General features: G+C 46.1%; 6 protein-coding genes across 8 annotated transcripts in view; 3 read left to right on the top strand and 3 right to left on the bottom strand.

Moving 5' to 3' along the window:
- tab2 (TGF-beta activated kinase 1 (MAP3K7) binding protein 2) overlaps nt 1-2,496 on the bottom strand; it is a 7,126-nt gene extending 4,630 nt beyond the window's left edge. The window contains exons 1-3 of one of the 2 annotated variants that reach the window (XM_070925922.1): nt 2,395-2,496; nt 571-1,409; nt 1-513 (exon numbers count right to left, since the gene is read on the bottom strand). The exon at nt 1-513 is cut by the window's left edge and continues 278 nt beyond it. In XM_070925922.1, coding sequence (XP_070782023.1) covers nt 1-513; nt 571-1,409; nt 2,395-2,496 — 1,454 coding nt within the window. Of the gene's footprint in view, nt 1,410-2,394 lie in introns of both variants that reach the window. The other variant, XM_070925921.1, reaches the window with a different exon arrangement.
- Nucleotides 2,497-38,615: 36,119 nt separating this feature from the next.
- Nucleotides 38,616-73,497, bottom strand: cdk19 (cyclin dependent kinase 19). 2 transcript variants are annotated; one of them, XM_070925793.1, is made up of 13 exons: nt 73,370-73,497; nt 69,849-69,924; nt 56,640-56,750; nt 56,126-56,266; nt 48,159-48,216; nt 45,896-46,027; nt 44,767-44,910; nt 43,917-43,986; nt 43,720-43,792; nt 43,186-43,283; nt 42,874-42,952; nt 41,109-41,345; nt 38,616-38,741 (listed from the first exon to the last, which is right to left on the bottom strand). In XM_070925793.1, the coding sequence occupies exons 1-13, from the start codon at nt 73,495-73,497 to the stop codon at nt 38,616-38,618; spliced, it is 1,473 nt and encodes a 490-aa protein (XP_070781894.1). The 2 variants fall into 2 exon arrangements, with proteins under 2 accessions (XP_070781894.1, XP_070781895.1); XM_070925794.1 differs by lacking the exon at nt 45,896-46,027.
- Nucleotides 73,498-74,897: 1,400 nt separating this feature from the next.
- On the top strand, nt 74,898-82,607 carry amd1 (adenosylmethionine decarboxylase 1). Its single transcript, XM_070926174.1, has 9 exons — nt 74,898-75,101; nt 79,736-79,822; nt 80,568-80,694; nt 80,861-80,963; nt 81,200-81,242; nt 81,718-81,862; nt 81,986-82,078; nt 82,171-82,326; nt 82,464-82,607. Exons 1-9 carry the CDS (start codon nt 74,992-74,994, stop codon nt 82,605-82,607), a joined length of 1,008 nt encoding a protein of 335 aa, XP_070782275.1. The 5' UTR covers nt 74,898-74,991.
- A 4,961-nt stretch (nt 82,608-87,568) lies between these two features.
- On the top strand, nt 87,569-93,550 carry rpf2 (ribosome production factor 2 homolog). Its single transcript, XM_070925809.1, has 10 exons — nt 87,569-87,664; nt 88,370-88,502; nt 89,092-89,129; nt 89,508-89,547; nt 89,652-89,733; nt 90,172-90,248; nt 91,548-91,647; nt 91,778-91,880; nt 91,977-92,121; nt 92,850-93,550. The coding sequence occupies exons 1-10, from the start codon at nt 87,642-87,644 to the stop codon at nt 93,048-93,050; spliced, it is 942 nt and encodes a 313-aa protein (XP_070781910.1). The 5' UTR covers nt 87,569-87,641; the 3' UTR covers nt 93,051-93,550.
- Nucleotides 93,551-94,808: 1,258 nt separating this feature from the next.
- Nucleotides 94,809-121,338, top strand: slc16a10 (solute carrier family 16 member 10). The gene is made up of 6 exons (XM_070926183.1): nt 94,809-95,142; nt 111,162-111,306; nt 113,630-114,059; nt 119,602-119,745; nt 120,207-120,435; nt 121,109-121,338. The coding sequence occupies exons 1-6, from the start codon at nt 94,809-94,811 to the stop codon at nt 121,336-121,338; spliced, it is 1,512 nt and encodes a 503-aa protein (XP_070782284.1).
- A 13,855-nt stretch (nt 121,339-135,193) lies between these two features.
- dnajc5ga (DnaJ (Hsp40) homolog, subfamily C, member 5 gamma a) overlaps nt 135,194-143,634 on the bottom strand; it is a 10,470-nt gene continuing 2,029 nt past the window's right edge. The window contains exons 2-7 of the mRNA XM_070925782.1: nt 139,096-139,223; nt 137,728-137,941; nt 137,244-137,400; nt 136,185-136,363; nt 135,459-135,498; nt 135,194-135,338 (exon numbers count right to left, since the gene is read on the bottom strand). Of these exons, the coding sequence (XP_070781883.1) occupies nt 136,188-136,363; nt 137,244-137,400; nt 137,728-137,941; nt 139,096-139,214 (666 nt within the window). The 5' untranslated portion in view covers nt 139,215-139,223 and the 3' untranslated portion in view covers nt 135,194-135,338; nt 135,459-135,498; nt 136,185-136,187. The remainder of the gene's footprint in view (nt 135,339-135,458; nt 135,499-136,184; nt 136,364-137,243; nt 137,401-137,727; nt 137,942-139,095; nt 139,224-143,634) is intronic.

Raw genomic sequence — 143,634 nt, 5'->3', positions numbered from 1 at the left:
CCCACAGAGGCACGGGACTTGGGAGGATGGTGGTGGATATAGGCGGGGCCCATGCTCACTTGGCCCCCCATGTTCCTGGCCCCTGAGGGCCCCTGCAAGGGAGGGTTGGCTGAGATGTAGACTGTGGGAGGGTTCCGTCCCCCACTGTCGTCGCTGGAGGCATTGGCAGAAATGTAAAACTTAGGTTGGGATCGGGAGCCGGCTGAGGCCACGACGGCCTCCTCAGAGGGAGTGGTAGCAGCAGTAGGCGGGCTGGCAGAGATGTAAACAGTGGGCTGGCTGCGGCTCAGGCCTGGGCCTCCGATGGAGAGAGGGGTGGTGGGGACAGCGGCCACCCCGGTTGAAGAGGAGGAAGAGGAAGGGCAGGAGGAGGAGGTGGAGGAGGGCCGGGGCCCGCTGCTCGTCCGCAGCACGGCTGTTGTGGTTGTGGAGTTGCTCCTCTGAGGAGATTCAAGTTTGATCTCTATCTGATTCTTCCGTGGGCCAGTGGAGATGTTCTGGATGTTGTACTGGCTGATGGTGGACAGGGAGGTGGGCATGACAGAGGAGGAGGAAGAGGAAGAGGAGCACGAGGAGACGCCAGAGGAAGAGGCCTGGCTTCCAGTAGGAACGATGGAGGGCGCCTGGGGATTTGTGGGGGAGCTGATTGGCATGTAGACGTGAGAGGTCTGGTGGCCCTGGGTCTGGTGCTGTGAGGTATGTGAGGAGGAGGAGTGCTGAGGGCCGGACCAGGAGCCGGACAGGGCGGACGGGTGCGAGATCTGGTAGATCTGCTGCTGGGGCTGGGAAGTGGGGCTGTACTGGGCCCTGCCTCCCTGCTGCTGGTTCTGCCGAGTCGTACCGGACTGGCTAACATAGGGCCTGATGTAGATAGAGTTACCCTGTGGACTGCTGAGGCCCGACTGTGGCCCGCCGTGTATGTGCAAAGAAGTGGGGGTGTTGCGGCCGGTCTGGATATTGGGGGCTAGCGTCACGGTAATGGGGTTGAAGCGTGGTGTCTGCTGGACACCCATAGTCGTTCCTTTGACACCCAGAGGGTAGAGTCCAAGGTGCTGGGGAGGCTGCGGTTTGCGTGTGGGCTCCATCACACCAAATACATTGAGGCTGGAGGGCACCTGCACTGGGGCTGACTGGGGCTCCTGCTGAAAGAAGTCACTGTTGGGGGCCTGGCCTGTCTGCAGGGGCCCGTCACTCAGGCTGTGGGCCAGCGTCCGGCTGCCGTTCATTCTCAGGCCGTCCCGAACCGGGGCCACGTGCACATTCTGAGACTGCAGGCCCAGGTTCAGCTGGGTCATGTGATTACGGAGCCTGGGGTCGTCAGAGAAGCTGAGGTTTCCTTCTTCGCTGTACAGGTAGACCGGACTGACCTGGGACAAGTATTCACAGCAGGCGTCTAAATTGTTGTTGTTCTGGAGGAAAGGGAGAGGAGATAAACTTCAGTCAGTCAAACGTCAGTGTTTCAGATGAGAGTCCGTTCATAACTGACATATAATTATGGTCTAGGACAGGAATAACCCTAATGCCATACATTTCATTTGTTGCACTAGCCAGCGAGACAGTAAGACACAAACAGGCTGACATGAAACAAAACATAGCTTAATTAATGTTCAGCTACCTCTCATTTATCATTTTCTCTCAGATCTGTCCCGGCACTTCTCTCTTATAATTGTATATTTGTTGCAAGTGTGTGTATTAAAAGTCCCATATTGCAGAAAGTGAGGTCTTGGGCGATTATAAAGCAGCACTCGGTGCTGTATAAATACTGGGAAAGGATCAAAACGCTGAGTCCACGGAGAAATGAAACACCGTGTCTTTAAAACGAGCCGCCGGGACTTCCGTAAGGTTGTGATGTCACAACTATGCAGTCACCGCACTCAGCCACGCCCCCCCGTACAGGGACGGTCATCCACCCATTCAGTCTGTCTGAGTTATTGGAGCGCTCTGCGGAGGACTACTCTTCAGGTTTTTGGAGGTTCTTCGGTTTTTCTAAATCGGCTTGTTTCAGACAGAGGGGGAACTGGGAGGGGGGGCAGAATAAAGGGCCAGTAGAAAATAAATAAGGACTCTTTTGAACTGGGAATCATGCAAAGCTGCTCTAGTGGAGCCCCCGAATAAAAATACAGAGCTGGAAATGAGCATCACATGGGACCTTTAATTTGAGTCCTTCTGGTAGTAATATTTTTTGGACTCAATTATTGCGCTGTTAAAACAACAGCGCTTAGCAGTAGAGCCTAGCCAGCACTGGATTTCTGAGGCTGTTATCGATGTCCATATCTGACAATTAAAACAAATTTGATAAGAATATATCTGCCGGTATTTGTTTTTGTGTGTGCTGGTGCAAACATGTCCGCAACAAGCGGGCTTCACTTTGCAGAAAGGTTCGAAGGTGCTCACCTGCAGAACACACTGGGAGACAACACCCTCTGGGACTTCAGGGAACTTCTGGCGCAGGTCATGCAAAACCTGAATGTCAATCTGGTGGCTTCCCTGGGCCATTCGTATGTTGCCAGGTCAGGACTGCTTGTTCTGTTCGGCGCACTGGGGCGTCAGTCGTGGCAGCGAGCCGCCTTCATCTTGAACATCTTCTGCATTGAAAGGAGAGACAGAAAAAGGAAAACATCTGATGAGAAAACAACGTCCCCTCCATGTGATTTGTGTAAAAACATGAATATGCACACGGGATCCAGTCTTCCTCTAGTCCAAACTCTTCACAGTCATATGAGCTCGAGGGGTCTGTGTTTTGTTAACATTCAATGAGAAAGTAAGCACGTCCAAGTGGCGGGGAAGGAGCCAATGTGGTCTATTGCAAACTCCACTCTACAAGACATCCGTCAGACATTTGAGGTCGTCTTTTTCATCATGCCTGGGAGCTTTCAAAACAAAATTTCCAGAGATCCTCAATGAGAATAGACGGCATTCATTTCAGAAGCCCTCCTCCCCACAAAGCCGCTTAATAAAGGAGTAGCAGAAGGAGGAAACCGCCTCTGACTGACTACTGAGAAAAGCAGCCTCTCCAACTGAGCTTCAGCATTCACTTATTGAGGACAGAAGGTGGGCCAACAGCAGTCTGGCCTGGAGGCAAATCTCCACAGAAAGATCTGTTAATCTCCAGCGTAAGGTAGCACCGCAGAACAGTTGATTCCCCCAGAACCGCTGCTTCGTTTCTGACGCTGCAGCACAAAGACGGAGCTATAGACAGCGTTTGCCTCAGACACATAAATCTGAGCGGCTGCACGCTAGCAACTCTGATCAGAATAGGACAAAAGTGGACACATTCAAACAACTGGAAGGAAAGATACAAAACTGCACGCTCACGTGAACTCCCCAAACTGCACGGTGCTGCTGCAGAATTGGGACGCATTTACAGCTTTGCCTCAAAGTCCAACTAAGAGGGAGGATTTGTCTTTTCAAGCTCTTGTTATGCGATTTTAATTCCTATTATTTAATGGTCTTGCAATAATAGATGAAAAACTAGGGGTGTAGCGATTCACCGGCTTTAATGTTAAAGGCGCGGCTACATCGATGCGCGGACCCCGGGACCCCGAATCTTCAGCTACGAATCGGCTGACTGAAGTTTTGATGCCAATTCTGCACAGCGTCTCCACTCCACTCGCAAAAAGGTCAGAGGTCAACGCGAGACTCACGAGAGTAACGTTAGCGTAGTGCTGCTTGCGAGGTCAAAACAAAACCGATGTCCGACGCGGTTTACAGCCCCACCATCGCATCCAAAGTTTGTATTTTATAGTAAGGAGTAAGTAATAGTTAGTTATGGATATGTTTGTGCCCTAATAGGAGGGTTACAAGCATAATTTTCTTTCCTCAGTCCTTTTGCTATGTCCAGCTGCCCATCTGGTCAGCCCACATTCCCTCCGAGCACCCTTTTTTTTTTTTTTTTTTTTAAATCAACCCAAGTTATTTCAACCCCTTTATAGACTGGAACGGACAATCGATAGATATCCTGCTAAATGTCGCACTGCTTAAACTGCTGCTGACACCATGGCTATGTGTAAGCTAGCTGAGAAGCCATTATTTATCCCAGTGTTGAAACAATTAACACTTAAAACAATTAAGGCAGAATGAAGTGTGTCGATTGATAATCCAAATGCATTGTGCTGAGAGGTGTTTCTAATATTTTAGTCTACCCTCCCTGATTGATCAATAGCAGCACTATGTACAGCCTCCAAAAATGACAATAAAGTCGAAAAAACGCAAACACTGAACACGATGCCCCCCCCCCCCCCCCCCCCCCCCATGATGGTAGAGTTTATTGCGGGGCTGTTGTGTTAGACTGCATTCGTTTCACCGAGCTGCACCTAATAAACTCGCAACTGAGTGTAGGTTGGCTGGTAGGCTGTTTCCTATACTCATACATGGGGGCTGGCCAAGGCAACCACAGTATTTTACCACTAGCCACCGTGCAGTTTCACTTGAGCAGCCAAGGCTTTGCTCAACAAACGTGCCATGCAGTCGTGTCTCATTCACTCCTTGGGCCTGGGTTTCAAAAAAAAAAAAAAAAAGACAGTCCGGGGATTTTGATCTGGCACGCCCCCAGGGTACAAGCTCACTTCTCCCAACCATTACCCCTGCTACGTTAAGGGGCCCGAGAACACGCAGACAAAAAAAAAAAACGGGAACAGCCATGAGAACTCGAAGGTGTAAGTGCATGACAGCCATGTCTTGTGTTCTCCCACACTTTTCTGCTAACCGCACTCTTTCGAAACATCTTCCTGCGGGGAGGTTCGGATGTGCCAGTCAAAACATTGTGACACCATAAAGCACGCCCCGCTCTGCTCTACGCCGATCAATGCAGTAAAAAAGGAACAAGAGACAAGTCTCTTGACGGCAATCTCAACACATCAGAGAAAGTAGGGGGGGGGGGGGGGAAACAACAATTCTAAAATGTACAGACACTTGAACACATTTATTCAATGATGAGGAGAAAGTCAAGAGTGTGCTTCAAATCGCACTTATTTCTGCCAAGAAGACAAAGTATTTGTCTGAGCGGCTGTGCTCGCCTTAGTATCATAACTGAAAAGCCGTAAATCGGCTTTGCAAAACATCCGCATGTGGCTGATAACAGACCAGCCTATTTGGCTACTGTCAATATTAGAGAGAGAGAGAGAGAGAGACCTGAGCTCGCTCAACCCAGCGACCCTCAGTGGGTAGCAGGAAGGCAAGGCCATGCTTTCCTCAGAGAGTGACCGGGGGGGGGGGGGGGGGGGGGGGGGGATGCATTTTACATTCTGTGCTACCAAGGTAGATATAATGACAATTTAATGTAAAAGAGAAAACTTTACACTTAACTTTGGGAAATTTTTGCAATTATGCCATCAGACAGTGGAATTTGGAATAAAAAAAAAAAAAAAAGAAACACCTCTAAATGCAAACCAGAGGAGAACAGTTTGCCATATCTCAGATGACATGTTCAGAGCAAAATCTTACTGCCTCCAGTTAAGCATTTTCAATCTCCTCCAGATAGAGTTGACAGAAAATAAATAATACATTAGCGGTTTACATCTCTCTGCACAGAGCCGGAGAACAACAGTCCACCATTCAGGGCTCCGCTCAGAAGTCCGGGCAGCTCAACCATTGTGGGAAAGGAAATTCACTACTTGGCGGCTAACCCAGGTCAAACAGCGTGGTTAGATAGTTTCCTGGCTTCAAAAAAAAAAAAAAAAAGAAAGAAAAAAAGGTCCACACCTCTTCACTATATGTAATTATAGGCCTGCAGCCGGCTGCAGCTGATGTGCAGGGGTGGCAGATTAGTCCTTGCTGTCCCTGGAGGCGCTGGTGGAACAGGGGCCTGGGGCAGTGCTGCAACTGCCAGCAGAGATAGAGACAAAGCTTCTATTGCTGAGGCTGTTATTCGCTGTGCCAGGGCATTGACCCACGGCCCCCCCCCCCAAAAAACACTCATTTCTGGAGGTAGCAGGCCTGCCATGCTCCATCAATGGGCTTATTCACTCTGCCAGAGTGAATGCACCTTAAAAAAACAACAACGTCCAAATCAATTAGAAGGCTAAATAAAATGTGGATAAATAATCAACAGGAGCCTTTGGCAGAAACGTCAGCCCAGCACCTGACGCCCTGACAGCCTACACGAAGCAAGCTGATGCAAACAAAGAGGCTACACATTAATGGGGGGGGGGGGCACACACACAACAGAATGTCATGCCGTTCTCTCTTCAGCATGCAAAGACTAGATCATGACTGTTTGGGACGGCGCCGATCTCGTCGAAAAACAACAAATCAAAACGACTTTTCCAGCGATTCTGCAGAAATGGCAGTTCGAAATACGAATGCAGTCCAGTCCTTCCAAAGAAGCAACAGGCATGCACAAAACCCACAAACACCCACCAATGTCCAACCAACATCTCCACCTAAGAGAGAGCTAACGTTGCACCTGAGTGACACATTTGCTAACAGCGCCGTGAGTCTGAAATATCAAAATGGTTATAAAGAATGCAAAGAATGCACGTAGATTTGTTGGGACTACGGCTGTAACGTGGGCTGGTTTCAGCTGTGCAGCCCCGACGGAAACAAGCACACAGCAGGATGGAGGATCGGCTACACTCTCTCTCTCTCTCTCGTGCCATTCCTTCTTCATTTTTCGGCGAGCGACTCATATACGCCAGTCGTTCTTTAAGAATGCATTTTTTTTTTTTTTTTTTACATTTCATTCTGATTCAACGACTCCGAGGAACCACAGGCCATACCTTCCACCTTCCACCTCCCACAGAGGCGCGCAGGCTCGCACGGAAACGTCACCCAAGAAGAGTAGTCTCAACAAAAAGAGCTTTCCTCAAGTCATCACAAAAGCTGTGACCCGCTGAATCAAAGTGATTCGCCACCATATTAATGTCTCCAGCCCGACTAAACTAAGCCCTTAAGATAAACTGCAATTGTGTCGACAATGGAAACTTTGTGCATCTTCGACCAGAGATCGTCTTAAAACATCCTGAACCTTCATCTTTAAAAAAAAGGTCAAGCCGAGAGCGTAAATGTTGAATCTTATTACCAGCTTAAGTGCAAAACTTTACCACACTCCTGAGATGAGGACGTTTTAGACAATAATATTTTCCTTGTTCAGTTTTAACACATTTACTGTGAATATGTTAGCCCCACCACCACCATCCGCCCGCCCGCCACCACACGAGCCAGTTCTTTTGTTCCGGGCAAACGTCTCCAGAACAGCAACAAACCCACACTGTATGTGCGAGAACCCAGATTGCGCTCAACTGTGCCACGAAGGCCGGGCCTCGCAGCGCTCGCAGAGCTGGGCGCAACCCCTGCGAGGCGGCCTGCTCGGCTTTCAGTTGCCCACTGTTTTTGGAGAACAGGGGTATGAGAGTGTTTGTGTGCAAGCGTGTGTGTGTGTGTGTGTGTGCAGGAAATCAAAAATTCTTCAGCACCGCAGCCTGCAGCTGGTGGTTTATTGGAAGCAGGCAAGGGCACCAGCTCCCCAGGTCGACCAACCCCTCCCAAGGCACTGTGGGAAACTGGGAGGTCTTAGAAACATGGAGGAGCGAGTCTCTCCTGGGCTCTCAATGGACTGCCAGTCCACCTTTTGCCAACTTGTTGTTCACACCCCCCTGTAAACACTGTAAGTAACAGTAGAAAGAAAAAAAAAAAGGTGCCTGGCTGGTTGTGTCTGTCTTGGCCGTATAAGGAAGGAAGAGGAGGAAAGAGGGGGGGGGGGGCATTTAGAAGCAGTAAGTAGGTGAAGCTGTCGGGGCGCTTGCTGCAGCTTGCTTGGGCTCAGACACTAGTCGACTCCGACCTCCCTCCTATTTCTCCTCCCACCTCTCCCAACGCAACGCTTGCGTTCCGCTCTCGGAGCCTGGCTGCTGACCTTCACCGGCGGCCGCCTCGCCCACGTCAGATCCTCTTCATCAGTCAACAGGCCCGATCAAAAAAGGTTCAACGGAGGCGACGCTATTGGCCCGGGGGAACAGCGGTTCAGGACGGGACAATAAAGACGCGAGGTAATTAACAATGTAGGAATGTTTTTTTTTTTTTAATTGTGACAGGGTTGTACCTTGTCAGGCCTCTACTGATAAAATGAAACAGACTGATAAGGGCAGTGCCAACCCTGTAATGCACAATTCCACCTTTTGTCATCAGTATTAGAAAGACTTATGGAACACTTGTTCCCTTGTCCGTACGAAGGCCAATTCTTTTCATTGTGGTCTGTTTTTTCTTCTTTCTGTGCATCATACAGTCTTATGGAGATGTTGAATACACTTCCTACTTCATGCCGTGCAAAAACAGTGCAAGATTTTTGTCAGCATTCACAGCGGCGTCTTATGTTTTGTAGGAAAAATATACATATTTCAAACGTTTGACAGCTTTGTATGTATACTTGCTGACTTGCCAACGCTGGGGAGCATCATAAGAAAATGCTTCCACCCCGCCCCCCCAGAGAGGACTTTTCCTCTCCCTTGTTATTATGGATTCTCGACACACTACTATGAACCATCTTCCAAGTCCATGTCCAACATGTGGAAACAGGCGACCAGAAGGTCAACTATCCATAACCACATAAACGAGCTTATCTTCACAGGGCTGTGTCTTCTTTGTGGTAAAGAGATGTAGAGCTATACACACACACACACACACACACACACACAGTTTAAGTAAACACACTGCCATAAAAACGCACACAAGACACATCCGGCCTACATTATCGGAGTTACTGACTGACAATTAATATTGTGCACCATGAAAGGGATTCCCAGGCCTCTCTGCCAGGCTGGTCGTAAATAAAAATTTTTAAAAAACCATCGCTCGGCGTCAGCGGGTGGTTTGTGCTGGTTTGAAAAGGCGAGTAGGCGGGGCTGAGATGATAATGACAAGGTCTACTACTTGGCAAGATATTTGGAGTCATAAATATCGCATCATGTTAATAATAAAACTGTATACCGCAATTTTCTGAAGTATTCATCCATCGTGTTTTACAACATTAAATCACAAGTGGACGTAATTGGGAGCATTCACTCTCTTGACTGCGACACTCCTAAATGTTCACGAGTGCAACTATGGTGCTATGGGTGTGTAATCAGTGTGTAATCAGTGTGTAAAAGGGTAGAGAGTCATTTTAGGTATAGATTTGGAGAAACGTTTACGACTATTTCATTTATGACTAATTAGACTTATAGACTGCTGAAGGAATGAGTCCTAAAACCCAGACGTTACTTAGCATTTTTGCACTTCCGGTTGAATGGGTTCTTTTGAACGGGTTTTTGGTTGGATGCCTGAAATAAGAGATTTCAACGTTTTGTTCTACGACATAAAATACAGTCAGTAGATACCCCCCCCACTTGTGAATTTTGAAGCTTTTACGTGTCTTAAAAAACGGCGGTTGCTAACAAGCGGCTAAATGAGGCTACAGAGGTTGTCGCGGACATTAAACGTCTTCACGCCGAACACGGAAAGTCATCTACTCACTAGCCCGCCTTTACAGCCTCGTTGTGTTTATACTCTACACCTATATGTCTATATATCTATATCTATCTATAGTCTCTTCAAAGTGAAGCTCAGTGGTGGTGATGTTGAAGTAATGCGACCGTGGTGTAGCTCCTTTATAGCCTTACGTTAGCTTTTCACTTCTGGTGATTCCATTTACGCTTCAAAAATTCATAAAAGTGCTGTTCATTAGTGAAGATTATCTCACTGAACAAAACGTAAAAGTATCAAACTGTTTGTTTTGCCACAGAGCTTATTTTCTGCAATAATCCAAAATCCAGTGGAAAAAAATCCCATTGGCTTTTTTTTTTTGGCTGGAGGGAACCAGGGCGATGCCAACTTCCGGGTTGGCCTACAAAAAAAAATTACATCGACTCATTACCCAATTATAGTTTAGCCCAACCAACAAGTGACATCTTCATTTCAGTGTTTCTTACTGTTGAAAACACTGACTATAATGCGCGGCGTTATTCGGTTGCAGAGCACTCTGCATTCCTTCAGAACTGAAGAGGTTAAGGTCACAAGACGAACTACATCGACATGTGGTAATGACAACAGGAAGATCACAGGAGGCTCATTTTCTACCAAAGTGGTGCCAGTGAAGCCACAAAGCTGGGCGACACAGCCAACAGTCAACAGATGCCCTATTGAGAAAGAGCCAAATAACAAAAAAGAAAAACTGTCCATGCCAGTTTCATGCCAATTGTTCATTCGTATGTCTATGTATTCATTTCTTTGATTTCTTTTGAGGGCTTCCTGAAATCTGCAGCAGACCGGGCCCAAAAGGAGGACGCATTCTCTCCAAACAAGTGCGATTGCAAATATAATAAACTTCTGTAAATGCGGATTGGCTCGTTCTTTGGAAAAGAAAATGGTTTCCGAAGATGAGAAAGAGGGTTGATACAAGAGAATAAAGAGGGGGTGGGGGGGGGGGGGGGGGCACCCTTACAGATGTCTGTCAAACAAAACCAGCGCCCAAACATCCACGGCCACAAAAGTCCTTTAAAGCCTGACCCAGCTCCAAACATGCCCAAAGCACCTTGATTGCGTGTCAAAAAGAAAGCCAGCTCTGTACGCGCGGCCGCGAGTTCGCAAGTACTTTTTGGCTCCAGTGTAAAGCCACCTCAAGACAAATCACGTCCCAGCGGTGACGGCGACTGAAGGTAAGCACACAAATTATCATTTGGCTTAATACTGTTGGGGCAAGTAGGTAAAACCTCACAAAAGACGTAATACGGATTTACATTCTTGGTGACAATATTTCAACAACAAAAAGGCTCGAATATATCCCAAAAAAAAAAATTATTGTTGAGAGAGGCTGCGCAACAAGTTGTTTTCTGAGGACCCTTCCTCCCACCACCCTGCTTTACTTTTCCTTAGGCGTTATGTGTCAGGACCACAGGCTGAGCTTAAAATAGAAACCTCTGCAACATGAAAAGCCTCATCCTAAACCACTAATCTTTTTGTTTGGTTTCTTCCAAGATCATTTGAATGAGAAAAAAAGAAAGAAAGAGAGGGTGTGAGCAATCTACAAAGCAAAAATTAATAAGTGAAAAGAAATAACAAGCGGGTAGCAGCAGGGCACTGTGCAGTGGGGGTTTTTTTCCCCCCTTACATTGTGGAAACATTAATTGCCAGCTGACAAGCCCCAACGCAGACTCCCATTGAGCAGGTATAAGTATAATCTATAAGCTGAACTTTCCAAACAAACTCTCAGCAAAGATGGGCTACACGGTGGAGGTTATTTTTTTCCAGCCATAAAACAAAAACCGGCACGCGTCCCAAACCACGTGGCCGCGTACGTTACTTTCACGCCCACTCGGAAGGAGGCAAACGCTTTACAAAACCGCGGGCACTCGTCACAGGTAGTGCGGTATTCTTCTCAATGCTACCGCCGGACCAAGAGGAGGGTGGAGGTGGACCCAACCATTCTGACCACACGCGCACACACACACACACACACACACACACACACACACACACACACACACACACACACACACACACACACACACACACAAAACAGCACATCTCCTCCAATCAGTATACGAACACACAGGTGTCAACTGAAAAGCAAATGACCCAAATTAAAAAATGTTTTTTAACATTTCTTGTGAAAAAATGTGACAAGTCATGTTTTGTATTTACAAAAAAAGGCTATTGGTTCGTGAACAACAGACACAACAACGGTAAAAAAAATAAATAAATAAAAAGTAGTTCCCTCGTGCCCAAGGTGACGTCTTCAAAATGTCCTGTTCTGTCCCACCACCAGTCCAAAACCCGGGAAATATTGCATTTCAATTATAGAAAAATAGAGAAAAGATGCACTTGGAATGTTTGGGGGTTTTGCTTGATTAAAAGGACTTAAATTGTTTGTTAGAATCAACTAATTGTTTCAACTCTAATTCATTATACACACTAATCAGATGTCTGAGATTACTGCTAGATATTATTTTTTATTTTTTATTGTGCAATCCTAGGTATATTCTCACACTTTCAATACATGAGCTGAAAAGTTAAGGATTCCAGAGGTGTAAACTTTCATTTCACATCAATCAGTCAAGTGTATTATATTATCTACTTAGGATGTGTTCAGTTTTAGGAATACATTTCTTCCCCCCTGTCCTGTCTCAAAGCCTTTAAACCGGACCAGGCGTAACCCGACTGTTAGGAAATGTAGGTTGCGGCAGGTGCGTTTGTTGACTTTGCCGGAGGTTTTTGGCAGGTAGCCGTCCCATCACTGGAAGGACTAAACCCCTGCCTTCATGCGTTTGCCCAGACCTCCCATTTACCAGCTGTCAAGCGGCAATTATAAAGCCACTCTGCTTCTGCCTCTGAGTCACAAACACAAGAGGAGAATGCAGGAGCTCTCGAATGGAGGCACACTTGCTGCAAACTTTTCAAATCAGGTGCAAAGGGTCCTCCTGTTTTTCCAAAAACAGTCAGCAGTAAAAACATAATTCGGAAACTTCTGTACCGTAATGACTTGGAGGAACGTTCATGTTCAACTTCTACTATGTATTTCTCGTATTTCCGATGGGGTGTGGAAGCAGGGTCGTTCTGTTAGAACTGGTGGTTTAACAGCTGAATATGGAGACACTCCAGGCCCGCGAGGCACTTCCCTCTGCTTTCACTGAAGACGGCGACAAAAGCACTGCGCCGAGGAGCTCCTGAGTCGACCCGCGACTCATACGGTGACTCATGGACATGTGGCAGAGTGAACCTGCTGGCTGCTACTAAAAACAACTAAATACCAGCTGAGTTGTGTTAAGTGTGAGCCCGTGAACTACTTCTACCAGGTTACAGTTTACTGAACTGAGAGACTAACCCCCCCCCCCCCCGTCATATCACAGACAGACAGCGATAAAATTTAAGGAAACCCCAAGTTATGTGAAAACTGATCTGATACCAGTGAGGGTTGGGGAGGACGTGGACTGTAGCGGGGGTGGTGGGGCTAAAAAAAGGGTTCCGAAACAGTTGGTTCTGATAGATTTTTTTTTTTTTTTCCGCCAGCAGTTTTAAAAACCCTGCTCGGCTTTACTGGCCAGCTGCGTGGCAGCAGATTCCTCCGCTACATGATTCACAATTACAGATTGTTTGTCAGCGTAAGAGCCACGGTTACAACCTCTCGCACTCTTTCCGCTGCTGATTGAACTGCTCGTGCTCGGGAAGTCATCGGGCTGCCTTTAGCTTAGCGTCAAACCCAAACGAACCAGGAGCCGACCGAAGTAATCACCTCACCACGGGGCACGATGTACATCAGCAATCACGCACCAATAAAGCTGGTCGAAAGTCGACTTTCTTGCCGCTCATTCCTCATATCGATTAATGAGGTGCAAGGCTGCAGCGTACTGCGAGAGACCATGAAAACCATGAGCTACGTCTTCATAGCAGTCTGGAGGTTGACCTGTACCTGCTTTGTAGTCTGGTACCTTAAAGGCCCTCTGTGCCCTCTGTCCTTGTGATAACAACGCTGCATACAAAAAGCCATAAATACCAGACATAACTTCCATGTCAATCCCATTCCACAGCCCCACCTTCGAGAGGAAGTCACACACACACACACACACACACACACACACACACACACACACACACACACACACACACACACACACACACACACACACACACACACACACACTCTCTCTTACACAAACAGAGCATGCCATCTCCCTCAAAGATCACACCCAATATTTCCTACCAAAAAAAACCCAACTTACTTATAAAAGACAGTAACAGTTGTTCTGGAACTGATTCATTTGTCAATTATTTCTTCCATTAATTGGAAAACCATTTAGGTTATAAAGTGTCAGAAGTAATGGCAGATACCCATCATAACCAGAGCGAATGTCTTTAATGTGCACTTTAAGCAACTGTCGAAAAAAAAAAACCCACAAGTATCCAAATTCAGAATGATATAGGAGACAAAGAAATCAATAAAAGTGTGCATTTTCCCATGAAAAATATGAAGCAGTAATCCAAATTAGAGCTGCAAAGGGAACTATTTTGATCATCGACAGATCGTTGAAGTAAATTTGACAGTTACGGCTTCTCAAATGTGAGAATTCGATGCCTTTCTTGGTCTTGCATAACAGTAAATTGAATATTATTCTAAGATACTGTAATGTTATAGAGAACCAAGCGGTTAATCGGTTAATCGAAATAAATAATGAGCTAATTCATCAAAAACAAAAACAATCGAATACGTACCCTTTTATAGAATGGTCATGCACCCGCCAATGTATTAACCAACCAATTATAAATACTTAAAATCACTTCACATGCCCTGAATTTGTAATTGCGCACTTGCGTTACTTCACAGTACATTCACAGCACACCCCCACCCACCCCCACCCCCCCCTTCAGCTACTGAGACTGAGGCTGCTTTGCACTCAGGCGCTTGGCGATGACATGCCGAGTATGCGCCCGCCAAATCTTCACCCTTTATTGCCTTTTTACGAAATGCACTTACTGTATGTCATCGCGCTCTTTGAAGCGCACAGACAGCGGGATATTAGCGGCACTTCTGTCTTTGGTCGGCTCATTCCATCACTTCACTCCACCGCTCGTGGTGTTATTGAGTCCTTATATACAGGCGGGAGGGACGCTCTATCAAGCCTTTTAACCTCACCTCCAACAGGTCCTTATTACAGATGCTATAGTAGATTCCGGGTATTGCTAAAACTGGGCAAGAGCAAATCTTGAACTTCAGATATAAAAAAGGTAAACAGACTTTTCTAATCCATCTGAAGGAAAATAAATTGTGTTCAACCCCCCCCCCAACACAATACTGTTCAATCAAAGTGTGGCCTTGTCAACGGCACAACTGCACACAATGTTGTGCAAAGAATACATGTTGGTGGTGCAAGCAGTTATCGATGCATGCTTGGCTGAGGAGAAAAACCCTCCGCCGGAAATGCTTCCCGCAGCTGTTAGGAGTATCATTCCCCACCTTGAGGCCAACCACAAGACAAATAGCAGCCGGGTCACGTGACTCCTCCCTCTTGCTGCTGAGATGCCATTCGGTCTTATTCCAGCCCTCTCAAAACATTCGAGTCATACTTGTCTCCGTCACTGAGCGGGCCCTTTTCACCTACATCAGGGTGAAGTGACCCTGTTTAATATCATCACGGCTATCACAAAACTACGCCTCCCAGGGCCTTCTGCTACTGGTGACCAGTTTATATGGCCTACATTAAATGGATCAGACATGATTTCTCTCTACACCCCCCCCTCCCCCCCCCGTGCAATGTTTTACTCACATAATAGAACAAACAATGAGAAACAGTATAGCTTTTATTTCATAATAATTTGTCCTTACAGTCCCACATTTTGGGGAATACGCTGGTTCTCCGGTCTCACATCTCTGACAGAAATCCCAGTACAGTAATATGGATCTGGGGCTATATCACTGCCTTGTACTGTACCAATAAATGGAAGCAAAGGGAAAGCTGCTAGCCACAGCTCTATAAAAAAGTGCTTTATCCAAAGCTGTCTTATTTATATGCTGTATCTTGTTTAATGCGTAGACATAGAAAATAAAAATAAAAAATTGTGGTTTTATGAGCAGTTGGGGGAGTAATAATACTGCTTTTCTTCTGTCTTGAACAAGGATTTCATTTATACCTAAAAATGTGTTGTTGCCCATTGTTAAGTTAAAAATGTAAATGACAGGACGAGATTACGAGGGTTTTTGGTTCCAAAACAAAACTATGGCTTCCAAAGTGAGATCTGGAGGCCAGATATCTCAGCACCTGCCCAAGAACGTGTTGAGTCGCTGGCACTGATCAACAACCCTATAAAGTTTCCACAGATTCGGTTTGGTGAGGTGATTTTGCACCACATGGCAGTGCAAGTTACACTTCTTGCCAATTTTAGGACACTTTGAGATGCTCAGTCAAATCATCCACGCTCTACACAGCAGGATGGGGAGAGTTGAATGTGCGCATGGCCCTCTTTTGCCCCCACGCACCCACAGTTGAGCCCATGTGTGGAGGTGCAGTGTGTGTGTGTGCAGGCAGCGATCGGCTGCAGAGGACGGGGGGGGGGGACAACGCAGCGCTGGTTCTGCTTAGACTGGCACCAGCAGGTGTGCCTTGGTGGGTGCCAGCGCCGGCCTGGCCTGGTCTGATACGCTGCGCAGACAACAGCCGAACCCCCCCCCACCCCCCAAACACACGCACACACACACACACACACACACACACTACAGAACCCAAGGCAGCACATTCCTCTAAGGAATACCACAGCAGAGGGGCTCTGTTATGACATCTCTAACCAGGAGCGGAGTCAGGCCAGTGGGTTTGGGAGGCCAAAGGGCACCATGGAAGAGAGGGAGGAAGAGGGTGAGGGGGGGGGTGGACTTGGCTAACCCAGGGATGTCCCTGTACTGAGCGCTCCACTTCCCCTCTTCAAATTGAAGAGGAGTTTACATGGCTCAGTAACTGAGAACAGGGAAGCTATCAGAAACATATCAAACAAAAGGGAGACTTTGGGGCAGCTGGGAGAAAGTGCAAAGCTCCCGTCCTCTTTAGTTGATTCCACTTTGACAAGCTTTTACCCGACATGCTCCTCTCGTTAGTTACAGAAATCTTTTTTTGCCTTTCGCGGATGCAAGGATGAAGGCTCCCCGAGCTTTACTTGTGTGTGTGTGTGTATGTTTGCAGTGGCTGTTGTGCAATCTCCAGTGCAGTGAGGGGGGAAGAAAAAAAAAAAAAAAAAAAGATTTCCTTCAAAGTGTTATGGGAAGTAAGGTTTCTTTTCTTCTCCCGGAGCTCAGGTGGCTATGTATCGGAGATGCGAAAGGTTGCAAAACATCGGCAAGCGTAGGGTCTAATTTAATAGACCACTACTGCTGCAAGAATTTCATAGAGACCCACACAGGCAGTTGCCCTTGGCAAAGCTACACTGAACCACAACAAACAAAGGCTTTTCAGCTGGGTGGACTCAGTTGTCCACCACGCCCTGACAATATGTTTTCAGAGTGAGACAGCGAAGGAGCAGGAGGGAGTAGGAGAGCCCGAGGCCCACGCTGTTACTGATAGGACACTGGATCAAAGCCCTTTCCCATCATTAGTACAAAAAAAAAAAGGAAAAAACCTGAGAGAGATGAAAGACCATCAGCAGACTGTGTGGAGAAATGATGAAGGACAGAGCAGGCATTCACAGACAGCACAGAGTAAGACAAGCTGTCTGTAGTGCGTCTGCGAGGACAAGTCGGAGGGGACGTGGGGCCAGAACCTGCCCACAGGATGAGTACGGGAGTGATAAGATAGCAGCCTGCAACATCCACAACATCCATCCTGCAGAAAGCAAGCGGCTGGGAGGTCAGCTCACTTACATCAATTCCGTGGATGCATCGCAAAAATTGATTCTTGCAAATACTCGTCCGTAGTGGTTTCGGAGTGTGACGAGCTGCACAAAAACCAGGACGCTAACCTCCCCTCAACCTCCACCAAACCATCTGCCACGCTGGCGGTAAACGTTTGTACCAAAATAGTCATGTAATAATTCACGGAGTTTGACACACATGCACAACCATGTGTTTTTATGACTGTCCGAACTGTGAAAAACTGACCATCTCGAGAGCTCCTAGTTAAGGCACTCACACTTAACCATCACTCAACCACCAGGCTGCATTCAGACCAATTACGATGCTGTCAACTTCAACACATAATCCAAGAGGGTGGCGGTAATGCACTTACAAGCAGTTTGCCAAACAACAAAAGAAGAAGAAGAAGTTGTTTAACCCCTGACCCGGGCAACACTCCACACTGACCGGCTACAGAACCTCGAAAAAGGGTCAAAAAGCCCGACAGGTATAAAAACACAGCCACCACGATGGAGACATTGCGTGCCAGGAGAGGGCAGCACGAGGGTGATTGCGGTAGAGCGTGAGGAGTCTGATGAGTTGATTAAAATGATTGAGCAACCGGTTACTTCCATCTACCAGTCCCCCAGGCCCGTGAGTCAAAAAGTTAATTTCGGACACTGGTTGTAACTATCTTGACCCATCTTATCAGGTTGTCAATTCTTGAAAATACACAGCTTAATTATAACACTATGCAATTGGCCTCTGCACCCCCCCCCCCTCCCTCCCTCCCCCCTGCAAAAATGTAAAACTAAGTAGCGAAAATGCAAAGTGAGGTGTTTCTCAGAGCAACGCACCGCGAGAGGAAGTGTTTTGTGTCACACACACATATCCTGCTGCAGACTCCGAGGAGCACAGAGGCCAAAAGATAACCGCCGCACCATCTTCCTGTGCGCCGCCACTCAGGGACACGTTCAAAAAGGCGGCCAACGTTGGGACAGCAGCACTTATGTGGAAGTGCAGCGACGCGTAAACACGGGAAAGGCCAGTGGAGCTGTGGATGTAAGAGAAAGCCAGCGGGTAATTGGAGAGGACACTTTGGACCGCTTGCTTGTGAACGTCGAAACAGCGCTGGTTTACACCGAAAAAGAGGGTCAGTTTGAAATCTGAGGGAGGTTTTCTGCTCGAAAAAAATTCAAAACGGCCATTAACTGATGTGGGAAAAATGTGACACTGCTGACCTTTTAGTGATCAACCATGATTGGGTTCTGTGTTTCCCACAGGCTGAAAATGCATTTGAGGCGGCTTCAGGATGATAAACTAGTCAAACAAAGTCTTGGCTAGCTAGCTAACTTACCGATACATCGCTTTGCATCAGTGTTCAGGCGAACATTACTAGCTAGCCAGTCCATACTGACCCTCGTGAGTTAAAGCAAGATGTGTAAGGTTTACACAATAAATACGGCGAGGTATTCTTTTTTCTTTTCTTTTTTTTAGGCATCCAAGACTAGAGGTGGAATGGTACACAAAACTCACGGTTTGGTATGTACCTCGGTTCTTGGGGGTCACAGTTTGGTGTGTTTTCAGTACAGCAGGAAAAACAAAACAAAAAGAAAAATGCAGAAAATTAAATGCTTGTCATTTCTTTTGAAAAATGTAAACCGTTCAACATTGGCTCATTGGCCATAATTCTTACATGAGCTTGACTAACCCAGCTAACCGGGCTAAGCCGATTAGCATGCTACAGCTGACGGACGGCAACTGGTGCGCTGCAAAGCGTTCTGGGTAAAACTTGCGCTACAATACAATCTAGAAATAGTCTAGATAAACTATTTGGAGGCGTCGAAGTAGATAAAATCCGAATTCCAAACGCTGGAGTTAACATTACATGATAACATATATAACATAATAATCCTCTGTTAATGGCATGATTAGGAAAAGATGGAAAAGACACAGGGTTTTTTTGGCGCCTGGTGTGAAAGTAAATCAAGTCCGACAACGGGAAGTAGTTTTCCTGCAGGCTCAACTGATTGCATGTTAATATGTTGCTGTTGTGTCACTCCGATTACAAGGGCAACATAATCCTACTGGTCTGCTGTTTCTATTGACCAATAAATCTTGAAAAAAAAAAAACCCAAAAGGGTGCAAATGAACGCTTCAAGTGCAACACTGATCCCACTAACCATGCCAAAGTGTCTCAAGAGTTGCACTGCTGTCTTTCCAAACATGCCTGTTTAACACACCAGCGGCTCTGGTTCCAATTAGTTTAAATGCTGCATCCAAAGGGAGCCGGCGGAGGAGCTCCGCTATATTCCTTTAATTGATGGCTGCGCTACTATCCTATTTCATAGCCGAGCTTCAGCAAAGGAAACTTGAAAAAAACAACAACACTTCATTAGCATGAAAAGCTGCTCTTTAATTATTCCACCGTGTTGGAGTCTGATTTACGAGTGCCATTACACGGCATGTCTATTTTTTGAGTTCATTTGTTTAGCTGAACAACTCGCCAGCCTGTAAACCTCCGGCGATGTTGGGGTTAATGTGCCCTTGTCCCCAAATGGAAGCTGATGAATAATGACGTTCGCAACTTCAGCCAGTAATTCTGCATTTCTACACTCCACTGCGCATGGGAAAGTTTCTGCGTTTGTTGCTCTGTTTTTCTTCACATTAAGAATAAATAAAAATTTAAAAAATCACTGAAATTGAAGAGTTATTGCAAACAACAAGCTTCCATCAAGCTTTAACAATTAACAGTTAACTTCACAAACATCCAACTATAAAAAAAAAAAACTAAAAAATGTAGTAGTATTTTGGCACTTGGTCGGCCATTAAAATAGCACACCATCACACTTAATGAGTGAATCACTGCTGTATTATTCTATTGCGGATTACATTGTAATGCACCTGTTGCATGCGACTGAAGCTTGGATACACTATAAACAGGTGGACATGTGAATTTAAATCTTTTGCAACTAGAACAATGTTGTAGTCACCATAATAAATAAGGAGCGTCAGTAGCCTTGACGTTCAAGAGACAGGAGCAGAGCGGCTGGCAGGTTAATTCTCCAACCCCCAGTTAAGCAGGGCATTTGACCCTCTACTGCTTCACTCGTCTGCCTTTTACTGATGCATGTGACGAAAGAGCTGATGCGGGCTGTGACTGGCAAAGTGGAAGTGGATCTCGTGCGCGTGGCGATAACCTGGCGACAGAAAGCGCCGGGGCAAAGCCTCCTGAGGCAACTTTCACCTGGATTGCGAAGTGTAAACGAAAAAACGTGCGTTCTGTTACACACCAAGAGCCAGAGTTACTACAAGGGATGTACAAATTGGCACCAAAGCCCTTTTAAAATTCCTGGGATGTTTTGGGGTTTTTTTGGTCACGCAAACTATGATAAGCCTCCATGTCATTAAATTAGACCGTCCGATTGTTCCTCCAAGTGTCTGAACACCTCAAAACAGTCAGACAATGAAGGGAAAGAGCCACCACGTTTAAATATATGCGGGGAACATCTAAGAAATGCCGTGAATTTAAACTAACAGAGGCCTTAAGGGCTCAGGAGAAGCATCAGCGTGCCAGTCGCACCTCTTTATTTTTCCAGGCCAGGCAAGTGGAAGGCTGTACACGTTGAGCTGAATAGAAATGGCTTAGTGCAAAGGGAGCATTACTGCTGTGTTCTATAATGACCCACATGATCTCACACTTTACATGTTTATCAGACATTACCTAATCTTCATATATCTTCATCGCCTTATCTGTATTACCTAATCTGCGCGTTGCTGCAACACCTAGGCGGTCAGTCAGTTTGGCATATAAAACTAAACAAATCTCTTTAACTTATGGACGGCTGTAGGACCCCAATAGTTTTGAGCACAAACCAAATTGTGTCCGTAGCAGAAATGTTCAGGAATTGAAATTCAATATTGAAAAATGCATCACTTTGGTGGCAGTATTCAAGCGCACATCATCCAAAAAGGTCATCAGACTGTGGTAACACACTAACGGCCATATTTAAAGCTCCGCTAATCAAAAAAAAAATCACCCAACTCTGCAGCTTTCTGGAGCTTTTTTTTAAGCCTCATTTAGACCAGTGTTTTTGGGTTTCACAGCCCCGCTAATGAACTGCATGGTTGGAGCTCCGCCGCTCCCCTCAACCTCGTCTCCAGCAGCAGGCAGATGCAGACTACGTTAGTGACCGGCTAAAGTCAAGACCCAATGTTGTTCAGAGGAGTCGATCAGGACCAAGCCAGAGCTTAAAAAAGGAGAGTCGCATATATCAGGTGGCCCGGGCACGCAACTCGAAGCGAACGCTCACGCGGCGTCTGCTGGATGTGTAAATAAAAAAATTTTTAAAAATCAATGAACGCGGCAAAATGAGGCCTAATTGTGCACAACTGCAAAGTGCAGACCTCAAGTGATCTTGTGCAAGTGCCACCGCAACTGTGGATAATTTGGAAAACCCGCTGCGAAAGTGGCGAGACCCTACAACAACTGCGCGCCGCGATGGGCGAGCGCTGAGCGGCCCGGCGGCCAGAGGCACAGTGGCCCGCGCCGAGTCAGCCTCCATGCGTGCAGTTTAAACCCCTGAACCGGGGAGGACCACGGGGCAGCGCGTGTAATGGAGGACCTCCATTTAAAAGCGGCAGAAGTCAGGAGAGCTCGACAAGGGGGAGGGGGGCTCCAATAAGAGCCTCTCTTCCTGACAGCCACACACTGGAGTGGGGGAGGGGTTGAAGCGCACCAAGCCCTCTTCCTGAGTCGGCAGCAATGGGCATAACATGATGGACCCTTCCCTTCCACCTACTCGATTCCCATTTTGATGGTCTGTCACTTTCAGACTGAAGAAAACACACACACACACGCTATATAATAACTCACGTGGACTGGTCAGTGAGCAGAGAGCTGCCTGAAAGGACGAGTATCAAGTTATGTCTACACTAACTCAAGAGTCTGCAGCCTCTTACAGAGAATCTGTTCTGACACACAGAGAAAGGGAGAGGTAAGCGAATACCGTTTCCTGGGTCGAACTGACTCTGCACTGTTGATCAAAACAACAAACATTTGTACTCCGTCCAAAACACACTCATATGCAGTAATTATCTCCTTGTGAAAGGGGGAAAGAGAAAAAAAAAGCTACACACCCCCACCCTTTGCTCTGACTGGTGATAAGTTGTTGTGCAAACTGCAAATGATAAATCTGGAAACAGGTTTTTCCAGGAGAGAAGATTGAAGTGTTGGCACAGACACTCTCGACAACATGCCACAACCTCAGCTTGTTGTAAAAAAAAAAAAAAGAAAAAAGAACACGTTCTTAAATACACAAGCGTTAGTCCCCGCTTGTTTGTTGTATGACAGCAAACACGTCAAGCGAGCCTAATTCTTCACCTCTACCGACAAGCACCGAGGCAACTTGGGTAACGCGCCCTTGGGTCCAGATCTGCAATCTGTGCGGCCACTTAAGCCGTGTTGATTTAGCCCGTTAGCATGTGCCACATGACATCCAAACAAAGCAATTTGCAGCCCGCTGCCTCTTGTGATCCCTCACCAAAATCCTGATCGTACGGGCTCTGAGCGGCGTTCGCTGCCGAGTCTCCGACGAGTGGCAAATCAGCAAGGCCTCCTACCAACATATTTGCCCAGCTACAGGCACACATGGTTTCAGTTAGGGGTCTGCACCTATAAACAGTTGGCCACGGCAGCTTATTGGTCAGGAGGCGCAATGTTGACTGCGAGTCAAGGCAGGCACAGGCCGCTAATGAATGATACGCACTCGTACAGTGTGGCTCACTCTAAACACAGTTTAGATTAGTGACGATAGTGAGGAAAAGAAGAGAGGCCTGGTTTATTTTATTTTTTAAAACACACAGTCAGGTAGGTTGTACTTTAAAATGTGAGCAATTCCATTTCGTAGCTACCAGTTGTTGTTTTTTTGTTTTTTTTAGAATAAACACACTAATTGGATGCAGGTTGATTACCTGCCAAACTGGCCCGCAGAGCGACAAGACTTTCCAGCCACAACCATCGTTTTGCATCATTTGACTGGATGGCTGGTGTTAAATGTGAAGAACCCGGCCTAAGCGATACAACATGGAGAAACACACTCTCAACACACCCGGGGGGGGGGGGGGGGGGGGGTCACTGTGCCAAGTAGACCGCCACAAAAACGGGCAAACGCTGCCATGATCTGTAAGGAGGCTTTACAACCACACACACACACACACATCAAAAAAAAAGAAGGAAATACCTGCTGACAGTCATACATTTTGGTTGCAGCCATCACGGTCGGATCTTCTGTGACGATGCAGATTTTTAAACTCACCGGACCACGCTCCGTCGAAACTTTGAAACAACTTCCATTACCTGACTCTTGCCTTGCAAACAAACATGCAGCTTTTAAAAATAGGTCAAACTGAGGCCCGTCCTGGCACCTTAGAGTGGAACCTCTCAACAATAAAACACAACAGGAGAGAAAGTCAAAATCACGGCAGGTCAGGTTATCTGAGGATTAGACATCTCTCGTCGTCTTCACTGTACCGAGGATACAAACAACAACAAGTGAGCTGTCATTTTGGCTGGCAAAGGCTCAGAACCCCCCCACCACCACCACCACCCTTATAAGTTTCCATCACAACTGCCACAAACCAGGAGCATCTGATCCGTGAGGGACAATGTCAGAAAGTTACCAAACAGCAGCTGAAGTGACTCAATCATCACCTCATTTTTTTTGTTTTTGTTTTTAAAAAAAACCCAAAACAAACACACACACACACACACACAGTCTTGTATTTTGTGTGTCTACTTTTTTTTTTTTTTTTTTTTAGTTGTGCAACACTGAAAATGGTCCCAGTCAAACGTCGGAGCTCAGAAGCTCCATTTACACCTTCCTATGCAAAAATGACAGGATTCACTCAGTGAGGACATTAACTTGACGATACGTTCACTGGTGTGGACGCACGACTGTGAACCAAACCGTGGCTAGCAGAGCTGAGCTAGGCTACTTATAAGAAAGTTTCCATGTTACACACACACACACAAAAAAAAAGAAATAGTTCCAGGGTTGTAGCAAGGGGGGGGGGGGCAAACTAACTCCTTAGAGGGAGGTGTGACGGCTTCAATTTGAGGCTTGTTGGAGATAAAATACCCTACCCTGAGTGGAGGTCTAAGTGAAGCTACAATTTCATGATTTAACGTTTCCATCCACGACTGAAGTCTTGCGACGTTTCAGAAGGAGAGCTCAATGGAAAAAAGTAGCCCAACATGGGCTACAAAACATGTAGCGTCAGCCAGCGTTATGCTAAAATAAAAAGGCCACATAGTACATATTTATGAATATTAACATTAAAGCGGACTTAGTGGGATGGGGGGTGGGGGGGGGGTTAAAGAATCGGTTTTAAAGTTTAGACAGTGGTTTGATAACTCGGCCGAGACGGGAACAGCCTCCAAACACTTCCAGCTAGCTAACGCAGCTAGCCACTTGCTGTAGACAAAAAAAAACTTTTTCCACATCTGAAAAGTTTCTTCTCTCCATTTCCTTTCAAACAGAATGGGACGGTGTGTAAAAGCGCCTTTCGCACAAGATGCTGGGGCGCTTTTCCATTTCACAGCGACGCTATTAAAACTGCAATCTTCCGGCTGTTGCTAACTCGGCAAAAGCCGAGGTAACTTAACGCAACTCACCTTTCGGTCTCCGCCGCCGCCGCCGCCGCCGCTCCCCGGGCCGCCTTCAACACCCGAGACCGCCGCCGGACCTCCGGAGGGCCGCGGAGCTCGGAGAGGAGAAGCCGAGAGAGGTCCAGCTACTACCAGGGAGACGAAGAGCCAACTTCACCGAGGCCCCGGGCCTTGAGTGTCCTCGAAATAGCGTTAGGGGAGGGATACCGAGCCTCAGCCCTCCGCCGTTTGACAGAGACTCGGGAATACCTTTTTGACAGCTCCTCTTCTTCAGCCCCCCCCTCCCCTCGACAGCCCTTCACTTTTCTCTTTTTCCTCACTTCCAGCAGATACGAATCAAAATACTGTCACAGAATATGGCGTCTGCATAAGCAAGCTACTATCGCGAGACGAGGAGTTGTTTTTCTTTTTTTTCAGTTTCCCCCAAAGATGTGCTGAGGGAGGGAGGGAGGGAGGGAAAGAGGGAGGAGGAGGGGGGGGGGTGAGAGTTGTGATTGCAAAATGAGCTGAGAATCCTGCTGCTGCAGATAGATGCAACAAAGGGAGAAAAACAAAACTGGACACTCCAGTTGGTTTTTAAAGTCACCGGAATGAAAACTATGCAAGAGAAGTAGGACACCTAAAGCATAACTGGTTGCTCTGACTCATATGCATCAAATGGGACAGTGACAACAATGTCAGCGATATATATTGTATTGATCTCATTTTGTTTTGTTTTGGGTTTTTTTTTTTTTTTACATTTAACCTTGCTTCATAGAGAGGTTGGAGGTCAGAGGTCAGCTACAGTTTCCTATACCACTTTTAGTCACAAGGCCATGGGCGCTGTTGAGTGTAGACAATTCTCTCTCTCTCTCTCTCTCTCTCTCTCTGATCTCATGATTTTAGATGTCTTTCCGCTTTGTTGTCATCTCATAGCATCACAGAGCACATCTTATCTGCGGGGGGAAAAAAACAAAAAATATCACAAAGTAGGGCTGGGCAGAGAGCGTCTTCCTCTTGTCACTTATTGGCGCCTTGTAGAACCGCTGCATTTGGCCAAATAAAAAATGTCGGTGTCGGGTACAAGATCCTCTCCACCCAAAGAAAACAACACGTTTCGCAGTGGAGTGCGAAATGCAAAGCTGCCTGACGCACAGCAGTGTCAGTGTAGAGTAGAGCCGCCTGCCTTTGTTGTCACTCTTGGCGTGAAATGCTCGGAGCATATTTTGTGCAGTCGTTGTCGTGTTCTCTGACTCGACATGTATGTTTCCACGTCTCCACGGCTCGGTACAAACCAGGGACGTTATTGGAAAGCCTTCAGAAACACTGAAAACAGAGTTGCGGAGAAAGAACGAGAAGACTGGACATTAACGCAAGTGTGCGTGACTGCATTGTCATCGCCTGCGTTTGAACCTTTTAAACAAAGATTTCTAAAAAAAAAAAAAGAAGATTTGGACTAGATTTGGACCTGCAGTACTCGCCCCCAGTGCACGAGGCCTCTGCAGGTTCCAAGTGTTGGAAGGCAAGCCTGAAAGCCTGAGAGGCGAAGTCTGGCAGGTGAAGACCAAACACGACGTGTTCCCTCATTGGAGGATTGTAAACACACTTTGCTCGCCACTTAGGCCGGAGGGAGGCTTGCCAGGTATCAATTGAAAGAGCACCAGTGTGTTTTAACAACTCTTACTGCACAATAATGAATTGAGACTCATACAGAGACTGAGTTTAGTACGAGAAACTGTTTGAGTCCCTGAAACGGAGCCGTCTACTGCTAGCAACATTAGCGTTGTAGCTAAGGTGGCGCCGTTTCATACAGGGGGGGATTCCCGTTTTTTTTGTGAAATGTCTAGGCAAATCAGGGAGTTATGGGATTTCATCATTGGTATTTGTTCCAAGTGGGGGGGGGGGGGTTTGGACGCCGCATGACCAAAATGCTGCTTCAAAAGCCTTCTCTGCCCACTAGTCTCCACTGGAGTGGACGCGACAAACAGGTGTCCCGCTTCACTTTTCTTGTCTTTCGACGTGGACCACGTCTCACCGCTCACTGCACCTTTGCCGCGTTCAAACCCCACGCACGGGGTGGGGCGCGAGAAACAAGGCGCTTCGCGGGAACTCTCTCGTGAAAAAAAGGACCCCCCCGGTGAACTGGGTGGAAACACATGGCGTCTGGCGTTGTCGGCGTAATGCAGTGACTCACACACACACACACACACACACATTGTGGCCCCTGCTATCTCGCGCAGACCGTGACCCCTTGACTCTTGGGTTTGAAGGCCGGGGAGGCTGAAATCCCCTTCGGCGCGAGCAGCGAGCTGGCAGCACAGTGCAGCCTCTCATCCTCCGTGACCAGCCCTCTCATAGAGTATTCATTGCTGCACACAATGCCTTACACACTCTGTGATGTGCTGGTGGTGCGGGGGCGGCTAGCTATGTGTCAGCAGAATCAAAATTCTCAAGAATTTCCAGTGACTTTACCTCCCGAATTTGGCTGCAATTTTTTATTCCCCTCAACCAGTTTTGGATCACAAGCTGCCTAACAAGTGGAAGGGGACTGTGTGTGCTTTGGATTTACAGCCCTCCCCCACACACACACACACACACACACACACACACACACACACACACACACACTCTACAAGCTCCATTTCCCTGTCCATAGACACAGATTACAAGAATGAGAAGAAGAAAAAAGGGGCAACATGTGCACGCAACAGCAGCAGTGAAATCATAAAAAAAACCCACAAACCCCCCCCCCCCCCCCCCGCCATTGTGCTGCAACGGGCCACACTCCTCAGAGAGGCTTCTGGGAGCAACAAGGCCGGCCACCCACATTCTTGGCATGGAAAGAGGCCCGCTTCTCACGGTCTGAGGACAGCTTGTCATGGGTCAGCGGTTCAGATTGAGCTCTGCAGTGGGTCTCCGGTCGTTATTCCCCTCTTAAGCAAACGCCTCGCGCTCGTCCCACTGGCCATCCGGAGCGGCAGCCCCTGCCCCTGAGCGTCCCTGCACTTGGTGGGCGGTGCTGTGCCTGAACCAGATGACCTGCTGGGGGGGGGGGGGCGTGGCTGACTGCATAGTTGTGACATCACAACCTTACGGAAGCCACCGGCGGCTCGTTTAAAGGCGCAGTTTCTGAATACGGGGCTGTGTTTCATTTCTCCCTGGACTGAGCGTTTTGATACTTTCCCAGTATTTATACAGCACCCAGACCTGCTTTATAATCGAACAAGGACATGGACTCTCTACTATATGGGCCCTTTAAAGCTGGTCTAAACAACTTTAGATTTAACCCTTAGAAACCAGAAGCCAATTTATCAAACATTTCTTTTAAAGATTGTTTTTTTGGGGGGCTTTTTGTCTGGAGGCGGGTGCAGCGTTTCTAATCAGTTTTGAAGCCAATCACATGACAGTTCACAGATCTGACAGGTGTAATTGGAATTGTCCCACAGTGTGTTCTGCAAGAGTCCTTTTTTTTGATCTGACGTACCCCCACTGCCCTATTAGATGAGCTCGTGTGCCCCGTTATAAACACCGTCCATCATATTCCGAATGTGTTTTAATTCATTTAAAAGTTGATGCTTTTCAACCCTGTTAATTAATAAAAGTGCATTTTGTTAGGATATTTCTTTCATAGGAGAATTATCACCGTTTCGGTTTGCATTTTGCATTGTCACCACTTGGAGAGACCAGTTTATCCATTACATTTAGATATGTTTTAGATGAAGATCTATTTCAACTTCCCTGCACGCTCGCTCGCTAGTTTTCGTTCCCTTTCAATCACAGCGGGTGGTGCTCAGGTGTTACAGCTGACTCAGGTAGATTTTTGATCTGCGCCGAAGATATTACGTACAGCATTGACGTTATCACTTATGATTGATGTTATCACCAATTGAAACCATTGTTATTGCTAAGAACTGTGGGTTGTTGGTCAAGGTCTGACAGTAATTGTGAGAAAGCTCCAGGGAGGACAAGTTGCGCAGTTTCACCAGAACCTGAAGATGAGTAACATAAAATATGAAAAGATCTTAAATCAACCTTTTTCCGATGACTCTTTAAACAAAACAAACTGCAGGACTAGAACTGTTCTGGACTCAGGAGGAGGTAACAGATAACGATACAAACATAGTCTGGACCTGTTTTTGAGCAGAGCGGAGAGTTTATTACTAAGAGGCAATTGAAATGTCAAGGTCTGCGGAGTGTAAGCATCAAGCTGTGGTTGAAGGCTGGGAGTGAGTGGTGCGATGGCGGAGCTCCAGGCACCGATCTCCTACCCTTAAGGTCAAACTGACACTCTGTGGATATGCCCTGCACTCCCCCACTAGAACTGCAGCGGCTAGACGGTAGACAAGAAGCAAAAAATGGCTGCTGGAGAGTGTGGATCTGGCCTTGAGACTTTACTCAACAGTGCTTTTTAGCCACCCTGGTCGCGTGGCTCCATGGATCCGTTCAGTCCACCACTTTGGTCCCGACTGAAATATGTCAACAGCCATTGCCACGAAATTTGCTGCAGACATTGCTGATCTCCAGAGGATGAATCCTACTGACTTTGGAGATCCTCTGAGGTTGACATTTGTTTTTTTTTGTGTGTGAAATATCTCAACAACTATCAGTTGTCTTAACTTTGGTACAGACATTCACGTCCCCCTCAGGATGAATTATAATCACTTTGGTGGTGAGCTTTTGATCTGGCGCCATCATCAGGTCAAAATCTTGATTGAGCTCAGCTGGGCGGCATGGTGGTGCGGTGGTTAGCGGGTTCGGGGGGGGGGGGGGGGGGTGCCGTCGATGTGTCCTTGAGCAAGTCCAAAGATGGAGGCCCGGCACCTTGCATAGCAGCTCGGTCTCCATCAGCGTGTGAATGAGACCTGAACTGTAACCATTAAGGTTGAAAAGCGCTATGTAAGTGAAGTCCATTTGACCAATTAGCTAATGTCAGTACGCTAACGCGCTAAACGTCTTGCATCTGCATGTCAGCGTTGTCGCCGAGTGCACGTTAGCATAGCTCTACCATAGCTGTAGACTCATTTATAATCAAGAACCGCTTCATCTTTTTTTTTCTTTTACAGCTTCAAAGAAAAGAAGCATAAAATATCCAGGTTGGATTTTCATTGGGGGGGTAGAAGTGCGGCGTTCTAACTCACTCTTGACTCTGTAGTTTCCCACCCTGACCGGGCTGCTGAAAGCACAGACACTGTTGTCTGAGGAGGAGGAGGAGGAGGAGGAGGAGGAGGAGCAGACCAAGACATCAGTCTAACATCCCACGCCAGGCAGGAAGCTGGCCAACAGAGAGGCGACTGGTGCTGTATTACTGTAAACCCAAAGTGACCCCTAGAGCAGAGACATATTTAAGTCTTTACAAAAATCATTAGAAAAGTGTAAAATGCCACCCATGTGCTACAAAAAGATAAAGAACATTTGTCCACGTGTGTCGTGTTTGTACGTGAAAGGCTTGTGTGTGAAAAGAGGGACGCAAATAGACGTGAAATTGTCTCAATAATGAATATTAAACTGGCTTTAAATAAAATAATGCGCACCAAAACGTCTCAGAGACGGACATCTCCAAACCTGGACAAAAGAACCAAAAGATACCACCAGAGGTAAGTTACAGTAACATTTTATAAAACACACACACACACACACACTGTAGTTTATTTGGACTCAGTCCCACAAACACTGTCCTGTTGCCCCAAAATACACAACAAATGTGGATCACTCCACCGCTGAAAATAGTCCCCCAACAAATATACTATCTCCTCCTGTTTTTTGCTAAAAAAAAAAACAAAAAAACAACATTGCTGGTTTCGGTCTTTTCATGACAAAACAACAACACACACATCCTTTTAACCTGGTGGTCTGGGGCTCTGTTGTGGCGCAGGTGGCCGTGGTCTGTTTTGTGTCATAGTACATTAGGTGGTATCATGTCATGTTTGCGTCACGTCTTTGTCATGCTTTTCACTGTTAGTCATGTTGTGTCATGTCACGCCATGTTCTGTCAGTTGCATGTGCCTGCATGTAACTGCGGCGCTGAATAGTTTTGCGGATAAAAGCAACCAAACTAAGTGATGCCATTAATTCCAATTAGAGCAAGGCATTTCTAATGTAAAACCTCAGGACTTGTTTAGAGCAATGTAGCTTCAGTGGCGGTGAGGACGGCAGAGAAACTACCTGTCATAGGGTTAGGGTTAAGGTCTGGATGCGTGGGGGGGGTGCTTTGTTCCTCAGTAGCAGCCCGAGTAGGAAATGGGATCATCTGCGTTAATACATTCTACTGCGCTCTCCCCAAGTCATAAATTTTCCTTCAAGTGGCAGCAGCAGCGCCGCAGGCTGAGCCGTCGATCCGGCCCTTCTGCCAGAACTACCCGAGGTCGATGCCAAGTCCCAGCTTGCCTGCGCTGGTTTCACTTGTCAAACCACCAGCTCGTGAAGAGAACTGAACGTAGCGCTCACTTGACGCATCTTGTGGAATGTCTCCATGGTGGATATAAGTGCTCAAATCATCCAAAAGACGTCCCCCCCCCCCTGTGTAATGAGTGCGGCCATATGTGTGTGTAACCTTATAACATAAATAGGGTCGATAGCAGGGGCAAGTTCACTTTATGCAGTCTTTAAAGGTCCCATGTTATGCTCATTATCAGCTCTATATTTTTATTCTGGGACTCTGTTTGAGTAGCTTTGCATGATTCACAGTTGCAAAAAGTCCTAATTTCTCTTCTCCTGGCCCTTTCTGCAGCCCCCCAGCCCCCCCCCCCCCTCTGTCTGAAACAAGCCGTTTTAGACAAACTGAACAAGCTCCAACAACTTGAAGAGTAGTCCTGAGAGACTGTCCAAGTACTGACCCTGTACTTGGTGGGCGGTGCTGTGCCTGGAGCAGATGACCTGGTGGGGGGGCGTGGCTGAGTGCGGTGACTGTATAGTTCTTACATCACAACCTTACGGAAGTCCCGACGGCTCGTTTTAAAGGCGCAGTGTCTGAATACGGGGCTGTGTTTCATTTCTCCGTGGACTGAGCGTTTCGATCCTTTCCCAGTATTTATACAGCACCGAGAGCTGCTTTATAATCAACGAACACATGGAGATCTCACTTTCTACAATATGGGACCTTTAAGTCTCTACAAATCTAACTGGAAATGCGCAGGCATGTGTAGGGTTCTGTCCCTCTTTTGTCTCTTGCATCTGCGTTTTAGCACTTTAACCATTCATCTCACATACTAGCTATTGTTGCTGACTAAAAACAAAAACCTTTCACGCCGTCACAAAAGAACAAAAGCTCGTCACCAGGATGTACCCTGTATAAGTTCAATAAAGGGTTGGTATACCCAAATTACAGTACATTTTGTGGCTAGGGGTTATTTGCCCAGGTTTTGACGTTTCTATCTGAGATTTGCTCATAGCGTTGAAAAAAAAAATTCAACAGCAACGTGTATTTACAATGTCGGATAATTCACAGCTATTGCGGAGACAAGACGGTCCAATGAAAATGTAACCATGTTGTTGTTTGGAAGGGACGCACTTTGTGACGACGTCCGACTCTTGTTCCCACAGAGGCTGACTGCACTTACTGAAAGCTGCCTTGGACAAAAGAGCCAAAATGAACGTAATGCAACGAATCAACCAAGAGGGGTGTTGGAAAGAGATGGAGATGGAACACAAACAAAATGTACCATTTACCTCCATTGTATCGGGGTGGTTGGAGGCAGAAATCCCCAACGACAGATATCTCAAAACCTTGGCAAATAAACCTGAAGCTATCTGCATGGCTAGATGCCACTAGAGGCATGTGCGACGGAATCGTCTAAATTCAAAAGCCACTTTCACCCAACCGCAGCGGCCATGTTTGAAGAGATGACTCGAGATGTGGTCGAAAGCTCCAGGTTTCAAACAAACGGTGTGTAACATGCGAATCAGGTTCAGCTTCAGAGGAGTTGTGGGTTAATCTTTTTTATCTCCCTGTTTCCAGTCTTTATGCTAAGCTAGGCTAACCGTCTGCTGGCTCCAGCTACATATCGTTATACTGTTCTGACACAAAAGCTCTCGGCCAATTCTCAGCAAGAAAGCCCGAAATGTCCAAACGATTTCTTTAAAGTATCAGAAGCTATCGTACTTTGTACTTTATACACTTGTTACGGCACACTACAAAAATGTAGTTCTATGTTGTTTCGTATTTTTTTTTGTAAAAGCTTACACAAGATTAGTTGTACAGTGTTGTTTGGACAACAGATATGTTTTATATATAAGCTACAGTGTACAGCAGTTTGTAGGTTAAACACTGAAATAGTCCTTTACAAGTGTGAGAGGACATTTTTTGAAAATAGCTTGTCTTTTGAAGAGGACTGTGCCGTGCGACTCGACGGCACGGTTCCCCTCTGCAGGACTCAGTTATGCACCGGCACACTGACATCAAGTGGTGAACGGGAACAGCAGCACTCCCCCCCCTCCCCCCAAACAGCCACACATGAGAAGTGACCGAGACAAAAGAGATTTTTTATTTTTATTTTTATTATAATAGAGGATATAAAATAAATATACATGACTTTTTTTTTTTTTTCTTTTCTTTCTCCGTCTTTCTCATTTAACAGTCATTTGTACAGTGAAATCTGGACGAGTTCGCTAAAAGCGGCTAAATAAACGTTTTCCTGCGCTGAGCTACCGCTGCCTTATCTATAAACGCCATGAAAAAGACAATACATTGAGGCCACGCGTATATTTCGAACCTGTGTGCGCGCGCACACACACGCATACACACACACACACACACACACACACACACACACACATAATACAGAGAGAATGTGTACAGAGAGTGGACAGACGCCCCGACCTGCAAAGCGTTCTGCTGATGCAGCTCACGGAGAGCTTCGGGTTAAGTTAAGTGCATGTAGATCTGTTAAATAATGTTGGGGGGGGGGTGTTTTCCCCCATTCACAATAGTGAGACGCTTATTAAAAAGATGCTCTGACGGGGCATTGAAGGCATCGCAGGAACTCTTGACTTGCAGATGGAGTGTCTGTCGGTACAAACTGCTGTACAATAAGTGCTTCATGTATCTCCGTTGGGGGGGGGGGGGGGGGATAAAAGACAGGCACATGCAACACTATCAAAAAAGGGAGGAAAGTGTGAGAGCGGCCTAGAGGTGCACTGGACTCCATGTAGGCGTGGTACTAATGTGCGTCTGTCCATATCTACACACACACACACACACACACACACACACACACACACTGCCAGAGCTTTAGTGTCTAAAGCCAGACATTAATAAAAATTAAAAAAACATTAAATACCTTTTCTTTTTTTTTTTAATTTATCACTAAATATCTGTGCAACAACAGTGCATTAAAAGACAATTATTGTATCAATATCTCAATGAGAAATTCTTAAAACGTGTGTGTGTGTGTGTGTGTGTGTGTGTTTTTTGTTTTTTTTTATGTACAGCATTTCAAAAACATACTTTCTATTCAAAGAGAAAACAGGAGCCGATCCTCCCTCAGGATTGTTTGCAGTGACACGATGAACATTTGAAGTCAAATATAGATATTTTTAGCTGCGAGCGTCCACATTGTGTGAATGACAATATGCTACATCGTAATGAGGGGGAAAAAAAAAATATATATATATATATATATGAGAAATAAGACCCAAAGAGACGACAGTTGTGACATCTTTAGAAGGTGAACGCCTTAAAAAAACAAACAAACAAAAAACAAAAGGCACCATCCACACAAATAATAAAAAAAAACATTCTCATTTCCTGTAAAAAACAAAAAAAAGAAAGAAAAGAAAGACAAAAAAAAAAAAAAAAAAAAAGAGTGACAGTGTGGAATATCTGCGTGACGGCGTCGCCTCCATTCGACTGTACATTGAGGTGGCAGTCAACACATTCAGTGACCGGACCGGAGACATGAGCTCACGTGACGCCCGCGCTGTCTGACGGAGGTCCTCTCTGGAGCTACTATAGTTAAGGCAGAGGGAAAGTTCCAAAAAATAAAAAAATAAAAAGGGTGTTTATTCGTAGATGTATGGAAATAATAAATATTGACTGTATACTATCCATATATATATATATGCCTTTCTTTACAATAGTACATTTCAAAATGCTGTGGGGACAAAAAGGACATGGGTGAGCGCTGCGTGCTGTACTCAATATTACAGCTCGGAATATTTTCAAAACATAAGAGAGCCTGTCAACTGCAAAAACCTACCAAGTAAAAGCTTTAAGTGTGGGATTTAAAAAAATTTACTATATCTTTTTGTTTTGCATAGGAGTAGTTCGCCTCGCTGCTCTCGATAATACTCGTGACACCTCGCTCGGGGCGGGCGAGCCGAACTTTACAACAACGGTTCCACTCCACAAAACCTTTTGAATAGCTGCTGGTTTCTTTGACACCCCCTCCCCACACACACACACACACACACACACACACACCGTCCAGGACAAGAGTTAGCAGAGGTGGCCCAAGCGAACTAAAACAGCGCACGCTATGAAGACGCCATTTCCAGGACGCTTCAACGGGGGACATTTTGGGTGGAAACTCATTAACCCTGAAGCCTTTGTCTTTAAAGCTGCACCAATCAGCACTTTCACAGTTGATCCACATGATGATGGAACCCACAGAGAATAACCACGCGCCATATTTCTAACAAACACCATTCCCCTTAGCTTTTGCACACAAAAGGTTTAAAGTTCCAACGGCCTCCGGCGGTGGCCTAAAATTTTTTTTTTTTTAAAAATCAATGAATGCAGCTTTAAATATGTGTAAAATACACTCAAGATCCAATCTGTAAAGTCATTTTGTGAATGAAACTCTTTCCAGATCAAAGTCAGGACTTTGGCACGAATCCTGACTTGGATCCAGCTCACCTGCACTTGCTGCTCCAAGTGCCTCCAGTAGCATGTTTGTTTTTTTTTCGATTAGAAAATGAACCACTTGAGTCCTTGCGGGGGGACAACCGGTGTTGTGTTATTGAGAGCAAAGCGGGCGGCAACTTTCAGCATCAGTGTCAGAGACACGACTGGAACTCCGGACACAGCAATGATCTCAAGTTTTATACTAAAACACCCATGTATAAAAGACAGAGGTCCAGTTCTCTTTTCGGGCCACAAGGTGTCAGTGTTTCCTAGTCCCACTGCAGGCCACACATTTGCCAAATACAACCCCCCCCCCCCTCGCCACCCCGCTGCGTCCACATCTGTTTTGGAGCAACATGCAGTTACAGTTGAGTCACTGGGTGCGTTCCTTAATGCAACCTGCGCGATGGCCGGCCATGTGACCGAGCAGGACCAGTGAGGATGGAGCAAGCTGAGGGGAAATAAGAAAGGAGAAAAGTGTGTGTGTGTGGGGGGGGGGGGGGGGGCAAGCCTAACTTTGCCCTTGTTTTAAGTGGGACGCTGTCTGCATTATTTTCAGTGGTGGACGAAGTATATACAAATCCCTGCACTGAAGTAAACATAGTGATTCAATAATGTGAAAATACTCAAGTAAAAGTCTCGCATTAAAAATCCTGCTCAGTGAAATGTACAAAGTTTATCTGTAAAAGTACTGCAGAATGGCCCATTTCATCATAGTGTTATATATATATATATATATAGATTATATAATTATCATTATGACTGATGATAATTTGAACTACTTTATATACTGTCTGTAGTTCAATCTCTTAACAGTAGAAAACTTCAGGCTATAACTCGGTCCTAAAATCCTAAAATTCTACGGAAGCTGCATCTTGAAAAACTAAAGTAGAAGGTAGGTCGCTGCTAGACATATATTTAGAAAATAATGGGGGGGGGGGGGGGGGGGTGTTTAGGACTCAATCATAGCTTAAATAGAGTAGAGAGAGTAAAGTAACTAGTAGCTTCATCTCTTAAATAAATGTAGTGGAGCAAAAAGTCCATTATTTCCCTCTGAAAATGGTGGAGCTCAGGTATCGAGTAGCATGGAAAGTAAAGTACCTCAAAATGATACTTTACAAAAAAAAAAAAAGCTTGACATTTTGGGAAATGTGCTTTTTGTCACTTTTTTTCCCCCCTCCATTTTTGCCAAGAGTTCGATGAGGATGTGCCGTTAGCTTAGCTTAGCACAAAGACAGGAAACGAGTGTGGGGGGGGAAACAGCTTGCCGGGCTCCGTCTGATTCCGGGCTAGGTGCTCATGCTAAGCTAAGCTAAGCTGACCGGCTGCTGGTGGTGGCCTCGTAGGACGCGTGCACAAGAGAGGTGTCAATCTACTCGTATGACTCTCGGGCGAAGACGTGACGGGGCACATTTCCCAAAAAAAGTCAAACCTGGCGTGCGGCGCTTGAGTAAACGTACTTAGTTACATTCCACCACTGATTCCGTAGGTGATGATACTGTGTACAAAAAAGATGACAGACATCAGTGCTTGATTAATTCCTGTTGCTCCCGCCTCCTTGGCGTGTATTAAATAACGCACCTATTGTCTTTGAATGTGCCCCAGTCTCTATCAAATGGCTGGGGGCAGGTGGGGGGGGGGGGGGGTGGGGTCCGCAGTGGAAGAGGATGAGCCACAAAAACTCACCCCCATGTTTTGTTCCAGCTCTTTGTTTGCAGATCGGTTCAGCGGTCAGTGCAGTTTCTAGTTAGTAAAAGGATAAACGTCATGCATAAAAAAAATAATAAAAAAAACTGTACTGTACACACACTCTCTCTCTCTCTCTCTCACACACACACACACACACACACACACACACACATTCACTCACAGAGCAACAATGATAGCATTAAAACCTGACAACAATCTGACATCAGGCAGTAACAGTATCAAGAAGCATATAAGGGGAGCCGCACTGTTAGCTGCCCTGTGCGTCTTTAACGCACACGTTCGCGCCCGGAAACATTGAAAGTCTTGGGGTGGTGGGGGTGGGGGGGTGGTGGTGTCGGTCCACGATACGACAGGTGTCAGAGCAAAGCGTCAGAATACAGCGAGTCAGAATATACAGAACTTACTGTCCCAAATCCAAGTGCGGACGAAGAGAGATAACAAAGACGATCGCGTTGAATTGCGCGTTTAATATTTCCCTGCGTGTTGCATCAGCGCAGCAGCTGATTCTCTCTGTGTAGGAACATGTGAACAGGGCCAGCTTCTCTTTTGATTATCCAAGGTAACAGGACACTGGAGGTGTCAGTAAAGGGCTTTCTCCTCCTCTGTGTGTTTTTCTTCCGATCGCTTCGTTATGTAACAATATTTACAATGACATCAGCTATCAAGGCAAACTTGAAAACTCTGGCGAGGGAGGGGGACAAATCAAAGGACCGAAAACAAAAACAAAAGAAAGGTGCTGTATAATGTACAGGTATGAACACAGCTGCGGTTCTTCCTCGCGAGGAGCGTTTGCATTTGTAGGTGCTCGGAGTCACTCTGACATTATTTTCAGTCGCTTAAAAAACAACAACAACAACAACAACAACAACAAAAAACGTCGTTGTTTTGGTTCCTATGTTTGTTTGCCTTCATGTTCCAGCGCCTGGGGGTCGGAGGTGTAGGGAGGGCCGAAGAGGAGAAGGGTTGAGCCGGAATGATGCAATGCGCCCAGGCAGTCGGAGGTCCGACCAGGGCACGCTGGGGTGGGGGTGGGGGTGGGGTGTGTGTGCGGTGACGTCCGGATGGATGGAGGAGGAAGTGGGCTGGCTGCCGCTCCCCCCCCGCCCCCCTGCGCCGGTTCGCCGGTGTGACTGGGAGCCTCAGTAACGGTGGGTCTGGTGGGAGTACTGGGAGCTCTGCTGTGACGATGACGAGTATCCCATGGTGCTCTGGGGCTGGGTGGAACCCTGGACGTTGCTTTGGTAACCAAGGCGGGGGCCGGAGTGCTGGCGGAGAGACAAGGGGGGGGGGGAGAAAACAGCTCAATGATGCAAACTGAGGCCTTCGTACTGTCAGACTCCCTGGGTGCAGGTGGATCACGTGGCCCCTAGAACCTATTGATTATTCTTTTTTTTTTTTTACCTTGATTTGGCATCACATGACAGCAGCGGTTAGACACCTTTACAGAGAGATCCATCTGCTTTTACAGTATAATCATGGAGCACATGTTAACTCGATGGAAAGAGTGTCGCCTTCAGATTCTCAGCAGCCAAAACACAGCAAGTATAATCGCACGAGGATATGAAACGAGGAGAAGCATGTCGATCTTATTTTTGGAAGACAACCTCTCAAGGCTGATAGCAACATACAAACGTTATCGGCATTCCAGCTGCCGCTGAAACATTTGTTCCACGGCCGTGAGGACTCAGCCTCACAGTAAATGTGAACTAATAATAATAATAATAATAACGCTCCTTAAAACATTATCCCAACCATCACAGGAAGTACACACTTCCATGACGCATGAGCATGGGTTGTCATGGTGAGACCGGGCTTCTAACTGTTTTAATAGGCGGGGAGGGTCTGACTGGAAGATACTTTTAGAGAGAGTTGCATTATGGGGGAATGTAAGATCCGGTGTTTCTGACGCTTGACCCACAGAGGGGGCTAAAAGCCGGGATTTCTCTGCCGCTGCTCACACAAAAGACTCTTGTCTCGACCTCATGGGAGCAAAACTCTTGTTAATGGACGGAATACTCATCAGCACGTGTTCACCGGCGAAGAGGCGGAAGGCGGAAGGCGGTAAAAGCTGGATATCATCCACAATCAGCGGAGGGAGCCGGCGGTGAGGCGCGGGGACCTCAGCTGAACTGAGTGCAGTCCCGGTCACATGCGCAGCATCGCATCTGTTTTGGAGAATGATTGGTGGAGAGTGGTGCGTGGCGGGATAGCCTGCGGTGCGGGGATCAATGAGGGGAAAGTAGGACGCTGACAGTGATGGCGCTGTCTGACAGCAGGCAACCCCCCCCCCCACCACCTTCCTGTGTGTCAGTTTATTTATACATCTGCTGAAGCCCGACAGCTACCAGCTGTCTCACATGCAGCCTCAGCCACTGCTATATATATATATCTATATGTGATGTGTGTACGCCCGATAGTGTCGCCCCCGTGTGGCTCACACAGGGACGGGACGGGGGATGGGGGGACGGGGGGGGGGGGGGGGCGGGGTCACAACAGTCACCTCTAGCACACTGTGACTCTGTGCAGCACAAACACTCATTGACACATGCTCCCCCCACGCTGCCCCGCTGCTCTTACTTCATCGCTCTCTCTCTCTCTGCCCCCCCCCCTTCGGGCCATGTGATAACACTCGAGCCAGAGACACAAACCGGAGTGCCGGAGTGGGAAGGGAAGGCTAGCAGGCGGCCCCAGCAGCGATTAGCTATCAGCTCCTGCAGCCCCCCGTCCCCATCGCTGTCGCTGTACATGTGTGTGTGTGTGTGTGTGTGTAAAACCACAGGAGCGTAAAAACATTATCAGCTCACAAGTTTCACGATCGATCGCGCACACGTCTATTTCATCTCAGAAAACGCCGCGCACACAATATAATTTGTCACAGGCCAAAGAAATGAACTCGACAGACGCACAAAACGGAGAATGTTGTTGTGCTTCTGCCGATACATGACTTAAAGCACTAAGAGGTAGAGTAGTGAGGCTCTAAATGGCTGGGGGGGGGGGGGCAAAAGCAATGAAATCTATGACAGTGTATACGTAACATATGATACATTACACATCACCTGCAATTCTCACACTGATACATGCAATACGGTATGTGTGTATGTGTCCCTCTAGCTAACATAATGACCCCCCCCCCCCCCCCAGTGACAACATTTAATTGTTACTGTCATTTTTTTGAAGAGGGAGCAGGAGGAAGTCGTTGACGCAAAGGACGAGATCGGGCTATCCTGCATTTTTCTTATTGTCAACAAATCCCATGAAAACTTTGAGGCTTCTCTGCTCCGCCTGCAGCTCTCAGTCCCAAGACCTGTTTTGGTTCCCTCTGAAGATGTAAACTTTAAAGAAAGAAAGAAAAAAAAAAAAAGAAAAAGCGGCCCAGGAATTTCCTAAAACAGCTGCTCGCTGTAGTTACTCAAACAGGAGCAAACGAGTGAATCTGGGGACTACTTTCAGCTGTGGATTAACACACATTCGCCGCACTGCTGAGGGATTCCAGCAGCAGGACGGTGTGGGAATAATAAACGACGGTGTGTGTGTTTGTGTGTGTGTGTGTTCATGGTGATGAAGGAACATGTCACCCGGGGGAACAGTGTGGCAACACATGGGATTGGTCGACACTGAGAAATCCCACCAACCTGGTACTCTGACTGCAGCACCCCAGTGCCCGACGAGGCCCCAGAGGGCCCGATCCGAGGTTTCTTGTTGAGGGGCCCCTGGTCCTGGCCGTGTTGCAAGCCGCCGCCCGCGGCGCCCCCCGCGGCGCCGTTGGTTTGGGCCGAGCTCTGCTGGGAGGGGGCCTGCTGGGCTGCCGCCTGCTGCTGGTTCTGGGCCTGGGTCTGGCCTGTCGTCTGCTGGTGCTGCTGGGTCTGGTTCTGCAGGCGGACGCACAGGGCAAGCGGTAAAAGCTTAGCGAAAGTGATTAAGAGTCTGGCTGTAGGGGGGTGGGAGGGGGGGGGGGGGTTTCATTAGAAAGCCAAAAATAAAGAGCGTGTGAAATCATTTTGGTACTACTGTCTGTCTGCTCTTTTATCTGCGGGCTTCTCTTTTCTGCTTCCGTGACCCACGCTCACACTGAGGCGACACGGAACGCAGCCTAACGCGGCAAAACAGCCTCCTGGACGCTGAGCACGAGGAATAACTGTGTCGACTGACAAGACAAAGAAGCACACATTCAGTGACGCCGCCTGTCTGTGCATTTAGACAATAACGGTGGCTCGCGCGCTCCATTACATAAATGCTCTCACATTTTCAAAAAAAATACATAAATAAATAAGAGGCCAGCCGAAGCGGTCACACCGCGGAATTCATCGCCCCGAGATGTTTTTTAGGAATTTGTAGTGCTAGCTTTGCATGTGACCGAGCCGTGAGGGGACAACAGACTCGGCTGCGAATGGAGTCACGAGAAAGTTAGTGTTTTCATCCCGTGGCGTGCTTCACTTTTCATGTCATGTTTTTTTTTTTTTTTTTGTCAAAACACACGGGCGTAGCTAACATTACCTCTGTATTTCAAAGTGCCAAGCAGTTACGCTGGTGCCAAGGAAATCAGTTTTTCGTGAGAATGCATGTTTAGGGGCGCCCTGTCACTCTGTCACTGCGGCGCTCTCGTGTTTCTGGGACTTTATCACATTCTCAACTTTACATACGACGTGGAAACATCAGCACTGAAACAAAACGTAGCTGACCGGCCAGTAGATCAAACTGACCAGTGATCAGTGTCAGCCCTGCTCCACCGCTGCTCACAATCAAGCGTTTTAAAACTTGTGCGTAGGCAGCACAATACATTCTTTTTTGAAGTATCACTACCTTTAAGTTACTTTTCATTCAATTAAAAAGCTTGCATACGGATGGTGGTGACAAATAAGGTGATATGGGGAAAAAAAAAAAAAATGCAACTGAACTGCTACCGCGGTGGAAAGAGAAGTGGCTGATGTCTCAGGTGATACCGGCAAGTCATGTGATCTATCAGTACGAAGAAGGTTCCATCCTAATGTACAGACTGACAATACTAGAGATAATCCGCTATGTGCTGTGCAGGTATCTAAAATAACGAGTAGTGTTATTTTTTCATAACCACACAGGTTGGAATGGATTATTGCGCTTAGACACTTACCAGCGGTGTTGAGCCCTTTGCGGTGTGGCCGATACCGTAACATAACATTCGCGTGACAGAGTAAAGTTGGAGTAAAACATCCGTATCCAAACACGGGGGGCTCATTGGAAATGGCGATGACGTCAGAGCCGTGCGGTTATTTGGAAATAATGCACGGCCCCTGTTGTGCATTGTTTTTTTATATATTTTTTTGCAGTGTCTCTATTCGAAAGCTATTACGGAAGTAGTGAAATGGAAATGGTGGCGGTTTTCAAGCCGTGGCTTGCGGTCCGACAGAGCGGGGTGATTACCTTTTCTGTTTTCTCCTCGGGCTCGTCTTCATTGAGAAACTCGCGCTTTGGGTAGGGGATCTGACAGCCGGCAAACACACTAGAGGCAATCACAGAGGATCAGCGATTTAAATGTCGCTGCATTAACATACATAACATAACCCCCCCACCCACCCACCCAAACAAACACAGGACAAAAGACAAGGAAGGCAGGTTAAAGCGTAAAAGAGCAAATCCCTCATACTTAAAAGGAGTAAAGCACTGTGGGGCCTGTTTTTCTTTTGCTGAATCAAGACAAAGGAAAGCCTCTTGCAAAAGTGTACTAAGGCTCACTCAGTGGTTGGTAACGGGTCCTCCAGGAAGTACGGGTCCTGCAGCGCCTGCTCTGATGTGATTCTCTTGGTGGGGTCCATGGTGAGGAGTTTCTGGAGCTGAGGGCAGAGAACAATAAACACAGCGTTACATGGTTTGAATAGTTCAGCATTGAGAAACGCCACCACTCTCCAATAGACAGTATAGCTGGAGATTATTGGGGCGGCCTTTCACGCTGTCTTGGCTCGACCCCGGTTCCTTCTGGAACTCGAGCGGACCGAGAGAACGGCGTAAAGTAAAGGGGGCTGCGGCCCTTGTTATCGCCAGCTCCTCGAATTTAGAACGACATTGACGGGACAATGGGCCTCATGCAAGAAGAACCAGTCGTACAAAACAGACACGTGGGGTGAGGGTGTGGGGGTGTGGGGGTGGGGGGCGTGGTCCAGATGCTTCACATAGTCAGGATTGTTCACATTTCTTTGCACAATGAAAACCCAACTGTATTATCACCACCATACATTTAGTATCTATCAGACAAGGCTCGTGTGCACCTACCAACAGGAAAACCTTGCTGTCTGGTTTGACTTTGTGCTTCTCCATGTATTTGATTAAGCTGCTGTTTGCGTACCTGTCAGATGTGAGGAAAAACACAACAACACACTTTTATCAAAACATTAAAAAAAAAAAAAAAGACTGTACTTTGTTGATTGTTTTTTTTTTTTTTAACAAGTTTTTTCGGGTGGTCCACTCACGTCGTCCTCCTGAAGTCTTTCTGCAGCGTCGGGTACTCGGGCATCTTCCTGATGTCTTCCCAGTCCTTGTCTGCGCATGTGAATGCAAAGCAAACACACACACACACACAACCAAGTGCAAGAGTAATGAGTTAATAATCAGTTGTTATTAGGACGCCCAGATTAGTTTAAAAGAAACCCTTTCTTTGGTTTTGGCTGTCGAGAGTTTGGGGAAAATCAGCGACAGTGGAAGTGAGACCTCTTCAGTGTGGGAAACTGCCCACTACTCTTCATCATATTAATAACGGTATTACCACTACGATGACGTCAGAACACTGACGAAGGCAGTAAGCAGAACACTTGCCGGACTCGCTGATTTAGCTTTTTACACGATTATCGCTTCAGACTTCAAAGGCACCCCGTGGAGGTCTGTCTTCACCACCGGTGGCGCTATGGAGCGGGGTTTGTTCGGGCGGCAGCAAGGCGGGGGGGGGGGGGGGGGGAGAGCGAGGCGAGCCAGCAAGTAAACAGACGCAAGTGTGTGTAAATAACAAAGGTGTCAAAAAAAAACAAAACCTCCCCTGCAAGTGTTTGATGAGCGAGGAAATGCGCTCGACGTGTTTGTCAGAGCTCTAGGATACACACCCAGTGTGGACATAACTTTGTTTGTTTCCTACAAACCCCACAGGGCACCTTAGAGAAACCTTTGGCATTATTCAGCACTTGTGAGGCACAAAATGAAATCCCGCTCGCTCGTCTTTGTAAAGATAATTCAGAATCAAAACAGCAGCGGCCCGCGGCCCCGTCTGTGTGTACTGGTGTAGTCCCCCCCTCGTGTGTGTGTGTGTGTGTGTGTGTGCTGCGCGCAGACCTGCGGGGAAGCCCATGACGCTGAATATCCTGTCCAGCTGGTCATGGTGGAAGGGGTTACTGGTCTTGATGTCTTCCTGGCGACAGTGAAAGATGGGCTCGGACGTTAGCAGCTCGGCAAAGATGCAGCCAATAGCCCAAATATCTGGTACACACACACACACACACACACACACACACACACACACACACAGACAAGACACACACAAGAGACAGACGCCACTTTAGTGTGAGTGCTCTCGAGGTACATTAGTTGCAGTGCAGAGGCTTTACGTTTAAATCGAGTTAGGACCAGGTTTGATCCAAATGACTGCTGATCTTAAACGTGAAGCCATTTCTCCTCCTGCTTCACTGCAACAAGTATATGTATATTAAATATGAAGCTGCAGCCAGCAGCCGGCTAGCTTAGCTTAGCACGAGGGGCGGAAAACAGCTAGCCCACAACATGTTCATCAGTGAGCTTTAGAGGTGCCGGTGAGCAGATTTTGATACCTTTTGGACACGTCGGTTGTTTTCTCACCGTTTCCCATCTTTATGCTAAGCTAAGCTAACTGGCTAGCTGGCTGTGGCGTCATATTCAACCGCACAGACATGAGAGTGGTATTGATCTTCTCATCTAACTCCAGGGGGTTTCCCACAACGTCGACCAGTTCCTTTAAAACACCAGGACCAGAGTCTACCTTCGCACCTCGCGCACATTTAGAGGTAATCCCACGACACAGGGACCTACGGTTGCTGCGCTCTGACGACAGACTGGCAGTGTTGTCTCGTGTTCCAGGAATGATAAATATAGACGTGTGGACACGCCCGCTTCATACAAACGGAGGCATCACACGGGCGATCAGGCCTTGTCAGCCTGCAATTAACATTCCTCTTCACACTGAGAGACCTTGGGGGGACACACTAGCATTATGCCGCTAAAATGGCAACTATGCATGTACTACCGGGGCTGGACAACAAACCTGTTTCAGTCGAGCAGTTGGGGGTCAAAGTCCCGACTGAGTTAGCGCAGAGAGTCTGTATGTTCAAGGCTGTTTTCACACACACACACACACACACACACACACACACACACACACACACACAAACACACGAGGGTTTTACTTTTGTACATGTGACCCCAGACTCACCAATAGCTTTGGTGTAGTGCCGGGCCCCCAGCAGCAGCTCGGGGGCCCTGTACCAGAACGTGACCACCACGGGGTCGAGGTCTGCCAGCGGCTTGAGGGGCGAGTTGAAGAGTCTGGCGAAACCCATGTCGGCTGTACAGGAGAAGCGTGCAGAGAAGACCACATTAGCAAACATTAGGCATTAACAGAGGAGCGACGTGAGTGTGAGTGCAGACCTGGCCCCACCCACCGCCCAGGTCCAAGGCTGCCGTCAGGGCGTCTCAGATAGCACCTCAGGCACGCTAATCTGCCAAAAGACCCGGAATGTGGATCCTGAAGGAGTCAGTTTGGTTTCGGGGCTAAACAATTGAACAAAGTACAAACACTGTGGCTAATCCTGAAACACCTGCAGCTGTTTGATGTCAAAACAGATATTGACACTTCCGAACGCTCTAAAAGGACCAACGTAGGGATGAAAAGTTATTTGCTGAAAGTGAAGAGTGAGACATATTAATTATCATTATTATTATTATTATTATTTACAGCGAGAGTCATCTTTGAGAGCCGCTAGTTTACCCCTCCCACCTACCACACCGTTTCCTCTTTTAAATGAATCCTTGCGTTGGTTCTAGGTTCATTTGTGTGAAATCCATTTTGCGATAAATTGCTATTTGAACACTTTGGTTTTTGTGCGGGTTAAACAAACAAGATACAACATGTTCATAAGTGGGTTTTAGGGTTGCTGGGAGGCAGATTTTGATACCTTTTGGACAGGGCCAGGCTGGTTGTTTTCCCACCATTTCCAGTCTTTATGCTAAGCTAAGCTAACCGCTCAGCTTAACTGCTGGCTATAGCCTCATGTTTAACGCAGAGGCATGAGAGAACACATTCATGGTAAATACACATGCAAATATAGGGATGAAATCATAGAAAATTGTTTGAAATGGAGACAACCCCCCCCCCCCCCTCACTAAAATCCCCTGTCCAGCTGCCAAAGCCCTGCTGAGGCAAGAGGGGACTTGATAAAAATGTTGATACAATCATCTGAGTGGCCTTCAGTTGACCATCTACTCACAGCAATTAGCTTAGCGAGCAGCAGTGAGTGGTACGCGCGGGGTGGGGTGGGGGGAGTGGGTGGTGCTTTGCCCTGGGTTTCACCTCTCAGGCTACACGCAGGCTGCCCTACCTTGTCGTGGAGGTTTTTGGGGCCGTGTGCAGCCCGAAAGGAATACCTAGCAGACACCGTTCAGGGCTGCTCGGTGACGAAGTCTGTGTTTGCAGTATCTGTAGCGCAGTGAAAGGCACGAGATAAGATGAAACAGTAAAAGGCAGAGTTCCTTTTACAGTCAAGATGTAAACATAACATTATCTGTCCTCTCTATCAAGAGGAGGGTTACGGTTTGAACAATAGGTTCACATAGAATTTCTATTTTTTACTTTTAGGCTCGCGTTGATAAGGAAAATGAAATTTTTTTAAGTGTTAGATTGATTTAAGTGTAAGTCAAACAAACAAACAATCAAATACAGGTTTCATGATATGTTTTTGTTCTTGGATTTTAAGTGCTGGCTGTTTTTAAACATATATATATATAAAGACACGCATCTGGAGCTCTCTGGGGGGGGGGCACTTCTCTGCCGGGAAGTTGACAGCTCAAAACTTAAGCATGAAAATAAAAAAAGCATTAGTCATCAGAGGTAAGAGTGAGTCATCCGGGGGGGGGGGAAGTTTCCCTCCATGAAGGGTGGTCAGACCGGTTTGTTTGGCTAGTGAACCTGAGCCTGCGCACCTGAATGTGTGGTATCATGAAGCCAGCATTCTGCCATATGTTTACACAAAATGCAACAATAAAAGAACTGGCTTTGTGAAGAGCTCTCTCCGGCCGTGCAGCGACAGAGCGGGGGGGGGGGGATACTCCCCAGCACCAGTTGTGCAAGATCTAGTTGCACCGAAACAATGACTTTAGCACTATTACTGAGCGCACTGGGTTTAAAAATAGACTCCGGCGTTACAGCATTACCCTTCAACAGCTCCCTGGCCAGCTGGCTTATGTAACGGCGCTGCTCTGAGCTCCCTGTCAACCTCTCGGGAGGAGGGGGGGGTTAAACACCAGCAGCTACTGGACTATGCTCCGGTGGGTCAACGGCCTCATTGATCCCTCGTCATGAGAAGCGTCTGCCATTCGCAGGTCTGAATCGGTCGAGGCAGAGTGTGTATGTGTGTGTGTGTGTGTGTGTGTGTGTGTGTGTGTGTGTGTGCAGAAATCGTCTTTGGATGCAGCCTTACCGATTTTAACTCTTCCTCGCTCGGGGCCCTCCCCCATCACCAGGATGTTCGCTGGTTTCTGGAGGGGACAGAGAAATATTAGACGTTGAATACAAACCAGTTGGTGCTCACTTGAATTTAGAACACACACACACACACACACACACACACACATATATATACAGTGCTTAATAAATGTATTAGACCACCTGTCATAAAAATGAGAAAACACAAATATTTTAGAAATCTGTCAGAAACTTGTTTCAAACTAAGAATTGTATTGTTATTTATTAGGCAAATAACAAACTGGAACAACTAAATAGTCCTTATTCACATATATTAACCACAAATCTTAATATTCTGTACGACCTCCTTTGGCCCTGATAACAGCTTGCATTCTTTGCAACCACAAAACAAATGTTTCTGTTCAGGAATGCAAGTAAATAACAACAATAATAATAATGTGCTTTACTATTTTTTTCTGCTTTTTTGTAAAACAGTACATTTGAGAATTCATGGATAACAACAATAATTCTATTTTAGCATTAAAGATATCATTTGGATTAAAGAGCTTGGCTTGCACATACTGGTGGATTAACCATCACAGAGACATCAAATATTTTGGTCATCAGCAATACTGTTCATTTAGGGCAGCGGGGGCAAACGCCTTACACTGGGTGGGGGGTCTAATACATTTGTTAAGCACTGTATGTATATATATATATATATATATATCTATCATATGGGACAGTACTTTTAGACATACACCCAAATTCAGTAGTGACTCTCTGCGGTTCACCGGGCCTTTGTCGGCTGCCCTGTCGGTTATTGAACCGCGCCCCCCCCCAGTGAGCATGTGAGTCTGCCATTTTGTGAGAGTGCACCATAAAACTCTCCCTCGAGCACCTGGCGCCGCCTCCGTCTGTTGTTTTTTTTATTTTTATCTTTTTTTTATTTTGGGGCGAGGACCTCAAGCTGGTGAGTTAGCCTACTGGCCTACATGAAAGGGAGGGCTGGTTTTCTGCTGGGTCTGTCGCCGTCAGCGGCCCCCCTTTGGCGTACGTTGACGTATCAGCACCTCATAAAGTGTGAACATTTTTTGTGAACGTGTCTGCAACATGTTTGCAACATTAGCACTCACTTGGATTGATGCCTCTGGCCACTTGACTAACGCAAATCCAATATTTACCCCTCGTTTTAGCTCTGGTTTGCTCTCCACCAGCTCCTGAGGGACACATGTGGCTCTTTCGCTGCTGCAAGGCTCCACTGTGTTCACGGACTGCCCTCAGGTGGCTTCTCATCAGTACCTTTATTTTTGTTTTTTGTGTGTGTGTGTGTGTGTTTTACTGAAAACAGCTGCCTCCTGTGGCTAGAATCCAGGTTGATGTGAGCGCTGAACTTAAAAAGAAATAAAGAGTTGCGGGCTGTAAAAACCAAAAGCACGAGCTGACAGACGCTCGAACTCTACGTAGAGCCGAGGGGAACTGAGGGGTTCTCCCCCGGGGGTTCGTACTCACGTGCGAGCCCTTTCACATTTACATGCAGCCCTTTGATCCGTGTTAATATAAAGGTCACGTAGTCTGCAGCTTTAAAGCTAGACGAGTTCAATTTCTCTTTGTCCACTTTAATGCAGTTCAACGTGTTTAAAACCCAGTTAGAGCGGCGACGATCGATCGATTATTCGACCGAAAAAGAAAATGAGGTGCCAACTGTTTTTGATTTTTTTTTTTTCACACGTTTTCCGGCTTCTTGAATGTGAGGATGTTGCTGTTTTTTTTTTCTTTGTCGTTTATGACGGTAAAAGAAGAGTCTCTGGGGTTTTTGGACTGTTGGGTCGGACGAAAGACGCAACTTTGGGCTATGGGAAACTTTGGGCTATGGGAAACTTTGGGCTATGGGAAATTGTGACGAGCGCCTCTCACAATCCCCCCCCCCCACACACATTTCATAGACTAAAATATCAGTCGATTAATTGTATTGTATTATTGCCTCATAAAGGAGTTACATTTGCGTGTTTACACATCCAGCACACACACACACACACACTAGCATTCATTTGTTGTCACATTTCCGGCCATTTGACTAATGTACGTCCAATATTTGCTTTTGTTAGGTTTCCCCTCTGGGGATCAATAAAAGCTCCCCTTATCTTGTTTGAGATGTTTGTAGATATTTGCCCCCCCCCCCCCCCCCCCCCCCTTTCCGCCCTGAGGGAGATATCTGAGTCTTTGGCTCACCAGGTCTGCAGTAAAACAGCCAGCTAAAAGAGGCTAAAGCGCTCCAAATAGGCCCACAGAGTCAGATGATCTTTTTCTGTGGGGGGTGGGGGGGTGTCGCCACTTTTCATGTTGCACATTTTATCCGTAGTATGATAAAAAGAATAACGATTAGTGTAGCTTTAAACACCACAGAATGCTGTTATTTGTGTGTTTTTTTTTATTGGGATAGAAGTGAGCAGCACAAAGGAAGTCGAGTTGACAGTCACCACGGGGGGGGGGGTCACAGAGAGGCCAACATGGACACAGACACATTAAGGACTCATTTCTTACTAACTGCTATTCACACCAGCAATTATACTTCCTGCATGTAATTATGGGTAAGTACTGTTATTCACTGAATTACCCAGTGACATCACACTGCTGCACATTTAATGAGAGGGTCTCTTTACATTACATTTACATGAGGATGACATTTCGGCTCGACGGACTCAGATCCGCTTGGCAAACTCGTCCTGTTGCTATAGGAACTAATAACGAGGCCCTATTATTCACGCCCACAACGCGCGGCGGCGGCGACCGGGCCGGCGAACACAAAGACAATGGAGTCTCTCAAAAAAAGGCCGGAGGAGTTCAGGCCCGCCGGCCCCTCTGAAAGAGCCTAAAACAGGCCCGGGACCGAATTAATGAGCCAGCCTGAACACATTCATTTGGGTTATTACCTCTCGAAGGTCCAGTGCCTCTTCACAATGCAAAGTAAGCATGCAACGTAGCCGCTGAGGGACGGGAGTTCAAGTGGACCTACAGCTGGAGGGCAGTGACATTCAATGCGGCCAAGTATTGCCGTCGTTGCGCCGGGAATGCAGCGCGGCGTTATTCTGAAACACGCGCCAAATTGCGTTTCACACCCCAAACATTGAGATTTCCTCTCGAACCCGTCGCGTGAAATCAATCCGCCTGCTGTCGGTTCGTTTCGGCCTCCATCCCAAATGTAGAACCAGTAAACTCCATCCTCCGGGACATGCCCCCCTTTTACAAAACCATCTCCATCTTTGTCTCAAAAAAACAACAACAACAACAACAAAAAAACAACAACAACTAGGCCAGTTCAGGAGCCAGAGGCGCACTTACACAACAGAATGGGCGAGTTGATAAACAGGCTGTCCTTAAAAACCGAAAGGTCACAGCCACAACAGGGCCATTAACAACCAGAGTCCAGTCCAAGTGTCGGCATAATGAAGGCCTGCCTCGGCACTATTAAGGCAGCGGTGCACTTTGTCCGAAAAGCTACTTTCTTGGAATGTGTACTGTAAAAAAAAATAAAAAAAATAACACACAGCATCTTACGTGGAGGTCTGCGGCTGAAACAGTTGACTTGACTCTTGCACACACAAACACACACTGAACCTGGTCTAAAAGATCACGTTGACTTGCGGCGCTGTGGTTTAAAAGCATCCGCAGCTCTTTTCTAGGGCACTGAAAAAAAACTATACTGAAACATTGAAACATTGAAGGCTCAGTTTATTTTAGCTGCGTTTTTTTTTTTTTAACCACAGGCTGTACGTAAAGATGGCCGACGCGTCTCCACTTCCTCCCACGGTAAAAATGAGCTACCTAAAATGACAGAAACCATCTTTGGGGAAATTTTTTTTATTTGAAGTCCCATCCGCTAACATGGAGGGGGCGGGGCTTATGACCTTTACTGCGGGCCAGCCACCAGGGGGCGAACTATGTTTTTTTTTTACGAACTGTTTTTAAACCCTCGCTGGTTCAGTCGCTCTTGTTGTCGCCGGCCTTCGTTTCGTCAGCTCTCGTTTTCGTCGTGACGACCTTTCTGACGGCCACAGTTCGTGCGCACGCAACGAACTTGCATGCAGCACTTTTTGAAAATGTATTAACTAAGGATACACACACACAGCCTCAGTTGTTTCTCTTACATGCAGTTATTACTGTCGAGACTTAAGGCAGTCACTGTACTTGGCAATAAATTGCATATGCGTACATATGAAATGAATAAATAACAATGCAGCAAGGCCTAAAGAGCATAATAGTAGTAATAATGAAAATGCGCCGCTCTAAACATCCCAAACTGCACCGATGCATCGAGCAGCAATGCCGCAGCTACATTCCGTGCATGTGCATATATGAAGGTTAAAAACTCAAGCGAGTAGTCATTTACAGTATCTGACCCCCCCCCCCACAACTGTTGACTGTGCAGTCTGGCTGTGTGTGGGACAGCCAGGCATACAGTACTGTACGTATACAGTATGGTACATTGTACATTGCTGCAACAACTGATCACCTTCAGTAATGCCCCCCCCCCCCCCCTCCTGGAAGAGATTGTTGGTACAGTCCGCTGAGATGCCTTTTGCTTTGGCCTGCGGAGCTGCTAAGTCAGCATCTTGACTCAGCTAAGCCATGCAGGGCGGTGGGCTTGGCACTAGCTCGAGGCTGTTACATAACCCTCGTGGGGGCGTAGAAGTGGTGGTGGTGGGGTGGGGGGGGTTGTAGACCAGGGGAAGAGGAGTGGCAGGACAAGTGGGGGATGGGAGCTATGCAGTGGTGCAATGCAAAGCACATGCCTGATACCTACGGCGCAGGGACGGCGCAAGCATGCTGCACAACCAGCACAGAGGACGCAGTTATGTAACAGCCAGAAGTGCTGGAGCCGAGAAACGACGTGCTGGTGGGAGCACCGAACAGACAGCAGCAGATGACACACACACACACACACACACACACACACACACACACAACTGGGCGACTCGTAGCGTTTGAAAGCAACAACAAGCCTTGGTCCGCATTTTCCCCGTTGAGCAGCAACGCGCTCACCACGAGTGGGCATTTTTGATTTGCGGTTGTTTTGGTTGTTTTTTTCCCACTCACACCCACGGAGAGAACCGACATAAGAGCCAGGCACCTGCACGAAGATGATAACAAGAACCCAAAACAAAAAAAAAAATAAAAAATAAAAAAACGAGCAGTTGTAGAGTGGGAAGGATTTCTGGAGCTCTTTCGGCCCACAATGGCAGGAAGCCCTGGCAATGAGACAGCAAAATAATGGCACCGCACTGCAATACATCAGCGCCGGGCCGCACAGAGGCCCGACAATGGAGAATTATTCCGCAATGAAAATAGTTAGAAAAGGGCCGGAAGAGTTGGCGCGCAGATAAGAGTGGTGTGACCTTCAGGGAGCAAAACAACCCCGCACAGCTCCTGTGGGAGAATGCATGTTGTTGTAGAGGAGACTGCCCCCCCCCCCCCCCCCAACCTTCACCCCCACCCCGTCTGCAGCTCTTCAGCCGACAGTTCACTATTCCTCCTTGCAATATCTAAGACCGATCCGCTGACCAAATAATACCTAATATGTCCATATCTTGTTGCTTAGACCTGTTGCCTTCTAGGACCTTCTAAGGCTTTTCAAGCAAATACCCTGTTTTAACTCCAAAGTACAGCGATTCAGTTAGAAGCTACAGTAGCACTTGTGAGACGAACACACTGTAAGACACTGACGCTTGCAATGGTCCTAGGCCAAGCCGGCCACCTGGACGTCTCCCAAATTACATGTAGATATTAGATGCAAGACAGCAAAAACTCGAATTCATCGATTATTCGATCAAAAAGAAAATGAGTCGTCGGACTATTTCCATGCTGTTGTTATGGAAGCACAATCGTTCAGGCAGTTTAAATAGACCTGAAGGAGTCTGAGGTCAAGTCCAATCTTTTGATCCCTTTTAAGCTCCGAGGCTACACCAGATGTAGTTCTGAAACGCCGGTGCGAAGGATCATGAGATGGAGCCGCGCACGGAACATGGACCGCTCATGCTGAACCCGGTATAGGACAGATAAAAGCTGGTTGAGCCTAAAAGGTCTGCCAGCTAACATCAGCAGAGTGAAAGAATTACTTGGACCAGTGCAACCAATGTAAAACATTAGTCCGGAGTCCCGAATAAGCCCGTGAAAGTAGTTTGAGATTAACTCGCGCAACAGGACTTACAGGAGTGTCCGACCCTAAGCATTCCGCTGGCGACTCGACTGCGAGCCATCTGAAACGGACTGCATCCCTGAAAAGCCCGTTTTCAGCCAGCGCGTTCACTGATTGATAAAAGCGACGCTTGGCAAAGAGACAGACCTTTTAATGGCGGATCAGTGGATTGTTCCAAATCACCAGAGAGAGAGAGAGAGAGAGAGAGGAAAGACCGAGCCCTGATCCCCTGCAGGTTTACATAATGTGATGTCCAGCCGCCACGTGGCCATCGAGGACCCGCCCGGGATTACGCAAGAAGAGCGGAGCGACCGGATTCAAAGGAGACGGAGCTCTGTCCATAGATAGACGCCTGGACTGACTCCTGGCCTCTGACTTCTGAACCATCCACTTAAGAGGTGCGTTCAGAGAAATCCACCACCACTCAGACTGCGTAATCTCAGTCATTCATTTCCTCCGATGAGCGTTATCCGGGAATCACCCTGACGCCAAAGCAGCGGCGGCGATAATCAAATTAAACTTTTTTGCCGCGTAATCCGGTGTGTCCGGTTAATTGCATTCCCCCCCCCCACCCTAAACCAGAAAACAATGAAACTGCTTTTTATTATCTTACTTAAAGCTACAGTAGACAATATTATTAAGTTATAATTTTGGTTGAAATATTTAGTCTTTTAAAAAAAAAAAAAAAACTGGACCAGGTCTGAATCCAACAACCGATCGGGGGTTAGCTAGCGCGTAACTGGGCCAATCACATCCACTTCTGCAGAAGGTTCCACCCTCTGGATTTGTGGACTGTGAATCAGAACGGTCGGAAGAGAGGGATCAAAAGAACCCCCTGATTGGTCGTTGGATTCAGACCCGGTCCAGTTTATTTTAAAAGACTAAATACAAAAGGGGGCGGGTAGCAAGCCGGTAGCTTCACCTGGTTACACTTCCAAACATGGCCTTTATGATGCCACCTGACGCCATTAGCAGAGGATATTACATTGATAACATTGACCAAATTCCAACTAGCTTAGCCACCCCCAAGACTGCGGTGATCAAAGGTAACGCAACACTTCGTTTGGTCGCGAAATGGACGCACTTTCCTGGGGAGCGCGCGACGATCTTGCCCGGACCCCTAGCCGCTCGGCCGTCCCAGCAGAGACGCACAATGAAGGAGCCCTGTGTTTGTGGCCCCCCGGCCTGACTCTGAAAAGCCTCCCTCGAACCGAAGCAGTGTGGGAAAGCGGCGGCGGAGAGAATCTCACAGGAGCCGCCAGAGCGTCAGTCGCCAGGTTAAAGGGCAGACAGGGGAGTCAGGCGGCATTCGTGAGTGCAGGGCGTTCTGCTCCTCCGGCGTTACAATCAAAACCCCCCCCCCCCGGCAGTCATAATAACACACCACACGGAGACATAACAGCACCTGCGCTGAAATAACACACTTCTCCAATGTTATCCCTTTTTAATCCCGATAAATTCTGTGTTTATTCTACCTCATAAAACTTGGAATGTATCCGCACCCACAAAGCTTAGCATTATGTTTTTTTTTGTCAGGTTTGCTATTGGTGGCCTGGTTGTATTTTGGTTTTGACGCCTGGACATGTGTGATGATGCCACACATGGCTTGCCTCTACCTCTCCTGGGGTAAACACCGGTTGCTGTGACATCAATGCTGTCGCCTTTTGGAAAACAGCATCCGAGATCTGAGCGTGTGCCGGAGCTGGTGTGTGTGTGTGTGTGTGTGTGTGTGTGTGTGTGTGTCTCAGAAGGGAAACTGGAGCAGTGAAGCTAATATAGCTGCTCACCAGATCCCTGTGGAGCACCCAGTTGGCATGGAGGTAATGGATCCCATCCAGAATCTGATACAGGAGAGACTTCACCATCCCTCGGGGCAGCTGCATGGGCTTCTTGTTGGCCTTGGAGGCGCGGTGGAACTTGATGATGTGCTACGAGGCGGAGAGAGGCGGAGTGAAGCATATCTTGTCAGTTCTGACGGCGTGGCTGCAACATTTCACGGGGGGGGGACTGCTTCTCCGCATCACCCGGCACACTCGGCCATTTTATTGCGTAACCTTGTCTGACATATACGTTTACCTCATTATTTGAAACAACGTTTAATATGAACATCCGACATCGTAACCCTTTAACCCTTTAGATCGTACATATTGCAAAAAAAAAAAAATCAGGACACCTTTTCTGTACAAGGGCCATCAAGTTTTCTACCAGTTGTAGTGAAGGAAAAACACTATATTTAGCATATAGGTTACACCGTGTACACACATGTACTGTCGCATGCAGCAATGGCGCAGAGAGACTCACCCAAAGGTCATGTTCGGCGTAGTCGAAGAGGAGCCAAACCTTTCTGTCACTGTGGGACAGGAACACTTTCTGCAGGGCGATCACATTCGGGTGTTTCAGCTCTCGTAACAGCTGAAAGACACAACAGAAATGTGCGGATAATTCGGGAAGGGGGTCATTTTCAAACACGTCGGGGCATGTGACGGCACTTTAATTTAATGCCAGTTGTGCGTGTGAGCGCGGCAAACATGTTTTCTTGAAAGCTGCGCTCATGTGATGTTGACATAATGAACAAACCCCAGACCGGTGGGAGCACCGACGGAGCCGACGGAGAGCGCTCTCATGAAAGAAAGCCTACTGTTGCAACATTTTGGAAAATAGTAAGACGGAACAAAGTGCAAATTCCTTCGGTGTGGTGACCCAGAAATGGCGGCCGAAGTCACGGTTAATGTTGAATTTGCGGGATTATATAATGACAAAATCCACCCCGCGGCTCTCCCAACACGAAAATATTTCTTTATCTGTTGTGCAAAGACATGAGGGGGAAAATAAAATTGTACACATGCACAAGGCGCAGAGACACGCACCCAGGGGAATCAAGTGCATTCCCTTGGAATGATGAGGCGGGTAATGAAGTACATGCCGTTTGGAGGCTCTTATGGGAAACCCCTCAGGGTGTTGTGAATGAACTCATTTGCAGCATGGATACACATTACATGAGTAATTCATATCTAAAATGAGACATCCAAAAAAAAACGACTTCATGTCTCATTTGGTGTCAGTAAAACACTGTATTGTTGGTTACTGCATAATACATTCATTGTCCCCAGAGGACGAATACTATCACTGTGGTTGTCCCATAAATTTTTCATCTAGTTTTTGGAACTACAGTTCCCATGATGCTCTGGGCACTAATTTGGCACTTGATGGCCTCCGTCGGCTGGGTCCGCCGCAGTCGGTGGGTCAAACTGCGGTAGCCGACCTCCCAGCATGCACCTGTCCCCTTTCACCTCGCGCAGTAGGACTCTTCCCCAGTGTGTTTGAAAAACCTGTGATGTATCAAATTTGATAATTAGCATCTTACCCCAAAAGCTAATGACAGAAATTTTGTCAGCTGTACTTAATGCTAACAAATCATGCTAAGGCGCTACACTAACGAGCTATACTATGAAATGCTATGCCGACATACTAAGGAATTAGTGAAATGAAATATAAGACTGATTATTATATATTTGTATAGAAGGATATATATTTATTGATCATTATATAACATCAGTGAACACACATGCGAGAGCTCTCTCACAGAACAATGTGACCAGCAATGGGAACAGCAAGTTATTGCAGTCACAATAACGCGGCAAACAGGTGTCCCAATTTAAAAATGATTTAAAACTTCCAGCGTTGTCCTTTCATTTCTCAGCGAGCTGAAAGGCCTACTGGAAGTCAGCAAGTGAGACGGCTGCATGATGGAGGACTTCCATCCTGGATAACACCTGCCCACCCATGCCCTTTAGACAGGCCTCCCATGTCGGGAGGGAGGGAGGGAGGGAGACAAAACTGAAACAATCTACAGTGAAACCCCCCCCCCCCACCCACTGACTGAATTATTCATTTGTACAAGCTGTCGTGACTCTTACTGTACTTCACCTACAGTGAGACGCAGAGAACAGTGCCATATTCGCAAATGTCTGCGCTGCCTGTCGCGACTTCCACGCGCTTGGCTCCACGTTTGCTCGAGTCCAAAAGTGTTACATCGCAGAACAACATCCTAATTGCTTAGTAAAAAGTAAGGCAGACGGAGACTGAACGACAACGCCGCAAAAATGCACTCGAAGAGTGGGAACGCAAGCCTGCCAGGAGTGGTTTTGGCCTATCGAAGACCCATGTGCAACCTGCAGCTTGGTGATCCTCGTACGCTCAGGGGGGGTAACGAAAGCCGTGCAAATGCCTCGTGGTCTCGGAACCAGGTCAGCTGCTCACAGGGAAAGGCTCTAATTTCAGAATCCATTGACACAAATCCTGCGTTACGTGGTAGAGCTGCTCTCTTTACACACTCACAAACAGGACTGTACCGGTATTCCTTCCCTAATTTATCATGCAAAGCATCTTGAGCATCGAGAAATGTGCTCTATAAACAATCCCTTTCTGTTCCAGTCTTATTTCCACGCCATCTGGGTGAGGTCTTGTAATTGACTCGGACTTTGCTAAAGTTATCTCGACAACAGTCCGGTCTGCGCACAAACATACAGCATGTTGATGTTCCGCAGTTTGTTTGTTTACCACGTTCACCATCTTAGTTTAACATGTTAGTGTGTTAACGTTCGCTAATGAGCGCTAAACACAAAGGAATGCCATTCGTTTTGCAGGTATTTGGTCATAAGCCGAAGTGTTGATCGGGTGAAGGCACGAGAAAGGAAAGGTCCGGGGATCAACCTAAAGGTCTCAGCTTGCTTCAAGCGGCCCAAGCGTCTGAAAGTAGAGCATACTGATGCCTTTAGAGTTGTTCCCGAAATGCTTTTTGTGTCATCATGAAAATCGAATGGTGGCGAGGTATCGTTTCCTAAACAAAAAGGGCAAACACGTCAGACAGGAACGAATCCCCAAAGTGAACTCGTCACTGTGGATAGCAACGTGGCCGACGACAGCTAGGTCAGTCAGTGCAATGATTTTGAGTTGATGTTCGCGTTCCGCAAACACCGTCGCTCTCGACTCTTAGGAACGGGAAAAAAAAGGACAACAGAAGGACTGGCATTATGCTCAAAATAAAGCAAAAGGCCTTTATTCATATTAGAACTGCCCATTTCTATATATTGTTACGATTGGCGTTAACTTCTTGTCCTGTCCCGTCCCGGTCACGTGATGAATAGCGAAGTTGACTCCCATCCTGTGGAAATCCCACAGGATTCCCGAGAAAAAAAAAGAAAAAGAAAAAAGACAGAGGCAGGGACAAACCGAGGGGAATAATGCAGGGATTGTGTGCTGGCTGTTTGATTTGGCCTCTGGGTGGGGAAACGAGGTTTGGGTTTAATCACAACCTTAATCCATGGGCTATAATGGGGCATTGTGGTAATGAGCCCCGGGCTTAGGGCCTGCACACACCCCCCCCCCTGGCTCTGTGGCACCACTTCCAACCCTACGGGCTGCGCGCCGGCCGAGACTGACCCACCGAGACCTCATGTGATCACTGACTCGACGCGGCCCGAGCATCACTTCCACTCAACGGACCCGGCGCTCGATGTGGGATCACGGACACCCATGTTTAACCCACTCACTGCACGCTCGACTGCTGTCGCCGGTTCACTCCAAACACGCACCTGACCGGTCGGTTAACGAACGGATCCATCCGTCTCACTCCGGTTACAAAGTCCTGTGTAGCAGAGAGCGAGATCTTCGTGTCTTGTTTGATTATAAAGCAGGCCTGGGTGCTGTATAAATACCGGGAAATGTGTTTGTCCTTTAGCACACGCACGAGGACACACATACATGTCCACTACCCATTAGAGGTGCAACGATTACTCGATTCATCGACTTTTCAACAGAGAGAGAAAACGACTTGCAGACCATTTTGATAATCGTTTCAGTCATTCGCCGGCTCCGGCTTCTTAAATGTGAGGACTTGCTGCGTTTCTTTGTTAATGACAGTAATGACAGAGTCTTTGGGGTTTTGGACTGTTGGGTTGGACAAAAGAAGCGATCTGAAGGCGTCACTTCTGACGAGCATTTTTCACTTTTTTTTGGACATTTTACAGACTAAATGATTCATTCGTTTAATCGTGACAATAATTGGCAGATTAATCCATAATGCCCTACTGCCCATTCAACACCACGGCCACCTCCTGCCCCAGTGCGAGCAATGAGTGAAACCTTGAAATAGACAAGGACCCTCAGCCCCCCGGCGGTATGAAGTTGTGAAGCAAGGCACGTTTTCCATGACCAAGTCAAGCAAAGCAGAAGGGAAAAGAGTAAGACTGCTGGTAAGTAAATGAGCATGTAAAACATGGTAAACAGGTAAACAACATGGGCTATGCAAATGTTTGACGAGGAGGAGAGTGCCCTCAGCGTGTTTGTTACCGCCTCGAGGACGCAAACCACGTAACGCTGGATGTACATGAAAACCGCGATTGCGACGGAGTTCAGCGCGTGACGTCTGTGACAGTGATACTTGATTGGAAGCTGGCAGCTGTCTAACATCGCACAGACAGGCCTGCCAGCCGGCCCAGCGTGTTTGTTGTTGCCACGGCTACATGTGGGTAACAAAACCACAATCGTTCTTTCTCATCTAGGGTATGTTGGCGCATGTGGGCACGGTAGGGGTAAAGAAGTGGCCGGCGTTACAAACAACAAGCACGGGCGCAGATGATACACTTATCTCGGCTGGGAATGGATGCATTCACAGGACTTGCAGTGTTAATGTTTGCAAGCTGTTGGTGTAATAACATAAAACAAGAAGACCTGGGAAAGGGCCACTGCAGGCCATAATCACACATCTGTAATCCAGCCTCAGCCGCAGAAAGCCGGGTGAAACTTTTCCATGTGCAGAAAATCTAGTGAGTCACTTCACTCACACTGTTAATGCGCAAAGGCAAAGGCCATTCAGGCCATTGTTCAACATGTGTGTGTGTGGGGGGGGGGGGGGGGGGGGGGATGCTGTGACCAGACTGCCGAATGTCGTTTCTGCTGCAAAAAGATGCCGATCATCAATAAGGCAAGGAGCCTGACCAAAACTGCATACCGCTTACGACAAGAACACCCACAGAGCATGAAAAAATACTGATCGATGTGTTTAAAATTGCCGCTTGGGTGTGAGAAAGAAGAGGCATGGACAGCAGAACAGGCTGATTGTCCCCCTTTCTGAGTAAAATAGGTCATGTTTTTGTAAAGGCCTCGGAGAGCAAGCGCTCGCTGGACGGGCTCCAAACATTCGCATACAAGCGAAGCCAGACTCTCGGGGGCTGCCAGTCCGTCCTCGAAGAGGCTACTCGAGACCCGAGATGTGTTTTTCAGGTCACCGACCATCACGTAACACTTGTGGGCGGTTCCTGGAATTCAGGCTTAGCCTGCACCTGGGATCAGAAAGAAGACGTCCAGCAGAGACGGCTCTCAGTCAAGGGTCGGAGCCGACTGAAACCTGCAGGAAGCCAGCGTTAACGCGACATTATTAAGAGTTGCCAGGCACGTGTAGGCTCTCAATCAACTGAATTTGCCTCTACATGTTCACTGGAGGAATATTATTGCATTAATGATCACTAATACTTGAGCCAATTAAAATCAGGTGCCAAAATGAACAGTGGTTCCAAGTGGATTCCAGCTCGGAGAAACAACCCCTGCGTAGGTTACAGCTCTGCCCAGGATGATCCTGTTCCTGAGGACTGATTGATGGCTCTCTCTCTCTCTCTCTCTTTCTCATGCAGCAGCCATTCGGTGTTATTTACAGACAAACACTGCTGACTAGGCGGCGTCTCTGATGGGCCGTGAGCTGCAGCTTCTGGGACGGTTTTGGTTTCGCGCAGGATCCGGCGGAGCCTAGCGCAACGATGCATCAGAAAAACACACACACACTGTCTGTAGTTTACACTTATTTCACTGCAACGACAGCTGTAGCACATTTACTCGTGCATATAAACTGTATGGTTTACCAGATTTCGTTTGGGATTTTGCGAGACGAGCCTTTAGCGAATGAAATGAGATGAAAAACTCCATTTAACTGACAAGCAAGACATCAGCGCTCGTTTGAGCCCTAGCAACCACATGTCGGAGCTTTTCAACCTCCACTGTCTACAAATACAACCGAAACATGTCCCTGTTTGCACACTTGACCGAGACTCAAGGCAGGACTGTAATTTTATGGAGGTGAAAGCACCTTTTAGTACAGTGTCACGCAAGCACCGACGGCGCACTCATCACCTTCGCGTCGGCAAACAAAAATCCCCGGGGCTCATACTGTATCCGCCCACACGCGCTGCCGCGGCGGAAGGGGGAAGGAAAGGGAACATTTGCGAGGTCGGGACGTTTAGCCCGAACAAAGGCCATTGTGGGGCCAGGACGGGGGGGGGAGGGGGGGAAGCAAGACTCACTTCATGGGAATAATGAAATTCATGAACAATGTTCCAACTCACGAAGGTCAAACTGAATGTGAGCAGATGTGAAACATAAACCACTGAAGGTTCTCCGGTGGAGGACCCCTGAATTCAGAAAGCGACTTTGCAGAATTAGCATGAAAGCTTCGGTCGACCGATCTGCAGCTTTAGAATGGGATCGTCGACCGGTTTGTGGCACAATTTGCTCGATCCGAGCGGCCCACGTATCGACGCAGTCGCATCTTCAACGCTAAAGCCGGACTCCGACCCGTTTGGACGGATATTCTCTCTCTGTGAGCCAAGGCCACATAATTATAGTAATACCGTTTAAAATGATTCAAAACCGAATTCCCGACTGCACAAACCAGACTATTACTCACAAAGCATTACGCAAACTAAACACTATGGCCGACAACCGGACTTCCCACCCTGACGAGCTCAGCCCACGCAGCTCAGCTCACCCGCTGCGACCAGCGCAGCAGAGGACTGACCCGAGTTTCCCGCGAGCATGAGCTGAACACAGGCCGCGTTACGCCACCTGCCGGCCCACGTTGAGCTGCGGGTGCCTGGACGGTCCAGAGGTAAAAAGCAGGGCGGGTGCGAGTAAAGAAAAGCCTCCTGGCGAGATGCCCTCGTGAAGCTGAATGGTGACCTCCGTGTGAAGGGGAGTCATTGCATTTGTCTTGGTGCTCAACCCGCCTCGTTTACTCCTACTTCGGATATTGATTTCCGATATTTCGGAAGACTTGAAGTTATGTCTGTTTCTGATCCTCATCGGAGGTGATTTTTATTTTTACTTTCAGCTCGACACAAGCAAATAGAAATAGAGCGTACGCTATCTGCTCTGCTCGGAACAGAGCGACACATCTGGGATCTTTATTCAAACGACTGCCTTTACACGCCCCCCCTCCCCCGGGGTCTTGTTTAAAATAGCTGTCACCACTTCACATCAGTCATGCTTTCACACTGCGTTCCATGTCATTTGGAAAGCACGTTTTGACTGGCTGATAACCTTAAATCACCTCGTCTATAAAAGGTGACCTGACTCGATTTACTGTTCGTATCTCCAATTCTAAAGGGGGGGGGGGTGTCAATATGGACATGGGAAAAAAGACCCTGGCCATTTTATGCTGCGAAAAACCAAAAAGACATTGCAGCCAAACCAAGCTCTCCCCACCCTTCCCGCCTCAGCTCCACTGCATGTGGCATGCCAGTTGCTGAACTGCACAGTTTGCTAAACGAGGCGAGGTGGTGCTTCGGGGAGGCACAAAGGCTTCTTTGTTCAGCTGGGCAAGTCGAAAGATTTTCTTTTCTTTCTTTTAAAGCAAAACCCCCATTTCTGGTCGGTTGTAATGTCGAGGGGACGAGTGAACGACGAGGCTCTGCTCTGCTGGGAAACAACGGTGGGAAGGACGCACACTCGCACCGGTTTCGGAGGCCCTAATTGACAAGAGAGCGAAGACGAGCCGCAAACCATCCTGCCGTGACGAGGTCAACATCCTGTCAACTTAGAAAATGAGACAAGAAAAAGACAAGACCGCCGCACTCGTCTTCTTCTCGGTTCACCCAATAAAACTAAGGCAGCGGTCAGACTGAGATTAGCACCGCCGCGGTGACTGCCTCCCTCCTCGCACTGTAAACCGTGTGTGTAGCATCTAATAAGCCTCACGGATCAATACACAGGGAGGCACTGGCGCAGCCCTTCGGATCAGTACTGGAGCTGACCTCATTAAGCTGATCGGGGATCGGCTAAACGCCAACGAGCCCCGTTAAATACAGACAGGAAATACGGGACATCAGACGTTTAAAGGTCCCATGTGATGCTCATTTCCAGCTCTATGTTTTTATTCGGGGGCTCCGCTAGAGCAGCTTTGCATGATTCCCAGTTCAAAAAAAGTCCTCATTTCTCTTCTCCTGGCCCTTTCTGCAGCCCCCCCCCAGGTCCCCCCCTCTGTCTGAAACAAGCCGTTTTAGACAAACTGAACAACCTCCAAACACTTGAAGAGTAGTTTCTGAGCAGAGTGCTGCAATAACTCAGACAGACTGAGCGGGTGGATGAGCGACCCTGTACTTGGTGGGTGGTGCTGTGCCTGGAGCAGATGACCTGCTGGGGGGGGGGCGTGGCTGAGTGTATAGTTGTGACATCACAACCTTACGACCTGCGTTATAATCAAACAAGGAGATCTCACTTTCTACAATATGGGACTTTTTACAAAACTTGATGAAGAGGACGGGCTCAAGAAACAAGGACTGATGTTACATCTTTTTATTACGTTTTAGCGACTAGAGTTAAAAGCACTTCTTGGGGGGGTGCCTGGTAGAGCGTGCACCATGCATCAAGGCTTACCACAGCAGCCGGTTTCGTTTCCAGCCCGGGACCCCCCCCCCCCCCCCCCCCCCGCTGCCTTTCCTGTCTCTCTCCACCAGCTATCACTAAGAAAATGAAGAAAAAAAAGGAAATGCCAAAAATGTAAAAAAAAAACTAAATAAAAAAACACTTCTTGGGGAGTTAGGGACTTTTCATTAGGGAGCGGTTGTTGTGTGTGTGTGTGTGTGTGTGTGTGTGTGTGTGAAGGCATGTAGTTACGCTGACAAAAGCCCTTTTTCCCATTTGGACACACTTGCATTTTTTTGTTATTGCAGTGCTGTTGTTGTTGTTGTTGTTTTTTTTGTTTTTTGGGGTCTGAACACCCAATGAAAAGATTAGCAGGCGACCAATGCTGACTCACCACAACACTTTGCATTGGCTCATGTCTGGTTCGCCCTTGAACCGGATCACACACAGCAAAGACACTGCAGCGTGACAAACACACACACACACACACACACACACACACACGGAACAGAACCTTTGCACTAGCCTCGGCCAGACAATTCATATTCCCAGAATTGTTTTGTCGGATCCATCGTAACATGACACCGATTATTTGTGATTATTTGTGAGCATTCACTGTTTTAAAAAAAAAAAGAAAATGAAGCACATGCTTCTGTCTGCTCGCCACCGGGAGGACACCGGTCACGGCCCTGATTTGATTATTGTGGAAAAGAATGTTGCTAACGGCGTGGCAAAACACGTCCCGTCCCCGCGGACAAAAACAGGCCTGCTTTGCCGGAGAAAGGGACGGCTGCTGCTCTCAAAGCTGGAAAAGACGAACCAAATCGCCCGGGTTTCACTTTGACCACCGGGCTTCTGCAACGCCGCCACCCCCCCCCCCCCCCCCGCTCTCTTAGCTGAGCTCTGAGCCCACAATTGCTCAATGTACACCTGCGTGTCGAACAGGGCGATGCCACGCGGCAAACATCAGCGGCTCGAGTCTCCAAGGCCGTGACTCACCCCCGGGCTCCGCCCTGTTTGGACGAGAGAGGTGGCTGCCAGGACCAGTGGGGAGAGACTGATGAGCAGGCGAGGCAACCCGACACCCGCCGGTGAGGACAGAGAGAGAGAGAGAGAGAGAGAGAGAGGCCACGAACAATAAACGACTGCACCTCAGTTCTCTCTCTCTCTTAACTGCACAAGCCTGTTGGAACTCGCCCGTTCCACCGTGACGAACGAGGAGGTGCGCTGTTCATTCAGCGAGAGCGGCGTCCCCATCGGTAGTGATGTCAGGCGGCCCAACGTGTCTCAGCGGCGTGACATCACAGCGCTGCATGACGCGAGGCGGCTAAGGCGAGAAAGGGGACAGTGACAGTCGCGGAGATGCGCTCCATCCCAGGTGGATGTTGGGACAGTCGGTGTGCAGCAGGAGGCCTGCAAGACCCCCTGGAGCAGCACGTGGGGTGTGACAGGGTTCCGCCCTCAGCCACAGAGCTGAGTTGCATCTTCCCTCTAAACCCCCCGCACAGCGAGGGTGCGGCAAAAAAATTCACCGGCGCGTCTCTCCCTGCAAAATATGCAAAGGTCAAAGGTCAGCACTGTCAAACTCAAACCGGACTCCCTGGATCCTATTTCATTGTCTACCTGATACGACACTCCCCCCCCCCCCCCCCCCCCTCCCCCGAAGCTACCTGTCGTATTATTTTAATGCAGGGCTGTTTCTTGGTCCCAACGTCCCGTAATGCTGTAATGCATATGAAGCATTTTATGTTTATAACAGCTGTTGCCAAGATATGTGTCCAGGAGATCTTCTAGAACCTGTTTAAAAAAAATAAAGATTATAGAGACCGGTGCCTTCTGTCTGGCAGGTTGCGCATGGCCGGTCATACTACATTCAGACCAGGTGTGAACGCACCCCGGACGCATTGAGACCTGACTGACAGAGAGCTTCACTTGCTTTTAAAGTAGCCGCCAACTGCTGCTGCTGTTAGATAACCAGCTCAGTTAGCCGTTTAGCTTTAGCGGCGGGCAAAGCGATCTGTCCACCAGGAAAGAGAATCGAGGCATCAGAGCGACTTTAATCCGTGAATAAAGGTATAAAAGTTGTGTTTTTGTACAGTAATCAGGCCCGGCCCCCAGAAACAAGTCTTTGGTCCTTGCAAAACGGAAATGATGTGCGCGTTTATTCGCATAGAGAGCGTGGGGGGGGGGGAGATCACAAGTGGTCCCTCGAGTTGCATGTCGGGCTGCAGCTAACGATTATTATCAATAAATCAAAATGCGAAAAAAACGCTCGTCGCAGTTTCCAAGAGTGACGCCTTCAAATTGCCGTCTTTTGTCCGACCCAACAGCCCAAAAAAACCCCCAAAGACTCTTCTCTTCTAGGAAAAAGCAGCATTTAAGAAGCCGGAAGCCGGCACGTGACATTTTTTCGCTAGAAAAATGGCTGAAACGAAACGATTTATCGATAGTTGGCGACTCATTTTCTTTCGATGGGACGATCGATTCGTCGGGTGATCGCCGTGGCTCTAGTCGCATGGCGCTGTACCTGACTGGGCCGACAGGTGAGCAAGGACACGCCTGCCCTCAGCGAGCAGGCGTGTCTCTCTCTCGGGCACTACCACCCTGCACACTTTAAATTCCCGTACAAAGGCCATGGGACCCGCGAACTAAAGTGAACACAGCCAGAAATGTCTAATGATCTAACGGATGTTTCCATGCCAGTGGCTGCGTAAAGCTGTCGACTTCTGTGGGGGTTTTTGGTTTTTTTTCATGGCGGGTCACGTTGTTAAGCCAATAACGTGGCAGTGAAAACACTTAACTTGGTCAACAAAAAAAAACCCAAAAAAAAAAAAACCCACACACACAAGAACTACTCGGAAACCACATGAAGGCCTCGCCGTTTCCTGTATTGCATTATTCAGCTGGGCCCTTTTTTTTTTTTTTTTTTTCCCAGCCAACAGCATGTGATAACTCTGTGCAAAGCGGCACACAAAGAGATGCAGCGTAGAGAGACTCCCCAACCCTAGCTGCAATGCGTTTTATAAGTTATAAGTATGCTGTTTCTGTAAATAGCTTCATAAACGAATGGAAATACTTTACAAGCAGGTCAGTTCACCCTCATCCGCTTTCTGGCAACGCTTGCAGCCGGTTTTCTCCTTCGACTCGGCTTAGGCGGTCAAAAAGACGACTTATGACGCCTGCCTTAGATTATCGGGACACCGACCTCGGGCCTGGGAATACCTCTGCTGTATCTGTTGGGACTACTTTTCTTCTTTCTTTTTTTTTTACATTAAAACCCATTAATAAAATTTAAATAACATAAATATATATTAGGTTAGGTTAGGTTATGTAGGCAGTACTACACTGTACTTCATCTGTTCTGCCACTGTATCTTAAGAGAGGATGTTAGCTCCCCCCCCCCCCAATGTCCTAAATGGCAAGCTAGCTAACTGTGCAAATATACAGATACTGTGTGTGTCCCAGATATCTGTATTATACATCTTATTTGATGTCATATTCTGAAAACACCGAGAGGCGACAGCTGCACACGTGGGCTGATGTGTGGTCAGCCGGTTTGCCTGTGGTCTTCAGTGTCCCTGACCTCTGCCCCCCTTTTCCTACTGGTTGGCCGTGAAGCCGGTGAACTCGGGAAGCTGGAGGCTTTCATGCGAGTGTCTTGGTGAACCTCTGCCCACGCACTACCAACTGTGTGTACTTTACATTACTACCGATCATTTCCGAGGCACGCCATTGAGTTTCTTTCGGGGGGGGGGGTTATTTGGGTTATTTTCTGCTCTTTTCTGTGCAGCGAGAAAGTCAGCTTGAACTGTGACACTGTTGAATGTACAACTACGGACCAAATGTTAATGTAGCAGCTCGAGGTCACTGCGGCAGTGTTTGCACGGTGTCACTGCGGCAGTGTTTGCACCATATGGCCTATAGCCTATATACCCCCCCCCCCCCCAGGCAGACAAGTTATACTAGAAACCGGAGACTCTTACATAACAGGCCCCCTCAGCCTGTCAAAGGGGCCACATTCTTTCTCTATTTGCAGTCGAGGACTGGCTGGCTGAGTGGCATGCTGACTTTTACCCTCACGTTGCACCCCCCCCCCCCCATTTTCCCAACGTGGATGACATGACGACATGGCATCGAGTTCGACATGACCAAACGTTTTCACATCTTAAAACATCAACGTCAGGTTTTAGCGACAAATCGACCCAACAGCTCCCACCATGAGCGAGCACTGTGGCGACAGTGGCGAGGAAAACCTCGAGCAGAACCAGGACTCTAGGTGTGTGTATGGTGGGGGGGGGGGGTCATCTGCCTGCCTTGACCGGATGGACGGACAGACTTTCTCATCTATCTCACAGTTTACTCGAGAGGAGAATTTTCCGACAGGACGCTAAAGGTGTCCCGCGAACTAGTTAATCCACGACTCCGCTACGCTACAGCAGAGGAAGCGCGTGATGAGTCGTTAAAGCCCCCCCCCCCCCTCCTCCTTTTTTATTTTGTAGACTAACAAAGTTCTGTTTACCATCAGTGCCACTCCAAACACGTTGTTGCTTGTATCCTTGAGGCCTGACAAACACGCTCTGCTCATGCTAACATTTGTTCATTCCAATGTGAACTTGCGTCCTCGGGGGCTTTCAATCTATTTGATCGAGTTCGCTCCGCACAGACCCTCATGTCTGATATGCTCATCCGCTCAATCTCGATCTCAGAAGGAAAAGCGGCGTAGGATATTCTGCAAAACAAAACGTGCAACAGCGATCCAAGGCCTCGGGAACAAACACGCTAATGCAAAAAAAAAAAAAAAAAAAGGTTAGGACTTACAGCGATTTCCCTGCAGGCGGACATCGATATTCCAGTGCCTTCTATTTGTTTCAGTGCATACTCCTTCTCATCTTTCCTGTGGAGATACAACAACAACAAAAACAAAAGAGGGACATGGGACTAACATTAGTAGATGGCGCGGGTTTTTCTTCGCCAACATCAACCTCAAGAACTCGCGTCTCGTAGCTCGGGCCCTTTGGGTCTCGATCGTCAAGGCGGGAGGGAGGTTAGCACGTGCATGTAGTGGAGGGCAGGAAACAGCTATGAAGCCGATCAGAGTAGCCGCAGTAGGCGGCGTTTTCAATTGCGTCCCTGCCTGAAGTGTCATAAACATGCTCTGCCTAAACGCATCCACGACGGGTGCTGATGTGAGCCCGGGCGGGAAAGGGGTCACATTTTTGAGGTTTTTGCTCTCTGTGCATTTGCAGGATGGTCATTCACACGTGTGCACGAGAACCGGCTAATAAGTGAAATGTGAGACTGCGTGTGGAAGGGGGGCGGCTTCGGTCGGGGAGCAGCCTGCACAAGATCAAACAGGTCGTCGTGGCGCGAGGATCAAAACCCACTTCAGCCATCATTTGCATGGGAGACGGCGGCGGGCGAACCGGGGGCTCCCGGGACACGCGTCTCTTAACTCTAATTGAGCTGCACAGACGCTCCAACAAAAAACAAACAAACCCCACAACGTTTTTCCTCGTGTGAATTTAGCCAAACGCACAATGAAAGAGCGTTAAAGGCGTAAAAACAGACCTCTGTTTGCCTTCAGCGCGTCACTCCAAACACACTGTTTGCGTCCTTGAGGGCTCTGTTGATTTTAACATTTGCTCATTCAAATGTGATCTTCTAGAACTTACAATTGCAATACATACATGCATATATATATATATATATATATATATATATATATATATATATATATATATATAGACATACATATACATCGCTGTTGTATATATTTTTTACTTTTATCTTTCACTTAAATATTGTAAATGTGTTTATTTTTATATTTTGTACATACTATTATTTCTAAATGTATGCTGCTTTCTACTCTCGAATGGGAGCACCGGTACTGTACAACCCCCCCCCCCCCCCCTCCTCCCCGGGGATCAATAAATCCTTTCTGATTCTGATTCTGATTGTTTTCTTCCAACTCAGCACACCGTTGAGGGCTTTCAATCTACTACTATTACAGCTATTATAGCTTTATAGCATCTATTTCATGACAATTCTTCTCGCGCGCATCTGTCTCAAATTGTTGAATTGCCTTTTTTTTTTTTCTTTTGTACCTGTATGGAAGGCGCCATGCAAATACAAGTTTTCCAATGTGGCGTTGTTGTGGTTTTTTTTTTTTTAAAGAAAATCATGCCTAAACAGGATGAAAATGCCCTGACATAAAAATCAGACCAGGTATAAAATAGATCCACAGGTGGGGGACACAGCCGACGGTCGGCCACGCGCTGTCCCATCATCGCGCCTATGTGGGACACTAAAATATTGAATTGAACTAAAGTGAATATTCGCCACTCAAGTCACTCGTTCTGGCAGTGTGAACGCAGCATTCGGATGTAAATGATTCATATTTCATGGTTGTCAATAAATCCTATTCATGAGGACCCACTGAGAGACAGCTTGGGGGTGTTTTGGGCCATATTTACTGTATTTCCAACACGGGGGGGGGTTCACGTCTAGAATAGTATGCACCGGAGACAGAGAGCGGCTTGCTGCCTTCCGGTTCTTCACTTAAATAAGCTTCACAGGTTAAGTGCGCCAGGAATATGCAATGCCCTCCACCCCCCCAGGGCCTCGCCTCCAGCCTCCTCTGAGAATTACGATCCCGGCTGCAGCGCAGGATTCCGTTTATAGCTGTGGCACTTTCTTTCTCCGAGGACAAGGAACTACCACAACATTACACGCTGCGGGCCGTGGTGTTGTATCACAGCGTTTAGGTGGGGCCATTCCGCTGTCGGTCACAAAAGGCGGGGGTCGGAGCAAAGCCTGCTCTCCCTTCTCGAACCTTTCGGGGTGTTTTATTGGCAGGAAGAGCACAGGTGTAATTAATAACCTTGCCCATGCCACACATCAGTCCCATCCCACACGGACGCCGCTATTTTACGACTCCTACATCTTCTGGTCATATATATATATACAAAAACAAATTTACAAAATCTATAACACCTTTGAGGATGCTATCACCTCACAGCATTAAACAACCCGTGTTTAACCTTTTGACCTCGCCTCGCTTCGCCGTCATCTAGTCGCGTAGAGGAACACAATAAAGACACGGCAGGCAGCCCGGACTCAGCTTTTACAAGTCGGGTGAGTCAATGACGAATGATGGAGGAGAGGCTCAACTGAGACAGAGTCCCGTTGTTACAGTAAAAAAAAAAAAAAAACCCCGCCAGAAATACGACCAATCCCGCGCTATTTTTCCCCCCCTCTCCCGATACGAAACGTTGAACTCAAGAGCCACGTTTACCTTCCACAGCATCCTACGTGTCAGTCACGCAACAAGTCCTTTATAGGCTTGTGCGAAATGTAATGGTATTGTTCTCGAGGGGTTTTGTAAAATGGTATTACTGTAATTCCAGTTCAACAGCGACTGACGGTTTCATTACAACTTTATGACGCTGGCAAAAGGAACAGAGTTCCGCGCGGATCGGTCACATCTGGCCTCACCATACCTAATCCCTGTAACGAGGCCATTATAGGCACCGACGTGGATCTGAAAGGGGAATAGAAGAAAGCAACTCTTCATGTACTGGTTCAATTTACTTTCCCAATCAGCTCAGAGCGATCAACCTCACTACTGGCAATCTTACAAATCTCAGCATTAAAACAGTATTAACATAGAATTGCACGGTCAAGCATTACTGTCAACTGGGATTTTGCCAGTTTTTTTTTTTTGCAAAAACAAATAGGGTCACTGGTGGCACAGTGGAGCAGAAACATCTTCCTGTTGCTGTTGCACATTGTATTTTTTTCTTTTTAAAAAACAAGTGTGAATAGCAATAGCAAGCAGATCGCATTCAACTGGGAGTCTAAAAAACAAATAAAAAGTTTGGCTAATGTTAATAATGTTGGGGGGGCTGGGGAGGGGGGGGGGCTGATCCACGAAAAGACGCTGAAATGTCACTACCGCGTAGAGTGACGACACCAGTGCCCTCCGGTGCGTTCAAATACACTGAGAGCCTTCCGTGCCACCGTAAAGACGAGACTTGTCAACAAATAAATAGCACCGCCGCTTTTACTGTGTTGTTTTGTGGGGTGGGGGGGAGGACGAGGAGGAGGAGGGGGGAGGAGGAAAGGAGGGATGAGGAGGAGGGGGGGGGGGGGGGGGGGGGGGACCGTTGGTGAGTGAGTGAGTGCGTTACATGAAAACAAAAACAGAGACACGGGTTATCGCTACGGGGAGGTTCGAATCTAAAGCCCCGTTCAACACGCCGCCGAGGCGTGTGTTCGCAAAATGCGTCCTGCGGTCAGTTTCATGTCAGCACAAACAATAACGTTCACGGTTATCTTACCCGTCTTTGCGCTTAGCTTTATAAACGTGCCCGTAGGTGCCTCGACCCACTTTGCAACCTTCATATTCGAACAGATCTTCTACCCTCTCTCTCTCGGCCGCCAGCTTTGTTTTGAAGTCGTAATCCATTTTAACCCATAAATGCGTCTTAATTTACAAGAAAATAAAATATTAATTATTACATGCATTAATTAAATAATCTGGTCGTTTTATTCCCCCACCATTTCCTTGTTTGGGATTTTGGTCTGCTCCGCTTAATGTTCACTGGCTCGTTGACGTTTCTAATTGGCGCGCGGGGCTCGCTGGGTAAGGTAGTTCCTCTGAGCGGGGCGCCGCCGCTCGCCAGCCGGGAGACGGAGGCGCGGGGAACTACAACCCGCGTTTCTCGCCGCGGCTTGTTGCACTTTGCGTACTCTCATGAACGCTCTGCAAAAATGCAGCCATCGGTGGTTTGGATTTCGTGGCGCACAAGCGGGGGCTGTGCGTTCAAAGTTTATTCATGTACAGTCTTCACACACATTTAGAAATTTAAGTTTATGATCCCCGAAGCCGTCAGTGACGTCAATCCCATAGCACATATGCCAATTATTATCAAGTTAATACAACAAATAGATCAGGTCTTTACAGGAAATATATAAATTAAAGTTTGTCTGAAAATACTGTTGTCCTCTATTGTCAGATAAGGTGTAAAATAAACACACCCATTATTATTATTATTATTATTGTTGATGTTATTGTTGTTGTTAATGACAATTTCCATCATCTAGCACATATGCTTGCCATGTCTTTTTTTTTTTTTTACATTTTTTTAATTGTACAGTTACAATAGTGCTATATAAGCCTAATGACGATCAAATAAACTGGCTTATTTTGTAACAGAAATGTCTATTCTATGTGCAATAACATTATCTCCACGAAGAAATGATATTTGTTTGTGTCGCATGCGAGTACAGACGGTACATTACGGTCGTGCACTAATACGTTAAATATACAGATATTTAATCCATATGACCAGAGGCAGAACATATGTCAAAGAAGCACTTACTTTACATAGAAATTTGCCTTAAGCATATTGGAGTTCTTAAATACAATATCCATGGGATCCATGGGTAAAATAGTCCCACAATTTTTAAATAAATAAACATGATTTACCGTCACATCATTATAATGTCCTTTTAAAATGTAATTTGGGATACTGTATTTTAATATTTTTGTACAGAGCCTTGGCACGCTACGTGTAGGCTGTAAAAAAAAAAAATAATGTCACGTGAGGAAACCCCTGTTTCTACAATGATTGATAGTTCCCCGAACCAACTGCGGAGCACAAGCCACAGCCCTACGACCCGATTGGCTGAACGCGAGACTGACGTGGACTGCGGCTAGTGTATAAAAGCACCGCGCCATCTCTATTCAGTGCTCTACACAGTATGGCCGGCGATATTAGCTAGCACTCGCTAACGGTATTCTCTGCAAAAGGGAAGACGGTAACTCAAGAAAATTAACACCTGGATTGCTTAAAGGACTGTACCTCAATAAATTATAACTGATCGAGGAAGTATTAATTAAGCTGTAAACGTTACAACCGACGTTTATTATTTTTTGTTGGGTGTCTGTTGTCTCACGATGGAAGATAACGGTGCACATTTCTTCGAGGGGACTGAGAAGCTGTTGGAGGTGTGGTTCTCTCGGCAGGATGAGACCAAAGGGACCGGGGACCTCCGTACCATCCCAAGGTTTGTGTCATTTTAATGTCTCAGGTGTCATGTCTGTCCCCAGCAGGCTGGAGACGTTGGTTGAAACGCCGGCCACATGCTTGGCCCCGTTCCCTCACTTCATTCTGAACACGTAAACCAGTCAAATGTTGCAAATTCGCGTTTCCCAGGGGCAACTTCTTGACTGTAGCCGTCAGTCCATTCGTAGTTGGCTAGCTAGGAAGGGAACCAAATTCTGACATCCAAGCCCCACTACCAGTAAGCTAGCTAACACCGTCACTCGAAAATGGCCACCTCCCCCTTTAACACTTCGAAGCTGAGTCATTCATTCTTCTCGGGGGAAATGTATGACATATTAACATGTAAGTATATGGATCCCTCGCTTGTTACGGCGAGCGATACATAAACGGTATGATGTTCGAACGCTGGCTTGACAGCAGGTTGGCATCCCGTTAGCTAGCTAACTCTAGCTAGTTCCTGGTAGAAAATATATAAATGTTACGTCTCCCCCGCTGTCGTCTTACTCGTCGTACGAGCCCTCTGTATTATTTAAACGAGCGTTTCCTTTCATTAGTAAAGTGTGTCGGCTCATTTCGGTGCCAACATTAGGCGGGCTTGATGCTTTCTTCTTCCTTTTTTCCGCTATCGGTGCGCACGCGTTTTATTGCCCCCGCATTGGTGTTGGGACGTTATAACATCAAAGTGCTACAAATGTACTAAGCTACTTGTTTTCCGTAGTTGAAAATTTTGGGTTCGCCAAGATGGCGGATGTTTTTGTTTTCCTAATAAATGGGGAGGTTATATTTTATATATATTTATATATTTTTTTCTGCGTCATTCAACAACGAGGGGGCCTCGCCGAAGGTGTCAGGCATGTGGTCGCCCTTCGTCACCGCGTGTTGCCTCGGCTGCAGCGTCACCGGCCGACGACACGGACGCACTGGCAGGTCAACGGACCACCCAAACCCCAGTTTCTGGTCAGCCAGAGCGAGGAGTGATGTGCGGCTTTGGTGGCCGGGATCTCAATCGATCTCGGAATTCACATGACTATGACAGAGACACGGGGCCATCGGTGTGTTTTTTTTTTTTGGGGAGTGGGGGTGAGATCTCATGACTGATGGGGAGGTGCTCCTTTTTCTTTAGTTATTTATTTTACTTAAGTTTAGGTGACCACTACACGGCAGCCCCAAGATCTGCCGTGGGTTCCACTAACATCGCCCCGTAGCCCTGGTTCCGGTCACGTTTCCAGCCATGCAGGCACTCTCCTCCCACTTCCCCTCATTGGTTAGCGGGTCTCCTGCCGCGATTTGCTTAGAGGCACTGCATTCAAAGGAAGGGGTATGTCTGGGCCATGGGGCAGTCAGAGAAGTGGATGTGAATGGGCTTTAAAAAAAAAAAATAGAAAGGCTGACCTTTTGCCCCCCCCCCCCCCCCAACAGCTCGAAAATCTAATTTGCTTTACTGCCTCAAGTGCTGAGGAGCCTGTGCAGAGAGAAGTCGGTCATAAACTATTATTTGGTGCTGAGTACGTAGTAATAACTGAGGTAGTTTGCCAAGGACTGGTGTTTTCAGTGTGAGAGTTGAGCAACTGGAGGTGTTTATAGTGTCCACTGAATCATGATTTACGATGACCACAGCTGATTGGAAAACATGACCCCCCCCACCACCACCACCACAGCACATCCTCCCTTTCCTGTTTTAAAAACCGGTCACCTACATTATCTGTTGAGCCTAAATTGTCTAGGCTTTGTCCTTTTTTTTTTTTTTTTTTTGAAAGTGCTTGTCACTTTGTCCTTTTTGCCTGTTGTTGCAGTGCCGCATTACGAAGCGAACGGCCTGTGGCTAAATCTGCCTGCACTGTGAGCGACTTTCCTGGTCATTAACCAGATCACAGAGGTCTGTTTAAGAAAAGAGAGTGTGTGTGTGTGTGTGCGCGTGTGGTCAGTCAGTCGGGTGAATGAGGACTGGCGTTTAATTCACAGCCAGAGAACAGATTACCGGCTCAGAGGGGACACTGTCAGTGGATCAGGCTCGCTGGACATCAGCCAATGTCCAAATAAGTCCACAAGGGCATCTGAATCACAAATGGGGAGCTCCCTCGCATTACCTCCGCGGAGCTTCCTCCGGGCTCGGCGGCAGATCGTAGTCTGCCCCGAGTGGTTGTCGAGCAGCCGGTCCTGAAGGCCAGTTTAACGTTACCGCGTCCACACGCTTCAACATGTGGCCCTCCATGGTTCCGCAGCTGAATGTTCGTTGTGACATATTGTTAGTTTTGCTGTCTAAAGATTCCCTTTTGCATCGCTGTCCTCTCCAATCTTTTTCTCATCCAAAGAAGCCAAAATCCCTGGAATCTTGGGTATGGCTGAAAACGCCCCGGTAGTGTTTTGGCTAGTCTACTCTGGTCCTTTTTTTCCTGGAGTCCACTTTCTCTCTCTGAGGAAAATCTGATGCTGCTGAGCGACCAGAAATAGCCCCTGGTGTAAATTTCACACAGAAACGGGAGCTGACCCAGGTCTCCGGTAACGTTGTCCCTCCGGTATGAAACTGGGAAGCTGACGTGTTGCAACAGCTCTGATGTCAGTTTGTGTAAAATTAAAAAAAAAGAGGAGGGAATCATTAGTTTAACTGGGCAAGTCATACTTCTTTTTTTTCCACACTTGTCATACTTGTTTTCCCCCTTGTTTGTAAAAAGGGGGCAGTCCGTTTCTGTTCACATCACTGTACTAAGTTTAAACTTGGTCAGTTTTTCACTGGCAAAGGGGGTACCAGAAGAGGGAACATCACTGCGGACCCATCACACCCGGGACACAACCCTGTTGTAACTACAGAACGCTGTACGCCAAAACAACCTGACCCAAGAGCAGCTTTTCCACAGGCCATCACTCTGTATACAGTGTCAATAACCCTGTATCACCAAAACATCCACTCACCTGCAAATCACATTTATAGTTCAGAACACACACGCGCAACATGTACGCTTCATCCACGTATAAGCCTTACTCGCTGTATATACATGCATCTGCTGTACACAAAGTAATCAGTCGCACTACCCGTTCAATACACATTCCTTTGCACCATTTGTATTTGTTTACATTCTACACAACCGTGTGGGTATAGACGTTGTATGTTGTCGGACATTGTTGCTTTTGATATACACACCTATTTTTCTATTATTATTACCTATTTATTTGTGTGAGCATAATGGCTCTATGTTTAGTTTCACCTAACTTTGTTTTTTTTAGCTAGGTAAACCTCTTTACTATTATTAAATGTAGCACTATATTTACTATTTCTTCCCGCCTGTAATTTGGTGTCAAGTTGCTCTCAATGTCATTTACACACAGACCAGAGTCAAATTCCTTTATGTCTACACACACACACACACACACACTCAGCCAATGAAAAAGAAGAGAGCCTGCACCGTGTACCGGCCGGTGACAAGTCCCTATTCACCGTCAACTAACCCACCCCCTGTGCTATTAGCATGTAATGTCGTCTTTTTTTTTTTAATGGCGGCAGGGTGTTAAAACATGTGCACAATAAAAATAGATACACAACCTAACGGCAGCACAACATGCAGGCCGTAATGAAAGTGATGAGGTTCTAATCTCCACCACGTGGTGGCCATGGTCAAGAAGTAAGATGGTGCACGACTGTTCTCTGATCTGCGTGTAACCCTGCAGGATTTTCAGTTGGGTTGCCATGTGGGTGAAAACAAGGGTGGCAACGGTCCCTGGCTAGACCTGAACTGGGGAGCCACGTGTGTAAACTCTTTTGTAATATTTAGCCCCCCCCCCCTCCCCTAAACTCCTGTCATGGCCTCTGTTTTTAATAAGCACGTTTATAATGCATAAAAGGGGTGGATGAAAAGCTACATAACTGAACACACTGCCGGTTAGAGAAGCGGCGCTGACCGCCTAGTTACGAGTCAGTGAAGCGCGTTTCTCACTGAGGTTCCCCGGGAAAATGCTGTTGGTTCACGCAGCCGCGTCTTTGCAGCATTGGCTGCTGGCAAATTCCCCATTGAGTCGCCTTTCCTCGCGGCCTTTCTCTACGGGCCCAGGCCGTGGCGCGTTTTCCTACTGGACGCTCCCGAGAGGGTCCAGGCTGCCCTCCAAGGTTGTAATGAGAACGTGACGCAGCTGCTATTGCACTGCAGCTGCTGAGTGGTGGGAGGGAGGAGGAGGAGGAGGAGGAGGAGGAGGAGGGGGGTGGGGGTGGCGGCAGCAGCAGCGGCGGCGGCGGTGGCAGAAGAAGCAGCATTCCTGTCGTTGGCTGTGTTTGTCTGCCCCAGCCTGTGATTTTCAGTTTGCCAAGGAACGATGGAACCGGGGGCCAGTGTTCTATCAAAGAAACCCAAATCCACGTTACCCTGCGGCTTTCCTGCGCCGCCATTTCTTCTTTGGCGTACACACATTTGCTGCATTTCAGTTGACTAAATACAGAAACGTCTATTCCATATCCATTTAAGATAATTGCTTGTTTGTTTCGTGACACCCCCCCCCCTCTCAATCATTTCCAGAAACAGAGTATGTGTGTAACCTTTCCTTGTTTTTAAATACAAAAACAAAACAAAACTCCACTTAAAAACGAGTAAATAAAGTAATTGAATGCTAACTGTTGCTTTTCATTTCTCCTTTCTTTTTCTTTTTTAGGTTTGAGTGGGACAAACTTTTGGAGAATGTGCATTGTTTGATCATAAGTGTGACAAAGTCTGACAAGCAGGAAGCTTATATACTCAGGTGAGTGCTGTGTGTGTGTGTGTGTGTGTGTGTGTGTGTGTTTACTTGCACTACGTCTCCTCTGCTGTCCTAGTGATTAAGAAGGCAGGCAGGATTAAGACAGCGGTCACCTGTAAGCAGCTTGCCGTTGACAGCGCAGTCTCTCGTCTCAGGTGATGAGACAGAGACATGGGACAGATGCATTACATTCTGCCTAGCCTTAATTGTTTATATATTGTATATCCATTGTTGTTGGGCTCAGTGTGTGAACTGGAGTTGGCTATAAGACCACTGTTATTACTAATCAAACAACATTTTGGCTGGTTAAAACATATATAATTACCTTTTTTTTTTTTTTGCTGTCACAGAGAATCTAATGGCAAAATACTACAAATGACGCGTAACCACGCCAAACTACTATGAACAAACAAACCCTTTATTACAACTTTTACTTATTTTATCTTTTTCTTCAAAGCAACTTTGGTATCAGATGGGTGCAAGCATGTTAGAGCAGTTCTTTCAAAGTGCGCAATTACTGCTGGCATGTGGTTGAAACCTATGTGACAAGTTCAAACAAATATTTTATACAAGAGTCTTTGGTCCCGCTCCTCTTGAACCCCACGAGTGCGTAAATGTTTTTAGTTGAGTGTGTTTTGTGTAAGTGGGGGGGTGGGGGGTTTAACTCTTTAATCTTGGAACCGTTGGCACCAATTTTTTATTTTTATTTTTTTCACACCCCCTCCTTGTGCTCCTTTCCCCTCCGCAGTGAGAGTAGCATGTTTGTCTCCAAGAGACGTTTCATTTTGAAGACATGCGGAACCACCCTCTTACTGCAAGCACTGGTGCCTCTGCTGGAACTCGCCAGGGAGTACTGCGGTTTTGATGCCATCGAGGTAGGGCCTTCTGACTGGATGTAAAATACACACCGTGCTACATGCGCATGCGAGAGGCTGGAACACAACGTTCTGATTTGCTTTCTGTTGCTGTTACCTGTTCATCTCTCACCTGCTTCTTTTTATTTTATTTATGTATTTATTTATTTATTTATTTATTTTTCAGAATTTCTTCTACTCCCGCAAGAACTTTATGAAGCCAACCCATCAAGAGTTCCCTCATCGAAACTTCCAGGAGGAAGTGGACTTTCTCAGCCAGATATTCCCAAGTACGCAGCATTATATAACCTTAGCACCGCCCTCCCTTTTTTCTTTAGTTGTTCCCATATTTCCCTCCTGGAAAAAATGCATTTTTACAGAAAACCCCAAATAGCACAGTGCCTCCTTTTTTTTTTTTTTTAACTCTCCAGCTCTATAAATCAACGCGACTCCATATTTGAGATGGTTTCATGCAAACGAGGGCGACTAAAACAAACCCCTGTTTTTCTGTTTTTGCTTCTTCCAGATGGCGCAGCCTACTGCATGGGACGTTTGAACTCTGACTGCTGGTGAGCGTCACACCTGTTTCCTTCATGTGTTGCCCACGCGGCGTTGCTAGATGTTTTTCGGGTTTTTCCCTGAATTGTAAATAACACAAAAACAAATGCTGGATAAATGAAACGGCAGCCACAGATTGTGGAGTCTTCCGTGGCGTTGCCATTTCTAATCAACATGAATTGGATTCCAGCGGAGATAATAATAATAATGATAATGATAAGTACAATCATGAGGTTGAGGTAGTAAAAGGTCAATTTCTGCGAGCATGAAGGCTCTTTCAGAACCTCCCTTTTTTCTTTTTTTTTAAAGTCTAAAGACGCCGGGCAGAATTAGCATCAAAGCTTCAGTCGACCCATTTTTGTGGCTTTAGAATCGGGCCGTCGACCGCTTCACGGTACGCTTTTAGATCGATCCGGGGCTCCGGAGCCGAAACGTTAAAGCCGGATTCCCTCGTAAATAACCCCTCTCACTGTCCGTCACCCGCAGGTACCTGTTTACCCTGGACTTACCAGAGTACTGGGAGAACAAGCATGCGGATCAGACGCTGGAAGTTCTGATGAGTGACCTCGATCCAGCCATTATGGACCAGTTCTATATGAAAGATGGTGTTTCTGCAAGTGATGTCACTCGTGTAAGTTGTGTGTGTGTATGAAGTCTAACTTTGTGCAGAGACTCCGTTGGGGCACGAGCAGACATGGGGGGGGGGGGTTTAAAAACTTGAATTGACATAGTTTGCTTCGTCCTCTTGTTGCAGATGAGTGGAATTTGTGACCTGATACCAGGTTCTGTGATCGACGCCACAATGTTCAACCCTTGTGGATACTCAATGAATGGAATGAAGACTGACGTGAGTGTCTCATCATCATCATCATAGCGGAAGTTACGGTACTCAACCCAACAGTCTGTAATGCGGCTCTGCTCGTTGTCTTCTCCTCCCAGGGAACTTACTGGACCATCCACATCACCCCGGAGCCGGAGTTCTCCTACGTCAGCTTCGAAACCAACCTCTCCCAGACGTCGTACGACGATCTGGTCAGGAAGGTGGTGGAGGTGTTCAAGCCAGGAAAATTTGTGACCACGCTTTTTGTCAATCAGGTACGGTTTTTAAAATGCGAGCCCTGCTTTCACTCCGTGTGATTTTTTTTTTTTTTTTTTTTTTTTTTTTAAACTGAATTTGTCTGAGTAAATGTCTCTCTCCTTGTTTTTTTTCCCCCTCCTGCTTGCCCCCGCAGAGCTCCAAATGTCGCAGTGTCTTTTCTTCTGCCCAGAAACTCGAGGGCTACAAGCGTCTCGACCGCCAGTTGGCTCAGTTCAACGATTACAACTTCGTCTTCACAAGCTACGCCCAAAACCGCCAGCAGAACCAGCAGAGCTGAGGGTTGAGAATGAAGAAGAGGCGTAAAAAGAAAGGCGGCCGCCGGGGGCTCCCCGCGTCTTGCGGCCGGCCTCAACCCCCAGTAGAGAGCTTGTCGTCCTCCTCCCCCGCCCTCCCCTCCTCCTCCTCCTCCTCCTGCTGCTGCCGCCGCCGTCGCTCGGAATCCCCCGGTGCCGACGCGGCCGCGAGCCCTAGCTTAACCTCCAGTTTGAGTTGTTTGCATTGTCGTACCCGTGACTTAGATCTCTTGCATGACGGCTCTTTTCTCTGTTTCGATATCCTAGCTCACTCTTGCTGTGACCTTGAAGTGCATGTAGAGGAATTAAACACGCTCTGTTTGAGGCTGTCCACCTGTGCCCAGTACAGCGGTCCCTTCCTGCAGGTGTCCCCCCTCATCCCCCACAGACAGGGCTTCCGCCCGCACTAGGCCAGGGCCCTGACATGCTCAGATCAGCCCGCCTCTTTTATGGGCTCAACTCGGCTTTTTTTTCTTTTCTTTTTTTCTTTTTGTCTTAATCTAAAAATTCAGAACCAGTCTCCACCCAATTTGCCCTCCAACGTGACGGTTGCTATTCACAAATCACTACCGATATATATTTCTGAGTGCACTTTAAAAACCCTGTTTACTCATGGTACGAAAAGAAGGCCAACTTTTCTTTTTTGTCTCAATTGAATGTATAAGTCGTGGTGAGCGTCTTTTTTTTTTTTTTTTTTTTTTTTTTTTTTTCTCTCGGCCGTTCCGATCGTTGTCGCAGCCGTGGGGACATATTTGACACACCTGCTGTAATGTCGCACTATTGGATTTAAAAAGTTTTGCAGCTTTATTGGTCAATGTGCTCTTCGGTTGCTGTGAACTGCACCAAAGCAACAAAAAAAACAACTAAAAAAAACTTCCTGCTTTGCTGGGCTCCTGAAGCTGGCCTGCATGCATGCATTCATTCGTTCTCGACAATCATTTATAGTCCCTGTGTTTCCCCGGAATAGACAGGCTTTTAAAGTTGGATGCCTTCAAATGTATGTGTTTTTCAATCATTTAAGACATTGAACGTGCGCACTTTGTTGCACCCAGGCAATGCTGTATCTAAAGGGTAGAAGGTTCTACCCCACCCCCCAGTCATATTCAGCACTCTAATTTTTCTCATGAATTGGTGAAATGGAACATTTTCCAACTGAATGTAGCACAGGCCGTCCCACCCCCCCACACCCTGGCCTTTCGAATGTACACATCTCTAGAGAAAAGCCTGGACCGGGTTTGAGCTGAATGTACGACTCCAGGAGAGCACCCCCACCCTCTCCTCTTCACACACACACACACACACACACACACACACACACACACACACACACACACACACACACAGAGCTCCACAATGACCTCCACCAGCCATTGTCCAGCTCGCCACAAGCCCCCCTCCCCAACCCACCCACCCCTCTCGCCAGAGTCAGACCGTCAGCTGGCCCCAGAGCCGCTGACATGACGCGAGCCCCGGCCCTCCTGGCTCCTGCGCGCCCGCATCCTCCCACCCTACCCCCCACCCCCCCACCCCCCTCCCGCTCTGAATGGGAAATAATGAATCGGACACTTTTTGCTTAGTTGCCCAGCAAAGCATTTTTCTTCTTTCCGCATAATATCCATCCCCTCTCTGTCTCTTTCCGCCCCATACAGAAATCTGTAAGCGCACAATAGAGGCCCCTCCAGTCTGAGCATGCCAGGGTGATCCCGGATCATTCCACATGTAACCGCTGCATAAACTGCCACTTTATTACATTGATTGTGCCCAGACGTTTTGCAGTGAATTGCTCGGAAATGTGACTCCCCTAGCAGTTTTTTTTTAATTCTTTTTTTTTTTTTTTTTTTTTTGGATCAATGCCCTTTGTCTGTTTTGAGGGGTGGAGGGGGGGGGCACTATGGTTCATGTGACTACTGGTGCCGTATTGCTTGACAGTGTAGTGTAGCGCCGTCTCCTCTTCCTCCTTCTCTTTTTTTTTGTTTTGTTTTGTTTTGTTTTGTCAGCGGGTCTGTGCTTCACCTGCCTCTTGTCTCACCAGCTGAAAGCGTAGTTGCAGCTACCGCGTCCTGATGTGTCTTTTTTGGATAGGTGGGGACTTTTTTTCAGGGGTCGGGGGTCAACTTGTAATTTCAAGTTGTGGGCAAGTCCTGGATGCAAGTCAGGTTTCTTATTTATTACGCTGTGAAACACTTGTCAAACGGTTCAATGTTTGTCGTCCCCCCCCCCCCGCCCCCGCCACGCCACGCCACGCCCCACCCCACCAGCCAGCCGTAGAGTTCATAGGTCTGTTCACGATGCTTCTCCTGCCAGAGAATGCAGCAGTTTTGAATATTTGAACCGGTTGAAGAAGACGCGGCAGGAGTCTTGACCTGCTTTCAGCCCTGCGGCGCAGCACAGTCTGTTCCTTCTCTTTTTCTTTTTTTTGAAAACCTGCGACGACTGCATCAGCGCCTGTACCCCCAGGGCGTTTTTTTTTCTTCCTTTCTTTCACCTGAAGGCACTCTGAGCCGGTTGGAACAGTTCATGTAAGAACGAGCAGAGTGGCGTCATTCTTTTTCTTTTCCTGAGGACCAATCGTCTGCTCTCTCTTGCGTGAACTGCTCTCAACTGCCAAATGACTCGGGGGTGATCTGCCATGACTGTTATGGGTCCTTCTTTTTTAACGTCACACATTTAGGAGATTTAAACTGTTCACAGTTTCTGAGGCAGTTTTAATGCTAACTGTCCTGAGGTACCTTTTTTTAGCCTTGTTGGTGTGGATCATTGCTGTTTTTGTTTCTCTTTTTTTTTTTTTTTTATATATACAGTGAACTCAAAATGCATTTTTGCAGTTGAATGGTAATAGAATTTTATACAAAAAAAGAATTTTTTTGTATTTTTGCTGCGGACCAATATTCTCTTTTTTTTTTTTTTTTTTTCTTCTTCCCCTTTTTGTCCAAATGTTTTATTCTGTTGAAACCAGTGTGTTCTGAAGTTAAGGGATGACCTTTTCAAAGCTGACTAAATCATGTTTATGTTTTGTTGGGTTTTTTTTGTTTTTTTTCACTCTCCCTTCCTCTGTGAATCTTCTGAAATACTCCCAGAGGAAGGCAAAGTAAAAGCCCCCCCTCCCTCCCCCCTCCCCGGGTGACAGAGGGTGCAGTTGCAGGATGTATCGGGATGTACTGAAGGAGAAACTTTGCTGTTCCAATTCTTTCTTTTTGCTGTTCTTTGGATGGTCAAGATGTGCTAAATATATCTGTGCTACGAGCTTGATGCTTCAATAAAAAAAGATACTTATCTGTGCAACTGCTGTCGTCTTTCTTTGAAGTCTTTTTAGTCATCCGTTATCATACGGGACTTAAAGGGGCGCTCCGGTGATTTATTTATTTATTTTTTAAGTGCTGGGCTAGCACAACGTTGGAGTTGTGAGAGAAGGATTAATGAAGGACGGACGAAATCAAAGCAGCTGAAGCTGAGAAATCCCAACTGTCTAGCCGGTCGCGTGCGCCAAGCTTCAAAACAAAACCACTGGGTCCTACGTTTCCCATAATGCCACTGGATGGCGTCTTCCATTAGACCCTGCCTACCGGATAACGTCAGGCATGTAATTGTAGTCTAAACTGCAGGTTTTACTAAAGATTTTTGAGGCCCATAATCGAAGTACGGCGCCGTCTGTTGTGAGCCAAATCAAATGTAAAAAAACTGTTAATTATAGAAAGTGCAGGTCACTGTATTCAGGTAGGGGGGCTGCTGCAGAGAAGGATTCCCACACGCTGCCAATGGCCAAAAGGTTCGGCGTAGAAGCTTCTTCCAGCTGACTTCAGAGTCCCCCCCCCGCCTCACCCCCCAACCTGCCTGAGTACCAGGGTCCCATTTCCTTTTGTACCGTTAAAAATGATGCCGATGTGACAGATTTTCCCACAAAATGGCCCGGACACAACTGAAACGTTCTAGTGTAAGAATACTCCATTGCAAGTACGAATCCTGTAAGAGTATCGGCAGTAAAAGTACAGCAATAATGACCCCTGTGACTGATATATGGATATGTAGAACATCATTAGATTTAATAGTGAGGCAAGAAGCATTACACTGGCACGGCACTTTATATGTCGGGCCCCTAGCTCAAGATACATCGGAGGGGTCAGGAGACGTATCATGGGGGTAGAAAGAAGAAGTTCTGCAACACAAAGTGTGAATTCTTTGTACTTTTAAAAAAAAAAGTATATATGTATTTGTGAATCAATGGATAATCTGGAACCATCATACATGTTTAGAGGTGAGAGGTGGAACTGCTAACAACTCTTAGATATCTGAAACGTGAAGAGAAAGCACAAAGAAATACGCATGATCCAACTAACTCAGCCAGTCCTGGATAGGAGCCCCCCCCCCCCACCCCAGGCTTATTCTAGTTCCTTAGAACAATGCTATCCAGTCGTTACTGCTGTACGGGCCAAGCGCGTCAGCAACTGTGACATCTAACAATATAATACTGAATATCATTCAGAATTGGGACTGTGTCCACGGTAGCTTGTAAGACAGGACCCCCCCCCAAAGACCTTTTGTCTCCTTAGACCTTAGATGTCTCCCAAACTTGGGTTTAGATAAAGCATACCGGTTTTTAAGTGAGGCGGAATAAACACAACTTGAGTGGTCAGTTCCACCAATGGCCCCACCAATGGAGGGGAGAAGGTGAAAACCACAATGTCGACGGTGCATTCAAAATCTATTTTAAATATTACAAATACATGGATACATACAATGCACAGCCTGGGTGTTAGTTATGGCAGTTTGTTTTCGGTCTGTAGCTCCCCTAGTGGACAGTTTGTGCTGCGAGGTGGCGTGTCGACACGAGGTGGCGGTAATTCACTCGAAGCAGGATGTCAACCACCGTTGCACCAAAGAGGAAGAAGAAGAAGAAGAAGAAGAAGAAGAAACCCAATGTTGTCTTCCGCCGCTTGACTTCACGTGGAAGAACCGCGGCGTGACTTCTCCTGTCGCTGGCAGGAACACGAGTAAAGACACGCACACGGAGAGTGAAGAAAATGACGCAGTTAGACGGTGTAGTGTAAGTTCCACCATTCATTCCGCCGTCTCTGTTTAGCCTCTCTTTGTTGGCTCGTCCGGCGCCCGCGAAGCTAACCTTGTTTAAAGACCGCTATCGTTTTAGCCTAGCATGAGGTTCGCCAGCTAGCTAACATTAGCTCAACGGGTATACAGGGATTCTTGTTTACGCACCTTTTTTTTTTTTTGTAATGAGAGCGAATAATTTGTGTTCTTGGTCGTCAGTAAAAAAAAAAAAAAAATACAAATTTAAATCACATAATGTTAAGCTAGTGCTGTCAGTTACACGAGCTTGTAACTGGTTGAACGCCACAGAGGTTCATTAAGATGAGTCAATGATGGTCAGAATATAGCACAGCAATGTTATTATCATTGTTTGAACGTGGCTTACGGGTGCATACGGGTAAGTATACATAGTACAAGTTAAAGGCATTCTAGTGATGTGCAACTACGTAGCCAGTGTAATTTGAGGGGTGTGGTGGAGTATTGGAGTGAACGTTTGTCCCTGTTTTCTTTGACATGAGGACAACATAACAGTGAGTGAATGCCATGTTTGACAGTGGTATGTTGTGACTCTGACAGCCTCTTGCTTGTGTCTGTTTTTTTTTATTTTTATTTTCTGCAATCTCACTAAACCTCACCGGCGCTCTCCGTCATCTTCTTCTGTGTGTGTGTGTGTGTGTGTGTGTGTGTGTGTGTGTTTCTTCAGAAAACCCAAGACCAAGCGCTCCAAGCGCTTCTTGGAGAGCAGAGCGCCCAAGCTGACTGAGGACGTGAAGACCGCCATGATCATGAAAGGGGGGAACACCAGTCTAACCGTCACCCAGGCCCTCAAGGACATAGTAAGTGACCCGATGGCGCACTCGGCAAGAGAGACCCGCAAAGGCTTGAGTTATTTCACACAGGAGCGTGGGCTTGTTGTAGCACCATCCCACTGTGTGTTTTAACTTCTGTTACTGCTCTGTGAGTAGCTCTTTAGCAAGTCAAGTTTTTTTACGTAGTGCTTTTAACGTAGTTCATAAAAGTAGCCCCCTGTGTAATTCTATTTGATTTAATTCGGCTGAGTAATCACCGCAAGCAAAAGCCCAAAAAATAATGGTAATGAAAAAATACAGATACAGTTTAAATTCGTACAACTCATCCGGTGTGACATACAAGAAAGAAATGGATCGTGAGGTGTCAGAAATACTTATGGCAGCCTGTTTGTCCATGTAACGGCAGTTTCTCCCCCGTGGGTTCGGTTTATGCTCTTTATGCACACTGTTGGCTTGAGTGTCCCATGCTGACACCCGGACAGCATGTTTGGTGGGAGGGAGGAGGGTGGAACTCTCTGGGGTTTTTGAGCGACGCAGAAGATTTCAACCGCATTTGTGATTTGAGCTGGAGCTGAAACTGACACGCAACAAAAAAAAATCTGTTTCGTTTCTGTAGTATGCCCTGAAGAAGCCCAACGCTGTGCTGTACAAGAAGTAAGTGGTAATTTAATGTCGTCGGCTGAATATTTCATGTGCCGTTTCCCCCACTGAGAACACTCTGAATGGATATTGACAGCAGATGCAGATAATACGCAAAAGAAAAAACATTTATTTGGGCAATTTCGATTGACTTACTTTCCCTTCTGAGCACAGTAGAGATCCTTTTAAAGATGTCTAACAATAGGAATATTATAACAGTGTCTTACGACAAAAGGATTTTGACCCACAGCATGGGACACTGTTGAATCCTATATGATCCGCAAATCAGATATCCATTCAAAGTTGAATTTGAGCTGAATTTTAAATGCACTAAGCAGAATTTTTAGTGTAGGAAACATGCTGCGGCGTATAAAACCCCTACTTGCTTTTCAGGAAAAACATAACACGGCCGTTTGAGGACTCGACGTCCCTGGTAAGTGTGCAAGAGACCTAGAACGGCCCCAAATGCTTTATTAGAATCAAATGCCGTAACATCTTTTCCAGTTTTATTGCTCATCATTTCAACTCTTCGATCAGGAATTCTTCTCCAAGAAGACGAACTGCTCTCTGTTTCTGTTCGGCTCCCACAACAAGAAGCGGCCCAACAACCTCATCTTCGGTAAATTCTCTTCTCTCACTCGCTCAGTCTTAAACGTACATTGAGAGACCAGTTATTGTGTCATTTCTATGCATATTTCCATCATTTCTATTAACAGACTTTTCTCTTGGTTGTCTTTTACACACGACTTGCATATGTTTTCCCAACTGTAGTGAGGACATTTGTCTACGTGTATGCCGTATTTTGGATTCGATTGGTCTAGCCATTCACATGTTGCCCAGCGTCAGCCTGCTGTCACCATCATCTTCTTTGAATCCGTTTAAAATGTTGCGATGTGGAAGAAAATGTGTAATATAAGAGATGGAAAAGAAAAGCCCTCCTGCGTGTTTAAGCAATCAGGCTTTCTCACAAAGTTCGTCCAATCAGTTTTGAGGGATTGCAGGCCAAATGATGTGTGTGTGTGTGTGTGTGTGTGTGTGTCATGTGTTTGTTTTGCAGGTCGTCTGTTTGACTTTCACGTGCTCGATATGGTTGAACTTGGGATCGAGAAGTACGTCTCCCTGAGTGAGATCAAGGTAATGGTTGCAGTTATTTCAGCTAACGTCTCCGTTGTCTGTTACGGGAAAATTGGATTTGCACCCCTGGACGCAAACCAGTTACAATTATAGGAAAGTCAGAACATAGTTAGCTTAGCCTAACAACTGGAAGCAGGGGGGAAATGGCTAGCCTGGCTCTGTCCAAAGGTAAAAAGTATAACCAAAACCTCTTAAGCTCAGTAATTAACACAGATCTCATTTGTTTAATCTGTACAAAAAAAGGGGGAGTTTGGTGTCGGGACCTTTTTTACAGTATTTCTGCGCAGCGTCTGTGGCTGTAGCGTGGGGCCGCCAGATATGGTCGCTGTGGCTAAGTTGTGGGTTCTGTACAGTCACGATATAGAAATAGTATGAACAAGAAATAGTTTCAGTACAGAACTCCTCCTCATACCATGAATAGTTTTTTTTTTTTTTCCCATTTCATTTATAGTCTTTATGCTAAGCTCGACTAGGCTAACCACATCCTGTTGTTGAGACCACAGATTGTGTATAAAGATATGGACGACGTGACGGCTCCCCCAAAAGTGAAGCCAGCGGGGGGACGCGTCGGCCATCTTTATATGCAGTCTACGTTCGAGACATGACAGCGATATTGATCTCCTCAGCTCACTCCCACTAAGGAAGCAAATAAGAATATTTCCCCAAAAGGTTCAACGATTATTTGAATGTGACGTTCAGTAAAATGGTTTGCCCCGCAGCCCTCCGTGTTGATCCGTGTTTAGGTGTGGCGTTAGGTGCAGCAACGATCGCCGCTCTTCACTTCTAGTGAAGCTCTGCTAAAATGCCGCCAAAGCACAAGCTGCCAGCTCGGTGCCTGATGGCAGGCTTGACCCTTTTTTTTTTTTTTTTTTTCTTTTTTCTTTTTTTTTCTGTTCAGACAGGAAAAAGCTCAAATCGAAATGATGGCATCATCCCGTCCATTTGAATGGCGCCCACCACACAAACATAGTTAATGTGACCACAAATGGGAAGCAGAAAGAAACACATGAGTATTTACAGCTTTGTAAACAGGACGCGATGTGGTAAACCAGGAAACCCGTATTTAATAACTAGACTAACAGCCGTAAAACCAGCGCACAGGATCAGATAACAAAGCCAGATAACAAACCCCAAACCAACATAACAGACTGAACTGTAGTATTACCATGACAACCAAACCAGCTTTACCGAGGAGTGTCTGTGGGGCGTAGGCTGGACCACAGAAAAGTATAAACGTATAACAGATGTATAAAAGTGATATTTCTCCTGAAATCTAGATTTTGTGTCTTTCTGTCGCAGACCAGCAAATGTCCTGAGGGGACCAAACCGATGCTTGTGTTCGCAGGGGAGGCTTTCGATACAGACAATGAACACAGACGTCTGAAGAGTCTGCTCATAGGTATGTATACACGCATTCTACTCAGTGACTGTGTTTCTAGGTGTAGTTTAAGTGGGAATTGTGTGTAAATTTTTTTTTTTTTGTGTTCTACTACTAATGTCCTTGTCCATGTCTTTGACCCACCTTTCAGACTTCTTCAGAGGTCCCACTGTGTCTGCGGTGCGTCTGGCAGGTTTAGAACACGTTCTGCACTTCACTGCCCTGGATGGGAAAATCTACATGCGCAGCTACAGGTAGAGAAATTTTAGAATTGGTTTAAAAAAAACAAACAAACCAAAAAAAAAACACTCATATTTATACACAGAGATTGATGTCACGTGTCGCTGCAGGTGTCTGTTGAAGAAGTCGGGCTGCCGGACGCCGCGCATAGAGCTGGAGGAGATCGGACCGTCGTTTGACTTAGTCTTGAGAAGAACACACCTGGCTTCGGACGACTTGTACAAGTTAGCTCACAGACAGCCGAAGGCTCTGAAGGTAAGAAAAAAAACAAAAACAAAAATCACCTGGATAGAATTGCTGGACATCTTTCCTGACTCCCTCTGCTTTCCCTTGATGGAAAATGGGAATTCAGTTCAAATGGATGCATTTATCTGCGCACATGACGCAAGATGCAAATACAAAAAGTCTACTATAGGCCCTTATGGGACTGCTCCGCTCATGACTGGACTGTTCTTAGACCCCGACTGCCAGTTAATTGGGGAAAAAAATGTAAAGTTTGTCCTGAGGGTGGCGCCAGAGGAGAGACCATATTGTCGCCTAATTCTAAAGGGTGGAACCCCGGCACAGTTACCATTTTAGAGCATGGTTCACACTGGAACGTCCTCAGCTGTACTTATCTGTGCTTCAAGGCTAACATTAGCATTAAAACTCTTACAACTCATGCTGGGCCGCTCAACAATACTTAAACCCACGAAACTTTTTTTGTTTGTATAAAAATATACCAAATATGTCAGAATTTTGTACTTGCGTATAAAATAATGCTTAAGAAATGTAGAATATGTCCATTTGATGTAATTACCCATCAAATACTGTAACTGGACAGGCTGAATGTGTGGAGTAAGATGATCTCACCGACTGTAAAGCTTCTGGACGCACAGAATTGAATATGAGGCGTTGAGGAAATCAAGAAAATGTCCTCAAAAATGGCCAAAGGTATGTAGTGGCGTGTCGTTAACATTTCCCCCCCCCCCCCACTGTCGCAGCCCAAGAAGAAGAAGAACATCTCCCATAACGCCTTTGGCACCAAGTTCGGCCGAGTGCACATGCAGAAGCAGGATCTGTCCAAGCTGCAGACGCGCAAGATGAAGGGCCTGAGGAAGAGGAGAGGAGAGACGGTCGCCGGAGACCAGGACGGACAGGCGCCCAAAGTAGCCAAAGTGTCGCCGCCTGCGCACGCAGATTAATGCTGCGTACCCGTCTGCGTCCACCACACTGGCAGCGGGGGCGGTCACCTTGTTCTTAAGAGCGACCGTGTGCTTATCATCATCATCATCATCATCATCATCATCATCGTCAGCTTTTTACTGCCACGGACAGGCATGTGAGCAGCAACCAGGCAAAGAGGATGCTGATCTATTATTCCTGCCCCCCCTCCCCCACCACCTCCTTCATGTGACTCCTCAGGTGGTTCTTCGTCTTGAGCGCTGTGAGTGTGTTTCTTCCGTAAGTGTGTACAAATGTGGGTTTCCACTGGCAGAACTCACTTTAAAGGAAATAAAACTGTCTTCTAAAGTATGTTGGGCTGTTCAGAGCTTTACTTTATTTTAGAAAAACATTGCCCTCCGGTCCTTTTGGTTCTATGTATTTGCCTACATTCTGTTCTTCCTAAACAGTGTTGAAACTTTTTTTTTTCTATCCGTTTTATTCATTGCCACGTACCCAAGTGCACAGATAACTAGTTAAACCAGTTCTTGCTCTCTGGCTACATTTTAATAAAACAATAATTCAAACAAAAAAAAACACACTGTCTTGTGTCAGCAATGATAATATGCCATGTGTATGTTTCTGGGATTCAAGTCGACTACAAACGCTTGCGTTGCCTGCACAGGGAGTAGATTAGTGCTATTTTTAAAAATGATTTTAAAAGTGACTTGTGTGGAAAAGCACTTTTTGGGATTTGGGATCAGCACAGAAAGAGGCCGTGCTCATAATTTAGAGGCTTAATAACAATAAAACCGGATGTAATTTCCAGACCACTGCTGGTGAACTTCAGGGAAATCTTAAATGAAGTCTTGCTTTGTTTCTTTACATGACAGGAGAGAGTGCGTCTGTTATAAATGTTGTCACCTAGTTACCTACATTAAATGGTTTTAACGCTGTGCAGTAAATCATTTAGTGGTTTCCCAAAAAAAAAAAAAAACCCAGAAATCTCATCACACCCCAAGCTGTTTGCTGTTGGAAGGCTGAACACAAGTTGTCCTCAATAGGTGGCCTGGTAGTTTATTGCTTACCAGCAGAACATTGCAAACATCCATTACCTGCGGGATCTGGTTTAATCTGAGGGCTGACACCGTACCAGTCCACTGTCTGGGTGGCCAGGTGGTCCCGTATTCAGACAGCAGAAATCCCGTATACTCTTGATTTGTTCTGCCCCCTGTTAGAACTCCAACCGCAGTCCTGTCCCATTTTACCCGGTTTACTGCTCGTATCCCCGCTACACGTCTGTCCATCTGCTCGCCTGGCAGTTTGTCTATATATAGAAGCTGGAAAAGGGAAGTAAGACCTTTTATAACAGCCGGGGGGGGGGGGGGGGGGGGGGGGGGGGCATTTGGCCGTATATATAACTTTGTGTTTTCGTTACTGGTCGTGCAGAACGCATGCATTAAAGCAATATTTTGGCTGCATTTCAGTGCTCGGTCGTCACGGGTAAAATGACTGTCCAATCGGCTGCAGGATTCCCCGGAGCCCCGCCCCTCCGCGCTGTCTATTTATAATAATGCAAGAGTAGCTATTTGACAGTTACTGTAGGAACAGATGCTGCAGCACCAGCGCCGCCTCAACGACGGCTTCACCTCAATGGATGCAACTTTACCCTAACCCGAAAGCTGTCGTTGCTCAGACGTAGCCTGTATTCATTTGTCTTAAACTAAAAACAAACAAACAAACAAACTGCTGTTTCTTTGCTTTTTAATATAAACCTGACATTAAAAAAAAAAAAAACAATGACAGAAGGGAACAACATGCCAGAAGATGACACAGCGGGTAAGGAAGCGGCGCCCGCCGGCGTTCCCGCAGAGGAGAAGCGGCCGGAGGAGGAGGAGGAGAAGAAGGAGAACGGCGACGGCAAAGTGACCGTCCCGGAGCAAAGCGCGGCTCCGGGGGCGGAGGAGGTCGAGTTTGTGCACCCCGAGGGCGGCTGGGGGTGGGTGGTCATGCTGGCTGCTATGTGGTGTAACGGCTCGGTGTTCGGGATCCAGAACGCCTTCGGCATACTCTTCCTCTCCCTCCTCCGGGAGTTCGGCTCCGAGGACGATGAAGACCTCCGCTTCAGGACAGGTGAGTGAGGTTAGGGGCTGCGACGGGGGGAGGGGAGGGGGGTCGATACAGAGCTCAACTTCAGGTGACGTTTGAATTCCCCGTAAATGGCCTTAAAGTTCATCATGTCACGTAATCATTTTAAAGTCAGTTACATGGAGCTACCTTGACTGTGTGCACGCAGGCTGTTTTGGAGGAAAGAGCACGCGGGCGCCACTGTAAGCTAACTCCTCTGAAGGTCTCCGGCGTGACTCGGTGAATTAAAAGTGAACGTAAACGTCAACGCTGTCAGTTTGTAGCCGGGAATTGAACCTCCGACCTCTCCACTCCCGCCCTGTCCGCTTCCATGAATAATATCTACCCCGTTTCCTTATTTTATGCCTTTAAAAAAAAAAAAATTCAACCGAATGGGTAAAATGCGTTTTTCCATTTAGCCCACTGCAACGTACACACTGTAAGTTAGCTAACATAAGCTAACCTAGCAAGTAATACGACACGTTATGTCGCTTCCTGGTGAGAGAGAGAGAGAAGGAAAAACGTAGAACAGAAATGTAATGTATCTCAAACCAAAGCAAAATGCGGTTCAGTGACGCGGCTGCGGGGCTGTGTGCGGTGTAATGTTTCTTGACGGCCAGGTAGTGCCACGGCGCCACATGCGGTGGCAATATTGTTTCTGTGGTTGTAGTGGTTCGCTGTAAGAAACCGAGTGCTCCTCTGTGAAAGTCGTCAGCAGTATGTAGTTGCGGCATGCTTTCAGTGGCTGGTGGGTGGGGGGGCTTGAATTATGAATGAGCTAACGTTAAACACACGCTCGTAAAAAGTTAATTTTACGCGTTGTCGTTGAGTAAATCAGCTCTGCTGTCACCGCGAAGGTCTAACTGTCCAAGCTTATTTTGCTCTGTACCTTTTAATTTTGTTTATTTATGTCAGGCAGACTCAGTCAGAGTCAAGGAAAAGGTCACATAGAGTTAACCCCTCTCCCCTGTGTGTGTGTGTGTGTGTGTGTGTGAGAGAGAGCGAGAGGGCCTTACACCATGAATAATGACCCTGTGTGTGCTTCCCCTGTGATTGTAACCACCTGCTGTTGGTGCTGCTGTTTGGCAGATGAGTATGTTGAGATGTAGAGGTGTATGGAAAGGACCTAAATGTGTGCAAACCAAACGAAAACAATTATGCTGGAAAAGTGACAGTCGGCACTGCATTAAAAAGGATTTCATTTTATGTTGCTCTTCAGATTTCTTTCCTCGTGTCTCTTCCCCCCCCCGTCACGTTGGTTTTCAGTTTCAGCTTCCTGTTTCGTCATGGAGAGGAGGGGTTTGCGGTGTACGGAGCCAGGACAGTAAATCAAATTGAACATTAAAAACAAAACCTGAACTAAAAAGAGGAAACACTGGCATTGAAACACTTCAAAAACCCGCGCACATGAAAAACCAGGCGCGTGCAAGTGGCGCACCATCCCTCTGCCTTTTCACTTCCTGCCTCATTCTGAATTTCGAGCGTCACCGGAATCACGTGACGGCAAAACGACGTGTCGGTGACCTTTATTCGAAAGCAGGCTTATATTAGAGACTGGCCTTTGTTTCCTCTGTCTGAGGAGTATATTTGCTCACATTTTTCTGTGAATCCTCCTTGTTTTCTGAGCCGCTTTTCCGCTTGCCCTGCTAACGTTTTGCCACCGCATTATGCTGTTAATACAAACTCAGCCACCAAATTAAAAGCCCTCTAGCGTTTCAGTGGGACGGAATTCCTTCCTTTCCAACGCTTTTATTGTGAAAGACTTGCCGCATCATATTGTGGACAATTCAGACTTGCGCGGTTCCCACGCGGTGCTTCAAATCTAGCATCTTGGATGTTATGACAGAATATTGTTTTTGATGCCGAAGTCACTGTCCTGTCTCCACACGTGCCCCCCCCCTTTCAGGAATATTTGTGTGATGAACTTCAGTCTAAAGTCTACAACATCTAAAAAAAATATTCCATACGAAGCCACTTTAACACAATAAATTACCAACTAAGGCAACTATTATTGCTGCTGTTATAGTTCTGTCTGACATGGATATACTCTCTGCACCTCAATCCAATGTACACACACACACACACACACACACACACACCGCCCTCCCCCAATGACCAAAGTTCATTGGCACTCTGTCTTGATGAGTGATGCCTTCCCCCAAGTGAGGCTCAGACAGCTGGACAATGGGAATGTGGGGAGGAGGGTACGCCAGTTGGACTCGAGGCTCGCTTATGCAACCTCTACCAGGGGGTTTCACGTCTTCTGACGTCTTCTTGTAGCTGAAGACAACTGCGGTCTAATAACAGAACCCTTGAACGGGTTTGTGCTTTCCATAATTTCCAATAAGACACAACTAAACTGTGTTTGATAATAACGCAGGAATGTTAGTGTATTGCCGGCGATGCAGAGTAGTGATTTTCCTATGAAACAGAACACACTGTGCCTTTGGAGTTGGTTCAAATTCAGCATGTTATGTAATCACTCAGGTCTCTCCAAACCTTTGAACCTGGTTCCTTTGGAATTGATTTGGTCTCGTCAAAAGGTGGGTTTTGACTGCGGCTCTGTTTTGAGTTTCTAGGTGGTCAGAAGAAGTCAGTCGATTTACCCGATGTGCCCCAAGATCAGGCCCCTTCAGGGCTGAGTCCACAACCTTGAATATCATTCATCTTACTGTTCAGTACTGCTTTGCTCCACAAGGCCCTCAGGGCTCGGATGGAGCTCTGCATCTTAAACATCACACATATTTGAACTAAGGCATTTGGCTTTGTGTTACTTTATTCTATCATAAGTCATAATTTATAGCCGAGCGTGTGGCGGAATGTAGAAAGACCAGAGTCTGAAGGGGGGGGGGGGGGGGGGGGGGGGTGCAGGAAAGAGAACATACAGTTTACAAGAAACACTGAATGTTTGAAACCAACTTGTTAGCTTCGTAAAAAAACAACAACAGTCTGCTACGTAAACACCACGCAATTTGTGCTCTTATTCTGTAATAAGAGATGAGAGCTGCATCATTTCCAGCTGTCACCCAGCTGTCATCCCGCATCCGAACCGTCCACTCCGCTGTGTCACGGGGGCATGTTCCACTTACTGCATGCCTGCCTTGAAAGGTCTGTCAGGCTTTGTTTTCCTTAGACATGCCAGCGGAAGACAGAAAGCTTTCTCCTCTGTGTTATGACGTCGCCACCTTGCTATGAACCCTTAGCGATTGCTGGGACACCGAGGGTTTGAATCTTCCGTGTGTTTAAAGTCTAGATCAGTGATGCAACCGCGGCCTCCACAATACCCAACAATATGATACCGACTTATCCCCGGTTTAGATTAAAAACCTGCGGCTCAAGTGGAGACGCCTGACACTGAAGATGTCAAGTTTAGATTTAAAGCGCTCAGGTTTAGTCTAAGTTTAGTCTGTTTCTGATGACAATAACAGCGCATTTCCTTCTGCGCTGCTTCGGCCGAGACGAACCACACTCTTAACGGCGGGTCTTCCTGTCGTGAGAGGAGGGGTGACGGCCATTAATCAGAGTGGTTTTGAAGTTGGATACCGGTGTAGAGGAAGTGCAAAGGATGGCGGGGGGGGGGGGGTGGGAGGAACCTTGACAGGCAGGATGGCGGAGGCCGGAAGGACTTGATAAACATAATAAATGATGATTCCGGTGTTGGTATTTTTATCTCAGTGAGATGGAGGGGGGGGGTGTACCCCTCTCTACCCTGCTCTACCTCCCGTGCGACAGTGCTAACCACCATTGCCGCCCCCCATAATGAACTCCATTGGCTATGGATTGACTATAGCTGGACAAATCATTTGATCTCAGTGTTGATTAGATGAGTTGAGATAATTCGATAACAGATTTGATAATGGATTAATTATAAGACATTTATAAATGACGAGTGCCAATATTTGTTGGCTTCAGCTTCCTAAATGTGAGGATTTCTTACTTTTCCCTGTTATATATTATTGTCAAGTAATTATCTTTAGGTTTTGACAAAAAAAAAAGCAGTTTTAATATTTAAGCGTTGTCAGCTGACTGAGTAAACAAATGGAAAAAAATAGCAGGCAGATGAATCGATAATGACAGTATAGCTTGGCTGCAGCCCTAACGATTTTTAATAAGCATTATTATCACATGTAACGTTATCGTTTTACTCCTAATGAGATCCACTCCACCAGTATTTCCCTTCACATTTGTCTTTCTTCCAGACACACACACACACACACACACACACTGCTCTGAAGGAGGAACTACCCACCACATCCTGGTTTAGTACACGACCTCACCTATCTGCACGCTCAGTTTATCTTAAGACAGCCGTTTCCCTTCCAACCACATTACCCCTGCAGCCCTCAGCCAGTCCCCCCCCCCCCCCATCTGTAGTCTGCACACAGCTCTATGAATAGTAACGCGTACAGATGTTTTCTTTCACAGGCGTCTCAGCTTGTTCCTCATTACACAGTACCTGCCCTGCCTCAATACAAGGAGGCTGCTTTTGGCAACCTGTGGAACTTTATCTCAGACACGTGTGGGACTGGCCCCTCTGCGCTTAAGATATGGCGACCACTTTGGCCATAATTAGTGGCTGCAATATCCACACGCCTGGAACGTTTGCAGAAATGATATCTACAAAGTACAGAGTTGGCCCGCCAGTGTTGTAGTATGCTGGTGTCACGTCCCAGTATATAATGATACACTTGCCTCATGTTCTGGTGGCGAGTCAGTTTGTTTTGGGGACAGTTACATCTGGTTTAATTGCATTTTGAATGGATCTCGAAGACCCAGAGTGAACATACCGCACATCACGGAGAGATGACCAAATCGTTCACCGTTCAGCGTGTGATTTTCATACTTCTCTAGCTCTTTATAGAGAAAGATATTCCTCAGACCCGTATGGCGGTGTATGACTGTGGGACTGAAATGCGGGCGGCTAAGCGTTAAAAAACCCACCTGAGCTCCCTGCGTTGTTTAGACACAATAGAGTGACATACCATACCAACGCGCTTGTCGCAACACGCTTCTTCTTCTCACATTCACGTGCTGTTGAAGAAAACCCCCTCCACATGAAAACACACACATTTAAGTGATAAAATGCAACAGTGCATATCATACAAAACCACCAACCACCAATTGATTATTAAAGGGATTTGGGGAGTTGGCCTATTTTACCTACTTTTCAAGGGTCGGACCAACTTGTAGATAACCCTTTTTATGTTCAGTTTAAAGGTGCGCGAGCGGTTGTCTTGGCTCAGTTGCAGGAAGCCAATTAACAGCTCCTCAAAAAGTTATGTATCTTATTTTGAAATATTTTTTAAAAATGTGAATGTCCCGTAAACTCCCCTATCCCTTACTTGTGTCATCAGAAAACTCAAATGCGTTCCAAAATATCACTCCCTTTTGGTCACGGTGAGTCTTCAAACATAGTGTTCATTTCCTGGCGATCTGTGTGTGTGTGTGTGTGTGTGTGTGTGTGTGTTAAGGACAAGAGTCCATCAGTCACAGCAGCATGTCAGTTTGTGGTGGCATTTGAAATTCCTTTCCGAAATGAAAATCTCCCTTGAGTCCTGTTTTAATGAAATTAGTATGGCCCATGTGTGTCCTTTCACTTTGGGGACCATGTTGCTTAAAGGAGTCCTGCTGGAAACACAATGAAAGCTATTGATGTCTGTTCGGCTTGCTTGCTTGGGGGGGGGAGAGAACGAACATGAATATGAATATGACCGCGGATTGCTTTCTGGTCCGATGCCTGTCCAGCTGGGACAGTTCAGCCAGGGAAGCTGCGTGATCACATGATCCCGACGGCCCCGGCTCAGCTTGATGCTACCGGCCGACCTGATGCACAACATGGCACCAAGTGCAGCGCGTGTCACTTCAGGCCAAATGTCAGGCTGCTTGATAGATTTCACGCGCGCCGTCACGTTTATTGTTTTAATAATTGATCTTATTTCGGGTATGTAGGTTCAATCTGAATTTCCTGCCCTGGTAAGTCAGTGAATGACCTCTTTACAGCCCCACAGAGCTCACTGTTGTTTAATTAACTCACACTAAGCCGGTTGAGGCTGTCGAAGGACTCTTTATGATTAGCCACAAGGAGATTTAAACATTAAAAAAAAAAAACATTTTTGTCTCAGCAGGATCTCTACAGTGTTAGCTGGTCAGACCTACTCTACCTTGCACTTCAATGGTCTTGTGGCATGAAGACTTTTGACGGCACCAAAGGGGACATATTCTGTATTCAGACAGGTTTACCACGACAGGCATCATCGGCTCGTACATGGCAGCTGTTGTGTTCTCTAGCGCCAAAGATAATTCGCCCCCAAACTGGGAAATTGGAAATCGTAATCAACCAATCACAATGCGCAACCCTGGGGCGGGGAGGTCCAGCCCATAGACTGGCCTGAAATGGCAGGTCAGTGGCCTTCACATCTGTGTTACAGGCTCTGGTTCCCTCCCTGTGGGAATGCCAGATGGGGTTATTCCTGGGCCTCATGCCATAAAAGCCACTTGCCTGTCGTCCAGTGTTAGAGACCTCTGGACCAAACGGAGAGTTTAGAGTCCTTGATTGGGCTGTTTTGATGAATCTCACGTGGGGGCGACTGGCGTTAGCGTTCAATAACAAGAAGTCATCCGAGCATATTATGGCTGAAAATTATATTATTATATAACATTTCACCCGGCGTGAAAGCAAAACATGGAGGGGAGAGCGGCAGATGAAGCTGCTGTTTTGTCCCCCGGATGGAGAAACTGACACACTGATGGTTAAGCTGAAAATATTGTCTTAGTATCACTGTGAGGGCCCGCCACGCTGAGCGCGAGGTAGCCAGGATATGGGGTTTCACAATCGCTTCCACGCGCAGCGGCCAGCGTGCCGGTAATTGGTCGGAGTTTGACCCAAGCTCTGCCAACATTAGATGAGATGTAGTTTTAAGTGCGGTAGCTATAAATCCACCAACAAGAAGTGTGGCCCCGACCCAACGCAGGCTGTACGTTCACTCTCCTGCATGTTAACAAGAGGGCATGCGTTTGTTTCCCCCCGTGGTGCTGCTGGTGCACTCTTTTCCTGTCACAAAGGATCGTGAATCTTTTGATAATGAAACAACCTGTTTGAGGTTCTCTCTCCTTTTGCTGTCAGGCGTTTCACACGTTGGATTTCCTCTGCCTTGTCCTAATTCATTTCAGCTCCATACAAAGTGCCATTTTCAGTTTAGGTCATCTAAAAAACCTGTTTCTATGTCTTAGCTAACTTTAGCCCCCATAAGCAACTGGTCACACCAGACCAAATAAGGCAAAAACAGCAGTGGATAGAGCAAGGGTGCATTTTATTGTTCATGAATTCAGCTTTTCATTTGAAGAAGGGAGGGGTGTGTTGTTTTTTTAAAGAATATTTTGAACTTTGTAGCATTGCGTTCTTTAATTTGTGTCCAGCTGAATCCCAGCCAGGAATCATCCCACCCTGTTTCCAAAGTAAGATGTGTCTCCTGTTAAATATATGAAATCATACAAAACCATTATGTCCACGGTCATTGGGATAAAATGTAGACACACTTTGAAAGATTGGGGCCGGGAGCTTTAACAGCTGGCCCGCACGGGCAACTTAAAAAAAAAACAACAACACTAAATGGATCGAATCACTCCAAAAAACCTTGACGAGCACAGGCTAATAATTGACAGGCCGTTTGATCTCAGGCGCGTGTAAGCTTGAGCCTGAGTTTAGGTGAAGGTTGTCCGGAGATAAAAAAGCCAAGAGCGGGTAAACATGTTGGAAGCAGAGCAGCGCTTCAGTGGCAGCGAGGAGGGTCAAGATATTAGATATGTACGGTCAATTAAGATTTGATTCAGCACCCTCCAGAAGTTGTCACAATGCAGTGTGATGTATTCAGTGTCAGTACCGTTCTGACATTGTTGCGGTAAGGCATGCGTGAGGAAGATATTTAACTTCAGTTTTTAGTTGGTTGTTGTCAGATTTATTCAAGACACAATAAAAAAGTTTCAATGGGTACTTTCTACATGTACACATTCCCGCCTCTTTTGCCCTGCATGCAACCAAAGCCCGCTCAAACGTGGTTGGTCAGTGCTACTCGGACTACAAACGGAAACCACAGCGGCCCCGATACCAACATCTTGTCCCTTTCGCACACAGATTCTGCATTCACGCGCAGCACGTCACACCACATTTGTGCATATGTATTGCAATTAGGGCGTGAACAGCGTGAAGCTACCAGTCAGGCGGCCGACTCTCGAGACACCGAGTAAAGACTAAACGAGAGGCATTATCCAAACGGTGGCCTGGAGCCATCTATGCTATGCACTTAAAAAAGGGGGTGGACAAAAGGCTCCCCCAATCACCAACCAGCCCTGACACACCACCCCCCTTACCCTTTCCTCTGACGTGGAACACGACTTCCATTTAACACTTTTCATATGGATCTCTGAAGAGAAGCCATCCCAAACATGCATGTGTTATATGTGTTTTCTCTCTATTTTATGCGCAGCCATAAATTACTCTGTGGCTGCTCCCCAACTGTTTCGCTGTGTCATCAGGCATAAGGTTTCACTTCCTGTGGTGTGTGAGGCCAGAAAAAAACCCATGAAGGACACGGGAGTTGGAACTTGGGATGCAAGCATACAAAAATGTGCCCCCCCCCCACCTCCCCCCCAGTATAAATGGCTTCCAGCTGCTGTGGGCCGGGAGATGGAGCAATGGTTGTGATGCTATATGGTCCACTCAGGCCCAGATGTGTATCTGCAGCACCGTGAGGCCCCGATCTGGGTTATGGCTGGCGTCTTTGTGATTGAGCAGCAACAGCTGTAAAGTCCCGCTTTCGCAGGACTGGCAGTTGTACAGTACGACTGCATTAAGTCTACAGTTTGTCAAGGAGATGAAGCTTGAGCTGAAAGTAGCGGCTATAATTTCATGCTGAGGAAAAGTCAGGCTTCACCTGCAGGAATCTCTGTTTTATAACATCCACTCAGGCTGCCCCTGGTTTTCCCTTCATCTACTTATTTCAGGGAACATTAAATTGTAGTCAAAGATGCCTAAAGCTTATCAGACTTGACAGACGTGGATGGGACTGAAACCATGGACCCGTGCCAGTAACGATTACACCGCCCTTACACTGCAAAAATGTCAGTTTGAACTATTAATGAAGTCTCATAATCAGTCTTAAAGGGGAACTCCGCCGACCGAGTCCTACTCAGCCTGTGGATACTGTTGTATCGTATCTGGTGGGGCAATGGAGGAGCTCGAGAGGAGTAGCGGGAGAATACCACTGAATTCCAATAAAGCCTTTATGAACAAGGCAGACCATTCCACTAATATTAACAAACTCACCTATGATTTCAGAAAAAAAAAATCGCACAGTGCGTTCATTTGCTTTTGGAAGCGTGAGGCGTTACTTGCATTCGTTTTGTGTCTTTTCAATAAAATCAAATTTCAAGACTGAAACCTGGATTAACTCTGTTCAGGTTCATTTTTTTTTTCTTTTTTGTTGTTTTTTTTGCAGTGAACCTCCTCCAGTCGAGCTAATCCTGCCTGTCCAAGTAGGGATTAATTATGAGTCGTAATAGGTCAGGATCTGTAGTAAATGAATAACTGGGGCTTTCCTAATTAAGGCTTGACTGGATCATTGTAACACCGAGGTGCACAGGCAGAGAGCCCTGTAGCACATGGCTAGCTAAAAACACATGCATTGCCTTGCAATTTAGTTCAACATCAAACTTCAGCGCTTCTTTTGCCTATTCAGTCCCATTCAAGTCCAGACTATACGTTTTCAAAGGAACACCATCTGTCATGAGTCAAGGAGACGTTCCAGCGCTCGTGGCTGTTACTTCTGTTACTGCAGCTCCCCTCTGGAGGGGACATTGGTAATGAGTCTCAGCTATGTGCCAAACATGTTCAGCTTAACATAGGCCACAGCTTGTGAACCCATTAACCCTGCTGCTTGCTCTGTTTTGTTTTGTTTTTTTTAGAAGGAGAGTGGGTTTTCCTTTTTTTGTCTAATAAGACATTTTTTTTTTTTACACCTTCACTTTGCTGTCTTAACTTCCTTTTTCTTCCCTTCTCCTTGTCTGTCTTCCATTTGCTTCCGCCGTGCGTGAGCCAACAGCGAGTTCGGTACAGCGCGGCCCACTTCCTGACCCCAGGTCAGTGGGTCTAAAACTCAGCAGCAGTTCAGCCCAGTCATTACTCCCACCTGTGGAGATCCAGGGAGCCTGGATCCCCGTACGAATGCTTTCCCATCCGGTATGGAACAGGCCAGAGTTTTGCGTTGTCCTGCAAATAACGCTGGACCCGCACAGGAAGCTCCTTAGAGGCTGTAACACACAGAGACGTCGCTGATAGCTGTCACACAAAGTGTCTTTGCAGCTGCTCTGTCACAGTGCGTATTTTCAGGCACAGAATTGGATAGTTAACATTTGCAGTAATAGCCACAATGAAAAGAAAATCCAAAACACATTAGACTACTGGCCACTACTACACTATTAAATTGGATCAACCAAAAACAAATGACAAAAACCACCAAGCTTCTACAAAATGTAGCAAGACACATTTTTATGACATGTGCGAAATCAGTCAGTGGGTCAATTTTAGAGAAGAAAGAAGAGAAATCAAGACAGACGTTATGCTTCTACATCTTTGTCTTCATGTTGGGTTAGTCTCTTTGTTAAGTTAAGCGGTGGTCTCTTATGTAACGGTGGTTCAATCAATTTGTCTGTCTGGCAAATGGTTTGGCATTTTACTGCAGTTAAGTTTAAAGTGGAATTACATTCTAGTTACAATCAATATGTTTGAACTAAATTACGATGTCAGTGTCAGATGTCAGTGTTTACATCTTTTAAGGTACTGAAATGTGCAATCTAATAATATCTAATATATGGTGGAAGGCAAAGGATTGACATGAACTGTAACAAGCCAAAGACATCTTTTCCCAGTATTTACATAGCAAAGACTTCATTTGAAAAAGTTTCATTAACATTACAGCCACATCATGGCAAAACCCGACCACATGGCTCCATGTTAATGTGGCGATACAGAGGGACATCTGGTCCAGTTTCTGGGTTGTTGGCAGCAAGAGCAGTTGATTTATTAACACCTTTTCCTCCTCTGTGCGTGTTTCTTCCAGTGTAACCGCCTGAGACAAAGGGCAGAGTTTTAAGTGGTCTCTGATGTTAAATGAAGCCTGTCTTCATTTTCCATGTTGGAACTAGATTGTAGCCTGAGCATCTTTAGTCAACAGATTCCTAGAATGTGCTACAGGGACAAGCTGTTTATTTGACCAAGCCAGGAAAATGGTCTGTCACGCCACTGCAATATGAGCCAAGTATGCCTGTCCATTAGTTGGTTCCATTAACTTTGGTTAATAGATAACTCTTCAACCAGCTGCGTCAATGCAAGCTTTCTGAATTTATTCACAAATTGAAGTGAAATCATCAGGGATCCGATCAGCGTGAAAGCTAATTGGCAAAAGAGAGGAGACATAGCTAAAAGTAATGTATAAATGGTTGAAATGGTTAGCTAAAAGAAAGTGATAAAAAAAAAAAATTGGTAACAAAGTATTGAATACACATTTGAAATACTTTGCTGAAAGTAATGAATAATCAGTTAGCTTTTGTTAGCTAAAAGTAAATGCTAGCTAAAAGTAAATGGATACACAGTCGAAATTGTTAGCTTAAAGTAATACATAAACACTTGAAATGGTTAGCTTAAAGTAATGAAGAAACAGTTAAATAGTTAGCTTAAAGTAATAAATAAATAGTTGAAACAGTTAGCTTAAAGTAATAAATAAACAGTTGAAACAGTTAGCTTAAAGTAATAAATAAACAGTTGAAATAGTTAGCTTAAAGTAATGAATAAACAGTTAAATTGTTAGCTTAAAGTAATAAATAAAGAGTTAAATAGTTAGCTTAAAATAATAAACAGTTAAATAGTTAGCTTAAAGTAATGAATAAACAGTTAAATTGTTAGCTTAAAGTAATAAATAAACAGTTAAATAGTTAGCTTAAAGTAATAAACAGTTAAAGTTAGCTTAAAGTAATGAATAAACAGTTAAATAGTTAGTTTAAAGTAATAAATAAACAGTTAAAGTTAGCTTAAAGTAATGAATAAACTGTTAATTGTTAGCTTAAAGTAATGAATAAACAGTTGAAACAGTTAGCTTAAAGTAATGAATAACCAGTTGAAACAGTTAGCTTAAAGTAATAAACAGTTAAAGTTAGCTTAAAGTAATAAATAAACAGTTACAGTTAGCTTAAAGTACTGAATAAACAGTTAAATAGTTAGCTTAAAGTAATAAATAAACAGTTAAAATAGTTAGCTTAAAGTAATGAATAAACTGTTAATTGTTAGCTTAAAGTAATGAATAAACAGTTGAAACAGTTAGCTTAAAGTAATGAATAAACAGTTAAATAGTTAGCTTAAAGTAATAAACAGTTAAAGTTAGCTTAAAGTAATGAATAAACAGTTGAAACAGTTAGCTTAAAGTAACAAACAGTTACAGTTAGCTTAAAGTACTGAATAAACAGTTAAATAGTTAGCTTAAAGTAATAAATAAACAGTTGAAACAGCTAGTTTAAAGTACTGAATAAACAGTTAAAGTTAGCTTAAAGTAATGAATAAACAGTTGAAAGTAAGTTGGTTAATTGACCAAGGTCTGGTAGGCCTGTTGCTGGTACTTCCAACAGTCATAGTAGTTCAAGTCTGAAGTCTGTTAGCTCAAGAACTCTCTTTGAATCCATCGTGTCTGGTGTACAAGAGGCAGGGTTTTATGTAGTTTTCACTGCTGTAGGTTCGGTCATTGTGGGGTGACCGGGTTCAGAGCAGAGGGGTTTCCAGAAAGGAGTCTTTAACAAAGCAGACAGACGACTTAGGGCAACTCTGCCTCGTCTGTCAGTGTCCAAGCGGGGCCCGCGGCTAACGTTGGATGTCACTGGGACAGAGAGAATCCTGATATTACATTTTTCAAATCTGGAATTCCTCTTTGTCTGAAGCGTAAATGCTTTTAAATCGAGAGAGCCAGCAGATGAAACCACAACAGCAATTTCCTGTTGTCCTTGCGGGATTCTTGGCCCTTCTTGTTCACTGCCATTTATTACATTATGTAGCTTAAAGCGGGCTGATATCCCCACGAATATGAGACCAGGCAGAGTGGGACCCCATTGAATTTGGTGCATTTTTCTGACTGCAGTGTCTGGAATAGATCCTAAGAAGCTTTGACAGTGTGTTGGCTCACACAGGGAAAACAGAGCGGGGCACTGGGCGAGAGGACGGTAACTCAATAGAGGTTACACGTCAGCATTTTTACATGTGGAAATATAAATATGTACAGCTTTTGACCTGAGGGATATTGCTGCTCTGCGCCCAGTAAACATCTGTTGATCTTGTCAGGTTTGGTTTGGCTCACTCCAGGACCGAGTGTAAGCAAGTTTGGCTATGTTTTTGACAAGACAAACGAGTATCTAACCACCCAAACTTACGCATCCGCACAATGTATAAAACTCATATCAATGAGTTGGAGCACAGCAGTGTGGCCTGAAATGTACACTTGCACGTGTGCTTGTTTTGGTTCGATCGAGATCTACAAAACTGCAAACACGTTCTGTATAAAATATGAGATAAAGTGGGATACTGTGGAAAAATTATTTTCTGCCAAGGTCTGGCCCTGGGGATAGCAATGTTGGTCAGTTGGTCGGTCCACCACCATGGTCCAGACTGAAATATCTCCACAAATATTGGACGGATTGCCATGAAATTTGGTATAAATATTCAAGGTCCCCAGAAGACAAATTGCAATACCTTTGATGATCCCCTGACTTTGTATCTAATGCCGCCAGTGGGTCAATGTTTTGGATTGGATTGTCATTCGTCAGTCCCAGACCGTGCATCTTAATTACTTTGGTGATCTCCTTGACTTTTCATCTAACACCACTATGAGACCGACGTAGGTGAAATGTCCGGACAGCTACTGAATGGATTGCCGTGAAAGTTAGCTCCCCCTCAGATTGTGATTCGAGTACATTCATGCTCCCTCCGGCATGAATCGTAATAATGTTGGCGATCCACCTTCTTCTGGTCCATCGCCATCATCAGGTCAAACTTTTTCAATTTGTCCAACACGAGTGCCTCAGTTGTACTTGCTAATTTGCGTGGCGGCTAATGTTAGCTGCTCACAGCATCGCATTACAGCTACCTTGTAATCCTGTTAGGGTAGCAGGGTGTTTTTTTTATTCTGAGCTTCTGTACCGCGTCATAACTATCTGAGAGTGTATAGTGTCCTGACAGCATGGGGTGAGATGAGGATTCGTGGAGCATAAAGACACAGCAGTGAAAACCAGTAGTCACCCTGAAACCTGACACAGTGGTCTCCCGTTACTCGCGTAAAAAAAAAAACCCCAAAAAAAAACACTGACAGCAACACTCAAACTCCAGCTGCTCTATATTTTCCCACAAGTTTCCACTGACCTTCCTTCAGAACGCAGAAACACAACTTATGTCTATAGCTTCTGCTACATGTGCAGGCTTGTCATTAACATGTCTAGTCATTTTCAACCCTACCCATGCTGTAAACAGCATTTGATATAGGACGCGTGATTTCATAGGAGACCTAAAGGTTTTCCTACCAAAAAACATGTCACTCACTCCTGACTTCCCCCATCCTCTTTTATGGTCAAAGGGCGCTGCACAAGGGCTTGCGCAATTTTTCGTGTACGTGTGTTTTGTCAGCGTTGCTGCTAGTTCCCCCCCCCATCTCCATGTTTGCCTCTTTTTCCTTGATAAGAATAAAAGCCAGGGAAAGAATACATGTAAAAGCTTGCACTCGGTTTCTATCCGTGAAGCATTTTCAGAGGTGCACATCTGTTGTTCCCAGCGTATGTCAGCCTGCGAGCGCCCGTCCCCTTCTTTAAGTTAATAAAAACAACTTGTGATAAGGCCTGAGAGACGGAGGTTCTCTCGAGTCAGTGCCTGCAGTTACTATCTCGTTCTACTTGTCTTAGATAAATCTCACAGCGATCAAGCCCTTCAAAGCTGTTGCCATCCCGGACTTGCCTTATCTTAACCTATGTTAAGAGGTCTGCTGCAGCATGTGACTGTGCTGTTCAACCTTAGACTCACAGAGGACTGCTGACCAAGCATTAAGCCAACCCTGCGGATGTTTCCTGCGGTCGCCCCGATGGTCAGAGCTTCGGCTCTGCTGACATTTCTCCTTTCTTTCATTTCTCTCTGACTCGCGGTCAAAAAAGAAATCACTTTGGTCGACTTGAACAATAAATGATCAGAAAACCAGACATGTGACATGGGCTCGCCTCCTCGCGTGCAAATGTTCCAACAAAACCTTTCTCCGAAGTGAGTGACATTCTGGTCCAATCTGGGTGTTTTATCTGAAAATAGTTTTAATTCAATTTCCACAAAAATGTTGTGCATCGCTCTATATGTACATATATATATACATATATATATATATATATGTATATATATTGTTATATAATGTAAACTGACAACATTGTATCCATGTTGCTCACCCTTACCTGAACCTATTGTGGGAATGCTGTTTTTTTTTAATGCTATCTCCATGTTATCAGTGTGTTTTCCTGATCACTCCTTCCTGCCCACTCAGTGTGTGTGTGTGTGTGTGTGTGTGTGTTCCTGCTACTGCAGGTGTTAGTCATTGTACGCTCGGTCTAGGAAAGGCGAGGGATGTCTCTGTAGATGCAAATAAAAACAATGTACAGTGTGATTGATGGACAAGATCTAAAAAAGGAAACTGATGACGTGTAAGAACGTCTGGCAACAGGTTGCCTGAGCAAACTGACTGCACAGTGTGTGTGTGTGTGTGTGTGTGTGTGTGTGCGTGGACACAAGCATCACCATTCTTTGTTTTGTAGTCAGCGGCTGTAGCATTAACATTCAATAACTCCGTCCTCCTGAGGCAGTTTAATGTTTTGGATGTGAAATGACGATCACTCTGACTTACAGCTCGCTGTACATTCATTCACTCTTGCTTTCTCTCTCTCTCTCTCTCTCTCTCTGTCTCCTGCAGCGTGGGTGGGCTCCCTCTCCATGGGGATGATCTTCTTCTGCTCTCCCATCGTCAGCGTCTTCACCGACGTCCTCGGCTGCAGAGTCACAGCCGTGGGCGGCGCCGCCGTCGGCCTGGTCGGCCTGCTGGCCAGCTCCTTTGTCACGTAAGGAAAATCAGCTTGTGACTTGTTTGAGGAGTTTTTTTTTGGCCACAACAAAACATTGACATATAATCATATTTTAAGTTGACATGGCGGACGTTGTTAGCACACAGATGCTTATTTGAACATCCAGCAACATGATCATTCATTTGGAGTGGTGTCCACCTGATGAATGTAAATCCAACATTCACTCAGTTTTAGCTCTATAGACTGTACATAAGGCGCGGTGCGAGGTCCCGCCCATACACCCGTCCGACCCAATCGAGAGCACGCCACAGTCAATCTCAGCTGCCAATCATGACCTTTCCCCCCCCGTTTTTATAGCATCAAATAACTCATTACACTTGAACAAACATCAGCGTGATAAGAACCACCTGAAATGACAGAGACCATCTTTTTGAAAAATGTATTAGACTTTTTTCAGTTTGGCCCATGTCCCATCCGCTAATATGGAGGGGGCGGGGCTTATGACCTATACCGCACCCAGCCACCCGGGGTTAGATCGGGATGTTTTGGCTTCACTTTTGGGGAGCTGTCATGTCGTCCATCTTTCTATACAGTCTATGGTCTCTACCAACTCCTGAGGGAAATGTCGGGCCCTTTACCTGCTAAATGCTCCACTATGCTAACCAGCTAGCTGCTGACTTTGTCAGCTTTTTTGCCAAACCAAACCAGTAAAGTTGCGGGCGGGACAGATAAACAATAGACCTTGTAGTGAGATGAATTTGACTACAACCTTGTTATAACATGGAGGAGTTATAAAGGATGAGCTATGGTTGTTGATAAATACACTGATGAAGACAATTTTAGTTCATTATAACTGCTTATAAATGCTAAATATGGGGTCGAAATAAGGTGGTTAGTGGACCAAGAGAATTCTATCTACCGAAGCATGTTATTTTTAGCTTTTCATCAAGACCCTGTGGGCAAGAGGCGCTGCACCTAGCACTCCGCTGTTAATCATTTCCTGGAATTCCACCCGTCTACACGTGAGGAAACGCTCACACAGACGCACAGAAATACCTGATCCAAACAGAGCAGCGAGTCCTCAGCCCTCACTTGGCCGTCACTTTTAAGTGCAATAACTACGCAGTGAAGCAGCTGAATCGCCGCTTATCAAGTGACTGTCAAACAGCATTTCACCAAACGTAGCCAAGTCGCGCAGCGGGACAGTGCAAGGTGCAAAATGTCGTCGTCATGTGATTTCACAGCCGACACTCAGATTTATTTACCCCAAACAGGACTTTGAAACCACTTGGAAGCGCCACCCTGTATTTATCTGGACCTTCAGCACTAGACATAAACCATTTTACCTTGATGACTGTGCTGTTTGATGTAATTTGCTAAGGTTTTTCCTGGCTTCACAGTGGGATATCAAACTGAACTGAATTGAATTAGTGAACAAAAGTCAAACACGTGTCAAAGCCTTGTCCCCTATGTTAGTAGTACTGAAGATACTGGGACTGATCTCATGTCTGTTTTCTTTAAAGCTGTATTTATTCAGGAAGTCTCCTTGAGATCAAGATCTCTTTTACAACAACAGACATACATACATACAATGATATTGATTGTGATAGCTGTCTTTAGTAATGAATAGAATGGCACTGTGGTAAATGGCATCCAGTGGTTTAGGGGTAGTGGCAGCAGCATATACAGTGAGTATACAGGATATGTCCATAAACCAGTGTAGATAGTATAGTGGATTGTGTAACGCGTTTTCTTCGCTTTTGAAAGGCGAAACAAGCCCTGTTCCTGTATACGAATCCAATTTGAGTGTATAGTTTTAGAGCGAGGTGAAGGACAATCTGCTCTCCAAACAGATTCCTCAGTGCTCGGCTTCATTTAGAGCATGAATCTGAGTAGGAGCGTCAAACCTCCGCGGCCTTCTCGCACATGTTGTCTTTTTCAGAACAAGCTTTGAATGAATGAAAGGAGGTCTGGAGGTCATCAAAAGCAGGCCGTAAGCTTCTCCTGAGCTGTTGGTGGAGAAGCAGGCGGCATAACTGTAGTTCAGGGAAAGGGATGAAAGAGTTGTTCTCCACCATTAACCCACATTTTGAAACCATTCATTGGCAACAGCAGAAGTCTATTTTTCCCTGTCGGATAATTACTTATACAGCCTTGTGAAAGATACTGAAGATCAGCCAGGGACAGCCATGATAAAACCTGTTTTTACTTGCTTAATCTTTAATAACTTTTCTTACAGCCCCAGTGCCATGAGAACTTGTTTAGGAGCCCTAATGCAAATCAATAGACGTCTTTGGATGAATCGCAGCGAGTCCGAAGGCTGTGCGGTGATGTGTCTTGTTGGTTTATCTCCCCACAGATCCCTGGGCCCCATGTACTTCACCTACGGCATTGTGTTTGCCTGCGGTTGCTCTTTCGCCTACCAGCCCAGCCTGGTCATCCTGGGCCACTACTTCAAGAGGCGCCTGGGCCTGGTGAACGGCATCGTGACGGCCGGCAGCAGCATCTTTACCATGACCCTGCCCTTCTTGCTGTCGGGCCTGCTGGAAAACGTGGGCCTCCAGAACACCATGCGCGTCCTCTGCATCCTCATGTTTGTGCTGATGCTGGCCGGCTTCACCTACAAGCCCCTGCTGCCAGTCAAATCCACCAACACTCGCACGGGCAGCCGGTGCCCACCCATGAGCCAGATCTTCAACATCAATATCTGGAAGTCCTTGGGATATCGCATTTGGGCCTTCGGCATCCCTGCAGCCCTCTATGGCTACTTTGTGCCTTATGTTCATCTGGTAAGTTTTCCATGCGCGTTCATTCATTCGTCCTCGCCCTCACAGTCGTACCACCTGTCATGTTTGTGTTGCTGGGTATCATCACCCCACTCTCTGGGCCAAAGGTCAGCGTGTAAATGCCAACAGAGGGATTCCGTGGTGTGATTTCCCAGTATCCCAATCCCATGTTTTGGATGTATTCGTTGGCACGAGGGGAGGAATAAGGGCGAGAGGTCAACTAGGGAGCTTCAACAACACAGATATCAAAACAGTTACTCGCAACGTGAGTTTTATTAATGTGAAAGGTGAAAGGAAGGGAAAGTATTCGGTGACAGTGTTGAGAATGAGATGGTGTACTTCAGTATATAGAACATGCTTACTTAAGGTGGCCCATTGGGAAAGGTCTAAGTAAGGAAAAGGCACTCTTTTATGCAAAGAACAATACCAGCATGTTCTTATTTCAATAAACCGTAGGTGGTCAGAGAAACACTTCCTTTGACATCTTATTCTAACCTAAAGAATACCTCGCAAATATTTTTGTGATCTTTGCTTCAGACAGTTACGCCAACGTTTGTTTCAGCAATGAACAGTCATTCAAGACAATACAAGATACTAAAACTACCGTCAGTGGTGATATTTATTGAGACACTTTCTGGCACTGCACTTTTCACAACCGCTGGCTGCCAGCCATCTAATTTCCAGACAAATGAACCAAAGCAGGAACATGATGTAAATTCTCATTAGAGAACTGATTCGGTCTTTAAGAGGGGGTTCTCTGCCAGCTGTGCAGAGCTTCGTTGTTATGCCTAACAAACGTGTTGAAGGCATCTTTCTCTGCTCATGAAACACTGCAAAGGCGGAGTCTTTTGAAGTATTTTGAAAACCGACATTGTTTACTAGCTGCCAGTCTTCTTCTTCTTCCCTACCTTTTCATGCCACCTGCCACCTGGAGTCTTCACCTCTTCCCTGCATACGCTGGTGCGTTGCTGCTTTTCGTCACTGCTTTAGTGTGTTCATGTGCCCACACTTTGACTGATGGTCAAAAACTCCACAAAGTCACTTTAAGTTACTTTAGTTTAATTGTCAATGTGTGAAAAAAACATTTTGGTCATTTTCGTGTCCTACAGTTACAGGATTGTGTGGTTCTTTGTAGGTTGATTAATCATAAGAGCTCAAGAATGTATCACACTGTTGGATGAATATGTTTTTCATATCTCCTTAAACGGGCTAACTTCAGCCAATCAGATCAACGAACCGTAAGAAAAGAAGAAATACTCTCTAGTTCTGATATAACTGATGCCACGGCAGCATCTACGTTGGCCCATTGTTGTTTTCGAAACGAACAGTCGTCTTCTCGCTGCCGTAACGCCTAAACCATGCCCGGAAGCCGCCGGCAGTTCCTCGTAGGACGCTGATTGGTCCGAATCACTGTGGTTCGGCCACGAGCTCATAACTTGAAGCCGGGCAAGACGGATTCTCGCATGATCCCGTGATTCCAGCTGCCTCGCAAGGTCATGGCTGGATAAAGGTTGTCATTTAGGAGACGTTGACCTAATACTCTCATGTCTTACTGTTTGTATGCTAAAGCCCGCAGCTGTTAACGTGACTGCGTCCCATAAACCTGTACGTCGCAGCAGCATGATGTCCACGTGAGATACTTCAGCTGTGTGGTCCGGGTCATATACGACAGTACGACTCAGCTCTGCAGCTCTCATTTCAGTCAGGACACAGTTCCGCAAACAGGTGTCACTTTCTCCGAATCTCCCTTTATTTCGGCTATAAGATGGGAAAATACGGTTTCGGAGAAAACATCTTCTTGGGAGGGCTGGAGAGCAGGGCCTGGATGTGTTGGACGGGACTCAGGAGGTGACTGTTTGTTTTGACACGACGACTCTGTTATTGGAGGGAGATCTTCCCGTCCCGGGGGATCCCAGCCTGTGTTTTCCCAACACTTCTCATGTGTCTGCTACTCAGACTGGGACGCCACGGGGGCCCGGCTGCAGCCTCAGTGCCACCCTTGGCCTTATAGCCCCCAACACCCCCCCCCCCCCCCCCCCCCTCTCTCTCCCTGCACTTTTGGGCCAAGCCTTGGCCTTGTGACGCTGCATGGGAAGAAGAAGAAGGAAAAAACACGGGTCAAACGGCACATTGTTCAGCCTTCCAGGAAGGGAGTCCTATCAGGCCCTCAAAACCCCTCCGTGCCTTTCTTTCTCTGGTTCTTTGCGCGAGTGTGTCTTTGCTTCAAGTGCAGCCTTTTCAGAGCCACACTGCCACAGTTCCATGTGTGTTTCTCCTCTTTCCAAATCAAGCTGCGCATATCTGAAGACTGTGCAAAGTCCAACGTCGGTAATTTGACATACACACACACACACACACACTTTTTCCAAGTGTTGCTGATTTGAGATAAGATGTTGGCCTTCAGGTATGGCAGTGTTTGCTCTGCAAGTGAGTTCATATAAGGTGTGGCTTCGCCGAATCATAACAGATTGACATTGGCAGCATATAGAACGGTACTCTCCTTCAGAAAGCTGCCTCTACTGTAAAAAAAAAAAAAAAAAAAAAATCAGCTTGTTTCAGTGTGTTTAATGAGGAGCACCTGCAGGGCTGCGGTGTGTGAGGGCTGGATGTTTAATGACCATTAAACGGCCAAGGAGAGAGAGAGAGAGAGAGAGAGAGAATGTGGGCTGGTGCACAGTGGGGCTCTGAAAGGGGAAAACTCACCCCAACACACTATTAAAGCAACTCTTGAAGAATGTATCGGTGACGTGCCATTTCGTGATTTGTTTTTTTCTTGTTCCTGCGTTTAACTGAATGCAGCCTCATTCCGGCGACTGTAGATTTTTTTTTCCTCCCCACGTCAGACACAGTATTGGCTGTATTGGAGCATGTAGTATGCAAAGAAAAGCAAAATATGCAGTATGTCAAAAACTGAACTCGGAAAATAAATTGCATCGGACCAGTCTACTGTGACCCACAATGCAAAGCGCTGGCGGTGGAGTGCCATTAACGTAAACTTTCACTTATTGCACCTCAGCGGTCCATCTTCACATGAATTCAATCAGCTGGATGCAGAACGTTTCAGGCATGTGCTGTAGGTCAAAAGCATTATGGGAAATGTAGGTGTAAGTGTACAAAAATGGAATCCAAACTCTCCCGGATACGACCCGCTACCATTCCATCTTGCGCTGGTGACGTCATTTTCGGAGCCAGAGTCTGAGCAGTGGTGATCGGGGGGGTGGGGGGGGGGGGGGGGTGGAGCCGCGGCATAGAGGTCCCGCCCATACACCCGCCCCGCCCCAATTGCGAGCATGCCACAGTCAATCACAGCTGCCAATCACGACGTTTCACCCCCTTTTTATAGCATCAAATAACTAATTAAAACCAAATGCATCAGAAAAAGGAACACTTTAACACAGCATCAGCGTGATAAGAACCATCTATGGTTAGATCTAAGGAAAATTGGTAGTAGTCAGAGGTGTGTGTGCGCATGTGTGTGTGTGTGTGTGTGTGTGTGTGTGTGAGTGTGTGTGCGCGCATTTATTTTGTGGGGTTACGATGTTCTATGCCACAGGGCCATCTGCCAGGCACTGAGTTGTGTCACATGAACGTGAGCTATGGTTCCCGAAAACGTGATCAAACACGCACACACACACACACACACACACACACACACACACACACACACACACACACACACACCCTCCCTCAAAAAGCAAACAGTCAAACTGCATCCCGCCGCAATCTTTGGTCCACTCTTCAGCAGCTCTGATAACCAACAGTTTAAATAGAATCACCTTTTCCGCAAATAAATATCTGTATGGAGTGTCTGATTTTCCGCCAGTTGCTGAGGGGATTGGTGGAAATGCAGCAACGCGGGGGTGCGTTTGGACTGGACTGGAGACGGACCGATTGTTGGGCGAGGGCTGACCAGCTTATGTCGAAATGCCAAAGCTCCGCGATAAACGCGAGCATGATACAGGCTGATACACAGTGAGTGAGGCCGAGATAACCGCAGCTACATCTAATCAGTTTAAAGACGGGGGAGGAGGAGGAGGAGGAGGAGGAGGAGGAGGAGGAGAAGTGAAGCCGTGAAGTTTTTTTTTTTTTTTTTTCCCTTCTCGCTTGATATTTGTATAGAGCGAACACGTGGACACCGCACCATCCTGCAACCTCGCGGGAAGCCTCGAAATACATAACCGACATATCTGATGCAAAGTGCGAATGAGTCAGAGGGTCCTCTTGTGTCAGTGGTGTTTACCCCGTCTGTCCAGTAACCCAACGGTGTGATATCGCAGCAGAGGGACTACTCTGATCCAGCTGACCGGATGAATCTCATCAAGGGGTGGTCTGTGTGTGTGTGTGTGTGTGTGTGTGTGTGTGTGTTTTCCTGGCATGGTCATCACTCAAACGCCTGCCGTTATCATCTTGCGTCCTTGACCCGATCACGGCCGTACTATGTGGCTGAGCTACACCGTCAACACGTTGCCCCACGGTAGGATTCCCTGCTAATGAAAAAGAAGAAGAAGAAGCAGCCCCTTTGATCACCAACTCCGTATCACAAACAACACGAGTTATCTCCTGACACTTTACACACAGAGCAGGCCTGGGCCGCACTCTTTATATGGAAAGAGGGGCCGAGGAGCCGCTCGGACACCGTTCATTATCAACCACTCACTGCTGAGCCTGATAACAGCCATGGTCAGCTGAGACAGTAGCAGTGGATCTCGACACGTGAACCCTCACGTGAACCAGCTTCACACACACACACACACACACACACACACACACACGCTGAGCCTCCAGTTGTAATGCCTGACACTCTTGAACACAGAGCAGTGGTGTTGTGGCGTGGTGAGAAAGACGTCGCGCCGAGGTCTTTGCAGATGGATTCGTGATCTGCGGGGGGGGGGGGTGGTTGATGAATGGGGCAGCAGACAGATAAGCCCTTTGAGCGGGACTGCTGCAGCCCGCCTGGAGGTAGAAGTAGCTGGCAGGGGCTCCACACAGCAAGCCACTCTTTCCTTCCTCCCCCCCCCCTCCCACCCCTGACCGACTTTCAAACTCTCTGGGCCTCGCGGATTGGTGCTTTGGGGGCAGGAGGGACACGGATGCGGCAAGCAATCTGGAAAACCAACACCTGGGCTGCTTTTCTCACAGCCCGCGTGGAAGTGGAAACTTGCATTCACTGGCGGCAACGGTCGACAAATGGGGAATGTTGAAATGTGGACAAGTTGCATGATGGGTAGACACGGTAGCAGCAACAAACTCCTGCCTGGAAAATGTCCGATACACGTACAATTACAACCAGATTTCTTCCTCATACCAACTCTGAATCGGGGTAGACTGGTTTCTGCTCCTATGAACTGTGTTGGTAGGTGTAAACGGGATCTCTCCCACGATGAGGCCTCTTGAGTAAACAAAGCTCAACTAATCACCACTGCAGTGTTGTATGATCCGTTTTCCTCCCCTGCATTTTCAACATTCTTTTTTTTTTTGGGGCTTTCTGGGCCGGAGCCACGAGACAGCTGCGCTCATCTGTTTATCCTTCACTGTGACTTTGCAGATGAAGCACGTGGAGGAGCGCTTCGGACCCGAAGCCAACAAAGAGGTTCTGCTCATGTGCATCGGCATCACGTCCTGCGTGGGCCGCCTCATCTTCGGAAGGGTGGCGGACTACGTGAATGGGGTCAACAAGGTCTATCTGCAGGTAAGCCCGCCTCAGAGTTGAGGGAAACACAACTGTACTTTTCCAGCTTATATCTTATATATACTTTTGAAGGCTCATTGTTTTATACTGAAGCTGTTATTCAGAAGTCCAATTGAAATTAAATAGCATTTTATTTGGCCGCCACAGCTTCTATCTAGCTTCTAGCTATCTGCTCAGTAGATCCTTTGTCCTGTGTTCTCCTTTGAGAAAAAGTCAGAATACTGTAGCCCCTCCAGCCAGCTCATATTTCCCCAAGGACCCTTTTTCTTCCTTTTAATAATAAAAAGCTAGTAACAAAACATGTAAAAAAAAAAAAAAAAAACACGTTGACATTATTTTTGACTACAAAAAGGGATGACTATATGTGATTTCAGTACACTTCCTCTATTTCCACTGAAAACTCTCTGAAACAGCATGTAGATGCTCATGTGATACCCCCCCCCCTCCCCTTGTCCCTCTAGGTGGCCTCCTTCTTCATCATCGGCCTCATGTCCATGATGATCCCCCTGTGCAACATCTTCGGCGGGCTGATCGCCGTGTGCCTGCTGATGGGCCTGTTCGACGGCTGCTTCATCTGCATCATGGCCCCCATCGCCTTCGAGCTGGTCGGGGCCAACGACGTGTCCCAGGCCATCGGCTTCCTGCTGGGCCTGATGTCCGTGCCCATGACCGTGGGGCCCCCCATCGCAGGTGAACACGGGAGCAGTCTGAATACCGCGCCAGTGCCCACAATAAGCCACGGCCGCACTGAACGTTGGGCCCTAATTTCGAGCGAAGCCTGGTGGTTTAGTGACCCTGACCTCTGACCTCTCCCTGGAGGCCCTACTCTGATCAATAGACTATTATATTTCATTTGATATTTTAGATGATTTAAACTAAGGCGCCGTCACATCTACATCACAGCCGTTAAATGGAGCATGTGTAGCTTTTGACCCCTGCTCTCCTCCTGCAGCATTCTAGTGAAGCTCTTCGTTCGTGGCTCTTTTACACCACCTAGTGTTTATTTTGGCACCCTGCAGTTGCTGGATTTGCAACAAATCAGCCGTGCTAGTTGCCTTATTTAGACTCATGTTCATGCATTTTATCTGTGACTTTGGGTTTTTCCAGATTTTGAGAAATCTGTCTGGGGGAAGTCAGCTTGTGCATGGGAACAGCTTTGCATGAGAGGCCGGGACCCTGTCCTGTGCCACTGAGCCCACATGTGCTCGCTCTCTGTTGATGGTTGTCATTGATTCCCGTCAGATAATGCTGTTTGTCATCGACCCTCGCGGGGCCCCAGTAAGGTCAGCGTTGTGCTTGTGGGTCAAGGCCTCAACCTACGGCGGCCATTTTCTACCGCTGACCGTTTCTCCTCTGGTTGCAGGCTTCCTGAGGGACAGACTGGGTAGCTACGACGTGGCCTTCTACCTGGCAGGCATCCCCCCGATCTTCGGAGGAGCCGTGCTGTGCCTGATACCCTGGGTGGAGGGCAGGCGCAAGAGGAGGGAGAAGGAGGCGGCCCTGAGCAGGGAGCAGGACGTCACCCAGAAGATGATCGAGCACGAGAAGGCTCAGGGAGACGCGCAGTGCAAAACGGGAGAGTCCGTCCTCTAAGAGCCCCCCCCCCACCCACCCCCTCCCGCTGAACTGGACTGAAATGGAGACACGCGGGGTCAGACAGAGACTGCTGAGTACTGAGTTTGTTTGTTTTTTTTTAGCCATGATTGTAATGACTGCCTCCTGCAGGAGAACGTCAGAAAACGCCAAAGCGACGAAACATATCAGATCAGAGTCGTAGGTTGAAGTGACGTGAACGCGACCCCGAAGAACTACGCATTGCCATTGTTTTCAATTAGAACTGAGCTGATCTCACAGCAGGCACACTTGAAGTCTTAAATGAAAAGGGGGTGGGGGGAGAGAGAGGGCGTGCCGTACTTCCTATGAACGCAGTGGGAAAAGCTGCTCATTCACAGTCTTCAGCCAGTGTCTCCACCACAACAAACACTTTCAGGTGGCATTTATTAAGGGACAGGTGGACTGGCAACACTACCGTATGTTTTTACATGAAGAAATACATACAAAAAAAAACATGAAAACAACAAAAAAAAGAACACACATTAGATTATATAAGAAAGGAAACCAGGCAAGCGTGGGAATATGACGCGATGGCCGTGTTTGTGTCAAAGCAAACGTGTCTGCTAAAGATTTACTGTTCCCAGCGGCCCCTCAGACAGCATTCTCCTGCCAAACACTGGCACAATATCGGTATTTTAAAGGGACAGGGGTTCGGGGGGCTCGAGAGGTCATCGTTGGTGTCGGCCGCGAGGCCCTGGGATGGGAACGCCTCAAGGGAAGCGGCTTCAAGCACAATGATTTTACAGCCGAGGACGAGCAGCTCTGCCCGCTGATCTTTTATACAACGGACTGCACTCATGACCAGTGGTTCCCAACCTGGGGGGGTCGCCAAAGCTCCATGGGGGGGAGAGAGGTTGTGAAGTCCTCTTTTTTATATATATATATATATATATATGAAATATAATATACATGCATTTAATTAGTTTCTACAAAGAAGACGACTGAATTTTAGAAGTTTATGTATTTTTTAATTATAAAGCCAGGCAGACAGAAAAAGGTTGGGAACCACTGCTTTAGACTGCCAACCAGGCAAGACAGGGGCCCCAGACCCTCAGGGGCCCCAAGGCTCCAGGTTCACCATGCCGCTAAATAATAGCTCGTAACTGCGGATGACCACTAGAGCAACAGTGTAAACTGAAATGACAGGGATTATGACATAATCTTGAGGTCCCATTGTGTGAGGGGGGGGGGGGGGGGGGGGGGGGGGGGGCAAGGTAAAAACATTTCAGGCCTTTATTATTTAAGTTTATACAATGCTTATGTGGTGTATGTTCCTAAATAAAACCATCGGATTACCACAAAGTAATCACAATACTCAGATAGCAGGAGAAATGGGGGGTCAATAGGGGCCCCCGTAGAGGGTTCATGTGGCCCTGGCTGTACTGTGACTGGTGCATGCACAGAGGCTGCTCGTAACTGAAACCGCGTGAAACCGCGTGAAACCTCAACAGTGTTTTACATTCATATCTTCAAAGGAATAGTTGGACATTACAGGGAAATGCGCTCATTTGCTCTCTTGGCTAGCTTATCTTAGCACCAAGACTAAAAACGGGGAAAGTGCTGGGCTGCGCCCCCCCCCCCCCCCCCCCCCCGCGCGCACGCACGCGTCCAAAGGCATCAGCTCACTAATTAACATGTACATCGTACAGGGGGAGTTTATGTGCGGGACTGTTTCTTGGCGGACGCAGTGGCATTTCCCAAAATGTCTCATTTGTTCCTTTAACAATAAAAACTCTTCGCCAGCAAGTACCACCCGCTTTCAGTTGATGAACTATGAAGTATTGATTCATAAGGAACATATTAACATTGTGTTTGTGTACACGTCTAGTAATTGACTGTAGCATCAACATTAAGCAGTATTTCATTTAAAAGAACCAGTGGTGAGGCTTGTTCTTAAAGTTGTTGTTTTTTCCTCTGTAATTTGGTGTACGAAAATGCACGATGTCAAGGGAAACAGCTCATATTACTCCCTGGTATATAAAAGAAAATGAAGTTTGCCCAGTAGCTGACGTGGTCCAGGTCATTAAACAACCCGTCGCCGTGGCAACAACAGATACTTGGATGGATGACCTCTGAAAAAGGACCAAAAAAAACCCCTGAAAATCCTGGTGCATATGTAGTTCCTCGCTACTTTATAAAAGAAATGATACATTTACCTACAGTATCTACTCACCAGAGAGACTGACTAATCCTTCACTACCAGTCGAGTTAAGTTAATCATTAACTCTGCGCCCAGTTCATTGACCGTGTTTTATGTTTTCATGTTGTATTTATTTTGTAGTTTTTGCGGAGAACGTCACGCTGTGATCGACGCGGCATTTGGCCTGAAGCCTTTGCTTTCATTTTACTGAAGACCAAAAATGTATTAAGATGAAAAATGGCTGAAAGTGTGTTAATCCCTGTGTGCTTTGCTGCCACCGGAATGTGTGTCCCCCCCCCCCCCCCCCAATTTAGAGCCAGCAGGCAGTGTCAGTGAACCATCTGAACGTGTCAGGAAGTCACTCATCGGTCGGTCGCTGTCGATGACGGTGACGGATTGCTTTTCTTTTTCCCTCTGCAGACCTGTGACACTGTCTACCTCAGATCCCCCCACTCCCCCCCTACCCCCGAGAAGTCTTAGAAGATGATCTAGCTGACCGAGCTCTGCGTTGCTGCTCAGAACCAGAAAGGCCTTTTTTTTAAAAAAATGATTGAAATATGATTCACATCACATCCGTCTGCCTTTCAATTCAAGCCTGACCTGATCCTTCCCTGTGAGAATTGTTTTTCCACGTCATTTTCTGGTCAAAGAAAGGACTTGATTTGTACCTCCGAGGCGTGATCGCAACCCCCTCTTTGCCATACAAACCATTGAAATGCTTCATCGCCGTTTGTACTTGTACTAATTGAATGTAGTTATCGCCTCATACCTGATTCCTAGCGTGTAATCTGTGGCACCCAAAGAGACGTAGAATGATGATTTATTGTGTTTATATAAGTTGCCTTATTAAACTGCCGCTGCCTGTCTTAATGATGTCCACAGAGGAGTCATGGGGGGGGCAAATGGGCGTTTTGAATGAGCTCATCTGCCCCAATGTTTATAGCATTTTCTTGTTCATTTTGCTGTTTTATTATTGTTTTTCGTCTCTCGCATCTAATCCGACCACTGGCTTTATTGTTCTTTATTCTGTATCTGTATTTATGTGTGCATTTTGTTTTTCCTTGCTGCTTCTCCACCGTACGTTTGCATCTGGGTTTTTTTTGTGTTCCTTCGTTTCTTACCAGCTTTCGTTGTGTCCTCCTGGTATTCCTCGCGAGTTACCCAAAATGTTTTCTACTAACATGTAACTTTTCCCATCTCTCCCTGTCCGCTGCAGGACGTGCGGTGAACTACAGTATATATGCAATGTGATATTATGTTAAACGCAATCAGATTTCAATATTTTTCGAGACAGTAAAAAGAAAAAAAGAAGAGAGAGAAAGGTGTTTTCTGCGACTCCTGATTTATTCGGATGCAGCACACACACACACACACACACACACAGCTCAATTTGCTTTAGTGCTGACAAACACAGCACTCACAGGCTCTCACCAGGAAATGAACTTGGTTCTTTATGATCTCTTGACCCATATTTGGCCGACCAAGAGACTTTTGTTCCCTTAGGGATCCTTCCCAATGCCATGTACCCAATTCTCTATGGGGGGGGGGGGGGGGGCCCTCAACTCAAGTCTCCTCAATGTATGTGGCGGCCCAGGAGATAATGAATGCCCCATATGTGGCTATCCAAGGTTCCTTGAAGGGGGCCTCCGAAGGGTTGCCACCAATGATAATATGTTTAATTGAATTGCTCATTCCATTCCATCCTCGTGACACACAACTGTTAGTAACACAATGGTACGATGAGGGTGTTTATATGAACCCCCCCCCCCCCCCCCCCCATTCAACACTCATGTTAGTAGCTAGTTGTTAAATGATCTGCAGAGAAAGAGAGAGAGAACAGAAAGTAGAAGGAAGTAAGTACATTTACTTGGAAGTATTGTGAGCTCCAACCGTCACCAGGCGTGTGATAAACCCACCCCTTGGTTTTCACAGCCAATGAATTTGAACTGCAGTCACCCAGTCAGTAAGCACTTGGGTGTTATTTTCCATGTGATTGTATGCTCAAATATGTGAGGCAGAGTTTGGCTGTATCAGCCGTTCATCGGGTAAAGGCTGTGCATTCGAGTTGACTGGGATGAGCCCGCTGTTACTGTAACGTTCCTGAAGGTGGCAGCAGAGAACCATTGATATATTAATCATTCACTTGAATGAGAAAAAAACAACTATGGCCATTTAGAGCATGGTATTAAAGGACACACCTTCATTTGTAAGTTTATTCATACATACATACGTACATACAAACTTACATACGTACATATATACAAACATGCATACATATATACAAACATACATACATATATACAAACACACATAAATACATACATATATACAAACATGCATACAAACATACATACATATATACAAACATACATATATACAAACACATACAAACATACATAAATACATACATATATACAAACATGCATACAAACATACATAAACACGTACATACATACATACATACAAACACAAGGTGTTTTATGAATTTAGAAAACATGCAATTAGGGAACTTTTGTGACCTCAGGAGGAGTTTTTGTTTTACAATTACAGACCAACTACACATGGTGAATTCTTGAAGGCCTATTCTGCAAATGAATTGTTGTCACCACCTCTACATGTGACAGAAAACTACCGATCCTCCTTGCAGCGTTGACAACTCTTTGATACAGATGTACGCAGCAAGAAAAAGACTTAAATTGATTGAAATATCAACACAAATATAAATAACAGATTTACAACAACAACAACAACAACAAAAATCAAAAAATGTCTTCAGAAAGTGTGGTTGCATGCAAAAATGCATTTCCTTGCACAAATCCTAATCATAAAATTTCTGAGTGACACCAAAAACGCACCCTTTGCTTTTTTGGCTGGTCGGTGAACTTTGAGACTTCCTTAAAATCTGATCTGAAGACAGACAAACAAGGAACGGGGGCGTCACCTCGACAACAGAGCTAATGAGTGAATGGATTAATGAACTAATGCAATTGTGTAGGGATTCAGGGCAGAAATAAATGGAAGTAATCTTATCAAAACATCTCGCGAGTGTTTGAAAAACGCTGGTCTAACCATAATCACCTCCACAATATGACCCAGAGACCCCCCAACCCCCCCCCCCCCCGACTGTCCCTACCCTCTGAAGCGAGTAGATAGCAGTGAGGTCAGTTCATAGCAACTAAACACAAGAGGTATTTGCTAATCAACAAAATGGAGTCAGCTCAGTAGACAAAGCTATTAATGGGATTACTAGACTATTTATAGGCCCTGGAGAGGGGGGGGGGGCTGCTGCAGAGTAAGCTAAACATACCAACAAACAGCTATTCATGCCTCTCTTACTACCAGCTTTACTATCAGTGTGCACCAGTGCCACAAAGACTCATCAATGAGCCACACTGTTGCACTGGCCGACGTGTTCCTCCCATTAATATGAACACACACACACACACACTGTAGTTTACTTTGACGCAGTCCTGCATACACTGTCCTGTTACGTCCTGGAAATACTCACCAGAGCACCAAATGTGGATTAATCCACGGCTGAAAATAGTCCCCCCTCCTGTTTGATTGACATTTGCTAAAAACGAACAGGGACCAGCTGTTGTGAAATTATAAAGGCTTTTTAAATAAATAAATAAAAAATAATAATAAAATGAAACTACATATTTGTGACGTGTTTTGATTTACATCTTCAGTAGTAACCAATGGACTTGCGGCTGAGTGGTTTTGGTCTTTGTTGACAATAAAAATATAGAATAACCCCAAATGTATCCTTTAATCTTTGAAAATGCAGTAAAAACGCTGGTGTATATATATACATACAGATTTTATTATATAATATAAATTGAATTATATATACACAATTCAATTTTATTTATATAGCGCCAAATCACAACTCTCTGTCTCTATATATATATACACATATACATTATATATATGTGTGTGTGTGTGTATTATATATATACAGGGGCTAGTATATATGGGCTAACAGGGCTAAGCCCTCCCTACTACTATTTTGTACAATAAAGATGATTATTACGAATTATCATCAAAAAAACCTCAGAACAGATTGTTTTAAATGTCGGCGGAACTCCAGAGGAGCAACAACAACAATACCAACAAATAGTCACGAGACAAACACAGGATATCTAAACAAACACAGTAGCATTAGCTCCCATTCGTCCTCGCGGTGTTCTGTGAGCGACAGGCGTCGTGGCTCGTCGACGTCTGACCAATGACCGCGGACGAACACTAACCGAACGCGGCAATGGCGGGCGTTAGCATGAACGAGGTGGATTATATTCCTTTTTTTTTATTTTTATCCCTTCTATGTCTTCGGAGGAAAAGTTGGAAGTGAAGACACACGGGGACACTCGGTCCACACGGCGTCCGAAAAACACAAAAAGGACAAACGGCAAAGTTTTGCTGTTGCTCGGCGTCAACGCAAGGAGCGGCTAGCGGCGAGTGTAGCTAAGAACTCCCTCCCAGACTTCAGGGACGACGCGGTGACGAACCTTTTTCGCGCCCCGGGAAGGTCGTCGATGTTTGCTTCTCTTCAATGACGGTAGGCCTTTAGTCTTTAGCTACTACATGTTGCCTGTCTCTCTTCTGTATATAATGGCCCTTCTTCATTTTTGCTGTGGTTCCCAAATGTTTTTTTTCCCTCGGGACGCTGTTGCAAAACGGTTGTGATAAAAACAGCATCTATTGGCGGTTGTAGACGACACTATCATTCCGTCATACTGCCATGTTTTGTTTTTGTGCACAGTGGAGGAATAGTCAAATGGTGTGTGTGTGTGTGTGTGTGTGTGTGTGTGAGAGACGGATACAGAGAGTTTTGTGGCATCAGGACATTCATGTGGGGACTTCTCTATGGTGTTGTAGAGCACTTGCTGTAACAAGGTTTATAGTGTTGTTGCTGTAACTTGGTATCTTGGATGTGATAGTGTGTATATATACACACACACACACACACACATACATATGTCGAAATGACGAAAGCAGCATCTGCTAAAGGAAGTGTCGGACCCCCCTTTTGCCTTCAGAACTGCGTTAATTCTTCGTGGGTTCAACAACCGGGCAACATTCCTCAGAGATTTTTGGTACACGGTAGATTTGTCGGCTGCACATCCCAAAGGTGCTCTATTGGACTGAGATCTGGTGACTGTGGGGGGCCATCGGAGTGCAGTGAACCCGTTGTCACGTTCAAGAAACCAGTTTGAGATGACTCGAGCTTTGTGACATGGCGCGTCATCCTGCTGGAAGTAGCCATGGGAAGGTGGGTAGACTGTGTCCGTAAAGGGATGGACATGGTCAGTGGCAACATTCAGGTAGGCTGTGGCTCGGTCGGTACTAAGGGGCCCAAAGTGTGCCAAGAAAAATATCCCCCACACCATTACAACACCGCCACCACCAGCCTGAACCGCTGACACAAGGCAGGATGGATCCATGCTTTCATGTTGTTTACGCCAAATTGTGACCCTACCATCTGAATGTGGCAGCAGAAATGAAGACTCATCAGACCAGGTGATGTTTTTCCAATCTTCTATTGTCTAATTTTGGTGCGAATTGTGGCCTCAGTTTCCTGTTCCTAGCCGACAGGAGTGGCACCCGGTGTGGTCCTCTGCTGCTGCAGCCCATCTGCTTTCGAGGTTCGACGTGTTGTGCGTTCAGAGATGGTCTTCTGCGTACTTTGGTTGTAGCGAGTGGCTGTTTGAGTTACTGTTGCCTTTCTGTCATCTCGAACCAGTCTGGCCGTTCTCCTCTTTATTGATAAATGTATTTATTCACTTAACAGGTGCAATGAAATACAATGACCACTCAGGACATGACATTTTTTATCCCCACCCCTGGTCCCCTCATTAATGATAAAAGAAAAACATTTAAATGAAAAAAAAAAAGGATATGTCAATAATAATAAATTACCATTATTACTAAGTCAATGATAAAACAAGAGAACAATCAAAACAATGCATTGTATTAACAATGTACATCAACGGTGAGTGCTTCACTTGTCATGTGGTGTCTTTATATTCAAATTTTCCACATGATTCCCTCAAGCTGTACTTGATTTTCTCCAGGTTTAAGAACATCATGAGGTCTTTGAGCCATAGAGATGCTTTCGGGGGACATGGTGACTTCCACCCCAACAATATTCTCCTGTGTGCTAATAAGGATGCAAAGGCAATACTGTCTTTTGTTTCCCTCTTAATGACTTGATAACCTGGTAAAACTCCAAAAATTGCTGTTTGGGCGCACGGCGTCAGCACTGTGTTTACAGCTTCAGCCAGGTGTTTGAGGACAGCTGTCCAGTGACCTTGCAGACGAGGACAAGACCAAAACATGTGCGTCATGTTTGCCGGTGACACGTGGCATCTGTTGCAGGTGACTGTGATACTGGGGTATATTTTGGAGAGTTTGGTGGACAACCTTAAACTGTACCAGGTTGTACTTCACTCGAGTTGACGCACCGTCCCAGTCATTGTCAACTATAACTTTGCCAAGTTCATTTTCCCCAATCCTTTCTGATTTTATCAAGAGAGGTCACTGTGAGATGGGAGATCAAGGAGTATATTTTTGAGATGAGGCCTTTCTGATTGGTGGGAATGTCCAAAATTGAGTCAATTACTGAGTTGGGGGGGGGGGGGGGGGTATTGGGGAAGGAGGCGTTATTTAGTTTAACAAAGTTACGGACCTGGAAGTATCGGAACAAATGAGATTTTGGGAAGTTAAATTTTCCACAAAGGTCATTGAAGCTACAGAAGACATTGTCAATGTAAAGGTCCCTTAGCTTGATGAGGCCTGACCTCCGCCATAGACAATAGGCCATATCAGAGCCTGGCCGTTCTCCTCTGACCTCTGGCATCAACAAGGCATTTTCGGCCGGAGAACTGGCGCTCCCTGGATAGTTTCTCTTTTTCGGGAACCATTGACCATCTGTAAACCCTAGAGATGGTTGTGCGTGAAAATCCCAGTAGGTCAGCAGTTTCTGAAATACTCAGAGCAGCCCGTCTGGCACCAACAACCGTGCCACGCTCAAAGTCACTTAAATTACCTTTCTTCCTCGTTCTGATGCTCGGTTTGAACTTCAGCAGGTCGCCTTGAGCACTGAGTCGCTGCCATGTGATTGGCTGATTAGATATTTGTGTTAATGAGCAGTTGAACAGGTGTACCTAATAAAGTGGCAAAACCTTTCAGATGCAAGTGCATATACAAAGACAAACTAACAGACAGGAAGTTAGAAAATCCCCCGTTTTATTTGGTTGAATTTCATAATAACTCATTTACAGATCGTCAACAGGGAACCACAACAGTGAGTGACACGCCCCCCCTCCCCCCAAAAAACTTTATCTACATTGATAAAATGTCATTTTATTCTACTGTTACCTTCAATTGAATTTTTTCCTCATCACTCTTAAAAAGAAATACAACAATTTTGGCAGATTGTCCCTCTGGTCAACTGAGCAACAAGAACACAGATACAAAACCATCCCCCTGACCTTGGAAGAACGTTAGCTCCCATGCTAAGTTTTTTTTTATTTTTTATTTTATTTTTAGCATACATTAGCATGGAGTTTGTACCACTAAACACGGTGGATGCTAACAGGTGAGCACGAAGCATTCAAGCCAGTATTTTAAAGTAGACACACAAATAACTTTAGAGTCTGTGCTCATCATTTAACACCCACGTTGACCAACAAGTTGACCCCTACCAGAACCCCTTTTAGTAATGCTAAATTTAAATGATTAATTAAGCATTACTATGTGACAAATAAAAAAAAAAATTAAAAAAAGGTATGTACACAGTTCAAACATGAATTCATAAAAGATGTCCATTAACAACAAGGAATTCTGTCAGTGATTTTTCTGTTTTATGAGTTATTTACAACAATTACAAAAATAATAAATAATATATGTCTCCGTTCAGTGCTCCATGGCCTCATTGCTTTTACGAGTCAAGTTAAGTGATTTGAGAAGATCTGAAAAAAAGACAAAAATAAATTATTCCTGAAATGTTATGGGACACTTGAAAGTTGCGGGTTTTGGCTTTTGATGGTTAAAAAAAAAAAACTCCAGATGAAACGTTGACCTTCAAGTGTGCAGACAGTTCCTCTGAGAAGTACAAGCTGATATGTGATCCATCAAAGACAGAGCCTTGTCTGAGCTGGTTTATGAACAGTTTGTAATGGAACAGAGAGCTGGGTTGCTGGTCCTACATGTAGTGTCGGCCTACATTCGCTTATTGCAGTTCACCAGGCAATACCGAGTTGGAGGTTTAGCAGCTGAGAGCTACGTTTAATCGCAGTGTTGCGTCTCTGCTTTTCGACATTTTAAGCCTCAGTTTGATACGTAGACACACTGTGGCCTTTGTTTATTGTGGGAGCAAAACAACAACAACAACAACAAAAAGAAAAGGAAAATGCCCTTTAAAATTTCACCCTGCCACCAGAAAACGGGAACATTTTGTTTCAAAATGACAAAAAAAAATATTCACCTACAAGCAACGGTACTCCGCACTGGACAACAATTCTCCACAGCACATCAACCTATTGACATCCGAATGAATAAAGTAAACAATCTTAAAAGGTTTGTTTTACCAAGCATTTTAAAACAGTTTGTTCTATTCATATCTGATTTAAAAGGAATAGTTCAACATTTTGGGAATTCTTTTTTTATCACTCTCGTGTCTGTGCAGTAAATATGACGCCTCAGCCAGCAAGATGGTTAGCTTAGCTTAGCACAAAGACTGGAACCCGGAAGAAACAGCTAGCCTGGCTCTGTCTGAGGGTAACAAAACCCAACTGCGTTGTTATGTTACGTTATATCTTGTTCGTTTAATCTGTACAAAGTCCATGTGACACAGCGTTACAGACTCGGAATGCTAGGAATGCTACAAGACATTGATATAGTGTTAACGTCGAAAGAAACTGGCTCAAGGTATGTGAGATGATGTTAAAGTGGCAGACACTACGTCCGGCACGAATGCCCGCCGGAATATAAGAAGGTTAATAATCCTCAAGTTCCCCAAGTAAAGTGCGTTAAATCTATCACAGCACCTGCGTTGCAAGAAATTAAAACATGAAAACTTGCTGTTACAGTTTGCATGATATTGACTGTTGGCATGGTGAACAGTACCCAGGTTTCCTTTCCTTTTGAGGGGGACGGCACGAGGTTGACTTCTGACTTCACACGGAACACAGCCGTCATGTATCAGAGCAGCTGCTAACTAATTAGATTGAATTCAGACTTTGACATAAACATGACATTTGAAGACGGGCTCTTGTAAATCGTGATGGACTTTTTGCACCGTTTCTGACTAAATCGAGACAACCACCGTTGGCTGCAGTCCTGGCGTTGACCATACAGACAACGCTGCTTTGAAAAAATGACCTGCGATCGATGGGACAACGCTTCCTGTCTGATGAGAGCACAGTTGTACCCGAAAACGCCACCTCGGTGCCATAAATAAGTGAACGCTCCTTTCCAACTACAATAAGATCCAAAAGGGAAACATGTCAAATAAAAGTGGACAAGTTCACTCAAGGTTTTAGATCATGGGACTTAAAAAAAAAAAAGTGTGAAATGTTTTGCTAAAGCCAGGATCATCTCAAAAGACCTCTCCGGTGGCTGTGGTCACCGTGCAGTTCAGTGCAGCTGAAACAACAAAACACCGATCCAGATTCACTAAAGGTTTGCACAAGGGGGAAAAACGTTTTACCAAAATCCGGAAACGAGAGCCATGCTAATCAGTAAAAAGTGTAGAACTAATGAATAAAGCCTCTTGTCACCAGTCGCGGTCATGTACCTGTATGTTCATACTCTATTTACAGGCGATGTCATGCTAAAAAAGACACCAGCAGCAACAAAACACTCTTGCATATGTACATGAGATATTTGAAATGTTGCATCAAGAGTTTCCGGGTTCAGTCGCTGCTGCAATTATTGTTCAAGGCACGTCACTGTCACCATAAAGTCAGGTTGGAGCAGCTTGGAAACTCAAGACAGAACGGAGAAAAGTAGATTGATGGTGTAAAGTGGCAGGACCGAATGGATTAGGTCCTCCAAGTAAAACGAGAGTGCCGTAAAATCTGCAGTAAAACAGAGCTGATCGCTCGCTCAGCGCTCTCTTCAAGGGGGCAGAACAGAACCTACCTACGAAACGGGAAAGTGAATTCATCGAAAACTGAAAATGCACTCAAGTAGCTGAAGTGCGCAGTCTTAGTGAATCTGGACCTGAGCTCACAGATTATCAAGTAGCTTTAAAAAAGGTTTTCTGGAAGTGAGGAGAGGTACAAAGGAAAAGATTCACGACCTGAACGGAGGCTAAAAGAAAGAAAGACCCATTTCACAAGGTGCATAGACCCAAATGCATATTACATAACGACTTGATCCAGGAGCAAACAGCATCTCTGGGACGATCTGCCCCGACCAGGGTCATCGTGGGTTGGCTGGCTACATGGACATAATTAAACAGAAAACATGTTCAAGTCAACACTTAAATGCTGCGTTTCTTCTCCACGGTGTGGCGTCGGTCATTGTCCATTTCAGTAGATTATGCTGGGGGTGGGGGGGTGTTGTGTTATTTTTTGGGTTTTTTTTTTAGCTGAGGGTGGCTCACGATGACATACTGTAGTGTTTGTTTGTATTGTAGTGTGTGTGGAAGCAGAGTCTGGATGTATGTATGTAAGGTTAGGCTAGGCGGATCTTTCACGTTTTTGTGGTTTTGGGGGTGTGTACTGTATTCCAGTGCTGTACAGGAGGGGTGGGGGGGTGGTGGTGGCATGCATCCGGAGGAAGAAAACAAAAGAAAATGCATGCACGTTGAGGAGGGAAGCCTCGACTCCACTCCTGATCCACGCTCCAAACCTTCAGCTCCAGGTTTTGGCTCAGATATTTAATATCAAAAAGACATAATCCGTGAATGTCAGTCCCACGATCACTTCTGCCCGCCGCTCTCCTCCCTCCCCCGTCACATTTGTGCGTCCATGTTTTTTTATTTTTTATTTTTTATCATCACACTTGCTTATAAAAAGGATGAACGTCAGAGGGCGAATGCAGTTGTTTTGTTAAAAACAAGACTGAAGGAGGGGGAAGAGGAAAATCCACACCCACATCGTGCTGCTGCTGCTGCTGGCGTCTGATGATGTGTACACGTCAACAAGTGGCAACCAATTCCATCCTTGTCGGTTTTCTTTTTGGAGGACAAAATCACGTTAAAGGGGGAGAAATGTAAAAAAAGTCCATAATGGAGGGAGACGAGGGTCGGGACAGAGAAAAAATACATAAAAAAAAAAATCAAAACAAAAGTTCCAGTCCTGGTCTGGATATAGGATTAATAATGGAGGACCACCTTTCCATGATGTCTTTTGCCCTCATATGCCCCATTTTTTTTTTTGCCACCTTCCTGCCCAGTGTCACATCTTTACTGGTTGTAATGGGATGACAAGAACAGATTAGTGTGGAGTCCAGGCTTGTTGCCAAGCCGAGCCCTGGATGGCTGAACTGCTAGTAAGATCGCATCAAGCCCCCAGGCTAAAGTATGCGCTGGAAGGAGAAAGGGGACTACAATATTCAGCGAGGGTCTTTCAGAGCCAAGCTAGTCGTTTAATTTGCATGAATACTCCTCCATAATGCGAGTTCCATGGAGGGGGGCCAAGAGCCTTTAAGTGCCCACCTTACAGGTGGTGTACAGGTGGGGTAGATCAGGTAGGTTGGGGTCAGGATTGAGGTGTGGGTGGGGCCTGGGCGGGGCCTGGGCTGGCTGGTGGCTTTTAGGGCTGGCTGATCTCCACGTCGCTGGCAGCAGTCGAATGCGGCTGGATGATAATAGGGGCGCGAGAGGCTAAAGAGGGAGAGAGGCAGAGGTGAACAGACAGATTCAGGCTCTCTTCTGATGCTTTACCCTGCATGTGGACAAATAAAAAAAAACAAACAACAATAACATGCATGGTGTCTTACCTACCTGCTTCCGCTAGTTGAGGCTCATCCACGCCGTCACTTTCCTGTGGGAGGAGAAGAAGGTACCCCAAGTCACCATTACAGCAAAAATCAAATCTCTTCTTCTACTATCTTGAACGCCGTTGGGCAAAATCACTATTATTATAAAGGGTATAATCAATCAAATTTCAAAAACCTTAGCTTAGGTTTTAAACTGCAAATTGTCAAAAACACAGACCAAAAACTAGTAATTAGTAAGTAAATTAATTCAATCGTTAAAGCACGCAAAGTCTGTTGTGTTTGGCTATGCGGACAGACGCATATTAGAGAACACACTGTCCTGTGTTGAACTAGAAGTGGACATGCAGTAATAACTGATTTGAGTGACTTCAGTTTTCTATCTCTACATGATGAAAGCTGTCATAACATACCAGACTATGCAGTGTAAAAAGGTTATTTTCTGACGGCATCTCAAGCAACACTGACTTTATGCAACGCTTACAGCAAGCATATGGACAGCATGAACGAGCATGCAGTTACAAGACGGCTTGAGTGCAGCAAATGTGCGTGAGAGCGGTAGATTGGACCGCGCGGGTTTCGCTGCGGATGGGTGAAAGAGGCAGCGATGAGCCGCGTACAGGCAAGCTGACAAGCACGGACGAGCAACATCGAGGATGAGGACAAGTGCTCAAACAAGACAAGACGGATGAGCGGCGGTGCGACACATAAAATCGGACGAGGTGGCTCTTACGAGTCATTTCGACTCTGGCAAGGTCTCTCCGGGGTTTTCCTCCCCCGCCGGATTGGCCGAGGTCGGCGACTGGGGCTCAGGTGGAGGCATGGGCATTGGCAGGGGGATGGGCTGACTTTGGCCCTTTGGGCCCTCTGGACCCAGATTAGATGTGGGCTGGCCTATGATTACTGTGTAACCTGTTGGATTGGAGCATGAAAACACAAATCCCTGCAGCGTGAGAGAGCGCGTTAAACTCACTGGTGAAGTGACAGGAAAGCATTCGGGTTGGTTATAGTTTTACTTTCAACACCGATGGAAGTGAGTCAAGCTACTGTGTGTGGCTAGTTTATGGTGGCTAATGTTAGCAAACATGTAGATTAGTTCTTAGAATATGCAGATAATGCTGTGACTTGATGTCTCTGCTACTGTTAAACTACATTTTAACGTTCACCATTGAACAGGAAGTTACATCATTTCACTGTAAAGGTTGTTTAAAGAGGGAAGGAGGAAGTATAAAATGAGTTTTGTAGCCTCGGCTGTCGTACAGCAACACCCTCTCTCTCTTCCCATGTTTCCTGTCTGTCTCTACGATCGACTAAAGAAAGAAAGTTCATTAAACTATGATGAATCAGAAAATAAGACAAGTTTGCTACAGTGATGAACACATTTACCTTAAGGGATACACAAAAAAGACTGAACACTGTGATTAACTTCAGTACGGTGAATGACGACAGACAAAAAGTTACCTCTGATGTCATAGTGAGAAAGAAAACAATATTAAGCAAAACAGTCAAAAACACAGAGCCATCGGCTACAAAAGACAACATTGAAAAAGTCAAGGGTTTGAGAAGCTTCTCTGCTGAATTTGTTGGGACACAAACAGGTTATTTTAAAAACGTTTCTCCTCCGATGTGCATGAATCCTGCTAAGTGTCTTAAATGCTAATGCAACTTTGTTGCCCTGTGGGAGCCTGTACTGGCTCCTGGATGTACAGTAACTACAGTCAGCGCTCTCAAGACCTGTACAAGGAGTGTGTTAAAATGCACAAATGCAGATGGCGGCGAACCGCCCTCTCACCTCCGTCCTGCTCCGCTTTGATTTGGGCCTCCAGGTCTTCAGGGTTGACGTACTGGTAGTTTTCGTCGTCGTCGGGTGGTTTACACTTCCCGCAGCAGAAACAGCAGCAGCAGCAACAGCAGCAGCAGGTGAACAACGTACAGCACAGCACCAGGCCCTGCGGGAATTAACAGGCATATTCAGGGCTCGTGCGCGTGTGAGCGCTGCGTGGAAAGTAAATGTCTGGACATTTGAATAAACACATGCAAACATAGTATGGGAAATATTTCACTTCATAATATATTAAAAAAACAAACTGATTTTGCATGTAAACAAATGAAGGCTCTGCAAATAGACAAATATACTGCGGCGGCCTCTTCCCAAACTGTCATTAGCCAGCCAACAATAGTTTCACTGGCAACCAATTTTACTGAAACAAACCCTAAATATAGTCAAATTTAGCGCAAAAAAACAAAACAAAACAAAAAAAAACCAAAGAACTTACCTTAAACCACCATTTGGACATGAGGAAGTAATATTTGACGCTCTCCTCTCCGAACTGCTCCGACACGTACAGGCCCATGGAGCCATACTCGTCGTAGATCTTCCTCTTGGTCTCGTCATTTAAGATGGAGTTGGCGTTGTTAATCTCCTTGAACTTCTCCGCTGCCTCCGGGTTGTCTGGGTTCTTATCTGGGTGGTACTTCAGCGCTAGCTTCCTGACAGGAGACAGAGAGAGAGAGAGAGAGAGAGAGAGAGGAGCACACAGGAAATCAAATGAAAGCAATAAAAGTGAATGTGGAAAGTGCTCAAGTGAAGGAAGATTTTCTATATTGTAGTGGGTAGCAAATAATCAACCGTTAACCAAAACCTTGTTTTAAAAAGGAGAACTTCTATGCGACTCTAAACAAGGTTCCTCCACCAGATTCAAACTCAGGATGTTGAGGTTATTCTCATGAAAGACTTCTTACAATATATTATAGATGAGTTTCTAACAGTTCCAGTTAGAAAGTCAATGTTGAACTGGAAGTATTTGATTAACAGATTAACAGATCAACATTACAGTTGACAGAAAACTCATCTAAATTACAATTAGAAACAATTCGTTTATTCGTCAATCGACAGAAAATTTAACAGCAACTATTTTCATAATTGTTTGTCATTTTTCGATCACAAATTGACAAAGTTTCACTACTTCCTGCTCCCTTTTTTTGTCTTGTGTGATTGTAATCTTTTTATTTATTTATTTTTACAATTTTCTGAACCAAACAAGTCATCGACCATTTAAGGAAATCATCATCAGATTGATTGATAATAAAATAAAGTTGTCAGTTGCATTGTTGAATTACTTAATAACGTTAATCGTTTTTCAAGAATAAATGTACAACATTTACTTGGTTCCAGCTTCTCAAATATAAGAAAGGTTTTCGGGCTTTTCTCTGTTTCATATCATTTTGAATGTGACGCCATCACAAAGTCATCAACGTGAACATCAGCTTGAGTTCTGAGAGCCTGCTTTTAACCATTTTATAGACTATTCAGTTCATTTCTTGATTGAAAGAATATCCACTTTGATAGATTATTCATTAAATAATGAAAAATAAGCATTAGCGTATGCTTTTATGTCTCAGAAACGTGCGCTTTCGCAACATGACAGCACAGGGCAGCAGAGCAATCGGACCCTTTCTGAGGGGGAATTTGCCAACACAGTCAGGAACAGGGTTATTTACAAATGAAAGCAAAGGGATTTAGGAAATACCCAAATAATAATTACAATGTGGCGAGCCTGCCTACTCTGGAGAAACGAATCCTTTCTGAAGAGACGGCTTAATAGGACTAATAATTCAGATTAGTGAATGTTCAGACTGCTTACCTGTATGCTTTCTTGATGTCCTCGGCTGTCGCTCCCTTCTCCAGCCCTAGTACCTTGTACACACTCTCCCCAGCTGTGGACATCTTCCTTTGGGGACGGGTGGGGTTCGGTTCAGCCATGGCTCACCTCTGTTATTAGAGGGGGGGAAAAATATATCAATATGTATATATCGCAGAGTCTAAAAATCGTTTAAAGACGATGACATGTTATTAAAACTGTCTCCATATTGCAAGATTCAGCCAAAGTCGAAACACTTGTTTTAAGCTTCCCAGCACTGTTGTTTACCGAAGACGCAGCCTAGCTTGTGTATGTTTGTGCAGCACATCAAGGCAGTTCGCAGGACGGGGTTTGAGAAAAGTACATAGTGCTGGAGGGCCAAATGATGGATATGAACTCACGTTTTAGGCTTGAATGTGTTCGGGACAGAAAGGACACACACACACACACACACACACACACACACACACACACACACACACACACACACACACACACACACACACACACACACACACACACGACCATCACACACGACCATCACACACCAAGATATTTCAGCTCCTCCGACAAATCATAACTAAACACATAACATGACAATCATCGGCTCTTTCCCCAAGGTTGAGATGCTCCTACCCCTCCTCCTGTTAACGAACACCGGGATTACACTGTTAATTCCTACATAAACCTATTGCATTGCAGTTGTAGAGAGATGGGGTGGGGTGTGTGTGTGTGGGGGGGGGTTCTAATGAGCCTATAGTCTATAGTATTGACCGACCCGCACCATGAGCAAGAATTAAAATCAGCACAAGACATTCTGCTCTGTGGTGCTCTTAAGGGCATCATAAGGGAAGAAAATATGTACTTAATTATTACTATTAATTGTGCTGCTGTCATTTCACGGGTACTGTACACCGAGTGTCAGACACCGATGGTACAGCTCTTGTTTCTTAATCTGTTGATTAATAAATCAGTGGGGAAAAAAAAAAATAATTTAGCCTTGTCATCACAAGTTCAAAAAGGCCGAGACAACGTCTTCAAAATTCTTGATTTGTTTTCTGACCATCAGTCCAAAACTCAATATACATTCAGTTTAAAAAGGATATAAAACAGAGGGGGGAAAAAGCAGCAAACTTCACATTTTAAAGGCTTAAACTGGCAGATAGTTGACAAAAGTGCACAATCCAGTCGAGAGAGAGCTGCAGACTTTACCCCTGATAACCCCCCGGTCTGCAAGCATATAGGGAGAGCGTAGAGCTGGGTGTGTCAACCCCCGCCCCCCGGTTGGACGTCTTGGGTTCAGGCGTACAAATAAACACTTTTAATTCTATCCATAACGGCCATTATACTGAGTAACAGTAACGTTCAATAGCTTGGAATGAGTGCTTCACAATTACAATGTACAAAAAGGGATTTCTACTAAACTATGGCTACTGTTCAAACACACACACACACACACACACACACACACACACTCTCTCTCTCTCTCTCACTCAGCCGCACAAATAACGCTGTGCGGGTCGGTGACTAAAGAAGATTACATTTTGCTGATCTCACAGATTACCCGTCCGAGTCCATGTCAGAGAGAGCCAATGTCCTGGTCAGACTCTGACTAGACTGCCCTACACACACACACACACACACCAAACTAAACAAGTGTCCACAGATCTATAATGCAGTGTTGGATGGACAGAGCATAGACAGAAGGAATCACAGCCGTAAACCTGCATTTCCACTGCAGCCTCCATCGGGCTTAAACCCAGGGAATCCTTCAAAGTAAAGAAATAAATATAGAAATAAAATCAAATAAGACCCCTAACTACGAAGATGTCACACAATATTACCAGACATGTTTTCTGGCATATGGTCGGCAATTTGCTTTGGATTTATTACTTCAGATATTACAAAATTGGCAGATTTGCGCAGGATTAAAAACAAACAAACAAAAAAACAACAACTCAGATGACCTTTGCAATTATTACAAATCACACAGTGACCCCCAGCTAACGCCGGAGCTGTGTGAACAGGGCCTTTGTTATTTCAGCAGAGCATTACAAAGTCATCTGCTCTCTTTGTGAGAAAAAAAAAAAAAGTAAATGTCAGATATTCATGTTATTAAAAAGGGAGGAGAAACAGCAGAATAATCCAGGCCATTTCATTTGGAGTAAACAAGTTGGTTTTTTTTCATCCTGTTGTCTGAGATAACGTTAGATAATGATAATGAGATAATGTAGTTCTGAAGCTATGGTTATTTTTGTTAGATTAATCTGTTGGTTATTGTTTCGTCTATTTAAAAAACATATATGTATGTTGATAAATGTTCACAATTTTGTCCTCAAATTGTTGCTTTTTTCCGACCAACAGTCCAAAACGCGATATTCAACTATTCAGTTTCCAATTATATAAAAACTGAGAAAAGCAGCCAAACTTCCCATTTAAGAATAGATGAGAATAAGTCATTTAGAATAAGTTATTCATCAATTATCATAATTGTTTGTTCACTTAAAAAGGGTCATCAGGGGTCTAAAAAAGATGTTTAGGAAAGATCGCAGCAACCATAGCAAGTGTCATGGCGGTACAGACATACTGTGACAGACCACCCAATATATGGATCCATAACATTGGTCAGCGGTGCTGCCACGAGCATCACTTTCCACGTGAACTCGGTGCATCTTGTTCATCACACTTCGTCATAAAACTTGTATCTTTCAGCGAGTTACAGGCCGCTCAGTGACAGCCGAGCGTTCTCTAACTCTCACAATACTTGTTGTGTTCTCACCAATCAAGACGTGAAACTCCCCGACCTGGGGGCATCTCGTGGAAGAAACTTTTCCACATTCAGCGAATACCATCCTTCCTCACTCACTCACTTTTGTGCTTTTTATTTTGCTTTTAAAGAGAACTACCCCCCCCCCCCCCCCGAATCAAATTCTATCTCTAGCACCAAGAGAAAGCAGCTTTGCTTCCATTGTCTCTCATCCGATTAGTTGAGAGCCTCCTGTTGTGAAAACAAAAATTAAGCTTCACACTACATACATTTGGAATTGTAGAGGATGGCACTGTACGTTAGCCCCATTTCAGTCTCTTGCCAAGTAAAAGAATGCAGTGATTTAGCAGGGTAAAACAAAAACAGAATAATACATTAAATACAATCAAATTGTAAACAGGAGCAACAGAAATCCATAGGGTGGAAATTATTGCCTATACACAAGATGCTCGGTAATTTCAATGCATTCAAGTTTGTGGGAACGACAAAAGAAACTGATATTAAAAAGTACCATGATGAGTAAATGTGTGAAAAGTAAACATAATCTCTGCCAGATAGGATTACTGGAGGAATATTACAGATGGCTAATAGTTAGTTAACAGAGTCTGTCAGATCTGGAAACCTCCAAGCATTTGATGTTTTCTGAGGACTGGCCGCTCCCCCTGCCTTACATTTTCACATTCTTCTCTATTTTATGTTTTAAAAGGCCGTGTGATTCATTGATCAATAGAGAAAATGAATAAAGTTGTCAGTGTGCTTTCAATCAACTATCCTTCGAATGCATCTGTGCGCTCTAGACTGTATACGACACTGAATTACGTCACAAAACCAAAACAAAAACCCCAGTCAGGCTCTTATTATTTTTCTCAACGATGGAGACGCCGCAGGCCCAGATGGCATGCTGCTGACGCCAAGAAAGCCGATGTAAATACTCCAATTTCACTGCACGAAACCATCGGGCAAGTCTGGCAGGAGAGCGCAGCTCCCCAGACGAGGCCTTAAGACACTTTTCTTTGTACGTAAACGCCCCCCCCCCCCCCGAGGGCCACCAGGCTCCTGCCAGCAGAGGTCCGCACTGGTCAAACTCGCCATCCTGCAGCTCACACCGGAGCGATCGATCGAGTGGCACTGAGCCGGGTCTATTAGGTTAATTAGCTAGCTGCAGTCGGTGCGGTGCACACTCTTATAAAACTGGCCCCGCGTGTCTGCAGACGGCGCTCGTTTGTCATGCGAACAGGACAGACGAGGACGAACCGCAGCACAGCACCAGCCTCGGGACTAGACACAGTGACACACACACACACACACACACACACACACAGGAGTCTTTTGTGACTCTTTTGTACCCGCAGATATTTATCTCACTTTGATTTTTTTTCTTCTTTTTTTTAGCTGAAAGGCTGTCAGCTGAGAGACAAAAGCAGAAAAGGAGGGAGGCACAGTACCTGCATGTGTGTGTTTAAGATTTGATTAGAAAAACTGAGATAGTGCTGGCCTTCTATCAAAAACAGTAATTTGTGTGTTTCGTTATAAATTCTAGAGAAACCTTTTGTAAAGTACGCCGTGCTCAAACTTTAACCGTGCTCAATCACACATAAGCCAAATGTGGCAAAGGGGAAAGACCCACTGACATGTAAAACGCAGATAAAACGTCCTAAAAACTAAAATAGACCCTCACTAATACTGACTGAGAGACAGACAACACCATCCAGGAAGGGCTGCTTAGAAGAAGAGACCTATTAAAGACCCCTATTTAAAAAAAAGAAAGAAAAAGA

This window comes from Enoplosus armatus, chromosome 19, assembly GCF_043641665.1.
Source record: "Enoplosus armatus isolate fEnoArm2 chromosome 19, fEnoArm2.hap1, whole genome shotgun sequence".
Taxonomy (NCBI): domain Eukaryota; kingdom Metazoa; phylum Chordata; class Actinopteri; order Centrarchiformes; family Enoplosidae; genus Enoplosus; species Enoplosus armatus.
Note: the sequence above shows the minus strand (reverse complement) of the source record. Positions and strands in the feature narration are given on the sequence as shown.

What these genes read in the sequence shown, in the direction of transcription:
- cdk19 (XM_070925793.1), bottom strand. Translation starts at nt 73,497, where the DNA reads ATGGATTACGACTTCAAAACAAAGCTGGCGGCCGAGAGAGAGAGGGTA. An exon ending in AAAGACTTCAGGAGGACGAC is followed by an intron (nt 43,793 to 43,916) that starts GTGAGTGGACCA and finishes CACATCTGACAG; the next exon opens with GTACGCAAACAGCAGCTTAA. An exon ending in CCGAGGAGAAAACAGAAAAG is followed by an intron (nt 41,346 to 42,873) that starts GTAATCACCCCG and finishes GTCCGCCTGCAG; the next exon opens with AACCAGACCCAGCAGCACCA.
- amd1 (XM_070926174.1), top strand. Translation starts at nt 74,992, where the DNA reads ATGGAAGATAACGGTGCACATTTCTTCGAGGGGACTGAGAAGCTGTTG. An exon ending in GCGGTTTTGATGCCATCGAG is followed by an intron (nt 80,695 to 80,860) that starts GTAGGGCCTTCT and finishes TTTATTTTTCAG; the next exon opens with AATTTCTTCTACTCCCGCAA. An exon ending in CCACGCTTTTTGTCAATCAG is followed by an intron (nt 82,327 to 82,463) that starts GTACGGTTTTTA and finishes TTGCCCCCGCAG; the next exon opens with AGCTCCAAATGTCGCAGTGT.
- rpf2 (XM_070925809.1), top strand. Translation starts at nt 87,642, where the DNA reads ATGACGCAGTTAGACGGTGTAGT. An exon ending in TTGAGGACTCGACGTCCCTG is followed by an intron (nt 89,548 to 89,651) that starts GTAAGTGTGCAA and finishes CTCTTCGATCAG; the next exon opens with GAATTCTTCTCCAAGAAGAC. An exon ending in TCTGAAGAGTCTGCTCATAG is followed by an intron (nt 91,648 to 91,777) that starts GTATGTATACAC and finishes CCCACCTTTCAG; the next exon opens with ACTTCTTCAGAGGTCCCACT.
- slc16a10 (XM_070926183.1), top strand. Translation starts at nt 94,809, where the DNA reads ATGACAGAAGGGAACAACATGCCAGAAGATGACACAGCGGGTAAGGAA. An exon ending in TCAACAAGGTCTATCTGCAG is followed by an intron (nt 119,746 to 120,206) that starts GTAAGCCCGCCT and finishes TTGTCCCTCTAG; the next exon opens with GTGGCCTCCTTCTTCATCAT. An exon ending in CGTGGGGCCCCCCATCGCAG is followed by an intron (nt 120,436 to 121,108) that starts GTGAACACGGGA and finishes CTCTGGTTGCAG; the next exon opens with GCTTCCTGAGGGACAGACTG.